Source organism: Schistocerca gregaria, chromosome 5, assembly GCF_023897955.1.
Source record: "Schistocerca gregaria isolate iqSchGreg1 chromosome 5, iqSchGreg1.2, whole genome shotgun sequence".
Classification (NCBI taxonomy): domain Eukaryota; kingdom Metazoa; phylum Arthropoda; class Insecta; order Orthoptera; family Acrididae; genus Schistocerca; species Schistocerca gregaria.
In genome coordinates, this window is record NC_064924.1 from 487955991 (window position 1) to 488100169 (window position 144179).

Here is a 144179-nt window from a genome sequence, read left to right on the forward strand (position 1 = left end):
CTTCATTTTGCTTTTGTTGATTTTCATCTTATATCCTCCTTTCAAGACACCGTCTATTCCGTTCAAATGCTGTTCCAAGTCCTTTGCTGTTTCTGACAGAATTACAATGTCATTGGCAAACATCAAAGTACTTATTTGTTCTCCATGTACTATAGTTCCTACTCCAAATTTTTCTTTTGTTTGCTTTCGTGCTCGCTCAATACACAGATTGAATAACATCGCGTATAGGTTACAACCCTGTCTCGCTCGCTTCCCAACCACTGCTTCCCTTTCATGCCCCTTTACTCTTAAAACTGCTATCTGGTTTCTGTACAAATTATAAATAGCCTTTCGATCCCTGTATTTGACCCCTGCAACCTTCAGAATTTGAAAGAGAGTATTCCAGTCAACATTGCCAAGTGCGAGATAAGCCATTGCAAATGTCAAATGATGTTACGTTGATAACCGGTGTATTGGCCAGAATGATGAATGCAAGCATGCAAATGTGCATGCACTTTGTTGTACACGTGCCGTATGTCAGTTTTTTGGAATGGAGTTCCATGCTAGTTGGTCGGTCAATGCAGAGACGTTTAATGCTGTTTGTGCATGACACTTGAGTTGTCGTCCGACGATGTCCCATATGCACTCTATTGTAGGCGAAGGCAACATGATGAGAATCCGTAGACATGATGGTTTACAACTGCAGTACGTGGGAGAGAATTATCCTGTTGGAAAGCCTCCTTTGGAATGCTGCTTAGCCGAACGGTGTGGCAGAGCGGTTCTAGGTGCTACAGTCTGGAACCGCGCGACCGCTGCCTCGGGCATGGATATGTGTGATGTCCTTAGGTTAGTTAGGTTTAAGAAGTTTTAAGTCAAGGGGACTGATAACCTCAGATGTTAAGTCCCACAGTGCTCAGACCCATTTGAACCATTTTTTGAATGCTGTTCATAAATGGCAGCACAACAGGTCGAAACACCAGACTGACGAACAGTATTGCAGCCAGTGGGCGAGAGCTCCTGCTGTCATACGTAATTGCACCCCAGACCATACCTCCAGTTGTAGGGCCAGTGTGCTCAGCACTCAGACCGGATGGTCTCAACAGGACTACTTCTAACCAACACGTGGCCATCCCTGGCACCGAGCAGAGTTCGATTGCCGGCCTGGATGGGGATTTTCTCTGCCTGGGGACTGGGTATTTTTGGTGTCCTTATCATTTCATCATCACCATAATTCGTGACAGTGTCTCGATTGGATTGTGTGAAAAATTGGACTGTGTAAAAATTGGGACTTTGTACGGGCGCTGATGACTGATCAGTTGAGCGCCTCACAAACCAAACATCATTATCATCATCAGCACCGAGCAGAACCAGCTTTTGTCAGAAAACACAACAGATTCCCACCCTGCTTTCCAATAAGATCTCGCTTGACACCACTGAAGTCACAAACTGTGGTGGTTTGGAGACAGTGGAGTGCACGCTACAGAGTGTCTCACTCGGAGTTGTGCCTGGAGTAACCGAATTGTAACAGATCGTTGTGTCATTGCGGTGCTAACTGCTCCTCAAATTGGCGCTGCAGATGAAGTAAAATGTGCCAGAGCCGTATGCTGAACACGATGACCTTTCCCCTCGGCAGTGTTACGTGGTCGTCCGATGTCCAATCTCCTTGCGACCGTACACCACCGTGACTACAGCTGCCAGCAGTCCTTTTCAGTGGCCACGTTCCTCCCAAGTCTTTCTGCAGAACTAGCATCCAGCTTCTCGTAGCCCTGTTACACGACATTTTGCAAACTCAGTGAGATGATGATAATGGCATCTTTGTCGCCTTAAAGGCATTATAAGCTAACATCAACGCACCACGTTACCAAAGGTAACTAACGCTCAGAATCGTTACAGCGTGTATTTAAATAAAATCTGGTTTGCATATTCATAGTGGCACTGCTAGCGCCCTCTCAAGCAACTGGCATGAAATTTGAATAATAATCATATTTTAGAGTAGAAACGTGCCTACCAACTTTCTTTAATATCAAAAAACTCCTCCTTGGTGTTGCGCCTTTTCTTCCGTGAGTGTGGAGAGTTTGAACCTAGCATAGTGAAAATTCGCTTTCGAAAAATTAACATATTTCTTGTTGCACATTATTTGGAGACTAAAAATTATTTACAACAGTAATGCAGTAAGAAAAATAACGTGCCTCTAGTAGTATCTATGTCCAAAGACTACAACAACTAGGCCTACTTCAGTTAAAAATGGCATTTTTCTTCAACAGATGTAGGGAAGAAATAAAAATTTAAGTATGGGTGGCCCGACTGAATGAAACTACCGTCGTCCCAAATGTGACCCTGGGTCTTATCACTGCGTCACCCGCTACGGGAAGTTTCTAATCTCGTCGGTGGGTCAAATCTTGCATCAATATATCGCTTGCCTAGGTGTTCTGCTGCATATTAAAGCCATCATAACAGTGTGTGTTGTAATGTGACAGTTGGGTGTGTTTGTATGTTATATTTCGGAGAAAAGAGAGAAGATATGAGGAAAGAATACATTTCAGGTCTGCACCGAATGGAGGAACTGTATGACGATATGATAGTCGAAGAAATGCGAGTCGACATGGAAGACACATGTATCCAATAATACAGCCCTAATTTAAGAGAGACTTGAAAATCTTTCGTTCTAATAAGGCGTATGATAACATTCCTTCGGAGGGAGAGCCACAACCAATCTATTAAGCTTGGTTTGTTGAGATTTTGTATGTCCATACTTTCGACTAGAGTTCTTGGTTTGTTGAGTCTATGACTCGGAAGACGTAGCATCAGAGTTCATAAGCAAAGCGTTCGAGGTAAGAAATGTTCGACGATGTTCGCAATTCGCAGAAAAGTAGGAGTAAGCTATAGGGAAAGATGTGTAATATACGAGTAAGTGCTCAAAAGTAGTGTGTCTGAGTTTTTTTGTGAACACTATTAACGCTTTTAAATAAAACAAACATCATTAAAATTCTACATCTTTATTCTTCGTGTTCGTTGGGTTGGGTTGGGTTGTTGGGGGAAAGGAGACCAGACAGTGAAGTCATCGGTCTCATCAGATTAGGGAAGGACGGGGAAGGAAGTCAGCCGTGCCCTTTCCAAGGAACCATCCCGGCATTTACCTGGAGCGATTTAGGGAAATCATGGAAAACCTAAATCAGGATGGCCGTACGCGGGATTGAACAGTCGTCCTCCCGAATGCGAGTCCAGTGTGCTAACCACTGCGCCACCTCGATCGGTCTTCGTGTTCGTATTTTCAGCCCTTTGTCGCTAAAGGTCTCCGAATTGTAGCGTACAACATGGCCGTGCATAAAGTAATTACACTGTCCAGTCAAATTATTGTGACCACCTGTCAAAACCCTGAATAACCACAGTTGGCAGCGCGGACTGCTGCGAATCTAGAACAGCCTATTCCAGGTGTTCTCATAGATTCTCTATTCGGTTTAAATCCGGAAAGGCTGGTAGCAAGGAGAGTAGGGTAAAATCATCGTGGTGCTCTTCGAACCGCACGCGTACACCGCGAAATGTGTGACACGTTGCATTGTCCTGCCGATATATACCATCGTGTTCAGGAAACACAAATTACATGCAGGTGTGGACATAGTCCCCGTGGATAGATTCATACTTCTGTTGATTCATTGTGCCTTCTAGAAAGACGAAATCACACATGGAACGCCACAAAAACATTCCCCAGACCAAAACGGTCTCTCCGCCGACCTCGACACTCCCGATGGTTACTGCAGAGTGTTTGCATTTGGACCGACGGTGCATAAAACATGATTCATCTGAATAGGTCACCTTTCGCCACTTAATCGGGCTTCTAATTGCGGTATTGGCGCGCAAATTCCAGCCTTTGTCGCCGATGAACTGCAGTCAGCATGGGTACATGAACCAAAAACCTGCTGCAGAGGCCCATACGCAGCAACGTACGCCGAACGGTCGTTGAGGAGACGTTCTCGATAGCACCTCGGTTCATCTGGGATCTGCGCAGTCATTTGCTCAACAGTTACCCATCTTTTCACTCATACACATCTCCACAGCCATCGTTCACCCCTGTTATCTATCACCTGTTGTGAACCACAGTTGCTTCGCTGCTAGTATTGCACTGCGTTATTTTGTCATCCATGTTATACCTTAACCACGCTGACAGGTGAACAGGTTACAAACTTAGCCGTTTCGGAAATGCTGTTACCCTTGACCCGAAAGCCGGTGATAATGCCCTTTTGGACGTCAGATAAATTGTTCTGTTTCCGTATTACGACAACGACTGCACTGTTTTCATCTACATCTACATTTATACTCCGCAAGACACCCAACTGTGTGTGCCGGAGGGCACTTTACGTGCCACTGTCATTACCTCCCTTTCCTGTTCCAGTCGCGTATGGTTTGCTGGAAGAAAGACAGCCGGAAAGCCTTCGTGCGCCGTCGAATCTCTCTAATTTTACATTCGTGATCTCCTCGGGATGTATAAGTAGGGATAAGCAATATATTCAGTATCTAATCCAGAAACGCATCCTCTCGAAACCTGGACAGCAAGCTACGCCGCGATGCAGAGCGCCTCTCTTGTAGAGTCTGCCAATTGAGTTTACTAAACATCTCCGTAACCCTATCACGCTTACCAAATAACCCTGTGACGAAACGCGCCGACCTGGTAGGGATCCCACACTGCTGAGCAATACTCAGGTATAGGTCGAACGAGTGTTTTGTAAGTCACCTCCTTTGTTGATGGCCAACATTTTCTAAGGACTCTCCCAATGAATCTCAACCTGGTACCCGCCTTACCAACAATTAACTTTATATGATCATTCCACTTCAAATCGTTCCGTACGCATATTTCCAGATACTTTACAGAATTAATTACTACCAATGTTTGTTCGGCTCTCATATAATCATGCAATAAAGGATTCTTCTTTCTATGTATTCGCAATACATTACATTTGTCTATATTAAGGGTCAGTTGCCACTCCCTGCACCAAGTACCTATCCGCTTCAGATCTTCCTGCATTTCTCTCCAATTTTCTAATGCTGCAACCTCTCTATATACTAAAGCATCATCCGCGAAAAGCCGCATGGAACTTCCGACACTATCTCCTAGGTCATTTATATATTGAGAAAAGCAATGGTCCCAAGACACTCCCCTGTGGCATGCCAGAGATTACTTTAACGTCTGTAGACGTCTCGCCATTGAGAACAACATGCTTTGTTCTGTTTGCTAGAAACTCTTCAATCATGCCACACAGCTACTTTGTTTATCGGGCGACAGTGCGGAACTGTATCGAACGCTTCCGGAAGTCAAAGAAAATGGCATCTACCTGGGAGCCTGTATCTAACATTTTCTGCGTCTCATGAACAAATAAAGCGAGTTGGGTCTCACAATATCGCTGTTTCCGGAATCCGTGTTGATTCCTACAGAGTAGATTCTGGGTTCCAGAAATGACATGATACGCGAGCAAAAAACATGTTCTAAAATTCTACAACAGATCGACGTCAGAGATGTAGGTCTATAGTTTTTCGCATCTGCTCGACGACGACTTCTTGAAAACTGGGACTACCTGTGCTCTTTTCCAATTATTTGGAACCTTCCGTTCCTCTGGAGACTTGCGGTACACGGCTGTTAGAAGGGGGGCAAGTTCTTTCGCGTACTCTGTGTAGAATCGCTTTGGTACCACGTCAGCTCCAGTGGACTTTCCTCTGTTGAGTGATTCCAGTTGCTTTTCTATTCCTTGGACATTGAGTGTTTCCAGTTGCTTTTCTATTCCTTGGACACTTAATTCGATGTGAGACATTTTTTTTGTTCGTGCGAGGATTTAGAGAAGGAACTGCAGTGCAGTCTTCCTCTGTGAAACAGCTTTGGAAAAAGGTATTTAGTATTTCAGCTTTACGCGTGTCATCCTCTGTTTCAATGCCATCAACACTCCTGAGTCCGCGTCCTCCGACAGGCCTCTACTGTCAGTGCTGTCACATGCAGCCTGTGAGTCGTTATTTCGCGTTAGTTTCACGTTAATGTGACTGGACCGTGTGTCTTGGTGTGTCAGTAACAGCGTTCTGTAATATAACAGCGTGCTGTAATAGTTTCGAATTCGAAGAGTTTGTCTGCATATAGAGCACAGTCTCCTTCGGCATGCCAGACCTCATACAAGCGCTGCATCAGCAACAACCCGACGCCTTGGGATCACTACTGTCCATCTACATCCGTATAGTCCCGACTTAGCCTCATACGATTTTCATTTTCTTCTAAAACTTAAAGAACCCCTCCAACGACTTCACTTTAATAGTAATGAAGCTTTGCAAGCAGAGATGAGGTTGCGGCTCCGTCAACAAATTCAAACATTCTACAGTGATAGTATCAACAAACTGGTCTCTCGTTTGGAGAAATGTGTCCTTGCCAGATCGACGATACTGATAAATTAATAAGTGTACATGAAGAATAATGGTGTAGATGTGTGGTGTGCGTCCTGTAAGACCTTCGGTAAACACACCATCAGATTATTTGACTTTGTCGCTCTAGCGAAGTAGGCGAGTGTCAACAATATGTCTCGTGGTCTTATCGTGGCGTGTTTATCTTCTGCCGTTAGGTCAGACGATAGAAGTGCCACTTGCACGCTTAGAGTATCAGATTGATGGTGGCCAACTTTAAACAGAACTTGATTAATTTTCACACACATTTAATAAAATGATAAAAAGTATGAACCTCCTCAACTTGATTCTGGATGCTATTTACAATTGACAATCTGAAGTTCCTTTGGTCTTGGTACGTTAATCTTATTCTCGCATATCTCTGATACTTGACAAAGTGTCTGTACATTTATCTTCATGGCTATGTACAGGAATATGATAATCTTATTAGGCGCAGACTGAAACTTGACTACAGACTAATGCAGACTGGCGCAGACTGACTAATCGGAGGTCTGAACACTCGTTATAATACCTCGGGCGTTCAGGTATCACTGCGCGAGGAGAAAAGATTCTACGTTAGCAGCAATCTCATTGGCTGCGAGACATATTAATACGCGGATCGGCGGAATCAGAATTTGGTCCGTCTCTAAGACAGCGCCATCTCATAGTGCGGAGACGGACGAGCGCTGCGCCTGCGCTGTTGTGCGGCACGCTCTAGTGGCAAATTTGTGTACGCGCTGACTACGCGGGACTATGTACACAACAAGATGGCAATAACGTTGGTTTTATTTAAAAAAGGTTTAAGATTTTTACACAAAGAATTCATACGCATTGCTTTTAACATGCCCTTGTACAACATGTACAAGAACGAAGACAGTAAAATAATAGAGGAAGACCAAGAATGAATTGCTCGAATTTAAATTCCTGGCGAGCAGGTACCTAGTCTATCGTTTTAGTTGTTCGATCTAAATACCGAAGAAGCAACACACATAAATTAAAGAAAGATTCAGGTGTAGAATTAAAGCTTTGCGTGAAAGGATATCAGTGACGAGATTCGCTGATGATATTGTTGCCGTTCAATCAAAACATCAAGGAAGCGATACTCATAAATAAAAGAAAGATTCAGGAGTGGAAATGAAATTCTGGGTGAAAGGATATCAATGATTACATTCGCTAATGACATTTTTGAATGGATTGAACAGTCTACTACCTTTGCCCTGTGGTTTAAGATATACAGAAGAAAGAAATAAGTAATTCTGAGTAACAGACATGAGATTAAAGTTAACATGAAAATTGTGCTTGTTTAGAAGAAGCAAGGCGGACACAGACAGCAAACAAGTACAGGCAAAGCGCGTATTCCTAGCCAAGAGATATCTATTAATATAAAATATAGGACTTAGTTTGAGGAAGAAATGTTTAAGAACTTACATTTGCAAGTCAGCATCGTATGGAAGTTAATTTTGGTTTGTAGGAAAACAGGAATAGAGGGATGTCGAAGCGATTGAAATTTGGTGCTACAGAAGAACAGAGTGACTAAGAATATAAATTAAATGTCGTTATCTTTAAAGGCAGCTACCGTTTTCCTGAAAGCGCTTCCCTGCAACTCACTCCCAGAGCTTTCACTTGCTCACGCCGTTTCACTTTCAGAACGTCTCGCAACATCACCTTCTCAGTGTCCAAATTCCTTTTCAAGCGTTATGTTAAAATCAGTAAGACCCAAGAAGAGTGCATCAGATGAAGTGAAGATTTACCCCCAAAATTTCTTTCTGAACCGAAAATGCGAAGTATCTGAGTGACTGCGTACTTGATAACGCGTTGTGGAATATTGAAGACGAAATATAAGCTTCCACAAAAATTCTCTTTTCACCTTATTCCATTATTTCATGAGCTCCGTAAATCAGTGCAAGCGGAACAGTTTACTGAGACTGATGCAAGCGTTTTAATGGAACTGCACTCTTATTCTGAGAAGCTCTTACATTCAGATTCTTCTGTGAATACGTTATTTGCCTGGTGTATGCCAATTAGGTACATTTTATCTGCAAACTGTTTGATAGAAATTTTAATATACGGTTCGGGTAAAATCATTGGTAATTCGTTTGATTTAAAATTTTTGTGCGCTTCAGGACTGCAATTTTTCAGTGCGCAGCAGTGCATTCATGCATATTTCACAATAGAAGTAAAAAAAGCTTTTCCTGAAACCCACACCGAATGTGAAATATTTATGGCAGATTAATGTTTCATCCCGGAGTGATGCTCTATTCTGTTTGAACCTAAAACTTTCCTTACTCGAAATAATTATAAAAAGAGATTTCTCTGATTGCTTTTTACTCGTAAATAAATTCAGTACATTTCCCCAGGTTCTGTGCTAGAACTATTTGGGTTGTTAATTCATTTAAGCAGAAAGTCCAAATTCGATTTGTTATCTTATTACTGTACTGTTGTACATATAATACGCTACACAAAAGCATTAAGAGCGCAGTCTTAACGAAATACTTGTCAGAGAGTGATGCCACCGTGCATATTTATCGACTGCCAGACCCTTCGGATGTACTAGAAGCCATGAGTCTCATGATATTGGCGAGGAAATGTAACAGTGATCGATTTATCTAACCTCGTGCACAGCATATTCGCTAACATATTTCTTTTCTTTTACTTTCGCTGAGCCCCACCTAAGGTATTTGTTATTGTTTGGTATAAGCAGGCATCTGGGATTGTTTGATCAAGCCTAGACAACATCTTTTTTCTTCGTCTAACATTCTATGGTACGGCAGATATGGACTGGACGTTCTCCACTTTCATCTCTGTTCTTCCTTAATATGCTGGTAATTTAGTCCACTGTTAATATCAACCATCATTCCAATCTTTTCTCTGCAATCTTCCTTCGATGACTCTTCGTTCCAGGCTATTTCCCCACAATACGTCGTCTATTCAAGACGCTTTCCTCATTTCTACAATTTCCAGTAAATATAGTTTTTCTCCTATCGTTAGAAGTACTTTTTCATTAATTATTCTATCAATTTCAGCACTTCCTTTCTTAAATTTATCTGTATTACATGGAAATGTTTGAGGTATGCTACTGTATAATAAATTTATGAAATAATTGTTCACTGATTCAGTCATATTTTACTGATGCGTACATAGCACGAAGCATTTCGTCAGCATTCTGCATTACAGTTACGTGTACATTACATTAATGTAAGTATGAAGAGGATTAGTTGTACTCTTAAATCATTTCGTTGGAGTTCTTACTTACATTCTTGCTGGAAATTCGTTTATCTCGCACGTAAAAAATCACCAGCACTTAAAACTTATATTCAGTTGTCTACATCATTTTCGAGACTCTTAACAACTAACATAAACTTGTATCGATTGTTACGCTAGTACAAGCAAAGATAATACAATATTTTTACATAAGAATATTGGTCATTTCACGTATTAAATAGTATGATTATTTGGTACTTTTGGCTTACACAGGAATGTTAAGAAGTTTTTTATATGCTAATAAAAAACAAGCATTCTATACTGGAGAAAATTTTGGAGAAACTTATAGTGTTACTTCCTACAATATCATTTTGCAACCTGTTACCATGTTATGTGCCATGAACTAAAGCGTTTAATTCTTCATACAAGTCCATTTGGTGTCTGTTGTACAGTGTTTGAAATATACAAGGTGTCACAGAAGGAAAGGTTAATATTCAGTAATGTAACAGGAACGTTCAATTGACCCAAAAAAGCCTAGTAAGCTTGGCCTCTGAAATGCGTTCCTTAGAGCTAGGAGCACACCACCTTCGATACTGTAAATATGAAATGCGTTCCTTAGAGCTAGGAGCACTTCACCTTCGATACTGTAAATCAGATCACTTCTTCTGCAAGTTCTTTGCTTTCTACGTTTTGATAACTGGTCGAATGAACCAAAACAAGATAAAACATGTGTACCTTAAGAGCTAAGAGTACTCGATCATCTTCGCTACTGTAAAGCACATCTCTTCTACTGAACAAGTAGTTCAGAGCTCTTAAGATACGCTAGATAATTCTTTCTTGTTTTGGTTCATACTACCTACTAGAAAAATGTAGAAAGCAAAAAGCTTGCAGTATAAGAAATTTGTTTAAAGTAACGAAGCTGAAATGCTCGCAGCTCTTAAGGCACACATTTCAGAGCCCATGTCTAGAGAACTTTTATACTTTGATTGATCGTTCCTGTCATATCCCTGAATACTGACCATTCCTCCAGTGATATCCAGTAGGAAGCTAATTAGCAATATCATTGAATGGGTGTCCAGTGTTCTTTAATTGTGTGGCTATGGTTGTATCTTTGACATTCATGTGTTCGTTGTATCTTTGTTTAGATATCTCTCCCAGTTTTGGTTATATAGAAGACTTCGCATGTACTACACATTATTTTGTAAATGTCTAATTTTTGTGTTTAGCTGGATGTCTACGTCTTCTGAAAGCACTGTTAATGTAGCGCGGTGTGAAAGTATTTGCTATCCTGTAGGAGAGTTTACTTGTGAATGATATGCTATCAGTGGGCTTACTTTCTGTTTTCTGCGTATCAGTTGTTTCTCCATAAAGTTGCCAAAAAGTGTGTGATCATAGCCGTTTTTGCAGCTATTTGTTTGATCGTGTTGAAGTCACCTGCTTTGTATATTTGTCCATTTTCTTCGTAAGATTTCACAATTATCCAAGTATTTTGCCTCTTTCTTTTTGACTATCCATTATTAATTCCAGACAAAAGACAGCGACTCCTTGATCACTTGTATCAGAATTCGTTTTCTCATCTTTTGAAACTCCCTTCCTTTTTCTCAGATATACTATGTTCTACTTCCTCCACTACTGACAGCCTTGCGAGAGCCAGTCCTGACAAAACTCTACCATCTGGTGAGCAAGATGTATAAGACAGGCAAAATTCGATCAGACTTCAAGAAGAATATAATAATTCCAATCCCAAAGAAAGCAGGTGTTGACATACGTGAAAATTACCGAACTATCAGTTTAATAAGTCACAGCTGCAAAATTCTAACACCAATTCTTTACAGACGAATGGAAAAACTGGCAGAAGCCGTCCTCGGGGAAGATCAATGTTGACTGGAATACTCTCTTTCAAATTCTGAAGCTGGCAGGGGTAAAATACAGGGGGCGAAAGGCTATTTACAATTTGTACAGAAACCAGATGGCAGTTATAAGAGTCGATGGGCATGAAAAGGAAGCAGTGCTTGGGAAGGGAGTGAGACAGGGTTGTAGCCTCTCGCCGATGTTGTTCGATCTGTATATTAAGCAAGCAGTAAAGGAAACAAAAGAAAAAATCGATGTAGGTATTACAATCCATGGAGAAGAAAGAAAAACTTTGAGGTTCGCCGATGACATTGTAATTATGTCAGAGACAGCAAGGACTTGGAAGAGCAGTTGAACTGAATGGACAGTGTCTTGAAAGGAGGATATAAGATGAACATCAACAAAAGCAAAACGAGGATAATGGAATGTAGTCGAATTAAGTTGGGTGATGCTGAGGGAATTAGATTATGAAATGAGACACTTAAAGTAGTAGAGGAGTTTTGCTAATTGGGGAGCAAAATAACTGATGATGCTCGAAGTAGAGAGGATATAAAATGTAGACTGGCAATGGTAAGGAAAGCGTTTCTGAAGAAGAGAAATTTGTTAACATCGAGTATTGATTTAAGTGTCAGGAAGTCGTTTCTGAAAGTATTTATATGGAGTGTAGCCATGTATGGAAGTAGTTTAGACAAGAATAGAATAGAAGTTTTCGAAACGTAGTGCTATAGAAGAATGCTGAAGATTTGATGGGTAGATAACATAACTAACGAAGAGGTATTGAATAGAATTGGGGAGAAGAGTAGTTTGTGACACAACTTGACTAGAAGAAGGGCTCGGTTGGTAGGACATGTTCTGCGGCATCAAGGGATCACCAATTTAGTACTGGATGGCAGCATGGAGGATACAAATCGTAGAGGGAGACCAAGAAATGAATACACTAATCAGATTCAGAAGGATGTAGGCTGCAGTAGGTACTGGGAGATGAAGAAGCTAGCACCGGATAGAGTAGCATGGAGAGCTGCATCAAACCAGTCTCTGGACTGAAGACCACAACAACAACAACTTCCTCCACATAGCTTGCATTTTCGTCACGAAACTTCCTAGCTACGTAAAAGATTTTATTTGTTCCATGATCTTACTTTCGAATGATATTTTGACAGAATCTTGTTGGTTCTCATCACTTTGATCTTTCCTGCATTTCACCATATTTTTATCCCATACTGTTTTTCTGTTTTACCGACGCATTTCATCAAAAATTGTATCATTACTTGCTCAATACTGTATTAACACCCTATTACAATGAGAAAACACTAATTATTTAATTTTTGTTGATATCTTTACAGATTTTATAAGAATATTCTGGAAAAACTCCGATGATAAATGCTCCCTTGTTCGAAACATATCAGTTTACGTGTTTTTGACTTGGAGTAGGTGGTTTAGTCAAACTTTTTACGCTGATTTTAACAGCCACAACGTTGTATCTATCGTGGAAAAAATTGAAAATAGCTAGAACACCTCCATCCTTTAGTGTGTTTGTCCTTTGTCCTACTACAACGCCTCTTGCTTGTTCTAAATTTCGCAGAATAAATACTGATAAAGTCTCACCTGACTCTCACAACACTCTCATCCAACATCTCTTCTAGTACCCATCTAATTTACTTCCTCCTTGGCACTTTTTTTTGAGTAAAGTTCTCCTATCAGTCTTCCGAGTTACACTAACATCTTTGGAGATGTTCAAGAAGATACGTCAGTCAACTCTGTGAAACACCTTTTACCAATCAGCTAAAAGGATTCATTGTCCAAGCATCCTTAAAAAAATGGAACAGCGTCAAGTGTTCCTATTCCTTTCGCGAAGCCTAACTAATACCCCCGAAGTTTTCTTCATTTTTCTTCTAAAATATTTTGAGTACAGTACTACATACTCTCGTCGTAAAGCGGCAGATGCAACTGATTGCCATAACATCTTTATAATCTTTGTAGTTATGTTTTTTAGGTAAAGAAACTAAAATAGTTTTGAGTAAATCGTCATGCCATATTCCCTTGCTGTGTCCATAGTTAATAAGATTGGTCAGTCTAGATATTACACCGTTTTCCAAGCATTTTAGAGTGTCATTTGATATTTTATCGCAACACACTTGATTTTTCAGTGTGCTTTACTAATTATTCGCGCAACAGAGTGATGGGAAACGCATCAGTGCAGCCAGCACACGCTGGCACTCTCATCAAGTGCCAAGGGCAAACTTATTGTTTTGGTGTTCAGTGGTCAGATTTTTGCAGTAAAATTAAAAAAGTTGTTTTGAATAATGTAAACTGCATAAACATGTGCAATGCAATATAAGACAGCCTTCATTACATTAAGAGTTATATAAACACGTGCAACGCAGTATATGATGCCCTCTATTACACTAAGAGTTTTATAATCCTTACAAGATATTTCATCCAGTTATTCCTCCTGCTGAACTAACAGATCATTTCTTTTGGAGACTCAATAGCCTGTTTTCGTAGCGCTTGCTAAGGTTAAGTGTTGTCGCCGCGGACATTATACTTTGAAGCGCCAAAGAACCTGGTATGGGCATGCATGTGTTCAAATGCAGAGATATGTAAACAGGCAAAACACGGGGCTGCGGTCGGCACTGTCTATCTATATAAGACAATAAGCGTCTGGCGAAGTTGTTAGATCGGTTACCACTGCTACAATGGCAGGCTATCAAGATTTAAGTAAGTTTTAAAATGGTGTCCATGAACCATGGACCTTGCCGTTGGTGCGGACGCTTGCGTGCCTCAGCGATACACATGGCCGTACCGTAGGTGCAACCACAACGGAGGGGTATCTGTTGAGAGGCCAGACAAACAAGTGGTTCCTGAAGAGGGGCAGCAACATTTTCAGTAGTTGCAGGGGCAACAGTCTGGATGATTGACTGATCTGGCCTTGCAACATTAACCAAAACGGCCTTACTGTGCTGGTACTGCGAACGGCTGAAAGCAAGGAGAAACTACAGCCGTAATTTTTCCCGAGGACATGCAGCTTTACTGTATGATTAAATGATGATGGCGTCCTCTTGGGTAAAATATTCCGGAGGTAAAATAGTCGCCCATTCGGATCTCCGGGCGGGGACTACTCAGGAGGATGTCGTTATCAGGAGAAAGAAAACTGGCTTTCTACGGATCGGAGCGTGGAATGTCAGATCCCTTAATCGGGCAGGTAGGTTAGAAAATTTAAAGAGGGAAATGGATAGGTTAAACTTAGATATAGTGGGAATTAGTGAAGTTCGGTGGCAGGAGGAACAAGACTTTTTGTCAGGTGAATACAGGGTTATAAATACAAAATCAAATAGGTATAATGCAGGAGTAGGTTTAATAATGAATAAAAAAATAGGAGTGCGCGTAAGCTACTACAAACAGCATAGTGAACGCATTATTGTGGCCAAGATAGACACAAAGCCCATGCCTACTACAGTAGTACAAGTTTATATGACAACTAGCTCTGCAGATGATGAAGAAATAGATGAAATGTATGAAGAGATAAAAGAAATTATTCAAGTAGTGAAGGGAGACGAAAATTTAATAGTCATGGGTGACTGGAATTCGTCAGTAGGAAAAGGGAGAGAAGGAAACATTGTAGGTGATTATGGATTGCGGCTACGAAATGAAAGAGGAAGCCGTCTGGTAGAATTTTGCACAGAGCATAACTTAATCATAGCTAACACTTGATTCAAGAATCATAAAAGAAGGCTGTATACATGGAAGAATCCTGGAGATACTAAAAGGTATCAGATAGATTATATAATGGTAAGACAGAGATTTAGTGATCAGGTTTTAAATTGTAGGACATTTCCAGGGGCAGATGTGGACTCTGACCACAATCTATTGGTTATGACCTGTAGGTTAAAACTGAAGAAACTGCAAAAATGTGGGAATTTAAGGAGATGGCATCTGGATAAGCTAAGAGAACCAGAGGTTGTACAGAGTTTCGAGGAAAGCATAAGGGAACAATTGACAGGAATGGGGGAAAGAAACACAGTAGAAAAAGAATGGGTAGCTCTGAGGGATGAAGTAGTGAAGGCAGCAGAGGATAAAGTAGGTAAAAAGACGAAAGCTGGTAGAAATCCTTGGGTAACAGAAGAAATATTGAATTTAATTGATGAAAGGAGAAAATATAAAAATGCAGTAAATGAAGCAGGCAAAAAGGAATACAAACAACAAAAATGAGATCGACAGGAAGTACAAAATGGCTAAGCACAAATGTAAGGATGTAGAAGCTTATCTCACTAGGAGTAAAATAGATACTGCCTACAGGAAAATTAAAGAGACCTTTGGAGAGAAGAGGACCACGTGTATGAATATCAAGAGCTCAGTTGGCAACCCAGTTCTAAGCAAAGAAGGGAAGGCAGAAAGGTGGAAGTAGTATACAGAAGGTTTATACAAGGGCGATGTACTTGAGGACAATATTATGGAAATGGAAGAGGATGTAGATGAAGACGAAATGGGAGATACGATACTGCGAGAAGAGTTTAACAGAGCACTGAAAGACCTGAGTCGAAACAAGGCCCCCGGAGTAGACAACATTCCATTAGAACTACTGACGGCCTTGAGAGAGCCAGTCATGACACAACTCTACCAGCTGGTGAGCAAGATGTATGAGACAGGCGAAATGCCCTCAGACTTCAAGAAGACTATAATAATTCCAATCCTAAAGAAAGCAGTTGCTGACAGATGTGAAAATTACCGAACTATCAGTTTAATAAGTTACACCTGCAAAATAATAACGCGAATTCTTTACAGACGAATGGAAAAACTGGTAGATGCGGACCTGCGTTTCTAGCATTTGTAGACTTAGAGAAAGCTTTTGACAATGTTGACTGGAATACTCTCTTTCAAATTCTAAAGGTGGCAGGGGTAAAATACAGGGAGCGAAAGGCTATTTACAATTTGTACAGAAACCAGATGGCAGTCATAAGAGTCGAGGGGCATGAAAGGGAAGCAGTGGTTGGGAAGGGAGTGAGACAGGGTTGTAGCCTCTCCCCGATGTAATTCAATCTGTATATTGAGCAAGCAGTAAAGGAAACAAAAGAAAAATTTGGAGTAGGTATTAAAATTCATGGAGAAGAAGTAAAAACTTTGAGGTTCGCCGATGACATTGTAATTCTGTCAGAGACGGCAAAGGACTTGGAAGAGCAGTTGAACGGAATGGACAGTGTCTTGAAATGAGGATATAAGATGAACATCAACAAAAGCAAAACGAGAATAATGGAATGTAGTCGAATTAAGTCGGATGATACTGAGGGAATTAGATTAGGAAATGAGACACTTAAAGTGGTAAAGGAGTTTTGCTATTTAGGAAGTAAAATAACTGATGATGGTCGAAGAAGAGAGGATATAAAATGTAGACTGGCAATGGCAATTAAAGCGTTTCTGAAGAAGAGAAATATGTTAACATCGATTATAGATTTATGTATCAGGAAGTCGTTTCTGAAAATATTTCTTTGGAGTGTAGCCATGTATGGAAGTGAAACTTGGACGATAACTAGTTTGGACAAGAAGAGAATATAAGCTTTCGAAATGTAGTGCTACAGAAGAATGCTGAAGAGAAGGTGGATAGATCACGCAAGTAATGAGGAGGTATTGGATAGGATTGTGGAGAAGAGAAAATTGTGGCACAACTTGACTAGAAGAATGGAAACGGTTGGTAGGACATGTTTTGAGGCATCAAGGGATCACAAATTTAGTATTGGAGGGCAGCGTGGAGGGTAAAAATCGTAGAGGGAGACCAAGAGATGAATACACTAAGCAGATTCAGAAGGATGTAGGTTGCAGTAAGTACTGTGAGATGAAGAACGTTGCACAGGATAGAGTAGCATGGAGAGCTGCATCAAACCAGTCTCAGGACTGAAGACAACAACAACAACAACAACAACAACATAGTGGACGCACGGGCCATGGGACACAGCATCTCCGAGGTAGCGATGAAATGGGGATATTTCCGTGCGACCAATTCACGAGTGCCCCGTAAATATTAGGAATCTGATAAAACATCAAATCTCCGACATCCCTGCGACCGGGAAAAGATCCTGCAAGAACGAGACCAACAATGACTGAAGAGAATCGTTTAACGCGATAGAAGTGCAACCCTTCCCAAAATTGCTGCAGACTTCAGTGCTGGGCCATCAAAAGTCAGTGTGCGAACCATTTAACGAATCATCATCGATATGGGCTTTCGGAGCAGAAGGCCCACTCGTGTACCATTGATGACTGCACGACACCAAGCTTTACGTCTCCCCTGGGCGCGTCAAACCCGACAATAGACTGTTGATGACCGGTTACCTGTTGCCTGGTCGGACGAGTCTCGTTTCTCGTATGGACGTGTACGGTGTGGAGACAACCTCATGAATCCAAGGGCCCTGCGTGTCAGCAGGAGACTGTTCAAGCTGGTTGGTTCAAATGGCTCAGCACTATGGGACTTAACATCTATGGTCATCAGTCCCCTAGAACGTAGAACTACTTAAACCTAAGTAACCGAAGGACATCACGCAACACCCAGTCATCACGAGGCAGAGAAAATCCCTGACCCCGCCGGGAATCGAACCCGGGAACCCGGGCGTGGGAAGCGAGGCGCTACCGCACGACCACTGAAGCTGTTGAAAGCTCTGTAATGACGTAGGGCGTGTGGAGCGATAGGAGAACCTGATATGTCTAGATTCGTTTCTAACATCCTGTTCGTAAACATCCTGTCAGATCACCTGCATCTATTCATGTCCATTGTGCTGTCCGACAGACTTTAACAATTCCAACAGGACAATGCGACAGCTCACACGTCCCGACTTGCTACAGAGTGGTTCCAGAAACAGAGTTTAAAGACTTCCTCTCGACACCAGACTCCTCAGATATGAATGTTATTGAGCATATCTGGGATGCCTTGCAACGTGCTGTTCAGAAGAGACCTCCATCCCCTCGTACTCTTACGAATTTATGGACAATCCTGCAATTTTCATGGTGTCAGGCGTTAGGCGAGTCCATGCCACGCCGTGTTGCATCAATTCTGCGTGCTAGCGGGGGTCCTACACGAGATTATGCAGGTGTACCAGTTTCTTTAGCTCTTCAAAGTAGTTACTAGTATATGATTTGTCACAAGGTCTTGCCAGCAAAACGGCAATATTTTCTATTTTTGTAATTCTAATAAAAGGCAACAGTTAGTTTTCGAGAGACATAAAAAGATTCAAAAAAGAGCTGCACGATATGTCACATGTTCAGCAATCGAGAGAATGTCACGGAGGCCCTCCACAAACTGAACCGTGAGAAACGGGGTCGCGGAATTCTAAGAGCCCACATCTCAAAATGAGTTAGGACGCTTGTTTGTCCTTCCCAGATGCAGCACACATATTGAAAACAAAGTTAAAATTAAGTTATTGTCATCAGGGGAAACAGCCAATCGTTCTTTTTTTCTTGTTGTTGTTGTGCTCTTCAGTCCTGAGACTGGTTTGATGTAGCTCTCCATGCTACTCTACCCTGTGCAAGCGTCTTCATCTCCCAGTACCTACTGCAACCTACATCCTTCTGAATCTGCTTCGTGTATTCATCTCTTGGTCTCCCTCTACGCTTTTTACCCTCCACGCTGCCCTCGAATACTAAACTGGTGATCCCTTGAAGCCTCAGAAAATGTCCTACCAACCGATCTCCTCTTCTGGTGCCACAAACTTCTCTTCTCCCCAATCCAATTCAAAACTTCTTCATTAGCTATGTAATCTACCCATCTAATCTTCAGCATTCTTCTGCAGCACCACATTTGGGATGCTTCTATTCTCTTCTTGTCCAAACTATTTATCGTCCATGATTCACTTCCATACATGGCTACACTCCGTACAAATACTTTCAGAAACGACTTCCTGACACTTAAATCTATTCTCAATGTTAACAAATTTCCCTTCTTCAGAAACGCTTTCCTTGCCATTGCCATTCTACATTTTATATCCTTTCTACTTCGACCATCATCAGTTATTTTGCTCCCCAAATAGCAAAACTCCTTTACTACTTTAAGTGTCTCATTTCCCAATCTAATTCCCTCCGCATCACCCGACTTAATTCGACTACATTCCATTATTCTCGTTTTGCTTTTGTTGATGTTCATCTTATATCCTCCTTTCAAGACACTGTCAATTCCGTTCAACTGCTCTACCAGGGCCTTTGCTGTCTCTGACAGAATTACAATGTCATCCGCGAACCTCAAAGTTTCTATTTCTTCTCCATGTTTCCTTCACTGCTTGCTCGATATACAGATTGAATAACATCGGGGAGAGACTACAACGCAGTCTCACTACCTTCCTATCATCTGCTTCGCTTTCATGTCCCTCGACTCTTATAACTACCATCTGGTTTCTGTACAAATTGTAAATAGCCTTCCGCTCATTGTATTTTACCCCTGCCAGCTTCAGAATTTGAAGGAGAGAATTCCAGTCAACATTGTCAAAACTTTCTCTAAGTCTACCAATGCTAGAAACGTAGGTTTGCCCATCCTTAATCTAGCTTCTAAGATAAGTCGTAGGGTCAGTATTGCCTAACGGGTTCCAACATTTCTACGGAATCCAAACTGATCTTCCCCGAGGTCGGCTTCTTCTTTTTTTCTTATCATCTACGAATGCAGTCAGAGTGTTGGAAATAATATAGTTTCTCTGCGCAACACACCACCCGGTGGCTGTGGTAATATACATTATCTCACCGAAAGCGTCCGGACACCTGTTATCGGACATTAATGTGGGAGTTTTCCACCCTTCGCCTTTATTACAGCTTGAACTCTGCTTGGGATTGTTTCAATGAGGTGTCTGCTGGTCCTTCGAGGAGTGACAGCCCATTTTTTCTCAAGAGGCGAAACCACAGAGTGTAACGATATTGGACGAAGGGTCAAGAGCTCAGTCGACAACTAACTCATTCCAAATGAGTCTCCTTGCTTTCAGGTAGGACCTCCGGTCGGGCCAGTCCATTTCAGGAAAGTTATTGTCCCCGCACCACCGCCTCACGGATGCTGCTGATAAAAATAGCCATATTCTCAACTGTACCGCTACTGTACTACACTCCTAGAAATTGAAATAAGAACACCGTGAATTCATTGTCCCAGGAAGGGGAAACTTTATTGACACATTCCGACCACTGGGGTCAGATACATCACATGATCACACTGACAGAACCACAGGCACATAGACACAGGCAACAGAGCATGCACAATGTCGGCACTAGTACAGTGTATATCCACCTTTGGCAGCAATGCGGGTTGCTATTCTCAGATGGAGACGATCGTAGAGATGCTGGATGTAGTCCTGTGGAATGGCTTGCCATGCCATTTCCACCTGGCGCCTCAGTTGGACCAGCGTTCGTGCTGGACGGGCAGACCGCGTGAGACGACGCTTCATCCAGTCCCAAACATGTTCAATGGAGGACAGATCCGGGATCTTGCTGGCCAGGGTAGTTGACTTACACCTTCTAGAGCACGTTGGGTGGCACGGGATAGATGCGGACGTGCACTGTCCTGTTGGAACAGCAAGTTCCTTTGCCGGTCTAGGAATGGTAGAACGATGGGTTCGATGACGGTTTGGATGTACCGTGCACTATTCAGTGTCCCCTCAACGATGACCAGAGATGTACGGCCAGTGTAGAAGATGGCACCCCACACCATGATGCCGGGTGTTGGCCCTGTGTGCCTCGGTCGTATGCAGTCCTGATTGTGGCGCTCACCTGCACGGCGCCAAACACGCATACGACCATCATTGGCACCAAGGCAGAAGCGACTCTCATCGCTGAAGACGACACGTCTCCATTCGTCCCTCCATTCACGCCTGTCGCGTCACCACTGGAGGCGGGCTGCACGATGTTGGGGCGTGAGCGGAAGACGGCCTAACGGTGTGCGGGACCGTAGCCCAGCTTCATGGAGACGGTTGCGAATGGTCCTCGCCGATACGCCAGGAGCAACAGTGTCCCTAATTTGCTGGGAAGTGGCGGTGCGGTCCCCTACGGCACTGCGTAGGATCCTACGGTCTTGGCGTGCATCCGTGCGTCTCTGCGGTCCGGTCCCAGGTCGACGGGCACGTGCACCTTCCGCCGACCACTGGCAACAACATCGATGTACTGTGGAGACCTCACGCCCCACGTGTTGAGCAATTCGGCGGTACGTCCACCCGGCCCCCCGCATGCCCACTATACGCCCTCGCTCAAAGTCCGTCAACTGCACATACGGTTCACGTCCACGCTGTCGCGGCATGCTACCTGTGTTAAAGACTGCGATGGAGCTCCGTATGCCACGGCAAACTGGCTGACACTGACGGCGGCGGTGCACAAATGCTGCGCAGCTAGCGCCATTCGACGGCCAACACCGCGGTTCCTGGTGTGTCCGCTGTGCCGTGCGTGTGATCATTGCTTGTACAGCCCTCCGCAGTGTCCGGAGCAAGTATGGCGGGTCTGACACACCGGTGTCAATGTGTTCTTTTTTCCATTTCCAGGAGTGTATTTCATATCCTTGCGGATTTAGTGGTTTCTTAAGCGTGAGGAACCACACACGAAAAATACCCCACCATAACACCATCTCCTCCCTACTTTGATGCTGGCACTACACCCGATGACTGGTAAGGATCTCCAGGCATTCACCTAATCCAACCCCTTCCATCGGGTTGCCAGAGAGTGTAGCGTGATTCGCCACTCCATTCATCTACTGTCCAATGGCGTCGCTCTATTTTAAACACCGCTTAGCACTGACTACAAAAAAAAAAAAAAAAAAAAAAAAAAAAAAAAAAATTAAAGCAATAACAGCCCTCGGTCGAAAAAGACGAGTCTTTTGACCAAGCTTTCGGCACTGCCATGTGTACCTTCATCGGAAGTAAAACTGTCAAATTGGCCAGGTCAGCAACTGGAAGCAGTTAATTCCATAAATTATCTTGGAGTACGCATTAGGAGTGATTTAAAAAGGATGATCATACAAAGTTGATCGTCGGTAAAGTAGATGCCAGACTGAGATTTATTGGAAGAATCCTAAGGAAATGCAATCCGACAACAAAGGAAGTAGGTTACAGTACGCTTGTTCGACCACTGCTTGAATACTTCTCAGCAGTGTGGGATCCGTACCAGATAGGGTTGATAGTAGAGATAGAGAAGATCCAACGGAGAGCAGCGCGCTTCGTTAAAGGATCATTTAGTAATCGCAAAAGCGTTACGGAGATGACAGATAAACTCCAGTGGAAGACTCTGCAAGAGAGACGCTCAGTAGCTCGGTACGGGCTTTTGTTGAAGTTTCGAGAACATACCTTCACCTAGGAGTCAAGCAGTATATTTCTCCCTCCTACGTATATCTCGCAGAGAGACCATGAGGATAAAATCAGAGAGATTAGAGCCCACATCCTTCTCTCCACGAACAATACGAGACTGGAAAAGAAAGGAGAACCGATAGATGTACTCAAGGTACCCTCCACCACACACCGGCAGGTGGCTTGCGGTGTATGGATGTAGATGTGGAGGCGTGTGGGCAGCCCATAGTGGCATGCCTGCTATGTGTTCGGTTTTTTAAAAATCTGTGACTGAAGCTATATCGCTTGTTGCTGATTTGTCGAAAACTGACATGGTGAGACCGTGGCTGTGTATAATTAACGTAGGTTGATACTTATAAAGAAGAAGACAGCAACCAGCCACTATTACTACTGCCGATTATGTAAGTAAATAGCGCCGTAACCGGTTTCGAACTGAGAAGTTCGTCACCAGATGGCTACTTACAAGATGCACTTTACATAATCGTCAGTTTTAGATTTTTGTGAACAGCCGTCTGATGGTGAACATGTCAGTTAGAAACCGGTTACGGCGCTTTTTACTTAAATAAACAGCAGTATTAATAGTGGCTGGTTGCTGTCTTCTTCTTATTTGTAAGAATGAGCTTACGTTATATCGTTTGTATTTACACTACTGGCCATTAAAATTGCTACACGACGAATATGACGTGCTAGAAACGCGGAAATTTAACCGACAGGAAGAAGATGATGTGATATGCAAATGATTAGCTTTTCAGAGCATTCACACAAGGTTGGCGCAGGTGGCGACACTTACAACGTGCTGACATGAGGAGAGTTTCCATCCGATTTCTCATACACAAACAGCAGTTGACTGGCGTTGCCTGGTTAAAAGTTGTTGTGATGCCCCGTGTAAGGAGAGAAAATGCGTACCATCACATTTCCGACTTTGATGAAGGTCGGATTGTAGCCTGTCGCGAATGCGGTTTATCGTATCGCGACATTGCTGCTCGCGTTGGTCAACATCCGATGACTGTTAGCAGATTATGGAATCGGTGAGTTCAGGAGGGTAATATGGAACGCCGTGCTGGATCCAACGACCTCTTATCACTAGCAGTCGAGATGACAGGCATCTTATCCGCATGGTTGTAACGGATCGTGCAGCCATGTCTCGATCCTTGAGTCAACAGAGGGGACGTCTGCAAGACAACAACCATCTGCACGAACAGTTCGACGACCTTTGCAGCAGCATGGACTATCAGCTCGGATACTATGGCTGCGGTTAGCCTTGACGCTGCATCAGAGACAAGAGCGCTAACGATGGTGTACTCAACCACGAACCTTGGTGCACGAATGGCAAAACGTCATTTTTTCGGACGAATCCAGGTTCTGTTTACTGCATCATTATGGTCCCATCCGTGTTTGGCGACATCGCGGTGAATGCACATTGGAAGCTTTCGTCATCGCCATACTGGCGTATTACCCGACGTGATAGTATGGGGTGCCATTGGTTACACGTCTCGGTCACCTCTTGTTCGCATTGACGACACTTTGGACAGTGGACGTTACATTTCAAATGTGTTACGACCAGTGGCTCTACCCTTCATTCGAGCCCCACATTTCAGCAGGATAATGCACGACCGCATGTTGCAGGTCCTGTACGGGCCTTTCTGGATAGAGAGAATGTTTGACTGCTGCCCTGGCCAGCACATTCTCCAGATCTCTCACCAATTGAAAACGTCTGGTCAATGGTGGCCGAGCAACTGGCTCGTCACAATACGTCAGTCACTACTCTTGATGAATTGTGGTATCGTGTTGAAGCTGCTTGGGCAGCTGTATCTGTACACGCCATCCAAGCTCTGGTTGACTCAATGCCCAGGCGTATCAAAGCCGTTATTACGGCCAAAGGTGGTTGTTCTGGGTACTGCTTTCTCAGAATCTATGAACCCAAATTGCTTGACAATGTAATTACATGTCAGTTCTAGTATAATATATTTGTCCAATGAATACCCGTTTACCATCTGCATTTCATCTTGTTGTAGTAACCTTAATGGCCAGTAGTGTAGTTTTATACGTGACATGCCAATTTGAGAGTTTTACTTCTGATGAAGGCAGTCATAACAGTGCCAAAACCTAGGTCAAAAGTCTCTTTTTTTGCGACCGAGGGCACGTTTTGCTTAAACTTTACTTTGTAAGCGGTTGCTGACCACGCAGCCATGCTCAAAAGTTTAAGACTATAGAAACGGTTGGTCTGTGATGAGATGCTCGACCATTGTACTCCAAGTTCTTTTTCATCTCGTACGCACGATCTTTTTGATAGTTGATCTGCTGCTACAGCTTTGGAGCTTACGAGTAGTTCCTTCTGCTGATTTCGTGCAGCGCTTTTACAAGCTCACTTCACGATACTCCATATCCTGCCTCTCAGTGCATGACGTCTGGCTGGTCTTGGTTTGCCTGTGATCCTTTCGTCACATTTCCAATTGTAACTTAGGAAGTGGGGATGAGGGGTACACTTAGGATGGAAGGTCAATAATATGCCACTCCTTAAACACAACTAGCAATTCAAGAAGTAAATCAACAATTTATTTTAGACCACATTAATCAAATAGCTAATATCTGACAAACATGTGGCTATCATTAAGACAATATCGAAAAATGACAGCTTACTTGTTTAACAAGCGATAAATTACAATTACTTAACGAACAGTAAATTACATCATACTGATTTAAAGAAATGTGGAATGTGGCAATAATACAAATAAGACTTTACAGCTAATATAATTCATTGGCAAAAAAATTTAAAACTTTTTTTGTAAATTATACATGCGAGTTTATCGAACGGGCAGTGGCAACAGGCTGACCTGGGCAAAAGGTGACTTAACTCAAAATGCCGGAAGTAACAGACCAGCCGTCCAAAAAACACCTAAACGCCGGGGCTCAACCGGGAGTCACTTCCCGTTAGACGACACGTCACCGAAGCGGGACGTGGCGCCGTACCAACGCACCCCAAGTCTCAGAAAAACTGGAACACAAACAGACTGCAGAAAAAAACGGGAAACACTAAGCAAACATCAATTAATATAAGTTATTGTTGTTGTCTTCAGTCCTGAGACTGGTTTGATGCTGCTCTCCATGCTACTCTATCCCGTGCAAGCTTCTTCATCTCCCAGTACTCACTGCAAACTACATCCTTCTGAATCTGCTTAGTGTATTCATCTCTTGGTCTCCCTCTACGATTTTTACCCTCCACGCTGCCATCCAATGCTAAATTTGTGATCCCTTGATGCCTCAAAACATGTCCTACCAACCGGTCTCTTCTTTCTGTCAAGTTGTGCCACAAACTCCTCTTCTCCCCAATTCTATTCAATACCTCCTCATTAGTTATTTGATCTACCCATCTAATCTTCAGCATTCTTCGTTAGCAACCACATTTCGAAAGCTTCTATCCTCTTCTTGTCCAAACTATTTATCGTCCATGATTCACTTCCATACATGGCTACACTCCGTACAAATACTTTCAGAAACGACTTCCTGACACTTAAATCTATTCTCAATGTTAACAAATTTCCCTTCTTCAGAAACGCTTTCCTTGCCATTGCCATTCTACATTTTATATCCTTTCTACTTCGACCATCATCAGTTATATTACTCCCTAAATAGCAAACCTCATTTACTACTTTAAGTGTCTCATTTCCTAATCTGATTCCCTCAGCATCACCCGATTTAATTTGACTGCATTCCATTATCCTCGTTTTGCTTTTGTTGATGTTCATCTTATATCCTCCTTTCAAGACACTGTCCATTCCGTTCAACTGTTCTTCCAAGTCCTTTGCTGTCTCTGACAGAATTACAATGTCATCGGCGAACCTCAAAGTTTTTTATTTCTTCTCCATGAATTTTAATACCTACTCCAAATTTTTCTTTTGGTTCCTGTACTGCTTGTTCAATATACAGATTGAATAACATCGTGGAGAGGCTACAATCCTGTCTCACTCCCTTCCCAATCACTGCTTCCCTTTTTTGCCCCTCGACTCTTATAACTGCCTTCTGGTTTCTGTACAAAGCTTCAATGCTAAATTTGTGATCCCTTGATGCCTCAAAACATGCCCTACCAACCGGTCCCTTCTTTGTGTCAAGTTGTGCCACAAACTCCTCTTCTCCCCAATTCTGTTCAATACCTCCTCATTAGTTATGTTATCTACCCATCTAATCTTCAGCATTCTTCTGTAGCAACCACATTTCGAAAGCTTCTACTCTCTTCTTGTCCAAACTAGTTATCGTCCATGTTTCACTTCAATACAAGGCAATACGGCAAACACCAAGCATACATCAATTAATATAAGTTGTTGTTGTTGTTGTGGTCTTCAGTTCTGAGACTGGTTTGATGCAGCTCTCCATGCTACTCTATCCCGTGCAAGCTTCTTCATCTCCCAGTACTTACTGCAACCTACATCCTTCTGAATCTGCTTAGTGTATTCATCTCTTGGTCTCCCTCTACGATTTTTACCCTCCACGCTGCCATCCAATGCTAAATTTGTGATCCCTTGATGTCTCAAAACATGTCCTACCAACCGGTCTCTTCTTTCTGTCAAGTTGTGCCACAAACTCCTCTTCTCCCCAATTCTATTCAATACCTCCTCATTAGTTATTTGATCTACCCATCTAATCTTCAGCATTCTTCGTTAGCAACCACATTTCGAAAGCTTCTATCCTCTTCTTGTCCAAACTATTTATCGTCCATGATTCACTTCCATACATGGCTACACTCCGTACAAATACTTTCAGAAACGACTTCCTGACACTTAAATCTATTCTCAATGTTAACAAATTTCCCTTCTTCAGAAACGCTTTCCTTGCCATTGCCATTCTACATTTTATATCCTTTCTACTTCGACCATCATCAGTTATATTACTCCCTAAATAGCAAACCTCATTTACTACTTTAAGTGTCTCATTTCCTAATCTGATTCCCTCAGCATCACCCGATTTAATTTGACTGCATTCCATTATCCTCGTTTTGCTTTTGTTGATGTTCATCTTATATCCTCCTTTCAAGACACTGTCCATTCCGTTCAACTGTTCTTCCAAGTCCTTTGCTGTCTCTGACAGAATTACAATGTCATCGGCGAACCTCAAAGTTTTTTATTTCTTCTCCATGAATTTTAATACCTACTCCAAATTTTTCTTTTGGTTCCTGTACTGCTTGTTCAATATACAGATTGAATAACATCGTGGAGAGGCTACAATCCTGTCTCACTCCCTTCCCAATCACTGCTTCCCTTTTTTGCCCCTCGACTCTTATAACTGCCTTCTGGTTTCTGTACAAAGCTTCAATGCTAAATTTGTGATCCCTTGATGCCTCAAAACATGCCCTACCAACCGGTCCCTTCTTTGTGTCAAGTTGTGCCACAAACTCCTCTTCTCCCCAATTCTGTTCAATACCTCCTCATTAGTTATGTTATCTACCCATCTAATCTTCAGCATTCTTCTGTAGCAACCACATTTCGAAAGCTTCTACTCTCTTCTTGTCCAAACTAGTTATCGTCCATGTTTCACTTCAATACAAGGCAATACGGCAAACACCAAGCATACATCAATTAATATAAGTTGTTGTTGTTGTTGTGGTCTTCAGTTCTGAGACTGGTTTGATGCAGCTCTCCATGCTACTCTATCCCGTGCAAGCTTCTTCATCTCCCAGTACTTACTGCAACCTACATCCTTCTGAATCTGCTTAGTGTATTCATCTCTTGGTCTCCCTCTACGATTTTTACCCTCCACGCTGCCATCCAATGCTAAATTTGTGATCCCTTGATGTCTCAAAACATGTCCTACCAACCGGTCTCTTCTTTCTGTCAAGTTGTGCCACAAACTCCTCTTCTCCCCAATTCTATTCAATACCTCCTCATTAGTTATTTGATCTACCCATCTAATCTTCAGCATTCTTCGTTAGCAACCACATTTCGAAAGCTTCTATCCTCTTCTTGTCCAAACTATTTATCGTCCATGATTCACTTCCATACATGGCTACACTCCGTACAAATACTTTCAGAAACGACTTCCTGACACTTAAATCTATTCTCAATGTTAACAAATTTCCCTTCTTCAGAAACGCTTTCCTTGCCATTGCCATTCTACATTTTATATCCTTTCTACTTCGACCATCATCAGTTATATTACTCCCTAAATAGCAAACCTCATTTACTACTTTAAGTGTCTCATTTCCTAATCTGATTCCCTCAGCATCACCCGATTTAATTTGACTGCATTCCATTATCCTCGTTTTGCTTTTGTTGATGTTCATCTTATATCCTCCTTTCAAGACACTGTCCATTCCGTTCAACTGTTCTTCCAAGTCCTTTGCTGTCTCTGACAGAATTACAGTGTCATCGGCGAACCTCAAAGTTTTTTATTTCTTCTCCATGAATTTTAATACCTACTCCAAATTTTTCTTTTGGTTCCTGTACTGCTTGTTCAATATACAGATTGAATAACATCGTGGAGAGGCTACAATCCTGTCTCACTCCCTTCCCAACCACTGCTTCCCTTTTTTGCCCCTCGACTCTTATAACTGCCTTCTGGTTTCTGTACAAATTGTAAATAGCCTTACGCTTTCTCTAAGTCTACAAACGCTAGAAACGTAGGTTTGCCTTTTCTTAATCTTTCTTCTAAGATAAGTCGTAAGGTTAGTATTGCCTCACGTGTTCCAACATTTCTACGGAATCCAAAATGATCTTTCCCGATGTCCGCTTCTACCAGTTTTTCCATTCGTCTGTAAAGAATTCGCGTTAGTATTTTGCAGCTGTGACTTATTAAAGTGATAGTTCGGTAATTTTCACATCTGTCAACACCTGCTTTCTTTGGGATTGGAATTATTATATTCTTCCTGAAGTCTGAGGGTATTTAGCCTGTCTCATACATCTTACTCACTAGATGGTAGAGTTTTGTCATGACTGGTTCTCCCAAGGCAGTCAGTAGTTGTAATGGAATGATGTCTGCTCCCGGGGCCTTGTTTCGACTCAGGTCTTTCAGTGCCCGGCCAAACTGTTCAAGGAGTATCTTATCTCCAATTTCGTCTTCATCTACATCCTCTTCCATTTCCATAACATTGTCCTCAAGTACATCGCCCATGTATTTAACCCTCTATATACTCCTTGCACCTTTCTGCCTTCCCTTCCTTGCTTAGAACTGGGTTTCCATCTGAGCTCTTGATATTCATACAAGTGGTTCTCTTCTCTCCAAAGGTCTCTTCACTTTTCCTGTAGGCAGTATCTTACCCCTAGTGAGATAAGCCTCTACATCCTTACATTTGTCCTCTAGCCATCCCTGCTTAGCCATTTTGCACTTGCTGTCGATCTCATTTTTGATACGTTTGTATAAGTTAAGAACCAATAAATAATAATTTTAAGAAACCCAGTAAGTGCTTTCAATAAAACGTCTAAAATATCAGATTTTTACACTCTCATAAGCAAAGAGTATTTGCACATATCATTAAGGCCGACAATATGTACAAAGATGAAATGGAAATAATTTCAAAATAATATTACGTTATTCAACTGCACCACAAACAAGGTTTTGTGCACTCTAATTTCCTTGCACAGGTCTGCAATTTACTGCCAATAGTGTAAGCTTGGTATGCAGAAAATTACAACTAGACTATGACCTAATATCTTCAGTAGCTTACAGTCATCACATCTTTCGGGGACGTTGGTTTCCTTGAAGGAAGTATAGACTGCTGGTCTCCTTCCGGTCACACACCTTGTCGGCTGCTCTTACTTCATCAACACATACACTAGACCAACCGACCAAGCCACAAGTGACAGTCGCTACAACGCAAATGGTTCCACGAAACGAAGGCACCTCCGATGGTAACCGTTGTTCGAGATGGACTCGAGGAAACGGTGTGTCCGAGAAAACCGGTACCAGGGCCAGGCGACGAGTAGCGCCCGAAGTTGCCATCAGCAGGTGCACCACAACTCGCAACAGTCCTGCAATGTAGACCGGCCGCGCCGCTGCTGGCCGAGCCCTCGTGTTTTGCTCCTTCGTCCGCTAACGCACGTCCTAGCGCCTCGTAGCGAGTCCCACGACCAACTCCCCTACCGCAAATACCATCTGCCAGATCACAACATGGGGCAAAGATCGTAGTACAGACGGATAATCGATAGAACTCCAAAAGAGGCGCCCTATCACGGAATGCGCGGCCGCGCTCTCCGGAGGTTCGAGTCCTCCTCGGGCATGGGTTTAAATTGGAAAAATTGGAATTTTTGGTAAGGACTATGGGACCAAAGTGCTGACGTCATCGGTCCCTAGGCTTGGGAACTACTTAATCTAACTTAAACTACACTCCTGGAAATGGAAAAAAGAACACATTGACACCGGTGTGTCAGACCCACCGTACTTACTCCGGACACTGCGAGAGGGCTGTACAAGCAATGATCACACGCACGGCACAGCGGACACACCAGGAACCGCGGTGTTGGCCGTCGAATGGCGCTAGCTGCGCAGCATTTGTGCACCGCCGCCGTCAGTGTCAGCCAGTTTGCCGTGGCATACGGAGCTCCATCGCAGTCTTTAACACTGGTAGCATGCCGCGACAGCGTGGACGTGAACCGTATGTGCAGTTGACGGACTTTGAGCGAGGGCGTATAGTGGGCATGCGGGAGGCCGGGTGGACGTACCGCAGAATTGCTCAAGACGTGGGGCGTGAGGTCTCCACAGTACATCGATGTTGTTGCCAGTTGTCGGCGGAAGGTGCACGTGCCCGTCGACCTGGGACCGGACCGCAGCGACGCACGGATGCACGCCAAGACCGTAGGATCCTACGCAGTGCCGTAGGGGACCGCACCGCCACTTCCCAACAAATTAGGGACACTGTTGCTCCTGGGGTATCGGCGAGGACCATTCGCTACCGTCTCCATGAAGCTGGGCTACGGTCCCGCACACCGTTAGGCCGTCTTCCGCTCACGCCTCAACATCGTGCAGCCCGCCTCAGTGGTGTCGCGACAGGCGTGAATGGAGAGACGAATGGAGACGTGTCGTCTTCAGCGATGAGAGTCGCTTCTGCCTTGGTGCCAATGATGGTCGTATGCGTGTTTGGCGCCGTGCAGGTGAGCGCCACAATCAGGACTGCATACGACCGAGGCACACAGGGCCAACACCCGGCATCATGGTGTGGGAGCGATCTCCTACACTGGCCGTGCACCTCTGGTGATCGTCGAGGGGACACTGAATAGTGCACGGTACATCCAAACCGTCATCGAACCCATCGTTCTACCATTCCTAGACCGGCAAGGGAACTTGCTGTTCCAACAGGACAATGCACGTCCGCATGTATCCCGTGCCACCCAACGTGCTCTAGAAGGTGTAAGTCAACTACCCTGGCCAGCAAGATCTCCGGATCTGTCCCGCATTGAGCATGTTTGGGACTGGCTGAAGCGTCGTCTCACGCGGTCTGCACGTCCAGCACGAACGCTGGTCCAACTGAGGCGCCAGGTGGAAATGGCATGGCAAGCCGTTCCACAGGACTGCATCCAGCATGTCTACGATCTTCTCCATGGGAGAATAGCAGCCTGCATTGCTGCGCAAGGTGAATATACACTGTACTAGTGCCGACATTGTGCATGCTCTGTTGCCTGTGTCTATGTGCCTGTGGTTCTGTCAGTGTGATCATGTGATGTATCTGACCCCAGGAATGTGACAATAAAGTTTCCCCTTTCTATGACAATGAATTCAATGTGTTCTTATTTCAATTTCCAGGAGTGTAACTTATGCTAAGGACAACACACACACCCATGCGCCAAGGAGGGCTCGAAAGTCCGACGGGCAGCGCGTGAACCGTGACCAGACGCGAGACAGCACGGGCATGGGTGTGTGTGTTCTTCCTAGCATAAGTTAGTTTAAGTTCTGTCTAAGTCTACGGACCGAAGACCTCAGCAGTTTGGCCCGTTTGGAATTCACACACATTTGATTTGAAATGTCCGACTTGGGCAGCTTTAAAAGGTTTCAAATGTCCCTTGATGGATTTGTTAAACACGTGACATGCAAAGACTAGGCCATTTTCGGAGCCACCGAGCTCTGCTGACCGACCACTTCTGCTGTTGTTGCCCCTCTTCTGGCAACGTGATACTCCCCGCCCCGTTTTATTGTGGTGGGTCCGCTACTCGTGGCATTTGTAGGACAATTCCATAATACGTAGATGTGTCCGGACACTTTCGGTCAGTTATTGTTGCATAGCTGTAAATATTTTAACAGTTGATTCCACTGCACCACGTTCTGTAATATTCTGTACGTATTGCCTTCCCCTCCCTCTTCCCTCCTCCCCCCCCCCACCCCAAGCCGCCACGTACCGGCGCAAAGGACCGCTCACTGTCGTTGCTTCGCTTGTTCCGGTGAGCAGCGAGATGGCACCACATCGTCAATGGCAACGGATGAGTTTATTCGGTCTGCCGGCGGGCGAGGGACTCAAGTGTGTGCTTGGAGGGTTGCGGAACTCTGAATGGTTTTGCAGTGGAGCAACGCTTCAAACTTGCCGAAGCTGCCATATCCTGAGATAAGTGGGTATTGATTGTGAGTGACTGAGGGAGCTACTGGAAGCTGGCCTTCAGACTGCGATCCCGCAAGTGCTCTCGACGAGCCACGCTTTGTCTCGTCATGCGTGAGGGAACGGATCGCTAGCCAATTATAAAAGGGCATAACGTACTTTATTTTACTTGCAGGGGAATTGCCAGAAATCCCATTGAAATGAGGGGTCGTGGGATTATTCGTTCATCTGAAAAATGATGGTGAAATTATTCAGCTGTGCTCTTGTTACAGAAGGAAATTCTGGAAACATAAATAATAAAAATCTACGTACGTGCGAGTTGAATTTGCGCACAGAGGGCTTCATTAAAACTTAATTATGTATATAGGTAGTTCAACCACCCATGCTGGCAAGAAGTCGGACCCAGGAATCCCAAGTCATTCGAGATCAATTCCAAGATAATTTTCGGAGTTTTTCCCTTACTTGTGCTGAGAAACTTCTCTCTCGCCACATTTCATGATTCTTAGTTTTTGATGAGTGAATTCACAAGTATCAAAATTTGTGATTGTAATCACTGAGAAGTTTAAATTTTGTACGCAGCCACGGCTCGTAGATCTTAGTATGTGACATAAATTTCAACTTGATACGTTTACCCGTTACTGAGAAGAATGGTCCTTAACAGACGGACAGAAAGTCGGATGACATGAGACAGAAAATTTAATTTTCATGTGACATAAGTATGTCGGCCTCGGTGACCGAGCTGTTCTAGGCACTATAGTCTGGAACCGAGCAACCGCTACGGTCGCAGGTTCGAATCCTGCCTCGGGCATGGATGTGTGTGATGTCCTTAGGTTAGTTAGGTTTAAGTAGTTCTAAGTTCTAGGGGACTGATGACCTCAGAAATTAAGTCTCACAGTGCTCAGAGCCATTTGAACCATTTTTTTGACATAAGTGCACATTAACAATGTTCAAAATGTCTTCCTTTACTTGTACTCTGGAAGCTTGTTTCTTACCAAGTTATATTATTCTAGACCAACATGACGTAAGTACACATTAACAATTTTTAAAATTTCTTACTTTAGTTGCACTCCGAAAGCTTGCTTCTTACCGAATTACATTATTCTAGACCAGCGGGAACTAACCTGTGGGTTTTGATAAATGAGTTTGTATCAAAATATCTTACAAAAATGGCCGTATCTTTTGATTTCAGTCGCAGGTTCGAATCCTGCCTCGGGCATGGATGTGTGTTATGTCCTTAGGTTAGTTAGGTTTAAGTAGTTCTAAGTTCTAGGGGACTGACGACCTCCGAAGTTAAGTCCCATAGTGCTCAGAGCCATTTGAACCATTTTTTTTATTTCACTTATTTAGAACCCGAAATTTTTTACACCGCTAAGGGACCATGGACCTTACCAGAGAACTGAAAATCGGTATAAAGGTATGACTATTTGTCATTTGGCTTGTCATGTGGGTGTTTGCAAACACAGAAAGATAAGCGGTTGCGTAACGACCAAGTTCAACGCTCACACAGAGTACCTCGTGTGCGGCTGATGAAAAGAGCTTATTAGTTTTTTTGTTTAATATATTTTTTGGTAAGGATTAAGGAAAGGAAGTAATTTATTTAATTTCTATAATAATGGGTGAGATCACCCACGAGTTTAATTTTTTTTACAATTGTCAGAACCTTTAAACCACACTGACACAGACTCAGATTCATTTATTTTACGATGATTCCTGGTCCTGAGTACAAAAGTAATCGAAGACAGGTAATATGATTTACCCATATCTCTCATTGCATCAATCGATTCAGCATACAATTCTGAACAATAAACTACAGTGGTCTGTAAACGTACATTACGAACTGGGGGTTCAAGGATAGGACAGATGACTACATTTGATAACGGACTCAGCGTTTCTCTGACTAGCTAATTGGCACGCGTGCTGCTAGAATAACTACAGCACCCATCCTGGATTGTTAATGTACCGAAAATTGCACATGCAGTAATATGAGATTCAGTATACCGACGATTGCAGTGAAATGGTATCGAATTTCATATCAGTTGTACAGAATGAGATTTTCACTCTGCAGCGGAGTTTGCAGGAGATCTTCTGCAAAGTTTGGAAGGTAGGAGACAAGGTACTGGCAGAAGTAAAGCTGTGAGGAAGAGGCGTGAGTCGTGCTTGGGAAGCTCAGATGGTAGAGCACTGGCCCGCGAAAGGCAAAGGTCGTGAGTTCGAGTCTCGGTCGGGTACACAGTTTTAATCTGCCAGGAAGTTTCATCAGTTGTACAGTATGTAACAAGACATCAATGGTTCAGATGGGAGAGGGTGGAACTCGCTATAAAGTCAGTCGGGTCTTTGCGGTGTTAGTTTGGGCATACGTCCCTTTCCTGCAGATAGGAAACAGACACCATTAGTGACAGTGAGACATAGCCACCATGGAAACCAACGTTCAACGAAAAAGCAAAAACCGTTGCGTAGTAGGAAATAGGACACTCTAATCGTCAAATTGCCTAGAAGTTGAACAGTTCACGTGTAGTGATTTATGATTTCGTTACATTCGGCGCGCGGTATGAACAGAACGGAAAATATGAGCATAGTAAAAAGTTATCAGAGGCAACGAAACTGTTACTCTTGCTCAAAGCAACGGCCGGAAGTAGTTATTCTTCTGAATTTGTTGCTGATTTACAATTGCCCGTAACTGCCAGACTTTTAGGACAAATTTTGTCAAATGAAAGCATCTTGCATTCAAAAAACGACTGGAGAAACATGCTCTAACACCAAAACATAAATAGGCTGTATTGGGGTTTGCTGAGAAACACACTATGTAATCGAAAGTATCCGGACACCCTCTAAAACATACGTTTATCATATTAGGTGGATTATGTTGCCACCTACTGCCGGCTACTCCATATCAGCGACCTCAGCAGTCATTAGACATCGTGAGAGCGTAGACCGGGGCGCTCCACGGAACTCACGGACTTCGAGCGAGATCGGGTGAGTGCGTGTCACTTGTGCCATACATCTATACGCGAGATTTCGACGCTCCTAAACATCCCTAGGACCACTGTTCCCGATGTGATAGTGAAGTGGAAACGTGAAGGGACACGTTTAGCACAAAAGCATACAGGCCGACCTCGTCTGTTGACTGACAGAGACCGCCGACAGTTGAAGAGGGTCGTAATGTGTAATAGGCAGACCATCACACAGTAATTCCAAGCTGCATCAGGATCCACTGCAAGAACTATGACATATAGGGGGGGGGGGGGGGGGGGGAGGTGAGAAAACTTGGATTTCATGATCGAGCGGCTGCTCATAAACTACACATCACGCCGGTAAATGCCAAACGACGCCTCGCCAGATGTAAGGAGCGTAAACATTGGACGATTGAACAGTGGAAAAACGTTGCGTGGAGTGACGAATTACGGTACATAATGTAGCGATTCGAAGGCAGCGTGTGGGTATGGCGAATGCCCAGGTGAACGTCATCTGCCAACGTGTGTAGTGCAAACAGTAAAATTCGGAGGCGGTTGTGTTATGGTGTGGTCGTGTTTTTCATGCAGGGGGCTGGCACCCCTTGCTGTTTAGCGTGATAGTACCACAGCACAGGCCTACATTAATGTTTTAAGCACTTTCTTGCTTCCCACTGTTGAAGAGCCATTCGGGGATGGCGATTGCATCTTTCAGCACGATCGAGCACCTGTTCATAATGCACAGTCTGTGGCGGAGTGGTTACATGACAATAACATCCCTGTAATCGACTGGCCTGCACAGAGTCCTGACCTGAATCCTACAGAACACCTTCGGAATGTTTTGGAACGCCGACTTCGTGCCAGGCCTCACCGGTCGACATCGATACCTCTCCTCAGTGCAGCACTCCGTGAAGAATGGGCTGCCATTACGCAAGAATCCTACCAGCACCTGATTGAACGTATGCCTGAGAGATTGCAAACTGTCATCAAGGCTAAGGGTCGGGCAACACCATATGGAATTCCAGTATTACCTATGGAGGGCGCCACGAACTTGTAGGTCCTTTTCAGCCAGATGTCCGGATACTTTTGATAACATAGTGTATGCCTTGAACTTCATAATGGGATAATGTGACCTTTAGTGATGGTAAGAAGTTTAATTTGGTTGCTTCGGGTGGATTTCAGTATGATTGGCATGATCTGAGAGCATAGCAGCAAGTAAGAATGAGCAGACATTTTAGTGGTGTTACGATATGGGTAGCATTCTGCACTAAAGGTAAATCAAGCATTGCTTGGATGAACACTACAATGAACTATAATATGTGCACTGAGATGCTATAGACAGAATTTATTAGAATGTATGAGGATGTAGGGGACGAAAGTCTAATGTTTCAACAAGATAATACATCTGTGCCGGTTTTTACACAACAAAAAAGTAGTTTGAAGACGAAGATATGGATGTCTTGCCTGGCCTGCACGTAGCCTGGACTTGAATGCCGTGCAAAACCTTTGGGGAATACTTGCAAGGCGTGTTTGTCACGATGGAAGGCCATTTGAGGCCGTATGTGAGCTGAAAAGAGCTATACGATAAGAATGGGAGACAATTTCACTGCAAGAAATACAAACCATACCAGTATCAATGCTGAAGAGAATTTTTGTTGCAACTGGAGAGAAAAGAGGTTGGAAAAAGTACTAAAATGCATTAACACAGCAGGACAGTGAGTACCTTTATACCAATTTCCATTCAGGAAATGTAAATGCCTTATTTTGTCACTTGCGTTTTCATAGAAACTATGTAAGTCCGTCATGATTGTTTATGTGTTATACGTGTCTACTACTTTCATAATAAATTCGATACATATGTGGTTCAGAAATTGGTATTACTTTCTTACGAATCCAGCCTTTATACTGATTTCCACTACTATATATGACTTAAACTTGAACTTAATGCCTCCACCCGTTCTGAAAAGTCTTAACAGACGAACAGACAGACAAACGGAAAACAAATAACAGAAATTTTTTCTGTGATATAATTACAAATTAACAGTTTTCGGATTTTTCCTTTACTTTCACTTTAAAATATTGTTTCTTGTCAGCTTTCATGATTGTAAGTGAATGGAAAGTACCCTATATGTTTTGAAGAGTGACTATGCGAGTATCAAAATATAGGCATAAATGACCGTACATTTTTATTGCATTCATTTAGAAGCTAAAATTTTGTACACTGCCAAGGGACTGTAGTCCTTAGTGTGGGAAATAAATTTACACTTGATAAATCTAATCGATTCTGAGAAAAAGGGCGTCGCAAACAGACGGACAGACAGAGAGCTGGATAACAAATGACAAGACAATATTTTCTCGTGTGATATAATTACAAATTAACAATTTTCACATTGTTTCCTTTACTATAAAATGTATAGTGGAGACTGTTAGCGATGTTCGTCCTATTCCATCCATATCCTGACCGTCTATGTACCGCAGTAGGAGCTGTAATGTCTCATTTTCATGAGCGCAAATGTTCAGAATACCAACTAGAGAGCCGGCATGTGTGGCCGAGCGGTTCTAGGCGCTTCAGTCTGGAACCACGCGACCGCTAAGGTCGCAGGTTAGTTAGATTTAAGTAGTTCTAAGTTTCTAAGTTCTAGGAGACTGATGACCTCAGATGCTAAGTCCCATAGTGCTCAGAGCCATTTGAACCATTTGAACCAACCAGAGAGACTGTCAGTAGAGATACTGCCTCATTGTGGAAATCTTTATCGTCAGAGAAGAATCTGATAATGCTGCTAGCCATATCTCATAAATTGTTTTGATAGAGGTTGTTTCCACTAAACCGTTCATTACCAACCTGATCTCGTGTTATAAGGCAAGCACTAGTAAGATATGAACCATAGCAATTGATTCCGAGCTGAAATTTCGGCCATAATTCTTAGTACGGAACTGTGACTTTCCGAGTGTACAGCATTTAAACTTGGCATTCCCCGGTTGCTTGTCATTCGATCCGCTTCACTGCAGCTGCTTGAGGTCTGAGTACGAAGTACTATCTAGCGGAGAAAGAATCAGGTTCGTGTTCATAACATCGGTAAACCAGCAATCGACAGTGCTTTGTTCATTGTGTCAGAATAAGCGGTTTCCGGACTGTGGCTGGTGCCAGAGATCTCTTTACTTTCATAAATACTTTCACAACTTCTCGATTATATCCTCTAAATGTTTGATGGGATTCTTCTTGGACGATCTGCGTATGCAAATCATTCGTTCGAATTGTACAGAATGTTTTCAAACCACTCGCGAACGATTATGGCCTGTTGACATGGCGCATTCTCATCCATATAAATTCCATTGTTGTTTTGGAACATGAATGTCTGCAAATACTTTCCAACTTGCAGAACACAGCCATTTCCAGTCAATGATCTCTTTAGTTGGGCCAGAGGACCCAGTCCACTCCATGTAAACAGAGACTACACTATTATGGAGCCACCAACAGTTTTCCCAGTGCCTTGTTGACAATTTTGGTCCATGGCCTCGTGAGATCTGCTCCACACTCGAACCATACCACCAGCACTTACCATCTGAAATCGGGACCCATCTGGCCAGACCACGTTTTTGCAGTCGTCTATAGGCCAACCTATACAGTCATGAGACCAGGAGAGGCACAGCAGGCGACGCCGTGCTGTTAGCAAAGGCACTCACGTCGGTCGTGAGCTGGTATGGCCGATTAACGTAAAATTTCGGCGCACTGCGTTACGGATACAATCGTCGTACGTCCCACAGTGATATGTGCGCTTATTTCACGCACTGTTGCTTGTCTCTTCGCACTGAAAACTCCATGCGAACGCCGCTGTTCTCGGTCGTTAAGTGAAGGCCGTCGGCCACTGCGTTGTGCGTGGTGAGATGCAATGCCTGAAATTCGGTATTGTCGGCACTGTGGATTTCGGAATACTGAATTTCCAAACGATTTCCCCTGCTTCTAGCTACAACTACCATTCCTCTTTCAGCCTGTGTTATGTCGCTAACCTTTTCATATGAGCCACTTGTGTTCAAATAACAGCGTACTGCTCTTTTGTACTCGTACTTTGAGTACGCGCCTCTGCTGTACCAGTGTCCCATGGCTTTTGTCGCATATGTGCGTGAAGTCGACATATTACGTACTCTTTCGCGTAAAACACCGAAACAACGTGCTCTGGAACAAAATTTAAAAATTTGACAGACGTGTTCACTCTCCCTTAACCCTCCTTCGCCTTCAAAATCCACGAATCTACATCTACATACATACTCGGCAATCCACCATACGGTGCGTGGTGGAGGGTACCTCGTACCACAACTAGCATCTTCTCTCCCTGTTACACTTCCAAACAGAACGAGGGAAAAATGACTGGCGGTATGCCTCTGTACGAGCCGTAGTCTCTCATATCTTATCTTTGTGGTCTTTCTGCGTAATATAAGTTGGCGGCAGTAAAATTGTACTGCAGTGAGCCGCAAATGCTGGTTCTCTAAATTTCCTCAGTAGCGATTCACGAAAAGAACGCCTCCTTTCCTCTAGAGACTCCCACCCGAGTTCCTGAAGCGTGATGATCAAACCTACCAGTAACAAATCTAGCAGCCCGCCTCTGAAATGCGTCTATGTCCTCCCTCAATCCGACCTGATAGGGATCCCAAACGCTCGAGCAGTACTCAAGAATAGGTCGTATTAGTGTTTTAAAAGCGCTCTCCTTTACAGATGACCCACATCTTCCCAAAATTCTATCAATGAACCGAAGACGACTATTCGCCTTCCCCATAACTGCCATTACGAATAGGAGGGTTGTGCTTCTGCATCTATCTACATCTACAACCATACTCCGCAAGCCACCTGACGGTGTGTGGCGGAGGGTACCCTGAGCACCTCTATCGGTTCTCCCTTCTATTCCAGTCTCGTATTGTTCGTGGAAAGGAGGATTGTCGGTATGCCTCTGTGTGGCTCTAATCTCTCTGATTTTATCCTTATAGTCACTTCGCTAGATGTACGTAGGCGGGAGCAATATACTGCTTGACTCTTCAGTGAAGGTATGTTCTCGAAACTTCAACAAAAGCCCGTACCGAGCTACTGAGCGTCTCTCCTGCAGAGTCTTCCACTGGAGTTTATCGATCATCTCCGTAACGCTTTCGCGATTACTAAATGATCCCGCAACGAAGCGCACTGCTCTCCGTTGGATCTCCTCTATCTCTTCTACCAACCCTATCTGGTACGGATCCCACACTGCTGAGCAGTATTCAAGCAGTGGTCGAACAAGCGTACTGTAACCTACTTCCTTTGTTTTCGGATTGCATTTCCTTCGGATTCTTCCAATGAATCTCAGCACTGTGGATTTCGGAATACTGAATTTCCAAACGATTTCACATGCTTCTAACTACAACTACCATTGCCACTCCCCTGCAAAGTACTTGTCGCCAGGGCAATAGGCGACAACTCTGAGTTGGCGTGACAGACAACCGGCGAGCGAAGTTTGAAATTCAGAAAGTTATAACTGTGTACTATCAGAATTTCTACCTAAATTTTCGAACGAGATCGATTGCTGAAGTTGATATATTGGACGTTTGCTTTTTCCTCCTTAAAATATGAGGTTAAGTTGGTGATGTTTGCTAGTCAGATATTATCTGAATCGTTTAATATATTGTGTTTTCATCCCAGTGAATTGTGATAAAGAAGTAACTAAATGATGTATGCTCTACTTTCATAGCTATACTAATTACAGAGACAACTGTATCGAAGGCCTGCGGGATCAGCGGTCTGAAGGTGCTGCAGTCATGGACTGTGCGGCTGGTCTCGGCTGTGGTTCGAGTCCTCCCTCGGGCATAGTGTGTGTTTGTCCTTAGGATAATTTAGGTCAAGTAGTGTATAAGCTTAGGGACTGATGACCTTAGCAGTTAAGTCCCATAATATTTCACACACATCTGAACATTTTTTGAACTGTGTCGAAGTTATTTTTTCAAATAGCACGACGGTAATTTCTGCTGCTGTCATCGTAGTTCTGTAAGAGATGAATGAAACAGCTTTCCACTCTTTTGGAAACAAATTACAATGTTCATAGGTTGGGGATGTATCTTATTTTTTAAAAAAAGTCGATAACTGCGTTTTGCGGAAGTTTGCCTTGTTATACGGAACTATCCAGTCAGGCTGATTGCAGCTACAGCTATTCCGCAAGTAAGAGGGAACTCCTTGATGGCGGGAATGCAAGTTTAGTCTTTAGGAAGGGTCATTTGCAAGTGTTGTTTCAACATTTACGACAGGAACAATATTAGCTGCTAATTACTTAACGTGTGCACCAAGAGAGCGATGGAAAACGAGTGCCCGCGATGTGCAGAGTTCTACTTTCTATGGGGCGTGTGTATTGCACTTCCAAAAATTGATATCGTCGACGTTCAAGAAATGTTCAAAACTAATCATTAAGTTGCATCATGAGCACCGAATGAAAAATTGCGTGCCCCAGTGATTGCAAAAAGGCGAGCTCCATGTGAGCTACAAATCGTGCATGACGTTGAGCTAGATAACCACCTTTCAGAACGCATACGCAATCGTTTTGGCGTAACGGGTTGATGAAAACTGATGGAATGTGGCTGCATGAAACCGAGTAAGAAACAGCCTGTCGTGGAGCTTACTGAAACTGGCCGAACTTTATGGCGTTGCTGCAGATAATCGATAATATGTTTTGTAGGCACGGAATAAACAAACATCCAGAGGCCCAATTTGTCTTGTGGTATGAACTGCAATGTCGTCCAAGTTTCAGGAGGGATATTTTGCTCTAAAAGGTATGATTTTTATACGCAGACAGGGAATCAGGCAAAAGCAAGTTATTGTCAATAGCTGTTGCCCAAAAGGAATGCTCACATCATAGTGTCGTTCTCTTACGCCCCTTTTTCCCACTCTTGCTTTCTGTGACGTAAATATTCCCTACCGCCCTTGTAAGATTACGCACACGAGAAAGAATCGCAGAGGCGGGCACCTAAAACTTCTCGTAGCATAATAAATATCTTTTCAGCCAATTTACAATCCAGACTAACAGTCGGCATAATTGTACACGAATGCCTTGAGGCAGTGATGTTAGTTGATCTTGATACAACTCTCTTGGTACCTCTAACTTCTGGAGTTCCTTTCATTTCCTCTTCAAATCCCGACGGGTATGAGTTTAAAACAAATTCCTTACTAAACGATGGAATAATTTTGTTTATCTCATGTAGAAGTTTTCTGCCCGTTTGCGTAGTTAGCTGTGCATCGTTATGTTGACAATATGTTTGAAATTTCGTTATATTACTTCTTCCAATATTGTAGCACTGTTTGATGTTATGCGACCATCCACTGCTTACCTTGAAAGCACTGTAGTCTATGTCATGCGCAACTTGATGTGCATAACATAATAGGTCCGTGTCATGCATATCCTGTAAACTACATCGAGCATCCTTGAAACGAACACGTGCGTCTTGACCTACGTGCACTACACCATCATATTGATACAGATGTTATCTTTACAGAAAATACACTCCTGGAAATGGAAAAAAGAACACATTGACACCGGTGTGTCAGACCCACCATACTTGCTCCGGACACTGCGAGAGGGCTGTACAAGCAATGATCACACGCACGGAACAGCGGACACACCAGGAACCGCGGTGTTGGCCGTCGAATGGCGCTAGCTGCGCAGCATTTGTGCACCGCCGCCGTCAGTGTCAGCCAGTTTGCCGTGGCATACGGAGCTCCATCGCTGTCTTTAACACTGGTAGCATGCCGCGACAGCGTGGACGTGAACCGTATGTGCAGTTGACGGACTTTGAGCGAGGGCGTATAGTGGGCATGCGGGAGGCCGGGTGGACGTACCACCGAATTGCTCAAGACGTGGGGCGTGAGGTCTCCACAGTACATCGATGTTGTCGCCAGTGGTCGGCGAAAAGTGCACGTGCCCGTCGACCTGGGACCGGACCGCAGCGACGCACGGATGCATGCCAAGACCGTAGGATCCTACGCAGTGCCGTAGGGGACCGCACCGCCACTTCCCAGCAAATTAGGGACACTGTTGCTCCTGGGGTATCGGCGAAGACCATTCGCAACCGTCTCCATGAAGCTGGGCTACGGTCCCGCACACCGTTAGGCCGTCTTCCGCTCACGCCCCAACATCGTGCAGCCCGCCTCCAGTGGTATCGCGACAGGCGTGAATGGAGGGACGAATGGAGACGTGTCGTCTTCAGCGATGAGAGTCGCTTCTGCCTTGGTGCCAATGATGGTCGTATGCGTGTTTGGCGCCGTGCAGGTGAGCGCCACAATCAGGACTGCATACGACCGAGGCACACAGGGCCAACACCCGGCATCATGGTGTAGGGAGCGATCTCCTACACTGACCGTACACCTCTGGTGATCGTCGAGGGGACACTGAATAGTGCACGGTACATCCAAACCGTCATCGAACCCATCGTTCTACCATTCCTAGACCGGCAAGGGAACTTGCTGTTCCAACAGGACAATGCACTTCCGCATGTATCCCGTGCCACCCGACGTGCTCTAGAAGGTGTAAGTCAACTACCCTGGCCAGCAAGATCTCCGGATCTGTCCCCCATTGAGCATGTTTGGGCGTGGATGAATCGTCGTCTCACGCGGTCTGCACGTCCAGCACGAACGCTGATCCATCTGAGGCGCCAGGTGGAAATGGCATGGCAAGCCGTTCCACAGGACTACATCCAGCATCTCTACGATCGTTTCCATGGGAGAATAGCAGCCTGCATTGCTGCGAAGTGTGGATATACACTGTACTAGTGCCGACATTGTGATGCTCTGTTGCCTGTGTCTATGTGCCTGTGGTTCTGTCAGTGTGATCATGTGATGTATCTGACCCCAGGAATGTGTCAATAAAGTTTCCCCTTCCTGGGACAATGAATTCACGGTGTTCTTATTTCAATTTCCAGGAGTGTAGGTATCAACCACATAAATTTGAAATGGTTTTCGAACTGAAGGATCAATCTTGCAAGCTGACAAGATGGGCCCTGGGACGTAGCACACTCGTCTATGAAGTAGTAGCGGTATAGAAGCCAGGGAAGAAGCACAGGAATGCAAATGCAATAAGCAAGCAGGTAGTAGTGTTAAAAGTAATGGATCATGGTCTTTCAGAGGGGCAGGCAGTGAAAAGAGCTGACAGTGACTGTAAACAGTATGGGATGCAACTGTAGTTCAGTGCATATGATGCAATGTTGTGCAAGGAAACGACACTAGAGCCACAGATAACAGTAGCAGTGAAGTTTAAGGAGGAGATTTTACAGTAACTGCATGATCACATGTTATCTTGTCATGCAGGGTGCAGAGCAATGAACAGGACAGTGGCTCAAGGATATTGGTGTAGAGGAAGGAAAAGCAGATGTAGATCAATACACAAGGAACAGCATACAGTGTTTGGAATGAGGTGACTTGCATCGTATTCATGTACCGTTTATGAGGCTACTGGAAGCATCAAAGCCACTTCAAATGCTTTGAGATGAAGTATTAGGACCCTTCAGTTGTAAGCCAGCAGGAAACTAGTTCATATTAGCATATGTGAATATGGTTGTTATGCAGAACAAGCAGGCAGTAACAGCCACACAGGCAATGGTTGACAAATAGAGGTTGAAATTTGAAGTGTCATATATGATAATTAGAGACCAGGGTACGAATTTCATTTCAGACATATTAAAGGAGCTGTGTCATTTCTTGTCAAGGCGTTAAGAAGTAGTCCTCCTTTTCCACAGACCAATCTTAGAATGGAATGGATACATAAAACAGTGAGGAAATATTGAGTTACTACGTGAATGTACATCATTGTGACAGGGATACATATCTAAGATGTCATGTCAGCATATAATTCAAAAGTACACACAAATACTGGGTTGTCTCTGAATGAGGTGGTGTATTGTCGAGAAATGACATCACCATTTGATTTAATAAAGGTAGAGGAAGGTAAGGAGGGAGAATGAGTACGTGAGTTTGTGATAACAGTATGATAAGTATGGAAGGCGTTGGGGAAACAGGAGAAATCAATGAAAAGTATGGTACGTTTATCAAAGTATAAAGTATGACAATGGGTAACGTCACTCACTCCTTACAAAAGACAAAGAAGTTCTTCACAAGCTATCATGTTGCCTGTTACGTGGTAGAGAATATTTCACCATCCAACATGAAGCTTCATTTGCCAACTAGACCAACAAAGTGGTGGGACCAAAGAAGGACATGAGGAGAAGGTATCAGAGGAAGAGCAAGATATGGCTGGACTCGAGCGCAAAGTACAGTATTCGTTAAAATTAAGATTATGAGGGGTGTTTGTCAAAGATATTTCTTGTTATTTAGTTTGTGTGAATCGGCTTCCTAGTGGCAACAGTCTTCTGAGGAGGAAGAAAGGGTGATGTTAGTCCCTGTCCTCAGGTTGCCATATGTCGAGGGCAAGAATGGAAGCAACGCGCGAGTCATACCAGCGTTGCATTTTATTGCCTGGATTGGGGTGGAGGGTCTGCAGAACCAGGTTTAGGTGTTCGTTTTTCCCGCGCGCTGTTAGGGAGTGGAATAGTAGAGAGATAGTATGATTGTGGTTCGATGAACCCTCTGCCAAGCAGTTAAATGTGAATTGCAGAGTAGTCATGTAGATGTAGATGTAGATGTAGATGTAGATGTAGATGTCCATGGAAGAAAGGAGGGTTTGATACTCGTGGTAAAATTTTGAAAAGTGCTTGTAACGGCAGATGGTGATATAAGCGAATTAAAGAAAACAGCGGAATCCGTAAAAAAAAGTTAGCAGAGGAAAGTAAGTTAGCAGAAAAATGACGCGCTGTAGAAATAGCGAATTTTGAGAATGAAGTGCTTCACAACTCATGTTACAGGAACAGAGGGACAGAGCAATGATTACTACAGGACATTGGAGGACACGATGAATCGGAATTTGGGAGAGCTGCCAGCACGAGTAGAAGTACTGAAGAAGGGAATTGCAGTGACAAGGCTGTTATAAGCATTAGCGAGGTGTTGTGTCAAACTTGCAAGGAGCCACACGTCAATTTCCATTGAATGCTAACGTTTTGTCGTCTGAAGTGTACTTGTTGGAGTTACAGAGTGCACAGAGCGACCTAGCGCCTGAGATAAGCCTGATAATGGGATAAAGTAGCCATAACCTACCCTGCACAACATAGTGTCAGTGAAAGCAATTCTGCTCCCAGTAACAGAAAGACATGCACAGTCTGCGGGTTATAGAATTAACATATACACAGTGGAGACAGAAGTTCTTGAAAAGTTTGTGCAGATAAGGAGTCGCGGGATACTGTTAATTTCAGACGATCGTAGCACACATAGGAGGAGTTGCAACATTTTCGAAGGTGGAAGGTCACGATGTGTCTGACCAAGGCAATGAAAACCAGCCAGAGCACAAATGTGGTGCAACTATTCTTAGCCAGACAGAAGGCCCTAGATTGTCTGAGGGACATCGTGGAACCTCGACTGCACTTCCAACCAGCAGATTTTCATTGGGTTTACATCTCTTGTGGTGACGTAGTAGAAGTGGCAAGTTGTTACGAATGGGGAAAATCACAGAGGCAAGAGGGACTGTACGTAAGGGAATTTGGGTATTAATAAATCGGACTACATGCGACATAACAGGGGCAACCATCCATCTACCAGACCTGTTTACGGGAATCATATAGGCAAGCATCTCACAACCACAATTGTAATGGCGAGATGTACCTTGGGAACCGTTGCCAGCAACAACTATAACATTTCTAAATCCAACATTAGAGCCTGACTTAATCAGTTGCTGGAGCAATTCATTGCTGCACAGAAAGGACGTATTTGAGCAGAGCAGATGGTGCTGCACATGGAAGATTTCGGAGAAGGACAACGACGTGTGACAGCGACTTTAAGTGTTGCAATGCCAGGTGCTACAGTGGCTCTAACTCTGCTGTACATAGATTTTATTCTTTCGAGGCAGACAACGGACAATAAGCATAAACCGACAATAGTCAGATTCCAGTTGACTGGAACCTTAGAAATGATGATGCAGTGGGAATGTAACCTTGTAGTGTGAGCGCAAAAAAAAGTAAAATTACGAATAAAAAATAAACAGTGGGACATGCCTTGAACGTTACAACTGCCAGGAATACAAAAAAGATGTGATAGACTCATAACTAAAGTAGCAATAAGCAACTTAGAAACTAAGACTGGATGTGGTTTCTAAACAATGTGGGCGAGCAGCCAGTTGTTTTGGCTATAAATTTCTCTGTATTTTGTACGAACATGAAACTGGTTTTAAAAGCTAGCCAAGGGACTGGGTCTTGTTCATGGAGGGTAAGGGTGGGGTGGGGATAATGTCGTGTACCGACCATATATGGGCGTATTAGGATGAGCATTAACGAAGTATTACAGCAGCACTGACAGTCGGGGAGCACGGGACGTAATAATTCACCGTAATAATTAAACAAGGCCAACCCAATGTTATGTGACAGTTCGGCTTTGCTGAAACGACAAACTCAGCGGTACTGCATGGACTCGTTTAGCAAGGAGCAACGCAGCCCTCCATGCTGACAGAGTCAATGGTATTTTACGACTCATGACTGGTAGTGGTGAACACGTACAACAAGTGTGCCAGTGCTGACGACAAGTACAGGACATTTTGTAACGAAATTATTCTCTGTCTCACAGCCACGCCAGGATGACAGGGTTGTGGTGGACGGGTTTGCGACGTGGACCTACCGATAAAAGTCAGCTGTTCAGAGCCACAGGAGGACATCAGCTCTATTCACTAAGTTCCTCCCAGAGTTCACGCCATGGTGCAGCTGGCAATCCCAGGTCAACTCCAGCAGCACTGATTACTCCTGCCCAGGAGGCAGCCAATCTCTCCCTGCACACACCAGCCTTCGTCCACCGTATAGGACGGATGAATCATCTAGGTGGGCGTAACTCTCCATGACACAGCCCATCGCCACCGGGTCCATAGCAAATATGCCATCGCCGAGTACATCCGTTGTTAGCAAAGGAACTGCGTGGCGAGGCCATTGACGCTCGGAGGAGAACGCACGCCAGTATCACAGGGCAAGCAAGCAGCCATCACAGTAGAATTCCGAGGCCAGCTGGCCACTGACGCGGCAAACAACGACACACAGATGCTTCAATAAAGAACTTATTACTTTCGCAGATGCTATTCTTTGAAGACTCCTGGGCTCGCACCACCCTGGCTCATAGCCGCATTTCTCTGCACTAGGGCCGCTATGTTGTTTTGAGGGATATGGTATAACACCCAAGTCTTGACGTTTGTCCGGAACTCAGTTACTTCCGGTTCTGAATCATTTGTGCTGATTTACGTTTTTTTTTTGTTTTCCTCAATTTCCTCAGTAGAATGTTAGCGTCTTAAGAATGCTTACAGAGTGTCAGTTAATCGTGCTTACGACACAAATAAGCGTAGTCTACAGCGGTATAGCTGGTCTTGAGAAGTGCAATTCCTGCCAAACAATAAACTCTTTTCGAAACGAGCAGTAAGGGTAATGAAATGGTTTAATAGCAAGACATCATAAGGACCCATATTCCTGTATTTTTTCTATATATTGTCTGAACAATAGAACAGGAAAAGTCGTTCCCATCAGGGCACAACGCTTTGTGCTACTCCAATGATAAGCAGCTTAGTCTAAGTCCTTTCCAATACCTTAACCTCAACTGTGGTATTGTCTCTCTAACGATATCATATAACTGAACAATGTCTCCATCTTCAAAAGACTGTTAACCACATATGTACTAGAAGAACAAGGTCTACCTTTTCCCGTACGCATCCCTTAACTTACTACAAATAAGTATCTGTGTTTCTGACCAGACTTCCTCGTTTCGCAAAGTTCTTAGCTGGTGCAGCTACCCTAAATTTCTCTCCCTCAAAACTAGCTATGTCACAAAATATCACTTTTTGTACATCCGTAATTATATTTTATATCTGCTTTATTATCACTACAAGGCCCCGGGAGTAGACAAAATTACATTAGAGCTACTGATAGCCTTGGGAGAGCCAGTCATGACAAAACTCTACCATCTGCTGAGCAACATGTATGAGACAGGCGAAATACCCTCAGACTTCAAGAATATAATAATTCCAATCGCAAAAAAGCTGGTGTTGACAGATGCAAAAATTACCGCACTATCAGTTTAATAAGACACGGCTGCAAAATACTAACACGAATTCTTTACAGACGAATGGAAAAACTGGTAGAAGCCGACGTCGGGGAAGATCAGTTCGGATTCCGTAGAAATGTTGGAACACGTGAGGCAATACTGACCCGACGACTTATCTCAGGAGATAGATTAAGGAAAGGCAAACCTGCGTCTCTAGCATTTGTAGACTTGGAGAAAGCTTTTGACAATGTTGATTGGAATAATCTCTTTCAAATTCTGAAGGTGGAAGGAGTAAAATACAGGGAGCGAAATGCTATTTACAATTTGTACAGAAACCAGATGGCAGTTATAAGAGTCGAGGGGATGAAATGGAAGCAGTGTTTGGGAAGGGAGTGAGACAGGGTTGTAGTCTTGCCCCTATGTTATTCAATCTGTATATTGAGCAAGCAGTAAAGGAAACAAAAGAAAAGTCCGAAAGGGAATTAAAATCCATGGAGAAGAAATAAAAACTTCGAGGTTCGCCGATGACATTGTAATTCTGTCAGAGATAGCAAAGGACCTCGAAGAGCAGCTGAACGAAATGGACAGCTTCTTGAAAGGAGGATATAAGATGAACATCAACAAAAGCAAAACGAGGATAATGGAATGTAGTCGAATTAAATCGGGTGATTCTGAGGGAACTAGATTAGGAAATGAGACGCTTAAAGTAGTAAATGAGGTTTGCTATTTTGCGAGGAAAATAACTGATGATGGTCGAAGTAGAGAGGATATAAAATGAAGAGTGGCAATGGCAAAGAAAGCGTTTCTGAAGAAGAGGAATTTGTTAACATTGAGTATAGATGTAAGTGGGAGGAAGTCGTTTCTGAATGTATTTGTATCGATTGTAGCCATGTATGGAAATGAAACGTGGACGATAAATAGTTTAGAGAAGAAGAGAATAGAAGCTTTCGAAATGTGGTGCTAGAGAAGAATGTTGAAGATTAGATGGATAGATCACGTAACTAATGAGGAGGTATTGAACAGAATTGGGAGAAGATAAATATGTGGAACAACTTGACTAGAAGAAGGGATCGGTTGGTAGGGCATATTATGAGGCATCAACGGATCACCAATTTAGTATTGGAGGGAAGCGTGGAGCGTAAAAATCGTTGAAGGAGACCAAGACATGAATACACCAAAGAGATTCAGAAGGGTGTAGGTTGAAGTAGGTACTGGGAGATGAAGAACCTTGTACAGGATAGAGTAGCACAGAGACTTGCATCAAACCAGTCTCAGGACTGAAGACCACAACAACAACTATCACTACCGATATTATCATTAGTATTATTATTAATATTAGCAGCAGTATCAACATTATTGCTTATTAATGAGTCATATTATTTTTTTTTTTGTCTTTAGGAACGTTGAATTGTTGTTCCAAGTTACTTTACAACCATTTTTTACTATTTATCATACTATTATCATTGTCTTTTATTAAGTGCTATGACGTAAAGATCACTTTTCGTGTACAATTGTGGTCTTATCAAAGAGAAGACTTGTGCCGCTCTGTTCAGGTTAAATAAATAAATAAATAAAAAGGCAGTAAAAGTGGTTTCTAGAGATCAATTGATTATAGTTTATCTGCTCCATAAGACAAGGATCCCCAAATAGCAAAACTTCTATGCTACTTTAAGTGCCTCATTTCCTAATCTAATTCCCTCAGCATCACCCGACTTAATTCGACTACATTGTATTATCATCGTTGTGCTTTTGTTGATGTTCAATCCACTTTGTTTATGAACTGAAACTAATATTCACGAGAGACTGATCTGAAATTAACCTGAACCGACAAAATTGTGTATATATTCTCTGAAACTTCAAAGACATCTAAGACAATATCTGAAAGGAATTAGAAAAAGTGACAAAATTTCGTGAATCACACACAATACTGTTAATAATTGCATGAACACTGGGGGTTCACCATACATCTACCCACAGTATAACCAGTGTCTCTTAATATTACGACTCGTAGCAATACAATACGAAAACCTTTTTTACTGGGTAAACAGTCCCTACATGATTTGACAGCTGACATTTATAATTCACGCTCACGTCAGGAGATGCACCAATACGGAAATAGCAGATTTTACGTTATTGGTCAGAACGCAAGCAATTATGGCGGTCTCCGTAATCTTCGCGCAACACCATATTTCGCGACAAAATACTCTTATTAGTCACTGTCATATATCTAGTCTCATAACAATACATAAAACTACATAAAATATCTACAATAATGTTGACATGCAAGGAGAAATAGTTCTAATGAGAGGAAGAAGTTTATACTTATTGGTGTTTCAACAATGACTACCGTGCAACTTTTAATTCACTGATTGTAATTTTATTTTCGTTAGCAGAAAGCAAACATAAACTAAACAGAGAATTTATTTGAATAGAGTCTGTAATTCTTATACTTTTAATAGAGAAAGAAAGTTTCTAGGTCAGGGGATAGCGTTCGGCGAAATCTCTTAACTTTTTGTCGCATACGAAGCGTTGCGTTGGGCAGCACGATGTCGGCGGGTTACGATGATGAGAGCAGGACACAGGCAGTTCCGCTGGTTAATCGTCTCCGGCGAAAAGCAAATAAAGTTCCGGCGCAGCTGTATCATTAACCCCGAGGTGATTAACAAACCACAAGACGCCAGTATACGACCGTTGTTGACATGTCCTCTCTTACAAAGTACATTACGTAGACATCGCTCGTTTTTACATTCTATGCACTGTTCGTGACGCTATCGTCCATAATAACACAGTTTGTCACATTCATGTAGTCTTAGCCACAAATACACAGTTCATAGAATTGTTCTTGTGCTTGGAGCCCACCGTAAACAATGTCCAATCTGTTCTCGCATTTCAAACTTCAACAACGTCACTGAAAGTCATTTGTATTGCACAGTTAATTAAAGTCTTCACTTTCACGGCTTGATAGAATGTGATAGACAACAGCTCCACCACCCAAAACCAATACCAGCAAAGTTAATTTGCATAAAAGCACTGTTCGTGTCGGCCGCAACGAAGCATTGTTAGCGGCACTTTCACAGTCCGGTTTATTTGCTCTTAAAGTTCGCTGGCGATGGCATTACATACCGCAGTGGTAAAGAGAACTAACATGATAGTTCGGTATCACTTTCTATACAATTACGTACGCTTTTCATAAAACACAATACTATATTTCCGTGCACGCTTCACAGTCACACCATCCACCATCCCCTCTGCTACACAACAACCTTTCGACTATCGATATCACTGTCGCTGTCCCCTGTCTATACAGGGTGTTACAAGAAGGTACGGCCAAAGTTTCAGGAAACATTTCTCACACACAAAGAAAGGAAATATGTTATGTGGACATGTGTCCGGAAACGCTTACTTTCCATGTTAGAGCTCATTTTATTACTTCTCTTCAAATCACATTAATCATGGAATGGAAACACTCAGCAACAGAAAGTCCCAGCGTAACTTCAAACACTTTGTCACAGGAAATGTTCAAAATGTCCTCCGTTAGCGACGATAAATGCATCCACCCTCCGTCGCATGGAATCCCTGATGCGCTGATGCAGCCCTGGAGAATGGCGTATTGTATCACAGCCGTCCACAATACGAGCACGAAGAGTCTCTACATTTGGTACCGGGGTTGCGTAGACAATAGCTTTCAAATGCCCCCATAAATGAAAGTCAAGAGGGTTGAGGTCATGAGAGCGTGGAGGCCATGGAATTGGTCCGCCTCTGCCAATCCATCGGTCACCGAGTCTGTCGTTGAGAAGCGTACGAGAACTTCGACTGAAATGTGCAGGAGCTCCATCGTGCATGAACCACATGTTGTGTCGTACTTGTAAAGCCACATGTTCTAGCAGCACAGGTAGAATATCCCGTATAAAGTCATGATAACGTGCTCCATTCAGCGAAGGTGGAAGAACATGGGACCCAATCAAGACATCATCAACAATGCCTGCTCAAACGTTCACAGAAAATCTGTGTTGATGACGTGATTGCACAATTGCGTGCGGATTCTCGTCAGCCCACACATGTTGATTGTGAAAATTTACAATTTGATCACGTTGGAATGAAGCCACATCCGTAAAGAGAACATTTGCACTGAAATGAGGATTGACACATTGTTGGATGAACCATTCGCAGAAGTGTACCCGTGGAGGCCAATCAGCTGCTGATAGTGCCTGCACACGCTGTATATGGTACGGAAACAACTGTTGCTCCCGTAGCACTCTCCATACAGTGACGTGGTCAACGTTACCTTGTACAGCAGCAACTTCTCTGCCACTGACATTAGAGTTATCGTCAACTGCACGAAGAATTGCCTCGTCCATTGCAGGTGTCCTCGTCGATCTAGGTCTTCCCCAGTTGCGAGTCATCGGCTGGAATGTTCCGTGCTCCCTAAGACGCCGATCGATTGCTTCGAACGTCTTCCTATCGGGACACCTTCGTTCTGGAAATCTGTCCCGATACAAACGTACCACGCCACGGCAATTGCCCCGTGCTAATCCATACATCAAATGGGCATCTGCCAACTTCGCATTTGTAAACATTGCACTCACTGCAAAACCACGTTCGTGATGAACATTAACCTGTTGATGCTAGGTACTGATGTGCTTGATGCTAGTACTGTAGAGCAATGAGTCGCATGTCAACCCAAGCACCGAAGTCAACATTACCTTCCTTCAATTGGGCCAACTGGCGGTGAATCGAGGAAGTACAGTATATACTGACGAAACTAAAATGAGCTCTAACATGGAATTTAAGCGTTTCAGGACACATGTCCACATAACATCTTTTCTTTATTTGTGTGTGAGGAATGTTTCCTGAAAGTTTGGCCGTGCCTTTTTGTAACACCCTGTAGATGTTATATCGTAATCGTAAATTACATAAATCTTTAAAAATGTTATTGACTGCATTTTTCACGATTAATAATATTCCAAAAAGAGAACTTTACAAACTTTACCACAGGTACAAAGCAAGAAACATATTTGTCCATTGGCAAACGAAATAATTGCAATCACATCTTTACATTTAAAAACCACAGTAGAATGTTATATAATCACAATTATAAATGCCCGTATGAACAAAAGAAAAAGAATAGAAATCTAAAGAAAATCACGAAAAAAAAATTTATATGCGTAGTTAGCAATGCCTTCACAAGTGCCCTCGTATATTTCAAATGGTACAGATGGCTCTGAGCACTATGAGACTGAAATTGTGAGGTCGTCAGTCCCTTATAAGTTAGAACTACTTAAACCTAACTAACCTAAGGACATCTCACACATCCATGCCCGAGGCAGGATTCGAACCTACGACCGTAGCAGTCGCGCGGTTCCAGAGTGAAGCGCTTAGAACCGCTCGGCCACTCTAGCCGGCTCGTATATTTCACGTTTCAAATGCGTACGGAGTACGGTTTGTCGGCTGTGACAGAGAAGTGCGTCTGTAACATGGAGCAGCCGCTATGCTGTATTACGAACCTGGGCGAGTGTCGCGGTCAGACGCCCGGCTTTATCGGGCTGGGTAAGAGCGCGCCCTCTTCCGTGACGGCGCGGTCGGCGGGCGCTCCAGCCAGCGGCGGCGGCAGTAGGCCGCAGCCAATTACGGCGCCCCGCGCATGCCCGCCTGTCAGCGGCGTCTTAATTAAAATACCGAGCTCACCCGGAACCAGTAATGAGCGGGGCGGGCGCCGCTTTGGCAGGCTGCCATCCGGGGAGGATCACCGCGGTCACCCGCCGTGTACCAGCTTGCACCACACCACTTCGTTCCTATCACCCGGCACACAATTTTGCACAGTCGGTTCCTTGTACGAAACCTACTTGTGAAACTTATCTGCCTCACATGACCGTCAAATTTCAACTGATTTGTATTGTAGACTGCTGACTATTAAAATTGCAAACCGGTAAGGATAGAATTGATGAAAGGAGTGTTGTGTTAGCACAAGAGCCAACACCGTGTTATTAGAGGAGACCGAAATGCACGTGTTTTAGCTCACGCAGGCTGGCATGAGGAGGGAAGAACTATACTGACGTGAGGTCTGGAACATGACAAGGAATTAGAATTCAGAAAGCGGACGTAATTAGTTTGATACTTAACTTTAATCCATTAATGATGAACGTCGCTCTTGACGGTACATGAGTCACAATATTATCTTTTCAGAAGGCATAGTAACTAAATATGGCGCCTTGCTAGGTCGTAGCAAATGACGTAGCTGAAGGCTACGCTAAACTGTCGTCTCTGCAAATGAGAACGTATGTAGTCAGTGAACCACCGCTAGCAAAGTCGGCTCTACAACTGGGGCCAAGTGCTAGGGAGTCTCTCTAGACTAGACCTGCCGTGTGGCGCCACTCCGTCTTAAATCACTGAGGCGACACGCGGGTCCGACGTATACTAACGGACCGCGGCCGATTTAAAGCTACCACCTAGCAAGTGTGGTGTCTGACGGTGACACCACAAAGAGAAAATATAAAAATGCAGTAAATGAAGCAGGCAAAAAGGAATACAAACGTCTAAAAAATAAGATCAACAAGAAATGCAAAATGGCTAAGCAGCGATGGCTAGTGGACAAATGTAAAGATATAGAGGCGCATATCACTAGATGTAAGATAGATACTGCCTACAGGAAAATTAAAGAGACCTTTAGAGAAAAGAGAAGCACTTGCATGAATGTCAAGAGCTCAGATGCAAACCCAGTTCTAAGCAAAGAAGAGGAAGCAGAAAGGTAGAAGGAGTATATAGAGGGTCTGTACAAGGGCGAATGTACCCGTGGTCTAGGGGGCCGGCACGGTAGCTCAGCGTGTTCGGTCGGAGGGTTACGTGCTCTCTGTAATAAAAAAAAAAACCTGAGTTAATAGATCAACAACGAACTCCAATGGATGCCTTACGACGTCCGCCCCGAGCAGACGCAACGAACAGAAGCGAACAAAATGAGATCCAAGATAAAAAAACAACGGCAGCGTCTTTGATTCATAATTAAAACGTCTTCGGTCCCGTGTTCGATCCCCGCCACTGCCTAAATTTTTATAAATAATCAGCATTGGCGGCCGAAGACTTCCGGCATAAGAAGTCAGCCTCATTCTGCCAACGGCCTTGTCAAAGAGGGCGGAGGAGCGGATAGAGGTTCAGGGCACTCTCTCGTCCGAGGGGTGGGAAATTGCCCTAAAGACGGAAGAATCAGCAATGATCAACGACATGAGGATGCAGAAGGCAATGGAAACCACTGCATTAAAGAAACGTAACGTGTATCCACAGGACGTGTGGTCTGTAGTTGAAGAAGTGTCATGATGATCTCTCCATTGGCAAAAGATTCAGGAATAGTCCCCCATTCGGATCTCCGGGAGGGGACTGCCAAGAGGAGGTTACCATGAGAAAAAGAATGAATAATCAACGAAAGGATAACGTTCTACGAGTCGGGGCGTGGAATGTCAGAAGCTTGAACGTGGTAGGGAAACTAGAAAATCTGAAAAGGGAAATGCAAAGGCTCAATCTAGATATAGTAGGGGTCAGTGAAGTTAAGTGGAAGGAAGACAATGATTTCTCGTCAGATGAGTATCGGGTAATATCAACAGCAGCAGAAAATGGTATAACAGGTGTAGGATTCGTTATGAATAGGAAGGTATGGCAGAGGGTGTGTTACTGTGAACAGTTCAGTGACCGGCTTGTTCTAATCAGAATCGACATCAGACCAACACCGACAACGATAGTTCAGGTATACATGCCGACGTCGCAAGCTGAAGATGAACAGATAGAGAAAGTGTATGGGGATATTGAAAGGGTAATGCAGTGTGTAAAGGGGGACGAAAATGTAATAGCCATGGGCGACTGGAATGCAGTTGTAGGGCAAGGAGTAGAAGAAAAGGTTACAGGAGAATATGGGCTTGGGGCAAGGAATGAAAGAGGAGAGACTAATTGAGTTCTGTAACAAGTTTCAGCTAGTAATCGCGAATACCCTGTTCAAGAGGAGGAGGTATACTTGGAAAAGGCCGGGAGATACGGGAAGATTTCAATTAGATTACATCATGGTCAGACAGAGATTCCGAAATCAGATACTGGATTGTAAGGCGTACCCAGGAGCAGATATAGACTCAGATCACAATATAGTAGTGATGAAGAGTAGGCTGAAGTTCAAGACATTAGTCAGGAAGAATCAATACGCTAAGAAGTGGGATACGGAAGTTCTAAGGAATGACGAGATACGATTGAAGTTCTCTAACGCTATAGATACAGCAATAAGGAATAGCGCAGTAGGCAACACAGTTGAAGAGGAATGGACGTCTCTAAAAAGGGCCAACACAGAAGTTGGGAAGGAAAACATAGGTACAAAGAAGGTAGCTGCGAAGAAACCATTGGTAACAGAAGAAATACTTCAGCTGATTGATGAAAGGAGGAAGTACAAACATGTTCCGGGAAAATCAGAAATACAGAAATACAAGTCGCTGAGGAATGAAATAAATAAGAAGTGCCGGGAAGCTAAGACGAAATGGCTACAGGAAAAATGTGAAGACATCGAAAAAGATATGACTGTCGGAAGGACAGTCTCAGCATACAGGAAAGTCAAAACAACCTTTGGTGACATTAAAAGCAACGGTGGTAACATTAAGAGTGCAACGGGAATTCCACTGTTAAATGCAGAGGAGAGAGCAGATAGGTGGAAAGAATACATTGAAAGCCTCTATGAGGGTGAAGATTTGTCTGATGTGATAGAAGAAGAAACAGAAGGAGTCGATTTAGAAGAGTTAGGGGATCCAGTATTAGAATCGGAATTTAAAAGAGCTTTGGAGGACTTACGGTCAAATAAGGCAGAAGGGATAGATAACATTCCATCAGAATTTCTCAAATCATTAGGGGAAGTGGCAACAAAACGACTATTCACGTTGGTATGTAGAATATATGAGTCTGGCGACATACCATCTGACTTTCGAAAAGAATCATCCACACAATTCCGAAGACGGCAAGAGCTGACCAGTGCGAGAATTATCGCACAATCAGCTTAACAGCTCATGCATCGAAGCTGCTTACAAGAAGAATATACAGAAAAATGGAAAAGAAAATTGAGAATGCGCTAGGTGACGATAAGTTCGGCTTTAGGAAAAGTAAAGGCACGAGAGAGGCAATTCTGACGTTATGACTAATAATGGAAGCAAGGCTAAAGAAAAATCAAGACACGTTCATAGGATTTGTCGACCTGGAAAAAGCGTTCGACAATATAAAATGGCGCAAGCTGTTCAAGATTCTGAAAAAAGTAGGGGTAAGCTATAGGGAGAGACGGGTCATACACAATATGTACAACAACCAAGAGGGAATAATAAGAGTGGACGATCACGAACGAAGTGCTCGTATTAAGACGGGAGTAAGACAAGGCTGTAGCCTTTCGCCCCTACTCTTCAATCTGTACATCGAGGAAGCAATGATGGAAATAAAAGAAAGGTGCAGGAGTGGAATTATAATATAAGGTGAAATGATATCAATGATACGATTCGCTGATGACGTTGTTATACTGAGTGAAAGTGAAGAAGAATTAAATGATCTGCTGAACGGAATGAACAGTCTAATGAGTACACAGTATGGTTTGAGAGTAAATCGGAGAAAGACGAAGGTAATGAGAAGTAGTAGAAATGAGAACAGCGAGAAACTTAACATCAGGATTGATGTTCACGAAGTCAATGAAGTTAAGGAATTCTGCTACCTAGGCAGTAAAATAACCAATGACGGACGGAGCAAGGACATCAAAAGCAGACTCGCTATGGCAAAAAAGGCATTTCTGGCCAAGAGAAGTCTACTAATATCAAATATCGGCCTTAATTTGAGGAACAAATTTCTGAGGATGTACGTCTGGAGTACAGCATTGTATGGTAGTGAAACATGGACTGTGGGAAAACCGGAACAGAAGAGAATCGAAGCATTTGAGATGTGGTGCTATAGACAAATGTTGAAAATTAGGTGGACTGATAAGGTAAGGAATGAGGAGGTTGTACGCAGAATCGGAGAGGAAAGGAATATGTGGAAAACAATGATAAAGAGAAGGGACAGGATGATAGAACATCTGCTAAGACATGAGGGAATGACTTCCATGGTACTAGAGGGAGCTGTAGAGGGTAAAAACTGTAGAGGAAGACAGAGATTGGAATATGTCAAGCAAATAATTGAGGACGTAGGTTGCAAGTGCTACTCTGAGATGAAGAGGTTAGCACAGGAAAGGAATTCGTGGCGTGCCGCATCAAACCAGTCAGTAGACAAAAAAAAAAAAAAAAAAAAAAAAAAAAAAAAAAAAAAAAAAAAAAAGGGGGGGGGGAGATACGATACTGCGAGAAGAGTTTGACAGAGCACTGAAAAACCTGAGTCGAAACAAGGCCCCGTGAGTAGACAACATTCCATTGGAACTACTTACGGCCTTGGGAGAGCCAGTCCTGACAGAACTCTACCATCTGGTGAGGAAGATGTATGAAACAGGCGAAATACCCTCAGACTTCAAGAAGAATATAATAATTCCAATCCCAGAGAAAGCAGGTGTTGACAGATGTGAAAATTACCGAACTATGGGCTTAATAAGTCACGGCTGCAAAATACTAACACGAATTCTTTACAGACGAATGGAAAAACTTGTAGAAGCCGTCCTCGGGGAACATCAGTTTGGATTCTGTAGAATTGTTGGAACACGTGAGGCAATATTGACCCTACGACGTATCTTAGAAAATAGATTAAGGAAAGGCAAACCTACGTTTCAGGCATTTGTAGACTTAGAGAAAGCTTTTGACAACGTTGACTGGAATACTCTCTTTCAAATTCTGAAAGTGGCAGGGGTAAAATACAGGGAGCGGAAAGGCTACTTACAATTTTCATAGAAAGTAGATGGTAGTTATAAGAGTCGAGGAGCATGAAAGGGAAGCGGTGGTTGGGAAGGGAGTGAGACATCTACGATGTTATTCAATCTGTATATTGAGCAAGTAGTAAAGGAAACAAAACAAAAATTCGGAGTAGGAATTAAAAGCCATGCAGAAGAAATAAAATCTTTGAGGTTCGCCGATGACATTGTAATTCTGTAAGACACAGCAAAGGACCTTGAAGAGCAGCTGAACGGAATGGACTGTCTCTTTAAAGGAGGGTATAAGATGAACATAAGCAGAAGCAAAACGAGGATAATGGAATGTAGTCGAATTAAATCGGGTGATGCTGTGGGAATTAGATTGGGAAATGAGAGGCTTTAGGTAGTAAATGAGTTTTGCTATTTGGTGGGCAAAATAACTGATGATGGTCGAAGTAGAGAGGATATGAAATTCAGATTGGCAATGGCGAGGAAAACGTTTCTGAAAAAGAAAAAATTGTTAACATCGAGTATAGATTTAAATATCAGGAAGTCGTTTCTGGAAGTATTTGTATGGAGTGTAGCCATGTATGGAAGTGAAACATGGACTATAAATAGTTTGGACAAGAAGAGAATAGAAGTCTTCGAAATGTGGTGCTACAGCAGAATCCTGAAGATTAGGTGGGTAGATCACATAACTAATGAGGAGGTATTGAATAGTATTGGGGAGAAGAGGAGCTTGTGTGACAACTTGACTAGAAGAAGGGATCGGTTGGTAGGACATGTTCTGAGACATCGATGGATTACCTATTTAGTATTGGAGGGCAGCGTGGAGGGTAAAAATCGTAGAGGGAGACCAAGAGATGAATACACTAAGCAGATTCAGAATGATGTAGGCTGCAGTAGGTAGTGGGAGATACTTGCACAGGATAGAGTAGCATGGAGAGCTGCATCAAACCAGTCTCCGGACTGAAGACCACAACAACAACAAAGGCTATTAAAATTGCAAACAGGTAAGGATAGAAACAATTAAATTTTGTTTACTACACATGCAGAATGTAGTAAACCTGTAGGTGATTTAGAATTGTGAAGGCATCTAAATTTAGCAGGTAGAGCTGCTACGAACAATCTATCTGACTGTAGGAGTATACAAGAAGACTCAGACAAAATTTCTAGTTGTTGTGATGAATGGCAGCTGGCTGTAAATGTAGACAAATGTAAATTAATGCGGATGTGTAGGAAAAAAAAAGCTTAATGTTCGGCTACAGCAGTAATAGCGTCCTGCTTGACACAGCCATGTCGTTTAAATATCTAGGCGTAACAGTGCGAAGCGATATGAGATGGAAAGAGCAAATGAGGATCGTAGTAGGGGAGGCGAATGGTCGACTTCGGTTTATTTCAGAATTTTAGGGAAGTGTGGTTCATCTGTAAAGGAGACCGCATAAAGGACGCTAGAGGCCTATTCCTGAATACTTCTCGAGTGCTTGGGGTCTGCACCAGGTGGGATTAAAGGACGACATCGAAGCAAATCAGAGACGCGCTTTTATATTTGTTACCGACAGGTTCAAAAAGTATGCACATGTTACGGAGATCCTCTGAGAAATGTGATGAGTGTCCTTGGAGGGAAGGCGTCGTTGTTTTCGAGGTACACTATTGAGAAAATTAAGAGAACCGGCATTTGAAGCTGACTGCAGAACTATTCTACTGCACCCAGGTAGAATCGTTTACATTTCGCGTAAGGACAACGTAGATAAGATACGAGAAATTAGGGCTCATACGGAAGCATATAGATAGTCGATTTTCTTTGTCTGCGAGTGAAACAGGAAAGGAAACGACTAGTAACGGTACAGGGCAACCTCCGATACGCACCATACGGTGGCTTGCGAAGTATGTATGTTGATGTCTGGTCTAGAGTCTAAATCACTTTGACCAATCTCTCCGTAACCTGACCAAATAATATCATTGGGTGGGAGATCTGGTAAATGCACTGGCCACTACAAGAGTGAACACCCTCTGAATAGATATAGGTCACGACAGAAAAGTTGCCGTATGCTCCTGCTGCAGGGTGATGGAAAACGATATCACGGAGACCTTGAAGAAAGAGTACAAGCACTGTCCTTGTACACATATCAGGAAAAGTTTTACTCCTGGAGATAGATGTTGACTGCGGATATTTTATAACAGACGTAGTCCCTTTGAATGTTCAGAGATGTGACTAAACCCGCCCAAACATGTAAACAACCGTGCATGAGCAGCGCCTATTAGACGGAGGGGGTCCGACAGCCGGTCAGTTCCAGTCATTCCACCAGGAAGGAGGTACACGGCTCGTGTCGTCTGTAGTTCAACCATGCCTAGACCGTCAATACCGTGCTTCGGTAGCGTCCACATTGTTACTTTGTGCTAGGAAAATCTCTCAACAAGGGAAGTGTCCAGGCGTATGGGAGTGAACCAAAGTGATGTTTTCCGGACATGGAGGAGGTACAGAGAGACAGGAACTGTCAATGACATGCCTCGCTCAGGCCGCGCAAGAGCTACTCTGCAGTGGATGACCGCTACCTACGAATTGTGCCTCGGAGGAACCCTGGCAGCAACGCCACCATGTTGAATAATGCTTTTTGTGCAGCCAAAGGACGTCGTGTTACAACTCGGACTGTGCGCAATAGGCTGCATGATGCGCAAGTTCATTCACGACGTCCATGGCGAGATCCATTTTTGCAACCACGACACCATGCAGCGCGGTACGGATGGGACATGCCGAATGGACCGTTCAGGATTGGCATCACGTTCTCTTCACCGATGAGTGTCGCATATCCCTTCAACCAGACAATCATCCGAGACATGTCTGGAGGCAACTCGGTCAGGCTGTACGCCTTAGACACATTGTCCAGCGAGTGCAGCAAGATGAAAGTTCCCTGCTGTTTGGGGGTGGCACTATGTAGGGCTGACGTACGCCGCTGGTGGACATGGAAGGCGCCGTAACGGCTGTACGATACGTGAATGCCACCCTCTGACCAATAGTGCAACCATATCGGCAGCATATTGGCGAGGCATTCGTCTTCATGGACTAAAATTCGCGCTCCCATCGTGCACATCATGTGAATGACTTCCTTCAGGATAACGACATCGCTCGACCAGAGTGGCCAGCATGTTCTCCAGGCATGAACCCTATGGAACATGCCTGGGATAGATTGAAAAGGACTGTTTATGGAAGACATGATCCACCAACCACTCTGAAGGATCTACGCCGAATTGCCTTTGAGGAGTGGGACAATATGGACCAACAGCGCCTTGATGAACTTGTGGATTGTATGCTACGACGAACACAGGCATGCAACAATGCAAGAGGACTTGTTACTGGGTATTAGAGGTGCCGGTGTGTACTGCAATCTGGACCACAACCTCTGAAAGTCTCGCTGTATGGTGGTACAACATACAATGTATCATTTTCATGAGCAATAAAAAGGGCGGAAATGATGTTTATGTTGATCTCTATTCCAATTTTCTGCAGAGGTTCCGGAACTGCCACAGTCGAGGCGGTGCATAACTTTTTTTATGTTTTTTTTTTTTTTTTTTTTTAAGTTTCTGACTAGTTTGATGCGACCTACCACAAATTCCTGTTCTGTACCAACCTCTCCATCTCAGACTAACACTTTCATCCGACACCTTCAGTTATTACACGAAATGTATTTGCAGTTGCGAATATGGACAGCCATCAACAGTACAACGGAATGGTGACAGTGAAAATTGGTGCCAATCTGGAATTCGAACCCAGATTTTGCCCTTATTATTAGGCTTTACAAGCACGACTCATGGCCAGACTCAAACGTCCATATGTCGTCAACTATGTGTCTACAAACTGCACTCATTCGTTCAGGAAGTGGCTTTTCCAATATAGGCGGCTACATACGATATTGATGTTGGTTTGTGAGGCGCTCAACATCGTGGTCGTCAGCACCCGCACAAGTTCCAAATCTTTCCATTTCGGATCTCGGCGCTTCCCAAACGGTAATGAGATGATGAGGACCACACAAACACCCAGTCCCCGGATGGAGTAAATCCCCTACCCGTCTGGTAATCGAACCCGGGACCCCGTGATCCAGAGGCAGCAACGCTAGCCACTAGAACACGAGATGTGGAAAAATCGGGGATGGGAAGTCCGGGTTCAAGCCCCGATCCGCCACAATTTTTCATTCCATTAAACAGGCGATGCTTGTCCATATTCCCCAATGTGAATACTTGCAATGTATTTCGTGATGGCTGTAGTGGCTGCAGTTGCATTCATGTCTGTAGGAGCAATGCATAACACTTCTCAGCATCACAGGCACTGCAATATCGTCTTCAATTACTTGCTGGATGTAACCCGGTCTTCCCATTCTGTTTTATCATCTACAGCTACCATCAAAACCTTGGAAGTTACTGGTATTTCCTGAAGTCTTAACACATCTTCTCTAATTGTGTCCCTTCTCCTTCTCAGTGTTTTCCATATGTTCGTTTCTCCACCAACTCTTCAGAGAAAGTCCTCATTGTCTAGCCAGTCTACCTAATTTTAAAATCCTTCTACATCAGACTTCTCAAGCGGTTCGAGTCTCTTCTGTTCTGACTTTCCCACAGTGCATGATCTTGTGACTCAAACGTAAATTCTGAGAAATTTCTTTCTTAAAGTAAGGGCCATGTTTGGTACTGCTAGACTTGTTTCGGCGGGAAATGTCCTCTTTGCCTTTGCTAGTCTATCTTTCATGGCCTCGTTGCTTCTCCGACATGTGTTATTTTCGTCCAAAATAGCAGAATCCGATAATTCCGTCTATTTTGTGGTAAGTAGGAGAATTCGATAATTTCGCCTATTTTATAGTAAATAATTCTGATGTTAAGTTTATCGCTAATCTCATTTCTCCTACTCTGCAATAGTTTCATCTTTCCTCGGATTACCCTCAATCATTGTTCTATAGTAATTAGACCGATCGTTCCGTTAAATAGATTCTGTAATTCTTCTCCTCTGTCACTGAGGATAACAATGTAATATTATCTTTAACACTGAATTTTATGAAGGCGTCGACAACGATGTCGTTATAGATAGAGCCCAAGCTGGGGTTGGAGGAATACGGCGAAGAAATTAGCCCGTGTTCTTTTCAAAGGAACCATCCTGGCATGCATCCTAAGTGATTTATGAAAATTACTGAAAATCTAAATCTGAGGGACCGGAAGCAGATTTGAACCATTGTCCTCCCAAATCCGAGTGCAGTGTGCACTGTGCACCTCTCTCGGTCCTAAATTTTAATCCCACTCTTGAACCTTTCTTTTATATCCGTCATTGCTTCAATGTATAGAATGACCAATAGGGCGATAGACGTCAACCGTGTCATACATCCTTTTTGATTCTAGCACTTTGTTACTAGTATTCCAGCCTTGGAATTCCCTCTTAGTTGTTGTACGTAACACACATAATTCTTCTTTCCCTATAGGTTAACCCTATTTTTCGGCGAATTTCAAAAACTTGAAACATTTTACATTGTCGTACTTTTTTCTAGATTGGCAAATCCTATGAAAGGGCCTTGATTTTTCCTCAGTCTTTCTTCCGTTATCGAGAGCAACGTCAGATGTGCCTCTCTGGTGTCTTTCTCTTTCTGAAAGCTGAACTATTCGTTATCTAACATCCTCAATTTTCTTTTTCACTTTTCTGTACATTATTCTTCTCCGTAACTTAGATGCATGAGCTGTTAAGCCGTCTGCGATAGCCCTCTGCCGTTCCTATCTTCGGGAATGTATGGTTGATATTCTTGCGGACGTCTGTATGTCTCCATTCTCATAGACTCTACATACCAATTTGAATGGTCATTTGGTTGCCACATCACCCAATTATTTTAGAATATCTATCCCTTCTGCCTCAAGGCTTCTTACTCTAGGTATGTTTTTCGCGTCGATTTTCGTTTCTTCTTCTGTAACGGCGTCAGACATGTCTTCCACTTAAAAAGGCCTTCAGTGTATTCGTTCCACCTATCCACCATGTCCACTGCGTTGAACAGTGGAATTCCAGTTCCACTCTTGATGACGACGCCTGCTTATGACGAGGCCGAATGTAATCTGATACGTTCATCTCATCAGAATGAGCACGCACACGTGGTGCCACTGCTGCTGGGCCCGCGACGAATACGGGTCCAGCAACGAACTTGTGACGTCACGCTAGTCGGCTTGTCCACCAGAAAGGTCGGCTCTTTGCGTGTCCCACAGGCGTTAAATACATCAATGAAAAGATACCTACTACAGGTCTTCATTTTGTCGTTTGCTGCCGAAAGTTTGCGTGCATTTAAAGGCTCAGTTAAGAAGTATTAAACTCGTCTGGAACAGTTATTCGCTCCCCGCCGGAGGCGACTGTTGGTGTTCGTAAGACCTGCAGCATAACTTGACCTCTTAGCCACAAACAATCCAGAGCTGATAGAGAGCATCATGACTGATACAGGGATTAGTGATCACAAGGTCATTGTAGCTAGGCTCAATACCATTTCTTCCAAATCCATCAGAAACAAACGCAAAATAATTTTATTTAAAAAAGCGGATAAAGTGCCACTAGAAGCCTTCCTAAAAGACAATTTCCATTCATTCCGAACTGACTATGCGAATGTAGAGATGTGGCTCAAATTCAAAGATATAGTAGCAACAGCAATTGAGATATTCATACCTCATAAACTGGTAAGAGATGGAACGGATCCCCCGTGGTACACAAAAAAGGTCCGAACGCTGTTTAAGAGGCAACGGAAAAAGCATGCGATGTTCAGAAGAACGCGAAATCCCGAAGATGGGCTAAAATTTACAGACGCGCGAAATTTGGCACGTACTTCGATGCGAGATGCCTTTAATAGGTTCCACAACGAAACATTGTCTCGAAATTTGGTAGAAAATCCGAAGAAATTCTGGTCGTATGTAAAGTACACAAGCGGCAAGACGCAGTCAATACCTTCGCTGCGCAGTGCCGATGGTACTGTTATCGACGACTATGCCGCTAAAGCGGAGTTATTGAACGCAGTTTTCCGAAATTCCTTCACCAGGGAAGACGAATGGAATATTCCAGAATTTGAAACACGAACATCTGCTAGCATGAGTTTCTTAGAAGTAGATACCTTAGGGGTTGCGAAGCAACTCAAATCGCTTGATACCGGTAAGTCTTCAGGTCCAGATTGTATACCGATTAGGTTCCTTTCAGATTACGCTGATACTATAGCTCCCTACTTAGCACTCATATACAACCGCTCGCTCACCGATAGATCTGTACCTACAGATTGGAAAATTGCGCAGGTCGCACCAGTGTTCAAGAAGGGTAGTAGGAGTAATCCATTTAACTACAGACCTATATCATTGACGTCGGTTTGCAGCAGGGTTTTGGAGCATATACTGTATTCAAACATTATGAATCACCTCGAAGGGAACGATCTATTGACACGTAATCAGCATGGCTTCAGAAAACATCGCTCTTGTGCAACGCAGCTAGCTCTTTATTCGCACGAAGTAATGGCCGCTATCGACAGGGGATCTCAAGTTGATTCCGTATTTCTAGATTTCCGGAAAGCTTTTGACACCGTTCCTCATAAGAGACTTCTAATCAAGCTGCGGAGCTATGGGGTATCGTCTCAGTTGTGCGACTGGATTCGTGATTTCCTATCAGGAAGGTCACAGTTCGTAGTAATAGACGGCAAATCATCGAGTAAAACTGAAGTGATATCAGGTGTTCCCCATGGAAGCGTCCTGTGACCTCTACTGTTCCTGATCTATATAAATGACCTGGGTGACAATCTGAGCAGTTCTCTTAGACTGTTCGCAGATGATGCTGTAATTTACCGTCTAGTAAGGTCATCCGAAGACCAGTATCAGCTGCAAAGCGATTTAGAAAAGATTGCTGTATGGTGTGTCAGGTGGCAGTTGACGCTAAATAACGAAAAGTGTGAGATGATCCACATGAGTTCCAAAAGAAATCCGTTGGAATTCGATTACTCGATAAATAGTACAATTCTCAAGGCTGTCAATTCAACTAAGTACCTGGGTGTTAAAATTAAGAAAAACTTCAGTTGGAAGGACCACTTAGATAATATTGTCGGGAAGGCGAGCCAAAGGTTGCGTTTCATTGGCAGGACACTTAGAAGATGCAACAAGTCCACTAAAGAGACAGCTTACACTACACTCGTTCGTCCTCTGTTAGAATATTGCTGCGCGGTGTGGGATCCTTACTAGGTGGGATTGACGGACAACATCGAAAGGGTGCAAAAAAGGGCAGCTCGTTTTGTATTATCACGTTATAGGGGAGAGAGTGTGGCAGATATGATACACGAGTTGGGATGGAAGTCATTACAGCATACACGTTTTTCGTCGCGGCGAGACCTTTTTACGAAATTTCAGTCACCAACTTTCTCTTCCGAATGGGAAAATATTTTGTTGAGCCCAACCTACATAGGTAGGAATGATCATCAAAATAAAATAAGAGAAATCAGAGCTCGAACAGAAAGGTTTAGGTGTTCGTTTTTCCCGCTCGCTGTTCGGGAGTGGAATAGTAGAGAGATAGTATGATTGTGGTTCGATGAACCCTCTGCCAAGCACTTAAATGTGAATTGCGGAGTGGTCATGTAGATGTAGATAACTCGTTGTGATGTACGCGCCGTGGTCTGTCTTTCTAGAGAGCCTCGTGCCTATGTATCTAGTGTTTTATTGGGCGCACCGCTGCCAACGAACCGCTTTCAGCTGCACATCAAGCAGAGCCGCGACAAAGCTCGCCTTGCTGACACTACGTGGTGCTCCATACGTCGTTGCATTGTCTGTGCGGATAATTGCTTTGCTGCAGAGACATCCATATCCTGACTTAAGGGTCGGTGATTCAAAATGAATAGGACAAAAGGAAGTATTCCTGTGACAACAGTAATAACTTTATTTCAGAAATACACATATAGATTGAAAAGTTAACTCTCACAGTTTAGCTTGGCAAACAATGCAACAAAAGAAAGACTCCGCGGTTGTTCCTCACTGGCATTAGTGTTCAGAATGGTGACATCGGTGATAGAAAACGTATATTCTGTCACAGAATACGAAAAAAATCATCATCAATAATCATTCAAAGACACTGGCGGGTCAAGTTTGGTAAAATGACACCACACCTTCACAACCTTGTTTGTTGGTCAAAGCAATTCGAGAAGACATGATGAATATGCTAGAAGAAAGTCACAGGACGGCTGTCCGTCGAGAATGAAGTGGCGGAAAACATTCGTATGATCTACGAAGGATGCCCCGGAAAATCCAGTTGCTGTGCCGGTAGAGAAGCGAATGTGTCACAGTCAACAGCGTGGTCTATTGCGCAAAACGGTTTACAGAATTCAGATATTGGAGACGCTAAAACCAACCGGAAACTAGAAAACTGTACATTGATTTTCAAGCATGTATGGAGGTGCATGGTTTCGCAGACTGACTTATATTCACCGACGAAGTACATTTCACTTAAGTGGCAAACTGAACAAGTATAATTTGAGCATACGGGGTACACTAAACCCGCCTGCCTCATTTGAACATGAATGTGATTCTCCGAAACGTAATGTTTTCTGCACCATAACTGCAGGGTCAGTGGTACTTTCTTTTTCTCTGGTCGCTCTCTTCTTTGTCTCAGTGGACAGATGAGGTACCCGACTTGATGTTGCAGCAGGACGGAGCGCTACCAAATTGGAATAACCTCATAGTTAGTAACCTTAATGAACAACTTCCACTGCACTGGATTTGTAGTGGTTGGTCGAATGATATGCCTCCCATGTTGTGAGCCCCAGGTCGCATGAGATTACAACAAGGGATATTTTTTATTGATGAAGGTCATGGTTTACGTGCCCCTATTCCAGCAGAATTTACAGGAGCTATACCACCGGATACTAGGTGTGGTTATCGTTGGAGCGGGAAATGCAGTACTGGATAGACATCTGACGAATGCAGCTCACATATATCTATAGGTTCTGTGACAGTTAATCTTTCAGTATATATATTTCTGAAATGGAGTCACTACTGCAGTCTCATGAATACTTTCTTTTCGTCTCTTTCAGTTTAAATCACCCGGTATATGACATGGCTGTACGATATTTCACGTCCGAGCTAACAGTATGTCCTCTCTGGTACTAATCACGTGGAGCCGTAGATGTTCTTCATCGCTTTGATTATGGGCTTCCTGCGTCCGTCGATCCCATATTCGCATGCCATTTTGAGAAGTTTGTATTCCTTTTCGCCTGCTACATTTACTGTATTTTTAAATTTTCTCCTTTCGTCTATTAAATTAAATATCTCTTCTGTTACCAAAGGATTTCTACTAGTCCTCGTCTTTTTATCTACTTGATCCTCTGCGGCCTTCACTATTTCATCTCGTAAAGCTACCCATTCTTCTTCTACTGTATTTCTTTCCCCTGTATTTGGCAAATGGCTCTGAGCACTATGGGACTTAACTTCTGAGGTCAACAGCCCCCTAGCACTTAGAACTACTTAAACCTAACTAACCTAAGGACAGCACACACATCCATGCCCGAGGCAGGATTCGAACCTGCGACTGTAGCGGTCGCGCGGTTCCAAACTGTAGCGCTCAGAACAGCTCGGCCACCCTGGTCGGCTGTATTTGTCAATCGTTCCCTAATGCTCTTTCTGAATCTCTCTACAACCTCTGGTTCTTTCAGTTTATCCAGGTCCCAGCTCCTTACAGTCCTACATTTTTGCAGTTTCTTCAGTTTTAATCGACAATTCACGACGAATAAATTGTGGTCAGAGTCCACATCTACTCCAGGAAACGTCTTACAATTTAAAACCTGCTTCCTAAATCTCTGTCTTACCATTGTATAATCTATCTGAAATCTTCCAGGATCTCCAGGCCTCTTCCATGTTCACAGTCTCCTTTCATGGTTCTTAAACCAAGTTCCTCTTTCGTTCCTTATCCCCATGCCATATTCATCTACTACGAGGGTCGGTCAAAAAGTAATGCCTCCCTTTTTTTTCTACTTAAAAAAATTAAGTTAAGTGAAAAATTTGAATTTGGCGCCATTCCTCAAACCTTCTTCTGCAATCCACTGCAGTAGTAACTTTCTGTGTCAACAGGTGGCAGCACAGCAGAAGTTTGTAAGATGGCCGACATCGATGTTCGTTTGAGACAGCGTTGTGTGATCGAATTCTTCAATGCAGAAGGTGAAACGCCCATACGCATTCATGAAAGACTGAAGAAGGTGTATGGTGTTGTGACAGTGGATGTCAGCACTGTTAGACGATGGGTTCGTCGTTGTAAGGAAGCTGAAGGGCAAACACCGTTGACTGACGAAAAGCGGAGCGGCAGGCCAGTGAGTGCAGTGACTCCACACAACATTCAGGAAGTTGATGACATCATTCGTGGTGACCGTCGGGTGACTGCAGATGAAGTGTGTCACATTATTTCTCTTAGTAAAGGCAGTGTGATCACGATTATTAAACAATTGGGGTACTCAAAAGTTTGTGCACGGTGGGTTCCAAGAATGTTATCCGATCAGAATAAAGAGTCAAGGAAAACAATAGCCTCCCAACACTTGCAGCGCTTCCGTTTGGAGGGAGATGAGTTTCTGAAAAAAATTGTGACCGGGGACGAAACATGGGTGCATTTTTTTGAACCCGAATCAAAGAGGCAGTCAATGGAGTGGCGTCACACAAGCTCGCCGAGGAAGAAAAAATTCAAAACTGTGCGATCGGCAGGGAAAGTTATGGCAACAGTTTTCTGGGATACAGAGGGTGTGATTCTGGTTGATTTTTTGGAGCAGGGATGCAGAATAAATTCTGTTCAATACGTCACAACCCTCAAAAAACCTAAAGCACGTCTTCAGCGAGTTCGCCCAACAAAATCAATGGCAGATGTTCTTCTTTTGCATGACAATGCAAGACCACACACCAGTCGTCACACCTCTGACGAGATTGTCAAAATTGGATGGGAAGTTTTGCCTCATCCCCCATACAGCCCTGACCTGGCACCATCAGACTTCCATCTGTTCGGGCCACTGAAAGAAGCTCATCGTGGGATTCATTTTGAAGATGAGGAGGCCGTCAAAACATCCGTGCGTCAATGGCTTGGGAAGCAGAGCTGTGATTTTTACCGTGCTGGGATACATGCCCTTGTTCAAAGATGGACCAAAACTGTAGAGATGGGCGGAGATTACATTGAAAAATGACAAAATGATCCTCAATGTTGTGGTTTTCAACCTATGTAATTGCATTTAAATTTCCTGACAATTAAACGTAGAAAAAAAATAGGAGGCATTACTTTTTGACTGACCCTCGTACTTTTCCTTTTCTTCCTTTTCCTAACATCGAGTTCCAGTCCCCCATGACTGTTAAATTTTCGTCTCCGTTCACCATCTGATTAGTTTCTTCCCTCTCATCATACGGTTCTTCAATCTCTTCGTCATCTGCGGAGCTACTGTGGTAGGCGTGGGCTTCGTGTTTACCTTGTCCACAATAATGCGTTCACTATGCTGTTTGTGGTAGCTTACCCACGCTCATATTTTTTTATTCATTATTAAACCTATTCCTGCATTACCCCTATTTAATTTTGTATTTATGACCCTGTATTCAACTGGCCATAAGTCTTGTTCCTCCTGCCACTGAACGTCACTAATTCTAACTTTAACCTATCCATTTCTCTTTTTAAATTTTCTAACCTACCTGCCTGATTAAGAGATCTGACATTCCACGCTCCGATCCGTAGAACGCCAGTTTTGTTTCTGTAAATAAACGTCTAGTTTATATTGTAATTGTTATGAATATTCTCTAGCCCCCTCATAATGACGTTTTATTTATGAGATATGACTTCATAGTTTATTACACCATGTGTTGTTATCTCCTCACACGGAATCCGAATGGGAGACTATTTTACCTCAGGAATATTTTACGCAAGGGGACACCGTCATCATTTAACCATACAGTAAAGCTGCATGCCCTCAGGAAAAATTACTGCCGTAGTTTCCCCTACACGTGTCATCCTTTAGATTGTCAAATATGTGAAAATCACATGTGCGAGATTCAGGCTGTATGGAAGGTGTATATCCAATGTTAAAACTGCTTTATCATTTCTGCCTGTTATGGTTTGGTTGCTATAACTGTTAATATTTCTGTTCTTTGTTTATCGCTGCCATATATGTGCAGCCTGTTCATTGTATTATTGCATTGTAGTCCCTGCCTTCATGGTAGGTTATTAATGAGCAACTAATGATCTAATAGCAACTTAATTGCTGCCTCTTTATGTTACTTGTATAGGTATTCTTTCCCCATACTCTTCCTTCCCCCTCTTCTTCCCTACTCCCCATAGACCACACCCCCTTATGTTTTAAAACATTCCTACTCCTTGTTAAGCTCATCTTTGTTCCATAACATATATTCCTAACAAGTCACAGTCCCCCACTCTCATATCTGCATTGCATGCTATATTTAATTTTTCTGCAAATAAACGTCCATTTTATATTGTAACTTTTATACATAATCTCTAGCCCCCTCATATTCACGTTTTATTTATGAAATATGTCTTTATAGGTTATTACGCAATGTGTTGTTATATATATATATATATATATATATATATATATATATATATATATATATATATATTGGCACTTGTTTGTAAGTTTCCTATTTTGACAACGTTAACTTAACACTTTTTTCAAATAAATAATTTATTTATAATATTAAAAAATCGATGTAATACAAAATCCCTTGATTGTATGCATGGATCTAGCTTTGTTATGATGACACTGGGATCCCATTGTTTACATGATTGATATGATTAAAAAACATTAGTACCCTCAAATTCAATTATGTGTGACACATAACCTAAAATGAGGTTAATTCGATGTTTTCTTATTTACTTTTTATTATTTTGATATTGCATGTTTTGTAAAGTTTACTTCACCAAACGTCTCACATCACTGAATGTGTTTATATGATTATGCTTATTTGACATCGTTTGTTAAGTACATTCTTCGCTAAGACACTTCCCTGTTTAAATAGTTGTTAAGTCGATGTACTCCAAAATACCCTGAAGATCTCATATACACCTGCGATATGTATACATTATCGAGCTTATAGCTGCAGGCATTCTCTTACGATCTTCGTCCAAGCTACACAGCGATTTGCCTTTGATATTTGCTTCTTAATTATTTTTTTTTTACTACAAATCCGGTACAGTTACTTCAGTTTGAAATATACGATCGTCTTTTGTGTCTCTCCTACAAATCTGAGCCTTTTGGAGATTTATTTTAACGGGAGCTAAGTTTTGCTACATAAATCGAAGTTGTTCACTTCAAATGCTGTAGTGACAAACTGGTTACGCTTTGTAAGTAATTCCTAAATTATTTACTCCCATAACTTTTACTTTGTCAGCATATTGTGACCTATGCACTTTAAAGTTTTTGTCTGTCCAGTATCCTTCGGCTTAATACAGGTCTACTGATCGAAACCAATATCACCGAGCATAAAAATAAACAGCTGATGGTCATCTACAATGAAGTTTTACATCCGTATGGGCGATGTTGCAGTGTTTCCTAGCTAAATCGCTGAAGTGTGGCTTTTGTCCGATTAGCTGTGTGGGGGCGGGCGTTATAGTGTAACAGGGTGATTCCGTGTGACAGTATTCCTGGGCGTTTTGACTTCATGACACGTCTCAGTTTCTTCAGAGTGTCTACACAGCGCTGTGCTTTGATTGTGGTTCCACACTGGAAATCGATAAACGGAGGAAGTATCCTGTTGCAGGACAATGCTCCCTATTCCCCTAACCCCTCCACCATGATTAGGACGAAGGCTACGCTTCAGCGATTTGGCTGGGAAACTTCGCAACATCCTCCGTACAACCCGGATCTTTCACCATGTAATTTTCACATCTTTCACGACCTGAAGAAAGACATGCGTGGAAGTCGGTTTCAGTCGGACGAGGAAGTGCAAGAGTGGGTGCGGTTGTGGATCCGTCAGCGGGTGGATCTTTCGTGTCATTTGATCACGCCTTATAAGATACATATTTACAAAGAAAAAGTAAATAGTAATGAACCTTCCACAGATTCCAAGTGCGACGGTCGTCATGGATGTGGAATAAGTCAAGAAATCTTGAACATAACGTCATTTAAAAGGTAACAGCAATCTTGTTGTAAGACATTTAAATGTAGAATACACTGAGGTGCACGTGATAATTCCGAGGCTATTGTAGGTACGCATCATCAAGGAGAAAGATCAGTTTAGACTTATTTACATTGATTGTATTACTGCACTGATGATGTACAAAATTCAAATTTCATATCATACGTTATTTGGTATTGTTAACAGTGTATACACATCGCTCGGTTTTACCAAGATATTCTTTTGGGTCCTCTTAAACAGAATTTTATTGATAATTAATTTTTTATGGCTAGTGGTAAAATATTAAAATTGTGTGGTGATGAATAATGAATACCTTCTGGAACAAGCTAAGTGACTTTACATCTTTGCGAAGATTACTCTTGTTTCTAGCACTGAGTTATTGGTTTAAAAAAGAGATATATAACAAATTTTGCTAAGGAATAAATATCACCAGTTCCTTGAAAAGACCTCTGCTGGACGTATTTGACTTAATACCACACATTCTTCGTTTACACGTTTTTGGACTGAGAAGACTTTCACTTGATTTGATGAAAAACTGAATGTATTATATTATGCAATGAAGGTAAGCGAAGTATGTTAGCGTTTTTATATTGAATCACTTAGATCTGGCCGGCCACTGTGGCCGCGCGGTTCTAGGCGCTTCAGTTCTGAAGCGCGCTTATGCTAAGGTCGCCGGTTCGAATACTGCCTCAGGCATGGATGTGTGTGATGTCCTTAGGTTAGTTAGGTTTAACTAGTTCTAAGTCTAGGGGACTGATGAGCTCAGATGTTAAGTTCCATAGTGTTTAGACCCATTTGAACCATTTTTTTATATGAGGCCGAGGAGGAAGGGTATTAGGTGTTCTTTTATTGCTCTTTGCTTACGTGTTTTCACTGGCGGAAATAGGCATTTTCCATTGGAGTATCCATTACTGATTGCCAGCAGTATTAGACTGCTTCCACATTACTTACCAGACGTAGTCGGTCATCGTCCTCCTTAAGTATGACATGTGGAGCTTCCTGCAAGAGGGTCAGTGCCTCGGGCTCTAAAACGTACCCTATAATCGGTTGTTGTTCATACTCCTCTCACTACATAGGAAGCGAGGTGGTGCCCGAAACTATAACATTTAGTCTTCGTTCAGTAGGCTTTTCAACAATGCCCTGTGTCTACTTGCATTCACGTATATGGCCACCGCTGTAGGAGATGGTGTAGCGCGTCTCGTCCAGAACGCTACGTGTTCCCACTCGACACGGTGATGACAGCATCCGTGTGCCCTTTCAGTCTCAGGAAATGGTGGTTCCTGGTCAACGGATGCTGTTTCAGTTGAGTGCGTGCGACCAACTCGGCCCTTCAGCGTTTGACTGTCGATGTAAACGCATCCGTACCCACTGCAGTGCTCCAACATGCAGACAACAGTTGTAAGTAGGCTGTCTAGGTTTTTATGTTGGTAACGCCACGTAGCGCTCTATATGAAAATCACTAACTGTGCTGTGTGCAGTCTGTGGCTGGTTAGCATTGTTCGAATATTCGCTATTGTAGTGTTGGGCAGCCGTATGTGAACAGCGTGTAGCGTTGCGCAGTTGGAGGTGAGCCGCCAGCAGTGGTGGATGTGGGGAGAGAGATGGCAGAATTTTAAGAGCGGACGATCTGGACATGTGTCCGCTAGAAAGAGTAAATTTGTAATACTGGATATCATGAACTATATATATATTACGTTTGAACATTATTAAGATAAATACATTGTTTGTTCTCTATCAAAATCTTTCATTTTGCTAAATATGCCTATCGGTAGTTAGTGCCTTCAGTAGTTAGAATCCTTTACTTAGCTGACAGTAGTGGCGCTCGCTGTATTGCAGTAGTTTGAGTAACGAAGATTTTTGTGAGGTAAGTGATTCATGAAAGGTACAGGTTATTGTTAGTCAGGGCCATTCTTTTGTAGGGATTTTTGAAAGTCAGACTGCGTTGCGCTAAAAATATTGTGTGTTAGTTTAGTGTTGATCAGAATAAGTAAAGAGGTTAATGTCTGAGTAAGTTCAGTTTTGCTCAGCTGTTTGAAAATCAAATAAGGTAGGGGGTTTCCCAGCACAGTAATTTATTAATTTTTCAAAGGGGATGTTTCACAGTTTCCATCAACCGGTTCTGCAGACACATCACTGTCGTAGCAGCCTGCGGTGTACGAGGTGCAGTGTCATAGTATGACCATTCCTTTTGCTAGAGACCAATCATTCTGCCCTGTTAGAACTCACTCACATGCTGATGTTACACCCTAAGAAGTCAACGAGGCAGAACCGCACCCGCCTGTCGTTTCCACTTAGCTTCACAGCTCTGCAATGACTGTGCGTGATGTAATACTGGCCTGTACATTCACAGAGGAGTGTGCAGCTGGGCCAACGCTCATTTCAACTCTCTGAAATCTAAACATTCTTCGATTTTGAAGAGATTCCATCCCTTCTTCCTGGGTGTTGCAATTTTCACAAACTCTAGTGTACAATAAAATAAGTAAGCAATACAATAAGGATCAACAGCATCTACGTGTACCTGGCCCACAGCGCCGCACGCCACTGCCTGTGACTCTGATTGGCCGCCGCGTCTTTGTAAGCAGTCGCAGTCAGAGTTGCGTTTAGATTCAATGACTCTTCATACATGTATCAACCGTAGTATGGAAGACTGCAGTGAGAAATTAGTTCCACATAGCAAGTATCAGAACCAGTCAGAGACCTATCGGATTCTGTCAGCATTTGAGAGTATCTGTTTCTATCAAGATCATTACCTTCAACTGCATGTAATAGTTTAAAGCAAAATTTGGTTCATTCCCTTGAGAAAGACTGTGATAAGTCAGGGAAATCAGGCGGATATAAGATTATGTGCGATGATTGCCCATGTTATTACATAGGCCAAACAGGCAGAGCTAACGCAGTAAGGTTTAAAGAACATCTTCCAATAAAGGGCGTAGGAACATCTGGTGCAAATGGCTCATACACCTAAACCTTTACGTGACACAGAGCTACTACATCATGAAGTTAAGGCATATAGACTCGACACGCTTGAGGAACTACAAATTTATGCACACGTAATTACAGATAGAGGCAATTTACTGAACGATCAACTGTATCTAAAAAATAGGCATACTTCGAAGGCTTCTAGCCTATATTAGGTTTACAATAATTTATAATGCATGTGACCGTTACAGTTTCTGTAATAAAAGAACGTTTCCTACATATGTTCATACGAGATTTGTTGGTCAGTTTATAAGGCTCTGTAGTAGAATGTAAAACGTAGTCGTGCTGGATACAGTAATTAACTTACAATAGTAAAGTATAAAATTAAATCATAGCAAAAATGTTATCTGACACGTGCGTAATAAGTGTTTTATTCTATACGTCTCGCGCATGCGCGCCGCCCTCTGTGAAACAGACCGCGAAGCCCTCGCGGTCCGCAGTCTCTAGTCCACGACGAGGCCCTTACAACGGACTTAAAGTGAATTTGCTATCCCTTGTTTATTATAAGTGACAAAACCTTACGGTTACGCATCAAGTTTTATAAAGTTAGCTTATTTTAGGCACACGTTTAAATAATATTTTATGTAAGTACTACACGTTGCATCCTGTAGGATGACAATTTCTAGTGTAATTTACTAGCACATTATAATATTTACTTTATGCAGGTTCTGAATCTACGCCCCTTTTCCTCTGCGTTTCTCGTCGCTTTCACCGTCTCTCACTTTCTTCTTTGTCCTGTCCTGCGTCTTTTCCCTTATCACAATGTTTACTACAGCCACCACCACTGCCATCATCTACATTTCTCCCTCCGCCGCCACCACCACTATCACGTGTTGTTCCCAATCACCCCCCCATCCCCCCACTTAGTCCATCCCCCCCCTCTCCACACTCTCCCATCTCCGTCACTTTTTGTTGCCCCATCCCCGGATACTCCCTCCCTTTGTAGTGGGACGTGAAATTGAAGCGTCACCCATCCACCAGTGTCAGCCCAGTTTTCAGGTGAATGTAAGTTTAATATAGTGTTTGGTTTAGGTATTTTGTAATATTTATAATTGTTGTGAGTTATCTAAAGTTTTTGATTTATTTTGATGTTACATGTACGGAGAGGGCGGCGCAACGAACGGAGACAGCATCTTCGCTGCCGGGACCAGAGAGGAAATTGCTGGCCACTATACGTCGCGGGTCGACAGCCAAAGAGCAACAGAAGATCCTGAAACCGAGTTGTTGCGTCGTGCTTCTAAAAACTGAAAAAATAAGAATTTGTAATGTTTCTACAACAATGACGTCGTAGAAAGTTTAATCATGTTGTAAATGTTCAGTCCGATCTTGTCAAGGCTCAGGTTCACGTCTATACGTAGTATATAGGAAGATAATAAACTAGTGTATACTACAAAAGTTTAAATACGTGTTCCGAGAATTTATTTATGAATAATTATGTTAAGGAAGAAGTATTACTAATTTATTTGGGAAGATTATTAATTCTTGACAACGTTCATCGCGAGTTTGAGTCTTGAAAGTTTATTCAATGTGGTTCTAATATTTAGTAAAGCAGATGACTTGCATTAATATAATTTCTGAGAAAAAACAAATGACATCTCAATTGAAAAAAGTTTGCGCAAACCAATTGGACTGAGTGAGGTAATTCTGCGCATACGATTCAAATGATGATGTTTTAATTACAGTTTCGTTCAAGAACCATTCAGTGACCACTTATAAAAAGAGTTTAAATAATTCTGAAGTGTTTTGTAACTGACGTTGGTGACGAAGTCTGCATATGGGCATATGTCAAAAGAAAATCGTTTATACAAAACTTAGGTCGTTACACTACACCGTGCCTCCGCTGATCCCTTACCTCCACTCCCTCCCTCTGCTCCTTCCGCTTCCGCGGCCCCCGCTCGGGTGGTGGCACGGAGGGCCACAGCCCACACTTCACTCTCACATTCGCCCTCTTCGTCGTCTCCCTCATCGCCATCGCCGTCGCCTTCGCCCTCACCGTCTCCGGCGCCGACTCAAGCACTGGGACCTACCACTCCACACCACCTTCCAGTTGCTCCCGTCCACCATACCTCCTCCACCGCCGTTAAACGCCCCAGTGGCACCTCTCCCTCCTCCACGCCAAAAACGGCTCCACCTCATCCCTTTTCCCCTGCCCATGATGCCATGGATGTCTCCCCTTCTGCTCTGCCCCCTCCTCCTCCTCCTCCCACTCCTCCTACCGCTACCTCGTCTCTGGTCCTCATCCCTCCCTTCTAGAGGCCCGGAACCTCACCCTCTTCATTCACATACATTTTCCCGGTGCCCCCATCTCCCACTTCACGCCTCGCCATGACTCGGTCCTTATCTCTTCCCCCAGCCCTACCCTTCACATCGATATCCTTTCCTGCATCCCTGTCACCTGCTTTGGCCCCAATGCCTCCCTCAAACCTGCCCCATCCCCGCCTCTATCCCACCAACCCCAAACCCCGCGTCGCCCACCGACCCTCACCCCCTTGATCACTCGGCTTAGTCTGACGATCACGGAGGAGGAGGTGTTGGCGGAGCTCAAGGCGCATCCCCATCTGAAAGTGCATGCAGTTCGCCATATCCACAACTCCACTGGCCCCACCCACCTTATGCAGGTTATTACTGAACACGCCCCTTCCGTAGACTATCTCCTGAAGGAGGGTGCCCTTCTCTTTCACCAATGCTACCAAGTTGACCCCTCCCGTTCCCCTCCTCAATCCCTCCGCTGCCAGAGTTGCTTGCGGTATAATGCACACCCGACATCTGAGTGCCGCGAGGCCCCCACCTGCCCACACTGTAAGCAAGCCCACTTCTTACGGCAGTGCCCCAACCTCCATTCCCCCCACTCCTGTAATACCTGTAATCTCCCTCATTCTACTTACTCCTAGAAATGTAAGGCCCGACCCCCTCCTACCACTCCTGAACTCACCGTCCCAGTCCACCCTCTGGACGCCTCCACCCCTCCTGACAATTCCCTTGCCCCCCCCCCCCCCCTACCGCTGAGGACATCACCAGATTCCTCACCATCGTCCTTCAAAATGTTCACTGTTTCCAGCGCCCGCACACCCTCCATCAGATATCCCTCGCCACCCATTCCGTCTTCCACCTAAAAATGTATGCCACCTGTTCCCACAACCAGGCCCATTTCACCTTCTCCTGTCTTGACACTCTCGTCTAAATTCTTGTTGTGGCACGACAGCACCATATCCTGTTCAACAACATCTGCTCCCTTCCCGCCAACAAGAACCTCTTCCTGCACACCCTTGCCACCCACCACATGGATGCCTTCCTCCTACATGAAACCTTCCTCCAACCCCACCTCTCTGTCCACACTTTGCCCTATCTTCTCCACCACCCCAATAATCCCCTCCCGATTGTGTGCGGTGGAGTTGCCATTGGTCACCACCGGCATATCCCAGTTCGGCTCCAACCTCTCCTTCCCAACCCCACCAAACACCTGATCGTTGGTATCTTCTTCTCCGGCCTTACCGTCACCTGTGCCACCATCTATGTCCGCCCTAACGCCCCTATCCCCTTCGACTTCCTCTCCCACATTGACCGTACCTTCTCCTCCTACGTGATCGCTGCATACCTCAACATCCATAGTCGTTCCACCACTCAATTACGGCGGTGGCGTCGGTTCCTCTCCTCCCTTCAAGGTGAACTCATCCCCATTCCCCAGCACACCCGTCCCAAATCCAACCCCCCTCCCGATGTCATCCTCTCCTCCCCTAACCCCTTTGGCCACATAACCGTGGATGTCCTGGAGTGCATTGGTAGCGACAATCTCCCTGTCCTCCTCACCATTTCAGACGGTCGTCGCCCCTGCCCCGACCCTTGTTATGAACCTCTCCCAAAGTACATCCATGATTATTTCCATGCCGACTGGAATGCCTACGGGGATACCCTCTCCACCCAGATCGAAGGCCACCCCTTCACCTACCACCATCCTGACGATGTTACCCATGCTGCCTCCTTTCTTCAGCAGACCTTGTCTGAGGCCTTGAAGGCCCACTTCCCTACTGTCGCCATCCACCCCCACCATCCTACCTTACCCCCACAGGCCGGGTCCTCCTCCTCCATGAATGCCGTCGTCTCTACTGTGCCTTCCTCCACACACGTGACCCGTACACACTACGAAGCTACCAGCAACGCCACATACACATACGAAATTTGTTCAAGGCTAAGAAACTCCAGGACTGGCGACAGACATGCAGCTGCTTAACTGCTACCCTGCCTATAAACTCGTTCAAGGTCTGGTCCGCCTTCCGTCGCCTTACTGGCACTAAACCCTCCCCCCACTATCCTTTCCTCCATGATTATCACCCCTTCCCTGACACCCTTAGTAAGGCCAGTCACTTGTCCTACTACCTCTCCAATGTCTTTTCCATCCCTGACGATCCTCAGTTCGATTACTCCCTCTTTCCAGATGTCACGATCGAACTGACACCTCTGTCCCTCCCCTCGTACCAGGTTTCCAGTACTTGGACAACATTGCACACACAGAACTCAATGCCCCTATCACTACACGGGATCTCATTGCTACACTCAGCACAAAACGCAACACCACTCCTGGTCACGATCGTGTCACCTACCGCCACCTTCGTGAAGCACCTATCTCTTTCCTCTCCACCCTGGCCAGGCTCTACAATGTAGTCCTGTCCACCGGCTACTACCCCGACCTATGGAAAACCTCCCATATCCCGATGTTCCTTAAACCCGGTAAACCGCCGTCCGCCATCTCCTCCTACCGTCCCATCAGCCTTACCTCAGTCTTCAGCAAGGTCCTGGAATCCATCCTCACCCGATGCATCCACCAGCATCTCTGTCAGCACCGCCTCCTTCCCGTTACCCAGTGTGGCTTTCGGCCGTCCTTCTCTTGCGATGACCTTCTCCTTCACCTCACTCATCTCCTTTCTGAACAGCTTAATTCCCGTCGCTCCGCTATCGTCCTCTCCCTGGACCTCGAACGTGCCTATGACCGCGTATGGCAGTCAAGCTCCAAACCTTCGCCCTTCCCATTAACTACGTCCGTCTGATCGGCCCCTTTCTCTCCCACCGTCCTTCCTATGTCACCATCCATAACACGGATCCCGGCCGGCCAACTGCATGTAACTCAGCCCTCGACACTAGTTCACGTGTATGCAAAGTTAAGTGTATTTAAATGAGAAGGGACGTTCGTTAAATCATGCAACATATTTTTTTTTCTGAAAGTAGGTTGGTTTTATTCAGGATTCCATTATGTCATTCCCCACTATTCTGGATACAAAACTCGTTTTTTTTTCAACATAATCTCCGTTCAATGCAACAGCTTTAAGCCACCTTTTTAGAACAGCATATATACTTGCATAGTACCAATCTACTGGTCAGCATCAGACCAATTCCGTACTCGTGGTTCTTTGTTGCTCTTTATGGTCTTGTTTTAGATGGTGAGGAGCCCATTGGCCACACACCTTTGAGTACCCCAACTGCTGTACGAGTGTGGGGTCCATTTGTGTAGCGATGTCTGATTCTGATCAGTCAGTCACCTCGAATGAGCGTGTCCGCACTTTTCAGTGGAGTTGTGTGAGGCCGGTTGGCACGGGAGAACGAGGGCAAGTTCGCGACACATTGTTGCGATGTGACAGACGACTCCCCCAACGACTCACCGTGCTTTTGTTCACTGTTATGTCTCCTCAGACATTCCGCAAGCGTCTATGAGTATCTACAATGCTCTGGTATCCATCCAAAAGAAACTGAACGACAGCCCTCTGCTTGGAACACCAGACGCCGTATTGAAAGCTATATATAGCGCCACCCCAGTTCAATTTCCATGAGACTATAGCGGCTGAAGCGGGTATATTCCACCATGTCACACAACATATTCCGCATTTTTTTTACGAAATTGCAAAAAAAAAAATGTTGCATTAGTTACTGAACGCCCTAAGTGTACAAATGTTGGTAAACTTACACTACTGGCCATCAAAATTGCTACACCAAGGTGACGTGCTACAGACACGAAATTTAACCGACAGGAAGAAGATGCTGGGATATGCAAATGATTAGCTTTTCAGAGCATTCACACAAGGTTGGCGCCGGCGGCGACACCTACAACGTGCTGACATGAGGAAAGTTTCCAACCGATTTCTCATACACAAACAGCAGTTGATCGGCGTTGCCTGGTGAAACGTTGTTCTGATGCCTCGTGTAAGGAAGAGAAATGCGTACCACCACGTTTCCGACTTTGATAAAGGTCGGATTGTAGCCTACCGCGATTGCGGTTTATCGTATCGCGACGGTGCTCGCGTTGGTCGAGATCCAATGACTGTTAGCAGAATATAGCATCGGTGGGTGCACGAGGGTAATACGGAACGACGAGCTGGATCCCAACGGCCTCGTATCACTAGCAGTCGAGATGACAGGCATCTTATCCGCATCGCTGTAACGGATCGTGCAGCCACGTCTCTATCCTTGAGTCAACAGACAACAACCATCTACACGAACAGTTCGACGACGTTTGCAGCAGCATGGACTATCAGCTTGGAGACCATGGGTGCGTTTACCCTTTGCACTGCTTCACAGACAGGAGCGCCTGCGATGGTGTACTCAACAGCGAACCTGGGTGCACGAATGGCAAAACGTCATTTTTTCGGACGAATCCAGGTTCTGTTTACACATCATTATGGTCGCATCTGTGTTTGGCGACATCGCAGTAAACTCACATTCGAAGCGTGTATTCGTCATCGCCATACTGGCGTATCAACCGGCGTGATCGTATGGGCTGCCATTGGTTATACGTCTCGGTCACTTCTTGTTCGCATTGACGGCACTTTGAACAGTGGACGTTACATTTCTTATGTGTTACGACCCGTGTGTCTACCCTTCATTCGATCCTTCCGAAACCCTACATGTCAGCAGGACAATGCACGACCGCATGTTGCAGGTCCTGTACAGGCCTTTCTGGATACAGAAAATGTTCGACTGCTGCCCTGGCCAGTACATTCTCCAGATATCTCACCAATTGAAAACGTGTGCTGAATGGTGGCCGACCAACTGGCTCGTCACAATACTCCAGTCACTACTCTTGATGACTGCACGGGCAACTGTACCTGTACACGCCATCCAAACTCTGTTTGACGCAATGCCCAGGTGTATCAATGCCGTTACTATTGCCAGATGTGGTTGGTACTAATTTATCAGGATCTATTTACCCAAACTGCGTGAAAATGTTATCACGTGTCAGTTCTAGTATAATATATTTGTCCAATGAATACCCGTTTATTATCTGCATTTCTTCTTGGTGTAGCAATTTTAATGGCTAGTAGTGTATTTATGTGTGTCTGATTGTCTTCCTGGCCAACTCAATGACAGACACATGAATGATATATACCAAACTCGGTGCCCAGAGAGGCAGAAAATCGAGAAGATAATCCAGAACGGAGATCATTGAAATGAACTGTAACAGTTATAATCGAGGGAGAGACACGACGAATGACGGGAAAGTTTGGATCGCCAAAGCATTACTATTAGGTAAGGACGATCATTATTCAGTTGGGTGTCTCTGAACACCAGTTATATATTTTTGAAACGTTAATTCTTCTCGAACTGATCGTCGCTGCACGAAAAGGAAAGCATCCCTACAGTGGAGAACAAATCGCTGGACAAGACCAAATCCAATTATTTAATTTCATTTATATTCCGAAGAAAATTTATCTTGTCACGGATTTAAATCGCTGTTGGCACTCGGATGAAAACATGCTCCTACAGAAGGAGGCAAACTCGAAAGAATGGCCGTGCGCTTGTATCTTAGAAGCCGGCGGGGCGCGGGTAAGAAAATTTGCTGCCATAAAATTAATTAACGGCGGACCACGACGTCAGAGGGAAGCCCCTTTGGCAGACAGCGTCCCGGCGGATCTCCGGCAGCACAAAGCACTTTAGGAAACGAACGCCATGTTCCAAAGTTCTTTCGTTCTGCCGCGCTGATGACTGTATCATTAATTAAGATTAAATTGAGCACCGTTGGCGCTGCTTCTTTGTCCCGGTCCCCAGCCACTGTGTGACAAATTAAAAATCGCTTAGCAATTTAAACTGATAATTCGGGCAAAGGAGGCGAAACTCGTTAATGCGCGGGCCTTGAATGAAGACCATTTCTGAGGCCAGCCTGTATAGAGAAAGTGACAATGGAGAGCAAGATTCCCGAAAATTCATTCTAGCTTAAGGAAACAGTGAAGACGGCCGTGACCTCGGGAAACTGTAATTCAGGAACTTGTGCCACTAAATTCTGGTGCGCTCTGGAGTTACAAATCTGTATCCTCATTGAAATCTATACTCCGCAAGCCTCCATTTCCTGGACCAGTCGCAGATGGTTTGTGGGTAGAACAATCATTTGTAAGCCTCCGTATGCGCTCCGATCTCTGTCAGTTAACTTCACGGTCTTAGCGCGGTGTATACACTAAGGTGACAAAAGACATGAGATACATCCTAACCGGCCGGAGTGGCCGAGCGGTTCTAGGCGCTGCAGTCTGGATCCGCGCGACTGCTACGGTCGCAGGTTCGAATCCTGCCTCGGGCATGGATGTACACTCCTGGAAATAGAAAAAAGAACACATTGACACCGGTGTGTCAGACCTACCATACTTGCTCCGGACACTGCGAGAGGGCTGTACAAGCAATGATCACACGCACGGCACAGCGGACACACCATGAACCGCGGTGTTGGCCGTCGAATGGCGCTAGCTGCGCAGCATTTGTGCACCGCCGCCGTCAGTGTCAGCCAGTTTGCCGTGGCATACAGAGCTCCATCGCAGTCTTTAACACTGGTAGCATGCCGCGACAGCGTGGACGTGAACCGTATGTGTAGTTGACGGACTTTGAGCGAGGGCGTATAGTGGGCATGCGGGAGACCGGGTGGACGTACCGCCGAATTGCTCAACACGTGGGGCGCGAGGTCTCCACAGTACATCGATGTTGTCGCCAGTGGTCGGCGGAAGGTGCACGTGCCCGTCGACCTGGGACCGGACCGCAGCGACGCACGGATGCACGCCAAGACCGCAGGATCCTACGCAGTGCCGTAGGGGACCGCACCACCACTTCCCAGCAAATTAGGGACACTGTTGCTCCTGGGGTATCGGCGAGGACCATTCGCAACTGTCTCCATGAAGCTGGGCTACGGTCCCGCACACCATTAGGCCGTCTTCCGCTCACGCCCCAACATTGTGCAGCCCGCCTCCAGTGGTGTCGCGTCAGGCGTGAATGGAGGGACGAATGGAGACGTGTTGTCTTCAGCGATGAGAGTCGCTTCTGCCGTGGTGCCAATGATGGTCGTATGCGTGTTTGGCGCCGTGCAGGTGAGCGCCACAATCAGGACTGCATACGACCGAGGCACACAGGGCCAACACCTGGCATCATGGTGTGGGGAGCGCTCTCCTACACTGGCTGTACACCTCTGGTGATCGTCGAGGGGGCACTCAGTAGTGCACGGTACATCCAAACCGTCATCGAACCCATCGTTCTACCATTCCTAGACCGGCAAGGGAACTTGCTGTTCCAACAGGACAATGCACGTCCGCATGTATCCCGTGCCACCCAACGTGCTCTAGAAGGTGTAAGTCAACTACCCTGGCCAGCAAGATCTCCGGATCTGGCCCCCATTTAGCATGTTTGGGACTGGATGAAGCGTCGTCTCACGCGGTCTGCACGTCCAGCACGAACGCTGGTCCAACTGAGGCGCCAGGTGGAAATGGCATGGCAAGCCGTTCCACAGGACTACATCCAGCATCTCTACGATCGTCTCCATGGGAGAATAGCAGCCTGCATTGCTGCGAAAGGTGGATATACACTGTACTAGTGCCGACATTGTGCATGCTCTGTTGCCTGTGTCTATGTGCCTGTGGTTCTGTCAGTGTGATCATGTGATGTATCTGACCCCAGAATGTGTCAATAAAGTTTCCCATTCCTGGGACAATGAATTCACGGTGTTCTTATTTCAATTTCCAGGAGTGTATGTGATGTCATTAGGTTAGTTAGGTTTAAGTAGTTCTAAGTTCTAGGTGACTGATGACCACAGCAGTTAAGTCCTATAGTGCTCAGAGCCATTTGAACCATTTTGAAGATACATCCTAATATCATGTCGGATCAACTTTTGTCCAGCGTAGTGCAGCAAATCTAGTTGGCATGGACTCAACAAGTCGTTGGAAGTACTCTGCAGAAATACTGAGCCATAAAGTAAGGGTAATTGCAGAATGTGGTTTCACACAACGTGGCACTACACAAAACTGGCGCTAATAGCATAGGCACATAGGGAACACACACGACACAGATCTGTAAGTCCATGGTATTGGTTATAAGTTGAGAAAACCGTCCCGAAACGTATGTGCTACAAAACGCCACTGTTTCCTGCGCGCGTACCCCTACATCAATACAGGATATGTTCACCATGCACACGTACACAGGCCGCACAACAGGTTGGCATACCCTGGATCAGGTGGTCAAGCAGCCTCCCATTCTTGTACCAGTGCATGTCGTAGCTCCTGAAGTGTCATAGGGGTTTGGAGTTGTACAGCGATATGTCGACCGAGCGCATCCCAGACGTGCTCGATGGGGTTTACGTCTGGAGAACAGGCAGGCCACTCCATTCGCCTAATATCTTCTGTTTCAAGGTACTCCTCCACGATGGCAGCTCGGTGGGCCCGTGCGTTATCATCAATCAGGAGGAAGGTGGGACCCACTGCACCCCTGAAAAGGCGGACATACTGGTGCAAAATGAGGTCCCGATACACCTGACCTCTTACAGTTCATCTGTCAAAGACATGCAGGGGTGTACGTGCATCAATCACAATCCCACCCCACACCATCAAACCGAGACTTCCACGCAGGTCCCTTTCAAGGACATTAAGGGGTTGGTATGTGGTTCCTGGTTCACGCCAGATGAAATCCCGGCGAGAATCACTGTTCAGACTATACCTGGACTCGTCCTTGTACATAATCTGGGACCACTGTTCCAATGACCATGTACTGTGTTCTTGCCACCAGGCTCTACGTGCTCTCCTGTGACCAGGGGTCAGTGGAATGCACCTTACAGGTCTCCAGGCGAATCAAACAAGTGTGTTCAGTTGTCTGGAGACTATGAGTCTGGAGTCAACTGTTCCAGTGGCTGGTAAGGTCCCGAGCAAGGCTACCTGCAGTACTCCGTGGCCGTCTGCGGACACCGATGGTGAGATGTCGGTCTTCTGTGGACGTCCCGTACTGCAGCGTCTGGACACGTTTTGTGTCTGCTGAAGCAGTTGCCACAGTCTTGATATCACTCTTTGTGGCACACGGAGGGCCCGTGCTACGGCCTGCTTTGTTTGACCAGCCTCTAGTCGCTCTTCAATTTTGCCTCTCATAGTGTCATCAATATGTGTTCTTTGAGCCACGCGTCATAAATATGTGTTCTTTGAGCCATTGTCAACACACCGTCGCCATTAGCACGTCTGAAAACGTCTGCACACTTACTCGCTGCACCGTACTCTGACATGCACCAACACACCTCTTCGTATGTGGACTGCTGCCAGCGCCACCGTGCGACGACAGCATGTCAAATGCACTGCATGGTCATACCCTGAGGTGATATAAACCCGTAAACCGCCCACCAGAGCGTTGTTTCACCATGTATCAGCATTATACTTAATTTATGAGCATGGGTGTATTACCGGTGAAAGAGTTTGTGCACCAACTGACCTCCAGATTAGGTACATAAGTGTTCCATCTAAATCTACATAGATATTCAGCAAATCACTCTTAATTGCCTGACAGAGGGTTAATCGAACCATCTTTACAATAATTTTCAATTATTCCACTCTTTCGCAGCGCACGGTAAAAAACTAATACGTATATTTTTAAGTGCTAGACCAGATTTCCCTTATTTTTTTGTGATAATCGTTTCTCCCTTGTAGCTCGGCGTCAACAAAACATTTCCGTATTCGGAGGAGTCAATTGTTCAAATTTAATGAGAAGATACTGTCGCAACGAGAAGCGCCTTTGTTTTAATGATGTCCACCCAAATACTGTATTATGTCCGTGACACTCTCTCTCATTTTCTCGATAAAACCAAAGGTGCTGCCGCTCTCTGTAATTTCTCGATGTACTCCGTTAAACCGATCTAGTAAAGGTCCCAAAACGCGCAGCAGTTCTTCAAAAGAGGACGGGCAAGCGTAGAGTAGTCAATCTGTTTAGTAGCTCTGTAGTATATTCTAAGTGTCATTGCCAATAAAACGGAGTCATTGGTTCGCCTTCCACACAGCGTTTTCTATATGGTCTTTCCAATCTAAGTCGCTCGTTACTATAATTCATAAGTATTTAGTTGAATTCAAGGCCTTTAGATTTGATTGATTTATTGTGTAACCGATGTTTAACGGATTCCTTTTAGCTCTCATGTCGATGACCTGACTGCTTTAATTATTTAGGGTCAACTATCAATTTTATTATCATACAGACAAATTTTATAAATTTTTCCACAACTTGTTTTGATCTTCTGATGACTTTACTAGACGATAAACGACAGAATCATCTGCCAACTACTACTCAGCTTGTTTCCTAAATCGGCAGAGAGTGTGTAACACTACCTAGGTGAATGCCAGAAATCAATTCTGTTTTGCTCGATGACTTTCCGTCAATTGCTACGAACTGTGACCTTACGTGTCAAGTCGCATAGTTGAGACAATTTTCCATACGCACGCAATTTGAGCGGTTGTGACGTACTGTGTAAGAAGCCTTCTGGAAGTCTAGAAATACAGACTCACTCTGACATTCTTTGTCGACAGCACTCAGGAGTTCTAGAGAGTAACGAGCTGGTTGTCTTTCACAAGTACGATATTTTCTCAATCCATTTTAACTGTGTGTCAATAGACCGTCCTCTGCGAGGTAATTTTTAACGTGCTGCATATCGACGTTAATGATATCAGCCTATAATTTAGTGGTTACTCCTACTGCCTTTCTTGAATATTAGTGTAACCCGTGCAAATTTCCAGTCTTTGAGTACAGATCTTTCTTTGAGAGAGTGGCTGTATATGTTTGTGAAGAATGAAGCTATAGCATTAACATACTCTGAAATGAACTTAACTGGTATACAGTCTGGACCGGAAGACTTACTTTTATTAAGAGATTAACGTTGCTTCACTACTCCGAGTATATCTTCTTCTAAGTTACTCATGTTGGCAGCTGTTCTTGATTCGAATTCTGGAATAGGCTATATATTTCGTCTTCTTTGGTGAAGGAACTTCGGGAGGCTGTGTTTATTAACTCTATTTTAGTATCACTGTCATTGATGGTATTTCCATTGCTATCTCCCAGAGAAATCATTGATTGTGTCTTCCCATTAGCATACTTTACATACGACCAGAATCTCTTTGGATTTTGTGCTATGTTTCGATACAAAATTTCGTTGTGAAAACTATTACAAGCATCTCGCATTGAAGTCCGCGCAAAATTTAGAGCTTCTGCAAAAGAGGTCAATCTTGAGGATTTAGCGTTCGTTTGAATTTGGCAAACTTTTTTCTTTGTTTCTGCAATATTGTTATGTAACGTTTTATGTACCATGGGGGACAGCTCCGCCGTTTCTTAATTTATTTTGTGTGCATTTCTCAGATACTATTTCTTTGAATACAACTCACATTTGGTCTAAACTTACACCGTTAATTTGAAAGGAATGGAGATTTTCTTTCAGGAAGGATTCAAGCGAATTTTTATCTACTCTTTTGAATAGAGAATTTCGGAGTTACGGTATTCAGTCTCGCTAGACAACCCTGTTGTCACTCATTTCTGTATCCGTTTTGATGTTCGTTACTACCTCAGGATTATTTGATGCTAAGAAGTCAAGTGTGTTTTCACAACAGTTTACTATTCGCTTGGGCTCATGAACTAATTGCTCGAAATAATTTTCAGAGAATGCGTGTAGCACAATTTCAGATGATGTTTTATGCATAGCTCCGGATTTAAACATGTGTATTCGCCAACATATCGAGGGTAAATCGAAGTCACCACTAACTATAATTGTATATATCTGGTACGTGTATCAAAATAGACTAAAGTTTTCTTTGAACTGTTCAATGACTGTATGATCTGAGTTGAGGTATAGGCAAAACGATTAAATTATTACTGTATTCTCGTTGCTAAGAAAGACCTATACCTGCACTAATTCACAAGAACTTGAAACGTCCCCTTTGAACAATTATACATGATTGTGCTTAAACTGACACACAATAATTTTAGCGCAACGCAATCTCACATTCAAAAATCCCTACAAAAGAATGGCCCTGACTAACATTAACCTATACGTTTCACAAATCACTTACCTCACAATAATCTTCGTTGTTCTAACTACTGCAATACAGCGAGCGCCACTACTGCCAGCTAAATAAAAGATTAAAACTACTGAAGGCACTAACTACTGATAGGCATAGTTAGCAAATGAAAGATTTTGATAGAGAACAAACAATGTATTTACCTCAATAGTGTTCAAAAGTGATAACATATATAGCAGTTCTTGACATCGAGTCTTACAAATTTCTAAACTCCGCCATCTCTCTCCCCACATCCAACACTGCTGGCGGCCCACCTCCAACTGCGCAACGCTACGAACTGCCCAACACTACAATAGCAGACAACAATGCAAACTAGCCACAGACTGCACACAGCACAGCCAGTGATTTTCATACAGAGGTGGCGTTACCAATAAAAAAACCTAAACAGCCCCCATGCTCCCCACAAAAAATTTTACAAATTGTTTTGGGCATTGGCCAATACAGATTTGAAAAAAAAATTCATAATTATAATTACAATAACAAAGATATCAAATGCACACACTTATTCATACAATGTTGGTCAAAAGCTAAAAGTTTTCTCACAGTCCATAAAGACCAGTGTTTTTCTCAAAGTCTGAGAAGTAGAACGGAAGTAGTGGATTTCCATGCAGTCTTGAAGTAGTGTTGTCCTTGCAATGGAAAGACAGTGCTGACTCTTGACTTGCAGACAGGTAATGGGCCACAACAGATCAAAGCCACAGCAGAGTCAGTCGAAGTTTTGAAGAATATTGGTAGGTAGGTCATCACAGAGCAGACCCACTGTAGTCCTGGTAGAGATTATGTTATTGGTGGGCCACCACAGGTGCAGACCCACTGCAGTCCTTGCAGAAATAATGGTATTGGTGAGTCATCAAAGGTGTAGACCCACTGTAGTCCTTATAGAGATAATGGTATTAGTTGGCCATCAAAGATGCAGATGGCCAGCAGCCATCTGTTGTGACTGTGCAGGTGCACAATCACCATCAAAGAGTCTTGCAGACAATATAGAGAGTCCATGAACCACCACTTGTGCACGCACAAATTTTTTTTTGAAATGTCCTTGGAACCAGCAATGCTGTTATCCAGTCCCTTGCTGAATTAGTAACACACGTGCAAACACTATCAGTCCCTACTTCTCATATATTGTCCATATACTATGACCAACAGAAACGTGTGCAGTGAAATGTAACTTAATTTGAAGAACTGGTGTCTATACAATTATAAATTTACAACATAAGAATACAATTACAAAGGTACAAAATACATCATTAAAGAACATAATAGCACAGATAACATTTGTGGTAATACAGGCTTTACAAAAGAATCGAAATAACATATACATCAGTGTTACAGGAATTACGACATAAGTATATACATAAAACATCAGAATAACTTTTGAAACATCAACTTCACACATGAGCATTAAAACGAAACAGAATAAATAATGTCTAAACATCTTTACGAAGTAAATAACATATAATCAATGCAAATGATATTTGAGGATAATAGTATTCCTCATCATAGTGAATGTAGCTTAGTATTACAAGAGAAAAATATCTGTGAAACAGTACAAAGAGACAGGAAGAAATCAAATACACAAGGGTACACAAACACATAGTGGCATAACACAAAAGGAAAGGACAGGGTTTGTTTTCAATGTAACATTTAGTACTGCAGTCCCACCAGAAACTTCATTCCATAGATCGTTCCTCTTATTTCAACATTTGAACCAGCCAAAAAAAAAAAAAAAAAAAAAAATCCTATCCAAGCAAGCTTTCTGTATTCTGTTCACAGTCTCTTTCAAAAATAGTTTTTCTCCACTGTACACTACATTTTTGGCCAAACCATTTTCTTATAGCTTCTCAATGCATTGCTTCCAATTCATCATAGTTAGTTTCTTATATAGTCTACCTTCTCTTAAGCTAACTTTAATCTACTGAGCTCAGATGCTAAACTAAGGGATGACGCAACGCAGCAGCACAAAACAATTAACACAAACAGCAATGACAAAAAAATGCAAATTGGCAAAGCAAGCAGCAATATATATATATATATATATATATATATATATATATATATATATATATATAAGTTACATGTAAGTTAGCAAATCAAATGCAACATTATCACTAATATGAGCCAATGTGCAGCAAAAAGGAAAATAAAGCAGTAGTAAAGCTGGCTTGAAAGAGTAATAGAAAGTGAAATTTAGTAGCACTATGACTGGCAAACAACAGCAGCAAATGCTATAACCTATATCTAAACATGACAAAGCTCAAACGGAAAAAAATATTACATAAAAATGGCCATGTTTAATACCTATGTTACATCTCACCACTAGAGTGATGCATCACTAAAAAGTTACCAGTCATTGACAAAAATTATGTATGCAATTCCTGTGAAGGGTGAAACCTTCCCGTCTAATATTGGATGAACGTTTGCTTGCTGACTGAACGCTGCGTCTCTTAAAATCTTTTAACTGCTGCTCTGTCAAGACTACCTGCTGATTATTACGACGAAACATAAAATGTGTCGTCGCCGTGACCCTCAGTCGTTACCTGAAATTATTAACACTGATTCTTACCTTTAATTATTTATACTGGATCGCCATCTGACTGCTACAGCAAACTGTGGAATGAATATACTTACTTCTCTTTAACATAATTATAAGCTGCTGGTGGAGTTTCATAATACTTTGTGACTGGAATTCTTTAAGTTGAAGTTAATTTAGATTTGATAAAAGCTGAAGCTCAGTTTAGACTTTTCTTTTAAGATAACAATAAATTCCGTGAAGCATTTACGTGAATGATTTTGGGATAGAAAATTCTTAATGCATTTAATCTGGTAGAAGTTAACTATATTCTGAGAACGATCTTGACAAACAATTACAAGGGGTATAGTTCTTTACAAAAATTCTTAAAAACTAGCATTGCGCTACATATAGCGAGTGGCTGGCGAGCACACCGCTTCTTTCAAAGTGTTAATTCATACCTCGCTTACAGCGACCTCCTCTCATGTCTCGCTAGCTACGACTGCCTCGTTTCACATCTTACTCGCAACTGCTCGCTTCCAACGCTCAATGCTACAAAAGTGCGGTCTCGCCGCCAACAATGGTTTTTGGTGCAGACAATCCCTGCTACCATTACAGATGTATTACTGCGCGCTGTTTCCCGCTCTTTCTCAAAATGTATCTATGCGCGGTTTCCCGCTCTTTCTCAATAATACACAATGCAATTTAATTAACAAAACAATTTAAATAAGAAACAGTTCAGATAATTACATGCTAAAACAGTTTAAATACGCCTATTACATAATTACATATGCCGCTACTCGGCTTTCTTAAAATTTTATTACGTTGTTGAGTCATATGGACTCAACATAAGTATAAAATTTGATTATAGAAAATAGTTTGAACAAAGTGTATACACAAATGCTATCATACGAAATGATTTGTCTATCTCTAATAAAGAGAATATGTAAATAGAAAGGGTTTTAGTAGGAATTGTACATCAAGTAAAATTTGGTTCCCTTAAATTTAACAACAAGAATAAGAGTAAATGTGAAAATCAATATACAGATCATATGAAGCAATTGAAAGTTTACATTATGAAACATTTAATTCAAATTGGCATCTCTTAGTACCACAATTAAGGAAGGTACAAAAGGAATTGGATAGCATGGTCAAAGCACTGGCAACTGTCTGTGAATGCACTCAAAAGTCTGTTCCTTTCCCTCACATAGCACAACACCAGGTTTCGCCATGTGGTTCCATCATCGCCTTGCTCCATAGTTTTAGTGTACCCAATCACTAAGTACGTCGTCGAATAGCCTGAGTTGCCGCAGCCACATCAGGATTAAGTTCCATCTCCAATGGTCCATTAAGGTTGGTGGTGTGCATCTTGGTATGCAAACACCTATTGTCGTACATCATACTGTGGTGTGTATCTAGGTATGCAGGCACCAATTGACATACATCGGGCTGTGGTGTGCATCTAGGTATGCAAACACCTCGTCGAGAACATCATTGGTTGAAGTCACGTGTTTCACAATTCACTGATTCTGTGCTCAATAACCATGGGGATGCACAGGAATTAAGGTACGGGTAAAATTGTTTTGGCAATGGGTTCACGGACATTGTTGGTACCATAATTTGACTACCAAATAATTTTCCCTATGACAAAATATGTTGTGTCGTAATTTGTAACAATATGTAGTTTTAATTTAAGAATTCTTCCAGAAAATTATTCCCATATATAAAAGACATAAAAGTTCCTACTTATTCAGTATTTGATAGTATACAGATTTGTTATAGACAAGTACATTATTACTTATTCTGTATTGACATATCTTAGTTTCTTACATCATTAATTATAAATTTTGTTGACAATGCATTTCTTGACTTACTGTCCTAAAATTTTATCTTCCATTCAGGGGTGTAGTCGTCAGTTATGAGTCGTCAAATGTCAGGTCATAATATACAATAAAATTACTGTCATAAAATTATTTAAAGTATTCTTTTGCAGCTGAAAATTAAGGTAAACATTATTCTGGTTAGACATTGTAATGTGTGGTCCCCATCCATAGTGTTGCAATGTGTCACATGCTAGCAAAATTATTTCTTAACATTATACATTTCTTATATACTAACATAACATACACATTCTTCTTCTGCATCTGTGTCAACTCTCTGCATAACCTGTTATAAACATTCAGCATTAATTAACGTCAGCGCACAGCATGACTTATTATAAAACATTCAGTATTAATTATCGTCAGTGCACGGCATGACTTCAATAAACATCTTCTGGTACTTCTCGTCCGCTCCTGGCATGACCTATAAAACACTTTATCATAATATTAACTGCTGCAAAATCACGTCAGCTCCCGGCATGACCTATAAAATTTCTGTAATGACAATTAGCGTCAGCTATCTGCGTGACCTAAAGATTCACATCCTTATTCTAACTAAAACTACGTTTCATTTTGATGACGTGTGACAACAATGCTGCATTCTGGAATAAAGAGTACATGTTAATGTTACCACTAAAATAATTGATTAATGAACGATCTATATTATCAGTTTAGCTATTGCAAAAATCGACATTTTCTTAAGTAATTATGTCACGTTATAAAAAAAATTTCTTTCATTTATGAGCTCTCAGTGCACAAATTCATACGTCGTGTCGTTGTCTGCATGTTCTCTTTAAGTTAGGAAATGTTTCTCGTGTTTTTATTTGTCTTGGCTGGCGTAGCATCATTAAGTACTGCTGTGTTCTTTAAGGTACGGTGAAATATTAGCGGCCCGCTGCGTGTCGCGGCTTTGTTACTGAAGCGCGCTGAAACTACCATTGTTGCATACTTACGTGTCACGCCGTCCTTTCGTCAGCTGAAATGCAAAAATTTAAGTCAAGAAATGTTTCACGTTGGATACATGATGATTCCCTAATGATTTCTTCTTACGTAGCGTTTCCACATGCAATACATTAGCGTGTGGAATATTACGAACTCTGTAAGGGCCTGCATACAGAAGTTCGAATTTACGGCATCTGTGCTTACCTTTGTTGGAAAGAAAATGAGTGCGAGTCAGTACTTTGTCGCCAATCTCGTACTTCTGTAGTCGACTTACCTGCTTCTGTTGTTTCTTCCGCCGATCTGCAGCTCTTTTAGTGTTTGCTAATGCTGTGTCTATTATTTCACAATGTCGAAGCCTACGCGTCTTAGGAAAAGTAATTAGTTCGGTAATTTTGTTCGGTGGGTCTTTATTTGTCAGTATTACGGTTGGTGATAGCATCGTAGATTCATTGGGTATTGCATTTATCACTTCTTGAAACTGTAAAATATATTTATCCCATGTTGTATGTCTTTTATGACAATAAATTCTGCATAACTTCCCGATCTCTTTCATTATTCTTTCTGATGGGTTGGAAGAACTGTGATATCTTGAGATGTAAATAGGTGTTATGTTCTTACTTTCTAACATTTTCTTCCATACGTCTGACCTAAACTGCGGACCGTTATCCGAAATAACCTTCTGTACACGTCCTACTACTGATAGAAAATCTCTTACAAACGCTCTTGATACTGTTCTTGCTGTTGTTTTCCTTAGTGGAGAAAATGTTACAAATTTGGATGTTAGTTCTACAGCTACAAAAATGTAACTATAACCATTATTTGTTCTGGGGATTGGACCGAAAAGATCCACTGCTGCCATGTGTCTTAACTTAACCGGTATGATGGGATACAATGGTGGAATGTGTGACACTGTTGATGATTTAGCTTTTTGACATATCTTGCATGATGCTATTACTTTTCTTATGTGTTTTTCCATGTTATTAAAGTGGCAATTTTGTCGCAGAATCAGAAAGCATTTCCTCGCTCCGTAGTGTCCATAACTTAGATGTGTATACCATATCAGTTTATTTACGATCCCTTCCGGAATGCATAAAAGCCAATTATTACCGTCTCGGTATGATCGAATAAAGAGTATATTTTGATGTACAGTGTAATGAAGTCTGACTTTAGCGTTACTTCTGTCTTTCCAAAGCGTTACAATCTCTTTCAGTGTTTCATCTTTCTGCTGTTCTCTCTCTATATCCTGTAATGCTGCTGATATAAAGTTTTCGAAAGCTACTTGTTTAATATACATAATACTATGGTTGTTGTAGCAAAAGGTATTTTCTTTCTCCATGCGTTTATTGTGAATGGACCTCGACAATGCGTCGGCAACAGTATTCTGCGTGCCTGGAATGTGTATAATGGTAAAATCAAACTCTTGTAAGTATAATTTCCAGCGGCTTAATCTATCGTGCGTAAGTTTTGCTGACAATAAAAACTGGATTGCTCGGTGATCGGTATATATTGTTGTATGTCGGTCATATAGAAAATGACGGAATCGCTTAAAAGCGTAAATTACACATAGTGTCTCTAATTCTGTTACAGAATAATTGCGCTCTGCTGGAGAAAGTATCCTGCTTGCAAAAGCAATGTGTTTCACGACTGTCTTATCTTCTTCCTTTATTTCTTGGAAAATATGTACTCCTAGTGCTGTGGTTGAACTATCTGTTGCAACGGAAAAGTTTTGTGTTGGGTCAGGGTGTGATAACAAAGGTGCTTTTAATAATGCTTCTTTCAAGTTCTCGAATTCAGCTTCAACGTCTTCATTCCATGACCAAAGTGTGTTTTTACTTGTAAGCTGGAATAGCAAGGGCGTGTCTAATGCTTTGTAGTGGATAAATTTTCTAAAATAATTGATAAGACCTAAAAAGCTCCGAAGTTCCTTTTTGTTTGTTGGCACGTCGATGTCTTTCAGTGCTTGCAATTTGTCAGGGTCTGGTGCGATACCTGTTTGTGAGATAATGTGCCCTAGAAATTTTATTGACGCTTTACCAAATTCAGATTTACGCAAGTTTATAGTTATACCATTCTGCTCGAATGTATTCAGTAATTGTTGAAGAGTATGATTGTGTTGTTCCCAGTTTTCTGCTGCAATTAAAATGTCATCGACATATGTAGTAATTTTGTTTTTCAGATCTTGTGGTAGAATAGTATTCATGCCTCGTATAAAGGCGGCAGACGAAATCGTTAGTCCAAACGGAAGTTTACAAAATTGATAGCATTCCCCAAAGCAAAGGAATGCCGTATATTTTCGGCAATTTGGGTGTAGTTGGATTTGCCAAAACCCTGATTTGAGGTCGAGTGTAGTATAAATGGAGGTGCCATGAAATTTTTGCAGTAACTCTTCTAACGTCTGTGGTCGGTCGGTTTCTGTAATGATTATTTTATTAACTTGACGTGAATCTAAAACTAAACGTAGTGATCCATCCTTCTTTTCAACAATGTGTAGTGGATTTATATATTGGCTGGCTGCTGGTTCTATTATTCCTTGATCGATCATTGCTCGTAATTCTTTCTTAACTGCTTCTGTGTGTATGTGTGGGATTGGATAATGCTTTGCTTTGAAAGTCTCGTGTGGTTTCACCTGAAATTCGTACATAAATCCTGTCATTGTTCCTGGAACATTGGCAAAAACTGCTTTGTGTTGTACCAGAATATTTTCAAGTTCTGTTCGTTCTGCGTCGCATTTTGCTACACTATTGTCTACCTTGCGTGTAATTGTCTCGAACATATTGTACTCCTGTTCCTCTACCAAGTCATTATTAAGTGTGTTCGTGTATAGTGCGATATAACAATCGTTATCTTGAGAATCAGTAATAATCTCGATCCTGTGCATATTTTGTTCTTCGGAGGATACTGTGTTTTGAAATCTTACGATCACTTCCCTGTTTTCCTTTTGTAGTGTGAGGTATGACGATCTGAAGTCAATCTTCGCATCGTACTGAACAAGAAAATTTATTCCTAATATCATGTCTGTTGTTAAATTCGGAACTATCCAACAATCACTGTGGAACGTTTCCCCTGCAAAAACAAATGTTAATTGTGTCTGTCTTTTAACTTCAATGCCTTTTCCTGCAAAAGCTCCCTTGACCTTCGTTCTGTTTAAAGGAAATACTGGGTAATCATTATTGCTATTGCATCTGTTAAATGTGTCTTCGTTAATTACGCACATAGGTGAACCTGAATCAATTATCGCTAAAATATTGTGCGACTGTAAATTTATCTCTATTATTGGGTGATATATTGTTTTCTGTAGGATTGGTTTTTCCTGTAACAATGTGTCTCTCACGTCGTCAAATGTAATGGCATTTTCGGTCGTTATGTTTTCTCTGTGTGATTTCATAGTATCGACATTAAGAGATTCATTGCAGGTTTTCTCTAGTCATAATTCTTCCGATATGTGATTTTCAGCTTGGGAGTTTGGTATGTGTTCTATCAACTGTACAGTTCTGCCGTTTTGATTATTAGCAGTGTCTGGTGGATGAAATCTGGTGTCTGGTACATTCATACGGTAACGCAGCTGTTGGGCCCTGTTGTAGTTTCCGTTAAAATTGTCATTGTGGAAAGTCCTCGGCGGTCTGTGTTCGTTTTCTTTTCTCCTGTCGTTATAACTGTGACTGTACGGCAGCCCACCTGCACCCCGTAGAAACGTTTGTTTTTGTTCATTTTGCGGTCGACCCGCGTAATGGCCTTCCCCGGTCGCATTATCTGAGCGATGATTCATATGGAAATTTGACCTATTCGGTTGCGTGTTAAGTCTCGGATTCTGTTGCTGTCCTGAATATAAATTTACCGTGTCAGTATAATGTTTTTCATTACTCCTGTTTTCGTTGTCATTTTCGCTGCGAAAGCGTTTACTCGGATTGTTATTACCAAATCGTGTTTGTTCAAAAGTAGCTGAGTTTGTTTGTTTTCCGTTCTGTCGTGAAAAATTTTTGCTAACAAATGCGTAGTCTGCCTGGTGTGCTTCTAATAGTTGTAAGATGTCTCTAAAAGCGGATACATTGTCCTTTTGTTGCCCTGTCAGTAATGACACTTTCAAAGCTCTGGGCAGTTTTGAAATGCAAAGCTGTATTAATGCCGATTGACTGTATGGCTCGTTGAGGTACTGGTTCTGTTCCACCATGTACTCGAAAAATTGTGTGATTGTTGGAAAGGTAGAATTTTCAAAGTTTGGCAAACTAAGTAGCCGATCTTTGATGCTGTTTTGTGTAGTGTCAGACCAATATGCTGATAAAAATGCTTCCTCAAATGCTTCTACGGAAAAACATTGTCTAGCAATTGGTCGCATTCGTCGTGCTGGTTCTCCTTCAAGAAAACTGACAATAAATTCTAACTTATGTTGTACTGGCCATGATGGTGGAAGTGCTCCCCTGAACTGTTGGATAAAATCCAACGGATGTATTTGCGCCCTGTCGTTTTTAAATGTTTTAAACTTTCTAACTGAAAGAAAATGTTTGTGATCAAAACTGTCATGTCTGTGTGTGTAAGTGTTGTCGTATTGTCTTGAATATGGATTCGGGTGTCTTTCTTCCTGGGTAAAATCTCTTACTCTCTGAAGTCTACCAACATTATATGTATTATGGATCTGAGGCATTTCGTAACGGTGTGTGTTCTGTTGAAAATGATTATGTGCGGCGGTTTCTTGTGCGTCCGCTATCTCTTGCTGTAGAGAATTTATTTGCTGATGCAATGAATCATTACGCGATTTTAGATCTGTGATAGTTTGTTGTATATTTGTCAATGGCGTGTTATTACTATTAGAGTTCTGTTGCACTGGGACTGGTGCAGTGTCGTCTGATCTCTCGTCATTGTTAGTATCTAAAAGATCTATTCTTGTAGTGAGTTCATTAATCTTTTCTGTCAGTTCGTTTCGTAATTTACGGTTGCTTTTGGTGACTTTCTTAAAATCTGCCTTTAAATTTTCTGTGTCATGGTTAATTTCTATGTGTTCTATTTTGTCAGTTAGTGTCTGAACGTCCTCTGTTAATTTATCTTTAACATTCTGGATTTCAGTGTCTGTAGAAGTTTTCACATCGATTGTCTGTGTTTGAATTTCTGTAAGCCTGTCTTGTATTTGATTATTTGTTTCTTTGACCGTTTCCATTTCTTCCGAGATCGACTGTATGTGATTGTCTACATATGTTTTGCCCTGGGCAAACACTTTCTTTTTGTCGTCCTGACGCTGTTTCGTGATTGTTTGTAGTAATTCTTTTCGTTCTTTATCCTGCGATCGCACCAGTTTACGGTGACGTATCAAACAGTTTTCTGTGTGATTGTTAAAACGTTCATCAATCTGAGCGTTTTGTTTAGCAAAGTTTTCTGTCATTGTTTCCCGTATACTAACTGCAAATGTTGCTTGGTTATCGGATATTTCTTGAATTTTGTCGCGTAATTCTTGTGTTGATTGTGAACATTTTTCAGCGACTGTTTGAATTTCTACTTTGATTTCGTGTTTTAGATTTTGGTACATGTTGTCTAATTTCTGATCTGTGTGTGCGTGTTCTGCCTTAATTTCGTTTTTTAGATCTTGTGACATTTTTTCTAATTCTTGTGACACTCTGTTAAAGTTTTGATTCATGTCTTGTCTCATTTGTAGCAAAAATGCCATTATTGGATCCGTTTCGGATTGACTTCTGTGTGTATTTGTATTCGTTGTTAAAGGCTGTAGATCTGTGTTCATTTGAACATCCTCAGATGATTGTGACTGCGTCACGTATTCCGTAATTTCGGAATTTTGGTCATGAGAACTGTTGGATCTGCTACGCAGGTTGTGTAGCTGTGTACCGTTTGAATCTAAATCAGTGCTTAATGGAGTCTCTCTGTCTGACTGCATTGTAGTGGTTTCGTTACTGAAACTGTTATGTGTACTATGCGGAATTTGTGACTGTGTACCGTCTGTTGCATTTAATGCCAAATTATTTTGCACTACCGTTTCATTGTCTGTGGGCATTTCTGAAGTTACTTGTTCGTTAAACGCTTCCATATTGTTACAGTTATTAAATGTCTGTTCACCTAACGTTTCAGAATCAGGGTTTTCACACGTATTATTACTGCCTATTCCAGAAAAGAATCTCTCGTCAGTATTTTGTACAGTTTTATCAGTTTGAGAACGAGTAATTATTCTGCGGGACATTGTCTATAATCATCACACGCAACAAAAAGTTTTATCAGTTTGAGAACGAGTAATTATTCTGCGGGACATTGTCTATAATCATCACACGCAACAAAAAGTTTTATCAGTTTGAGAACGAGTAATTATTCTGCGGGACATTGTCTATAATCATCACACGCAACAAAATATATCACTGTTCAAAGCGTATTCAACACTGAACAAACACTTTTCAACGCCGAATCAATAAAGCAAACAGAATTGCCGATGACCTGTGAATAAAAGTTATACACTTTAGTATATGCGTTGCGCCACTTAACAGTAACTTATTCACACTATTATCAAAGTCAGTATATTCATATCCACAGTAGATTCACTAAAATGTCGTACTGAATGGATATCGCCAAGTGAAACCTTCCCGTCTAATATTGGATGAACGTTTGCTTGCTGACTGAACGCTGCGTCTCTTAAAATCTTTTAACTGCTGCTCTGTCAAGACTACCTGCTGATTATTACGACGAAACATAAAATGTGTTGTCGCCGTGACCCTCAGTCGTTACCTGAAATTATTAAGACTGATTCTTACCTTTAATTATTTATACTGGATCGCCATCTGACTGCTACAGCAAACTGTGGAATGAATATACTTACTTCTCTTTAACATAATTATAAGCTGCTGGTGGAGTTTCATAATACTTTGTGACTGGAATTCTTTAAGTTGAAGTTAATTTAGATTTGATAAAAGCTGAAGCTCAGTTTAGACTTTTCTTTTAAGATAACAATAAATTCCGTAAAGCATTTACGTGAATGATTTTGGGATAGAAAATTCTTAATGCATTTAATCTGGTAGAAGTTAACTATATTCTGAGAACGATCTTGACAAACAATTACAAGGGGTATAGTTCTTTACAAAAATTCTTAAAAACTAGCATTGCGCTACATATAACGAGTGGCTGGCGAGCACACCGCTTCTTTCAAAGTGTTAATTCATACCTCGCTTACAGCGACCTCCTCTCATGTCTCGCTAGCTACGACTGCCTCGTCTCACATCTTACTCGCAACTGCTCGCTTCCAACGCTCAATGCTACAAAAGTGCGGTCTCGCCGCCAACAATGGTTTTTGGTGCAGACAATCCCTGCTACCATTACAGATGTATTACTGCGCGCTGTTTCCCGCTCTTTCTCAAAATGTATCTATGCGCGGTTTCCCGCTCTTTCTCAATAATACACAATGCAATTTAATTAACAAAACAATTTAAATAAGAAACAGTTCAGATAATTACATGCTAAAACAGTTTAAATACGCCTATTACATAATTACAAGGGAAATGTGTTTATGTGCTCCCTCGTTTTTTTTTTTTTTTTTTTTTTTTTGAAGTAGATCATAAAATTAATGTTTACTGGATCTGTAGGCATAAAATATCTATATTAGTACATCTATTAAATTTTATTTTAACCAATGCTGCAGTGCAGCTAGAAACTAGATATTAAACAAAATGAGCAATCTCTCAACTAGAAAGACAATAGATGTAAAATGTTTCTCGTCATTTCATTAGGCATTTTAGTAAATATCATAAATTAAGAACTCCACAGTATAATCATATTTTTTCAAGTTTGAGCGTGTCATTTTGCGATGCTTTCTACAAAGAAATGTTAATAGCGAGGATAATGGCCTCATTTTTTCTCCAACTGTGCCTCTGAAAGGCACACACTAATAGCATTTTTACAGGCGACTGTTGCGCAGCTGGGTGCCCACGACGCATTACATGCAGGTGGGCACTTAACTTTCTTACCGAAATATTTGCGACAGCAGTTAGCGCTAGGTGACAGTCTCACATAAAAAATTTCACAGGTCGAGAATTTGCGTTTCAAATCTATAGAAACAAAATCCTGTAAATATAACAGTGTCCAAAAAATTGTCGCCAGCATAGTGATACATTCACGCAAATACACACATTTCATAACTCTTAAAGTACGATTCTCGGTTTCCAACATCCTTTTTCACAAACCAGAGTCCCTAACTTGTATTCAGTATTCATATACATATAAACACGTAATCACATTCCTCATATAGCATCAGCTTATTGATCATAAACATACCTCAACAGCATAATACACATCGTCGTTGTAATAATAACATCATAACACCTCAGTTAAATCTCAAAAACGTCGTAGCTTTCTGCAATAATTTCAGAACCTAAGAAATATTCTCTGCTTATTTCAATAGTGTCATCTACCTCAAATGTACTATAAAAATCATGCTCCCATACCAAATACATCATTCAAAGCTCTCATAGTATCACAATGGTTCCAAAAAAATATGAACAGTTCACACAGTACAGACAAAATACAGTTTCATAAGTTTGAAGTTATCAAACTGTGTAATTGTGTAAACATGTGTCACTTATGTAGTAAAAAAAAAATGTTTGTTTTTCTGTTAAATAATCAGATAGCTGTGTAATTCTGTGTTAGAGAAATATGGTACCGATGTGTTCAGTTGTATAAGCAAATACCATATTAGCTAGGGCTCCTTGTGCTTCTCAAACACATGGTACACAAAGTAGGCGTGTACCCCCTGAGGATTAATGTAATTATACCGTCAGGTGTTACAGATTACAGCAATGGAATGAAATGTATCACGGAAAACCTTTGTATCATTGTACTTCAAATATCTTCAAAAATAAATGTTTTAAGTACAAAATTAATCACTCAAATACGTGTACTGTAGCGCTAAACTGTGCGTCTTGTTGTAAGATAACCTCTGTGGAAGTGTCGTAGTTATCGTCCTCCGAAAGCTAAGTTCTGCAGAAGTCAATGTACTTACCTCATGATAAACAAAAGTGAAATGCTTTGCGTATAGGTATCTTAGTTATTGCCGTGATGAAAAGAGTACTGAGCTGTAACGAATTGTTGTGCTACGGAAAAGGCTGTGTCCATGTAGCTATACCACAAAAGTTACTACTAAAACATGTTTTACTTTTCAGAAGAATTCAGAAAAACTGTGCAGATATAAAACAGATACACCGCAAAAGCAACATTGTAAATTGTCGCTCATTAGTAGCGTCGTGATAAAATCGTGTAGCTGTCACGTAAACTAACCACTGTGTCATCTGGTGTCTCTCAGAAAGTACTTTAAATCCAGAAAGTATTTTCAAGTAAACCAAAATGTTGCATTAAAATCTCATTAGCAGTACCAGTATATGTTCTAAGTATGTAAGCCTTATAGTCGTTACATAATCGTGCAATTAACAAGCAAGAATGTACACACACAATAACACTGTGTCGTCTGTTCACTATAACAATGCATTCGTAATTTCTGTTTAAATAAGTTCTCTTGGTTCTTGACTGGCTATTTAACTTCAAACATTGTTGCATGTTAACAGATTCTAAGTCTGACAAAGCATCCTAGTAATGTATAGTGAAAAATTTTATAGCAATGACTAAGTTAAAAAAACAGATTATCTCTCAATAAGCAGTTTTACCTCTGAAATGTGGTGCAATCTTTTACCCTTTGTAGTGCGCAGAGTTTCAACTTCGAAGCAATTATCATGTTGCATACGTCGGTAAGGAATGCTAAAATTTGCTTAAGGTTAGCGTCTATGTTATTTTTCTTTGAGCCAGCCGGCGCACGTGGCTGCCTGCGGTGCGAGTCATTGTCTGTTATCTCTTTGTTGGCGTGCGTCGTTATTGGGATTTGGAGACCTAACTTCTATAAATTCACCTTGTCGAGAGGGCCCTGCTCTGTTTGAATCCCGCCAGTTCTGATGCAATTCAGGTCTGTCGTTACGATCATATCGTCTGTCGTCATGTCGGTAGATTCCATAGTTTCTTTCTTGTCGGTCACGTGGTGGAGCATTTTTCCCTGAACCGTAACTGCGCGCTGGACCGTTGCATCTAAAGTTATTCCGTCTCTCTTGATAATAATTATTTTGGTTCCCATATTGTCTGTTTCTCTGATTGTCTCTGTGATAGTCATTACCGCGTAGAGGTGATCTTTCCCTGTAATTATTACTACTCTGCCAACGGTTGTCATACGGGTGGTGTCTGTTTTGGTCACGATTTACGTTGTAAGAATAGCCTTGTCGTGTATTATTTCTGTCATCGCGGAATTGTGACACATGTGACCTGTAATTGGTGTGCTCCTGTTTTCGCGTTCTGCGGTTGTCAGTGTCAATTTCCAGTTCTTGTAACAGTCCCTGAAAAGCTTCAATGTCGTCTTTGCAACGTCCTGCTAAAATAATATGTCGTAAATGTTCAGGCAGTTTGATTAAGCAAATGCACATGAATTCTGAGGGGCTGTATGGGTTTGAAGGATACTGATTCTTATGCAACTTGTGTTCAAAATATTTCATAAGACTGGAAAATTCAGATTGTTCGAAACGTTTCATCATTATGATGCTATGATTTACTCGGTCTTGTGTAGCTTGAGACCAATACACTGAGAGGAACGCATGATAAAATTCTCTTTCACTGTGACAATCGTGAATGACCGATGGCATTCTTACAGCTGGTTCATTCTCCAAGTAGCCACACATAAATTCTAACCTGTGCTCCAATGACCTGTTGGGAGGAAAACAATGAGAGAATTGATGAAGCCATGCTTGTGAATGAATGTCGTTGTCAGAATTCTTAAATGTTTTGAATTTACATGTAGTAATGAACAGCTTATAGCCAAAATCATTGTGTCGGCTAGTCGCACATCGCTCATTGTTACTTAGTTTCGGCGGCTCCATCTCAAAATCCAATGTGCCTTGCTAATTTCTTTCATAATTTCCGAAGTGTCCTGTGTTATTATCTTGTGGTTTTTCCGTATTTCTATGACCCTCTTCCCGTACTGGAGCGCAAGTGTCCTCTGAAATATGTAATTATTGTATTACTTGTGCCAACTGATCTTGTACTTCCCGGATTTCTCTTTTGTACTGTGTATTGATATGATTTTGATTTTGTTTGAATTTTCTAATTTGTTCAAACTCTTCAGTGTCCGTGAAGGCTACAGGTCTTTTGTCATTCAGATCATCATCTACCTTTGTAGATAAGTTAGTGAACTGATCTGAAAGTTCGGCTGCTGTATCCGATAGTGAAATTATTTCCTCTGTGTGTTTTTCTGAACCAAGTTTCAGAGTGTACGTTTGAGTTGAAATCTTATCTACTGTGTCCTTTAAGTTTTCCTGAGTTTTTGCAAGTTGCGTAACCGAATCGGTAGATGCAACTGAGTCAATTTTAGCTTGCACGGTGTCGTGATTTTCATGTACAATAGTCTGCAGTTCATTTATGGCTTCTTCGTGATTCTGTAATGCATTTTCATGACGCGAAAAAATAGGTTGGAAATGGTCACAAATTTGTGTTTTTACGTCATAACAGACTTTTTGATATTTCGATTCGATTTTATGCAATTCAGTAGTTAAATCTTCACGTGTTTGTTCAAGCGTATGTTCCACTGAGTCTAACTTTTGAATCTTTTGTTCCATTGCGTCTAACTGTTGCTGTGTTTGTCTCTGGTGTTGTTCCATTGTGTCTAACTTTTGAAGCTTTTGCTGTGTTTGTCTCTGATTTTGTTCCATTTGTTGCATTAATTGCAATAATAATGTATTAGTGTCTGTTTCTCTATTCTTTTTGGCAGTGCATTTTCACCGGCAACATTCACATTTTGACAAGCAGAAAATGTGTCATGACTCATTTGAGAAAACGGTGAGGACCCAAAACCTGAATCTACAGTATTTACAGTATTGTGTTTTGTTATTTCGGATTCCTGAGGCGAGCTGTTGCCGACCGATCGATCGATAATGCTTATCTGACCACTAATTTTTTCACTGCCTACACCATTATTTGCAGCCCACTCCATTTCTCTATGCACAATTATCAAATTACTACTTTAAACATTAGTTAATTCATTACCAAGAACTATCTACTTCAATTTCACGACAAGATAAACTATTTCTAACAGTTAGGATTCGTATCGGGCGATATGAGTTTGCAAATCATTTTCTCAAACTGTCCAGAATGTTCTGACGTGGCGCATTGTTATCTATAAAAATTCCATCATTGAAACTTCCTGGCAGATGAAACTGTTTTAATCTTCCAGGAAGTTTCATACCAGCGCACACTCCGCTGCAGAGTGAAAATCTCATTCTGAAATTCCGTCGTTGTTTGGGAACATGAAGTACATTAATGGCTGCATATGGTCTCCATGTAGCCGAATATAACTATTTGCTGTCAATGATCGGTTCAGTTGGATCAAAGGACTCAGTCCATTCCACCTAGAGACAGCCCACACAAATTATGGAGCGACCACCAGCTTGCACAGTGCCTTGTTGATAACTTGGGTCCATGGCATCATCGGGTCTGCGCCATGCTCGAACCCTACCTCCAACTATTACCAACTGAAATCGAAATCGGTACTCATCTGTACAGTCCACGGTTTTCCAGTCGTCTAGGTTCCAACTGATATGATCACGAGCACAGGAGACGCGCTGCATGCGATGGCGTGTTGTTAGCAAAGGCATTCGCGCCTACCATGGTGGACAGTCCTAACGGATCCGTTCGTCATGCGTCTCGCATTGACATCTGCAGTTATTTCACGCATTGTTGCTTGTCTGTTAGCACTGACAACTCCTCGCAAACGCCGCTGTTCACAGTCGTTAAGTGTGCTGCCATGGTGAGATGTAATGTTTCAAAATTTTATATTCTCGGCCCACTCTTCACACTGTGGTTTTAGGAATATTCAGTTCTCTAACGATTTCTGAAATGTCCCATGCTTCTAGCTCTAATTACCATTCCGCTTTCGCAGTCCCTTAATTCCCATCGAGAGACCATAATCACGCCGCAGACACTTTCACATGAGTTACCTGAGTGCAACTGATAGCTCCGCCGACGCACTGCTCTTTTATACCTTGCGTATGCGATACTACCGCGATCTGTATAAGTGTGTTTCGCTATCCCATGACTTTTGTCACATTATTCAATACAGGAGGTAGCAAATTTTAGTCGGGCGTGACAACACAGGTAGTCTTCACTGTCGGCTTTGGTGTGTCACAGGCTGACAGTGGATTGATAACAACTGGGGAACATAATCCAGTGTGAGGAATTAAACGCGCCGTGCCAATCAATCTACAGGAAGCAGAGCGTCCAAATGTACGTAGAGATGTGCACAGCAATAAAGTTAACGCGTAGCTCGCGCCGATGGCTAACGTCTAAGCGGACAAAAACAACACTCAGAGCGAAGAGCGAGGCGAGGACCGAAGTGGGTGGGCTTATTGCCCCTCGGAAGTACTATCCGACCACGATATTGCATTTGGCCTCCTGTTGCCATTATCAGGAACGACCGGTGGCTTTGCAGTAAACAAGTACACTGCCGACTAAGGAAACCCGGTGCAATGTGAATGATTTCAAGGCAATTTTGTATACACTCTCAAGTGTTTCGCGTGTCCTTGTGAAATATAATGATACGAACTCGCGATCAGAGGAATCTGACGGAGCTCTGAAAGCCCTGTCGAAACAAGACTCAGGGCGTAGACGACATTCCGTCAGAACTGATGACAGTTTTGGGAGAGCCAGCCAGCTAGATTTACGTAATAGGCGAAATACCCTCGGATTTCAAGATTATCTAATAATTCGAATTCCGAAGAAAGCACGTGCTGACCAATGTGAATATCACCGAACTATCAGTTGAATAAGACATGGCTAAATAGTAAAAATGGTTCAAATAGCTCTGAGCACTATGGGACTTAACTTCTGAGGACATCAGCCCCTAGAACTTAGAACTACCTAAACCTAACTAACCTAAGGACATCACACACACCAATACCCGAGGCAGGATTCGAACCTGCGGCCGTAGCGGTCGCGCGGTTCCAGACCGTAGCGCCTAGAACCGCTCGGCCACTCCGGCCGGCGGCTAAATAGTACTAAAACATATTCTTTACAGAAGAATGGAAAAACTGATAGAAGATGACCTCGGGGAAGATCAGTTTTGATTACGGGGAAATGTAGCAATTCGCGAGGCAATACTGACCTTACGACTTACCTTACAAGGTAGCTTAAGAAAAGGTAAACCTACGTTTATAGTATGTGTACACTTAGAGAAAGCTTTTGACAGTGTTGACTGGAATACTCTCTTTGAAATTCTGAAGGCAGCAAGGATAAAATACAAGGACCGATCCCTTGCGGTCTTGGTCACCTTGTCACGGTTCGCGCGGCTCACCCCGTCGGAGGTTCAAGTCCTCCCTCGGGCATGGGTGTGTGTGTCGTCCTTAGCGCAAGTTAGTTTAAATTAGATTAAGTAGTGCGTAAGCCTAGAGACCTCCGAAATTTGGTCCTACAGTCCTTACCACAAATTTCCAATTTTAGAAGGACCAAAAGTATATTTACATTTGTACAGTAACCAGACGGCTGTTATAAGAGTCAAAGGCATGAAAGGGAAGCTGTGGTTGAGAAAGGAATGTCATGGGTCTGTAACGTATCACAAATGTTATTTAATATGTACGCTGAGCAAACAATATAGGAAGCCAAAGGACAATTTCGAATAAGAGTCAAAGTTTAAGGAGAAGAAATAAAACAATTATAATGGAAGGTAGTCGAACAAAATCAGGTGAACCTGAGGGAATTAGATTAGAAAGTGAGACACCTTATGCAGATGAGTTTTGATGTTTGGGCAGCAAAATAACTGATGATGGACGAAGTAGAGAAAATATAAAATGACAATAAAAGAATTCCTGAAGAAGAGAAATTTGTTAACATCGAATATAAATTCAACTTTGAGGAAATCTTTTTTGAAAGTATTTGTGTGGAGTGTAGCCATGTATGAAAAGATTATAAGCAGTTTAGACAAGAAGAGAACAGCAGCTTTTGAACTGTGGTGCTGAAGATTAGATGGCTAGAGATTGTAACTGATGAGGAGGTACTGAACAGAAGAGAAGAAAAGAAATTTGAAGTACAACGTGTCTACACGAAGGATACGTTCTTAGACATCAAGGCATCAGCAGTTTAATACCGGAGGGAAATGAGGGTAGTAAAGAATTGTAGAAGGTGACCAAGATATGAACACAGTAAGCGAAATGAGAAGGATGAGAATTGCGGTATTTATTTGGAGATGAAGAGGATTGCGCGGGGTGGAGTACCGTGGAGAGCTGCATCAAACCAGTCTTGGGACTGAAGACCACAACAAGCCACCAAATCATCCGTATTTCTAGGTGCAATAACATCGTGGTCGACTAACAAACACTTCCCTCAACAGGTCTGTTCATTGTATACGACACGTGTGCCGTCCATGGCAGGCTTTCGAGCCACTCTATTGCTCTATGCATACCAGCTCATCTGCCTCTGTCGCAATATCCGCTGGTGAGTGTACTACAAATATACTGATCTTCTAGGAAATTACGTGTTCTAAATTTCAACGGTGAACTGTACGGTGATGTATAATGTCTCCTTCGTATTGTCTGCCAGTATGGCTAGATTACCTTGTACGAGACGATTTGGAACTTATCAAACGATCCCGTGACGTTCAGCTGTTCTTTGGATGTTTCTTCTTTAGGTCCAGCACCGTAATTTCTGTCTGATAACGACATGATTGTTGCAGTAGATACACCAAATAGATGCTTATAATGAGTTATCTTTATTTACAGTTACGACACTGTTTCGTCTTTATCGCCATTTCCAAGTATCTGCAATTTCAATTTTGGTGAGAATAGGTATGAATGTCAATGTCACTCATATTACTGTCTTGAACTCACGTCTAGATTGATGTGACGTCCATTTTGCGTCGTTAGTGGACTGTTTTGTAACTGTCACTGCTTTAATAAAATCGTAAATGTTGTTGTCAAGATGTTAAAATTAAGTGTTAATTACGACGTGACAGCAGTTTTACAGGTTCACTATTACGACGCTATGTGTTTACAGAGATTGTGGAAATGAACAGCGATATTATTTTACTAACTAAAATTTGTTACGGTTATCTTAGGATGTTTTATCTGTTACTTCCGATTTATCCACTTCCGATTTATCCACTTTTTAAGGTAGCATTTGTGCCTAAATACAGATGTTCGTTTAATATTTCCTGTGAGCGTTTTCTCGTGTACTTATAAATTTTTAATTCCTCAGGAATGACCGTTGCAAAACCTTTTCGCATTCTGCGCAGAATCTGTAGTGCATTTTCGATCTTGTCAGTGTGATTTTGATTTTGAAAGCGTAGAAAGAAGCTCGACTGGTTATATTTGCTCCCTCTAGTGTGTGCTTTATATCTCACGCTAAAATTTCATCCTGTTTGCCTAATGTAAAAGCTATTACACCTGCCACATGTGTTTTTATATGTGCCTGGGTTACCATATTTCGATGTTCTAGTGGTGGCGGAAGGTAATTTTATTGAAAGGTTGTTATTAGTTCGAAAGGCTAGTTGAATATTTGTGGCTTTACAAAATATCTGTAAAATCAGTGCTGTCTGGTAAGAATCGCAGATGAAGGAGCAGTACTCAAGTATCAGTCGAACGATAGTTTTGTGAGTTAGCTGCATTAGGGTGGACTCAAAGTATTTTCAGTGAATTTCAGTATGGCATATAACTTCGTTCGATTAAAGAGCAACAAGTAAGATAAGAGAGTAGCCTTAGCTTTATATAATAGAAAAGAGATGAGCTGAGCGATATATAGGGTTGGGTTTTCTACATATTACACCAAACAAAAAAAAGATGTGTCACAAAGGAATCATGTGGATAGAAAGGAAATCGGTATATGTGATGTACATGTACAGCAAACAAATGATTGCAATTTCAGAAAGTTGTATGATTTATTCAAAAGAAAGAACCTCACAAATTGAGCAAGTGAGTAACGCACTGATCCATATCCCGCCCTTACACAAGCAATTTTTCGGCTTGCAATTGGCTGATAAAATCCTGAGGGATATCGTACCAAATTTTGTCCAATTTGCGCATTAAATCGCCGAATAGCCTGTTGGAGAACCCTACCCATGCTCGTAGTGCTCCAAACGTTCTCAATTGGAGAGAGAACACACAAACTTGCTGGTCAAGGTAGTGTTTGGCAAGCACGAAGATAAACGTAGAAACTCTCCCCGTCTGCGGGTGGGCATAATCAGGCTGAAATGTAAGCGCAGGGTAGCTTGCCATGAAGGGCAAGAAAACGGGACCTAGAATCTCGTCGACATACCACTGTGCTATAAGGGGGCGGCAGATGATAACCAAAGGGATTCTGCTATTAAATTAAACAGCAACCCAGACCATCACTTCTGGTTGTAGGACTGTAAGGAGTGTGATAGACAGTGTGTCTGCAGACATGTCTTTGCTGGCCGTCATACCCTGGAATCTTTGCAGAAGAATTGTCATGAGTGATGAGTTCCGCATCGAATCGAGCTCCGTCATGCCGATGCACTTGGACTTCAAATAACCAAAATACCGATAAACTCCACCGGATGGTGGCCAAACTTTCGCCAACTCAAACACTCGCTGTTGCTCACCGGAATGCCCCCAACAGCGAACCATAAAAACCAACGGCACAATGTCAACAGACTGACTTCGGAAATTAAATCACGACTAAACTTTGATGTCCTGGGTCGGTGAGCCACGAAGCTCGTAGCAATCGGAACAGCTCCCACACACTCCGACACTGCGTAGAGACCGCCAGCGGGCCTGGCCCATTACGCCGCCCGGAGATTTCCTGGCTGATTCATGTCAACCGACCGACTCACTGCCAGTACGCCGACTACATTTAAAACAAGTTGTCAGTGGAAATGACACCAAATACACACACAGTTTGACAAACACTTGCTCGAAGACTTGAACGACACTAAGCAGTGGCTCTGCAATCACGAAGAGAACACACACACAGTCAATCCATAAGCGATCGACGAGCCAATTCATGTCGTCCAGTAGGACAACCGATCGACGATCCACAAACACCGTCCCCGGCTCAAGTAATGTGTGGCGGCAACGGTCGGGCGAGCAGTGGACAACCGGGCCTCATTGCTGCACCAACTCGACTGAACTAGAGCCGCGTTCCAACTCCCAGACTTTTACTCGTTGCGTGGTTCAAGTTAACACTTAACTGGTTTTTAAAGTAATCAGATATTTTAAGCTGTTTCGTACATAAATGGCAATTCGATTCCTTAAAGAATCAATTGTGAAGGATTTAATGATGTTATAGAATTGATTGCTGGCGTCTTGTGTGACTTAACTACAGAAACACCACACTTTTCCAGACCCCCTTCCGTGAGTCTCAGTTATACTGATGTGGCGAGATCGTTTCATTTTGTATTGCTGTTTAGTGTTTTCCCAAATATTTAAGATGTGTGACGTATCCTACATGTTCTGCGTTAATCTCGTAGTGAGATAGTATTGGATAATTTGTCTATTTCTTCTAATCGCACACTACGGCTCAGTTCGCAAGTCTGAGTGATACGTGTTGAGTGCAGGTTACCAGTGATAAATGCTTATGGTATTTCTGTGTTCTGTTTATTCTTGATGATTAGAAAGAATGGAGAGGGTGGAATCTGGTTTCCCTCGTGGACTGGATTTGAAAGACTAAATTTACACCTTTCTTTTCGTTTCATATCAGCTAACACTCCACCAATAGCGAGGTCGTGTAAATGCACCGTGTATTTAACATCCCGTTTTCCGGAGTTGTTTTTAAAAATTTAGAGATTTTAGGAAGTTCCGAGTTCATAGTGAAACAAGCTACAAAAAACCATTTCTACTTCTACATAAATACTCCGCAACCACCGTAAGGTGCGTGGCGGAGGGTACTCCATACCACTACTTGTCATTTCCTTTCCTGATCCACTAGTAAATAGAGTGATGGCAAAACGACTGTCTATGTGCCTCCGTATTAACCCTGGCTTCTGGTATCTTATCTTCCTGGTCCTTAGGTGCAATGGTGTATGTTGGCGGCAACAGAATCGTTCAGCTTCCAATGCTGGTTCTCTAAATTATTTCAGTAGTATTTCTCGAAAAGAACGTCATCTTCCCTCCAGGGACTCCTGTTTGAGTTCCCGAGCCACATCCGTAGCACTTACGTGGTGTTCTAACCTACCGGTAACAAATATAGCAGCCCCCCTTCTAACAGCCGTGTACCGCAAGTCTCTAGAGGAACGGAAGGTTCCAAATGATTGGAAAAAGAGCACAGGTAGTCCCAATCTTCAAGAAAGGCCGTCGAGCAGATGCGAAAAACTATAAACCAATATCTCTGACGTCGATCTGTTGTAGATTTTTAGAACTTGTTTTCTGCTCGCGTATCATGTCATTTCTGGAAATCCAGAATCTACTCTGTAGAAATCAACATGGATTCCGGAAACAGCGATCGTGTGAGACCCAACTCGCTTTATTTGTTCATGAGACCCAGAAAATATTAGATACAGGCTCCCAGGTAGATGCCATTTTCCTTGACTCCCGGAAGGCGTTCGATACAGTTCCGCACTGTCGCCTGATAAAGTAAGAGCCTACGGAGTATCAGACGAGCTGTGTGGCTGGATTTAAGAGTTTTTAGCAAACAGAACACAGCATGTTGTTATCAATGGAGAAACGTCTACAGACGTTAAAGTAACCTCTGGCGTGCCACAGGGGAGTGCTATGGGACCATTGCTTTTCACAATATACATAAATGACATAGTAGATAGTGTCGGAAGTTCCATGATGCTGTTCGCGGATGATGCTGTAGTATTCAGAGAAGTTGGAGCATTAGAAAATTGCAGCGAAATGCAGGAAGATCTGCAGCAGATAGGCACTTGGTGCAGGGAGTGGCAACTGACCTTTAACATAGACAAATGTAATGTATTGCGAATACATAGAAAGAAGCATCCTTTATTGTATGATTATATGATAGCGAAAAAAACACTGGTAGCAGTTACTTCTGTAAAATAGCTGGGAGTATGCGTGCGGAACGATTTGAAGTGGAATGATCATATAAAATTAATTGTTGGTAAGGCGGGTACCTGGTTGATATTCATTGGGAGTGTCCATCAACAAAGTAGGTGGCTTACAAAACACTCGTTCGACCTATACTTGAGTATTGCTCATCAGTGTGGGATCCGTACCAGGTTGGGTTGACAAAGGAGTTAGAGAAGATCCAAAGAAGAGCGGCGCGTTTCGTCACAGAGTTATTTGGTAATCGTGATACCGTTACGGAGATGTTTAGTAAACTCAAGTGGCAGACTCTGCAAGACAGGCACTCTGCATCTCGGTGTAGCTTCCTGTCCAGGTTTCGAGAGGGTGCGTTTTTGGATGAGATATCGAATATATTGCTTACCCCTACTTATACCTCTCGAGGAAATCACGAATGTAAAATTAGAGAGATTCGAGCTCGCACGGAGGCTTTCCGGCAGTCGTTCTTCCCGCTAACCATACGCGACTGGAACAGGAAAGGGAGGCAATGACAGTGGCACATAAAGTGCCCTCCGCCACACACCGTTGGGTGGCTTGCGGAGTATAAATGTAGAAGTAGATGTAGAATTGCTTCGATGTCTGCCTTCAATTCGACCTGGTACGGATCCTAAACATTCGAGCAGTACTCAAGAATAGGTCGCATCACTCTTTTGTAAAATTCTCCCAATAAACTGATGCTGACTATTCTCCTTCCCTACCACAGTTATCACATGTTCGTTGCACCTCATATAACTTTGCAACCTTACTCCCAGATATTTAAACGACGTAACTATGACCGAAAATTGCAGGTTTGATCTTCCTACTCATCCGCATTAACTTAAATTTTTCACATTTAGGGCTAGCTGCCATTTGTCACACAAAATGTAAATTTTGTTTAAGTCGTCTCGATTCTTCCTACAGTCACTCAACTTCGACACCTTGCCGTACACTATGGCATTATCAGCAAACAACCGCAGATTGCTGCCCACCCTGTCCGCCAAATCATTTATGTATACAGAGAACAACAGCGGTCCTATCACACTTCCCTGGGACACTCCTGACGATACCCTCATCTCTGATGAACACTGGCCGCCGAGGACAACGTACTTGATTCTATTACTTAAGAAGTCTACGAACCACTCACAAAACTGTGAACTTCCATATGCTCGTACCTTCGTTAACAGTATGCAACGGGGCACGGTGTCAAATGCTATCCGGAAATCTATAAATATGGAATCTTCCTATAGCACTTCATCCATAGTTCACAGTATGTCATATGAGAAGAGGGAAAGCTGAGTTTCGCACGAACGATGCTTTCTAAAACCACGCTCATTCGTGGACATAAGATTCTCAGTTTTAAGAAAGTTTGTTATATTCGACCTGAGAATATTTCATGGATTCTGCAGCAAACCGAAGTTTCCCTTGTTATTTATAGGAGTCACCCCCACTTTTTCCATTCGCTTGGCACTTAGTGCTGGACGAGAGATTCCCGATAAATGTAAACTAGATAAGGGACCAATGCCGTAGAGTACTCTTTGCAGCCGGCCGATGTTGCCGAGCGGTTCTAGGCGCTTCAGTCTGGAACCGCGCTACCACTACGGTCGCAGGTTCGAATCCTGCCTCGGACATGGATGTGTGTGATGTCCTTAGGTTCGTTAGTTTTAAGTAGTTCTAAGTTCTAGGGGACTGATGACCTCAGCTGTTAAGTCCCATAGTGCTCAGAGTCATTTGAACCAGTACTCTTTGCAATATCGAACTGGGATTCCTTCCGGACCCGATGATTTATTTGCCTTCAAATCTTTCAGTTGTTTCTCTACGCCAGATACGCTTATTCCTATGTCCTCCAAAACGGAGTCTGTGACGGTCAAAGGACGGCTTGTTTGTACGACTCTCCTACGTGAACGGTTTCTTGAACGTGAAATTTAAAACTTTAGGTTTCGTTTTGCTGTCTTCAACTGCTCAACAACGGACTGAATAGAAGGCTTGGACCCACTTAGTGGTTTTACATATGACCAGAATTTTCTCGGGTTCTCTGCCAGATCTTTTGCTAAGTTGTGACGGTGGTAGTTGTTGTTTGCTTGGCGCATAGATCTTTTCACAGACGCACGAATCTCTACTAAACTTCGCTTGTCGTCCTTGTGTGTTCCCTTTTGAACCGAGAGTGTAAAAGTGTCTGCTTCCTCAGGATCCTCCGAATTTCGTTATACATTTGCCCTATAGCTCTGCAGGTCTTCCACAGGCGAGAAAATAAGGACTTCTGTAGTGTAGCGTACTCTGGTGTGCAATTAGCAACACTGTGGAATGGGTCATTCACTATTTAGTAATTGTGCTTTCATCAGACGGTTAATTAAAAAAAATAGTTTTGATGCTGTACATAGGGAGCATCTTGCACCATCGTGTGAGTGCTTCGAAATCTACGATAAAAAGTGCTTTAAAAGCCTGCATGTGGCTGGTTGTGTGTGTAAACTAAATCGACAGGTTGTTCGGAAAGACAGCGTGTTCCACAAATAAATGAAACTTCGTGTACTGTAAACCCAAGGAGCTAGCAGTGTTCAGTCCGTAAGCAAGCATCGGCGTTCAGGCTGTCCTCCATGTTGGTTTACACATCCACATGTGCAAATTAGAGATCGAGAAAGAACTCAAAGAGATCTGTCTCCTGTTTGATCTACGTTCTGCCAACTCATAAAGTCAAAGACAAATGGAACCAATGAACTTCTGGACAAGCTGTGATTGTCGTACTATACCCATTTTCATTTGGAATTTGCGCGAGCATGCAGATCTAGCATTTACTCAAGTAGTATCGGTACCTTACTTCTTCGAAAACCCAGTCTGATTCTCCGGCTTTATATGCTGAGATACCGCGTCTTTTGATGCGGCTGCCAGTTTTTCATATTTTAACGACCCCTGGCTTCTGTAGGTTAGAGCAAAACCGTATACTTCAGGGAAGTGGAAGACAACTACATCATAATTATTAGATAAGTGTGTAATAATACTTCCAACTATAGCTCTTCTTTTTGTAACCTTTCTTGGGAGACTTCGCGTATTTTCTTGGATTCTAAGGCGTACCGCATATACACTCCTGGAAATGGAAAAAAGAACACATTGACACCGGTGTGTCAGACCCACCATACTTGCTCCGGACACTGCGAGAGGGCTGTACAAGCAATGATCACACGCACGGCACAGCGGACACACCAGGAACCGCGGTGTTGGCCGTCGAATGGCGCTAGCTGCGCAGCATTTGTGCACCGCCGCCGTCAGTGTCAGCCAGTTTGCCGTGGCATACGGAGCTCCATCGCAGTCTTTAACACTGGTAGCATGCCGCGACAGCGTGGACGTGAACCGTATGTGCAGTTGACGGACTTTGAGCGAGGGCGTATAGTGGGCATGCGGGAGGCCGGGTGGACGTACCGCCGAATTGCTCAACACGTGGGGCGTGAGGTCTCCACAGTACATCGATGTTGTAGCCAGTGGTCGGCGGAAGGTGCACGTGCCCGTCGACCAGGGACCGGACCGCAGCGACGCACGGATGCACGCCAAGACCGTAGGATCCTACGCAGTGCCGTAGGGGACCGCACCGCCACTTCCCAGCAAATTAGGAACACTGTTGCTCCTGGGGTATCCGCGAGGACCATTCGCAACCGTCTCCATGAAGCTGGGCTACGGTCCCGCACACCGTTAGGCCGTCTTCCGCTCACACCCCAACATCGTGCAGCCCGCCTCCAGTGGTGTCGCGACAGGCGTGAATGGAGGGACGAATGGAGACGTGTCGTCTTCAGCGATGAGAGTCGCTTCTGCCTTGGTGCCAATGATGGTCGTATGCGTGTTTGGCGCCGTGCAGGTGAGCGCCACAATCAGGACTGCATACGACCGAGGCACACAGGGCCAACACCCGGCATCATGGTGTGGGGAGCGATCTCCTACACTGGCCGTACACCTCCGGTGATCGTCGAGGGGACACTGAATAGTGCACGGTACATCCAAACCGTCATCGAACCCATCGTTCTACCATTCTTAGACCGGCAAGGGAACTTACTGTTCCAACAGGACAATGCACGTCCGCGTGTATCCTGTGCCATCCAACGTGCTCTAGAAGGTGTAAGTCAACTACCCTGGCCAGCAAGGTCTCCGGATCTGTCCCCCATTGAGCATGTTTGGGACTGGATGAAGCGTCGTCTCACGCGGTCTGCACGTCCAGCACGAACGCTGGTCCAACTGAGGCGCCGGGTGGAAATGGCATGGCAAGCCGTTCCCTCAGGACTACATCCAGCATCTCTACGATCGTCTCCATGGGAGAATAGCAGCCTGCATTGCTGCGAAAGATGGATATACACTGTACTAGTGCCGACATTGTGCATGCTCTGTTGCCTGTGTCTATGTGCCTGTGGTTCTGTCAGTGTGATCATGTGATGTATCTGACCCCAGGAATGTGTCAATAAAGTTTCCCCTTCCTGGGACAATGAATTCACGGTGTTCTTATTTCAATTTCCAGGAGTGTATTTACCTTTATTGTGTCTGGATTGAAGTGTTTGTAAGAAACACAGTCTGCAGAGAGAATAGATTTACCCCCATCCCCTCTCCCACGCACACACACACAGACAAAATGTATAGCCAGCAGAGCAGCGGTTATTACAGTGAAAATGCTTACGAGGTGCTATAATCACTCTAGAAATATTTGTGTTCTTGTAAATATAACTGGTATCAAATTACTGACAGGTTCATGGTGCACAGCAGGCTCGTCCAAACCGTGCCCCCGGGGCGCCAGCGCCCGCTATCGCCCGCGGCCAGTGCTCGGGGAGAATTCGTATGTTGCTGCAGTGGCCGAGCCGTGTCGCTTAGCTGGCCGTGCTGACCTCCGCCGAGCCTCGCCATGCAGCTGTACGCAAATATTGCCGTAGATAAAAATTTATTTTTGGACCACACATCGCTGTCCTTTTCAGCGGCACTGGGGGAAAATGCATCTAAAAGCAATCTTTTTTGTTAGTTTTTTATTTGAGTTTCAATGAATGAAACAATTAATTGTTAAAGTGATAAAAGTGTTTTAAAAAACAGGGTTGTACAAAATTAATTGTATGCTCTTTTTTTTCGTGGTACGAGCAGGAAACAGGTGGGCAAAATTTGTGCGCAAGTTACAAATGACCGCTGAGAATTTGGAAAGCAGGGAAACCCTTTGCTGCTGGGAATCTCATCGAGGATTGCCTAGTTGATTCGGAGGCTTGTATTTGTCCACCAGACCTCGAAGAAAAATTTGCAAAAATAGGTCTTTCGCCTCAAACTGTTGCTCACAGAGTCGAAGATATGGTCTCAGATATGGAGCAGTAATTCATGGAGAGAGTGGCAAACTTCCTTTTTACTTTCTATCGCTCTTGAAGAGTCCGCGGACGTTGTGGACATATCTCAGCTCGTCATATTCATTCGAGGTGTCGACGACAATCTGTGTGTCACCGAAGAATTCCTCGCTCTTATACCATTAAAAGAGACAACCACGGGTTTGGATATTTTACTAGCCGTGGAAAACGTCTGTGAGTCAATGGGTTTAAAGTGGGAACGCCTGACCAGTGTAACAAGGGATGGAGCCTCTGCGCTACGAGGGATACGCACTGGATTTCTGAATTACGTGAGGTCAAAAATGGCTGAAGTTGGCTGTCCTTATTCGAGTCAGTCCATTGTCTGTTACACCAGGAGGCACTTTGTGCGAAGATTGTCAACATAAAAAAAATGTTAAGGACACAGTTCTTCGAACGGTTAATTATCTGCGCTCGCATGGACTTACACATCGCCAATTTAAAGAATTTCTGGCTGATATCGAAGCGGAATACCCGGACATCCCCTACCACACCGAAGTAAGATGGCTGAGCAGAGGGAAGGTGCTTAATCGTTTTTTCTCCTTGAGGGGAAAAATAAATACCTTTTTGTAAATGAAAGGACGTTCAGAAGAATTACTTTGTGATCCTAAGTGGGTGGCGAATTTGACTTTTTTGAGTGACCTTACTGGTCATTTAAATACTTTGAACATTTCACTCCAATGCGAAAATCACTAAGTCATTGATTTAGTGTAGAGGATTCAAGTATTTAAAAAAAAAAATGTTGGAAAACAATTGCGTGAGAAGAATTGTCGACACTTTCCTGCACTACACAGCGTTAAAGAAAATGTGGATTTGACAGATTATGTTGCAATCATTTGCGAATTACAAGAACGGTTTCAAAACAGATTTTTGGAGATAAGAGAACTTCAACCGGCCTTAGATATATTTGTTAGTCCGTTTTCCCTTCGGCATAGGACGTCTCACAAGTGCTTCAACTAGAGCTGATTGACCTCCAGTGCGATATCCGCCTGAAGGACCGCTTTCTCATGTGTAAAACTTTGGATGACTTTTACAGCTGTCTTCCACGAGAGCTTTTGCACAAGCACGCGGCCTAAGTTCTCTCAATGTTTGGTTCCACGTATATCTGTGAGCGCTTTTTCTCTCTTTTAAAACTAGCTAAAACTAAGAACGGTTCATTAGCTGGCGATAAAAAGTTGACTAATTCATTGAGGTTATCAGTCTCAGGTAATATTGTACCAAACATTGACAAAACCGTTTCCTCGACAAAGAAAAAAGTGTAAAATGTTAATTGTCTTCTTTAACAATATTGACTGTAAGAATTAAAGAGGTTTATAACCTTAATTCTATTTTTTAATAAGTTTTCAAACATGGTAGGTTAAATTTATTACGTAGAAAACAGCAAACTAAGGATCCGATTTTTAAACTCTGAAGAGGGATACAAGAGATGCAGCCCCAAGTATAACAAAAAATGTTTACTTGTAACTGCCAACAGTGAGAATGAGACTCTATATACCTTACATAAAGTAGAATATAAAATAGAATATTTATGACTCTAGTTCATTTAAGAAACTGATATGTTTTTCACAAGATGCCTATTGTACATATGACTTGTATGCATGTGCAGTACTAATAAATGGCTCTGAGCACTATGGGACTTAACATCTTAGGTCATCAGTCCCCTAGAACTTAGAACTACTTAAACCTAACTAACCTAAGGACATCACACACATCCATGCCCGAGGCAGGATTCGAACCTGCGACCGTAACTGTCCCGCGGTTCCGGACTGCAGCGCTAGAACCGCACGACCACCGCGGCCGGCGCAGTACTAATAGAATGAACCTGTGGGTCAGAAAACAACTAAGGTGTTCTTAGATTCTTGTTTTGAATATTGTTGTCTAAAGCTTTGCGTAGTAATTCTGCCACACAAACACTAGTTGTTACCTAAACAGTAAATGGTTTGCTAGTTTTACCGCTCATGGACTTCTTTTACAGAGGTGCGCTTCCTCTGTTATTTTGTTTAAGTTGGATCTGACCGCGGGACAGTTTAGCTCAGGGCAGTGCTGTGCGGTCTCTCGCTCCTCAGCTGTCTCTCTCGCTCCTATGTCGACACTAGCGACACACGGTCGCGGACGGGGCGCTGAACTACACGTCCTGGAGCCCGCCGGGCGCAATTCTTGGATGAGCCTGGTCCACACGTTGAACCTATGCTCTACTTAGTGCAAAATCTTGCATGCCCTACTTGTAAATAAATAGTAATCATATGAATTAGCATAACACTTTAACAACCATATACACTGATCAACCAAAACATTACGACCACTGCCCACCGAAACGATAGATGCCGCCTGGTGGCACCGCGGGCACAAGGTGCGGTAACAAAAGCGTGTAAGTGGAGCAGACACGGACGGGGGATCACCCTAGCGAAGATAGGAGCTGCAAATGGGAAACCCATTGAGATAAGCGACTCTGAAAAAGGGCAGCTTATCATTACGCAGAGCCTGTGAAACAGTATCTTGAAAACGGCGAAGATGATCAAATGTTTATGTGCTACTGCCGTGAGCATCTACAGAAATAGCTAGAAGACAGCGAAACTACCACTATGGACTATATGGTTGGACGTTCACGACTCTTCACACAACGTGTGGTTCGTAGGTGTGTCTGCTCTGTGAAGTAGGGCAGATGGTGATCTTGTCTGGTCTGTAAATAAGAATAGATGGTGAACTTTCCGCAAAAGAGCGCAAGTGCCGGAGCACTCCGTTTATCGTCCATTGTTGAACGTGGAGCGCCGCAGTAGACTAACCCTACGTGTTCAAATGTTAGCCCAATAAAGTCAATTACGAATGCAGTGGAAATGGGACTATTGCGATTCGACAGTCGATCAATGCAAACGTGTCTTTTGCCACACTAGGTCGATGGTCATCTCCACTAATGCCATTATCGAGGTGAATGGCGGTTCGAAACGTGCTGCGCGCGTCTGACAAAGACTGGTGGGAGCTGTTTATGCTATGGGAGGCATTCTCCTGCGCTTGCATGGAACCTGCGATGGTAGTCGAAGACACGCTGACGGAAGCGAACCACTAGCATCCCTCCATGTTTGATGTCTTCCCCGACGGCGAGGTCACTTTTCTGCAGTATAACTTCCATTGTCATTGGCTCATCAGTGTATATTTTACTGAATTTGAATAGCAAAGCCACCTTACGTCTAAATTAGGTGTTCTTCTCTATTACTAGGTGGTACTACATAATGAACATTAACCTTCTTGCTTTAATGCAGACCGTGCACGTTAGCGGGAGATAGTTCGTTGCGAAGACCTTTTAAGGTTTTACGTGTGTTGTTCATGACTAGCTGCTTTATAAATACTTGCTATGTTATACTATCGTTTCGTGTCGAATTTAATAACATATTTCAGTATCAAGGAAAGCTTCATCCAGCAGTGAGTTTCCTTGATTTACGGTATATTTACTTGGAATAATTTCGCATAAGTAGGCTGGTAACCGTTTTTGAGTTACGTACCAGAGTTTTACTTTACAACCACCATAACATTGGTTCGATTCCCGATCATGTAACTACTGCTCCCTGTCAAAACATAATATTTTAGGTAAAGAAACATAACGAAGTTCCTTCACATTAGTACACGATCACGGTCAAACTTTAAATTATTTTCGATAGAGTAAAATTATTAGCGTTTTGCTCTCGTAGTAATGACCGATAATGTTATAATTGACGACGTTTAAGGTCTCGTTCCCTAATCTAGTTCCCTCAGTGTAGGGTGATTTATTTCGACTACATTCCATTACCCTTGCTTTGCCTGTCTTAAAGTTCCTCATATATCCTCCTCTCAAGGTACTATCCAGTCCTTCAACTGCTCTGCCAAGTCTTTTTCGGTTATAATTAAATTGTCATCTGCAAACTTCAACGGCGATAGGCTACAAACTTGTCTCACTCCCTTCTCAGCCATTGCTTCCCTGTCATGCCCCTCGACGTTTATAACTGCCGTCTGATTTCTGTACAAGTTGTAAATAACCTTTCGGTCCCTGTATTTTACGTCTGCTACCTTCCGAGTTTTAAGGAGCGTATTTCAGTCAAAACTGTCACAAGCTTAATCCAACTCTACAAAAGCTATAAACGTACGTTTGCCTTTCCTCAACCTATCTTCTAAGATAAATCGAAGGATTAGTACTGCCTGGCGTGTTGCTACGTTTTTCCGGAATCCAACCTCATCTTCCCCGAGGTGGGCCACTACCAGTCCTTACATTATTCTGTACACAATTTGAGTTACTATTTTGAAACCACGACTTCTTAAACTGATGCTTTGGTAATATTCATAACTCTCAGCACCTATTTTCCTTTGCATTGGACTTATTAGATTCTTCTTTAAGTATGGTGTATTTCACCTGTCACATACGCCTTGCATGCCTGGTGGAACAGTTTTAAGGAATTTTCTTATTTTAAGAGAACTGAAGGGCAATCTACTTAATTTTTAAAAACCATTCAACCGCCAAAATCGCATAAAATATTTATTTTATTTGAGACAACCGGCTTCGACAGACTATGCTGTCATCTTCAGGTCTTAAAATCCTTTGTTGTAAAACATGTTCATTTCACGCTGACCTCACGTACAAGATGGCAAGAGGATAAAAATAACACGTTATAAAAGGTTTGCTAACGCTAAAATAACTAAAAACATGAAGCACCTTTGCTACGGACTATGTCCATATACATATTACTCGTTACAAAAAAAAGTTTTTAAGACCTGTAGATGTCAGCATAGTCTGTTGAAACAAGTTATCTTAAATGAAAAAAAATATTTTATATGGTCTTGGCTGTTGAAAGGTTTTTAACAATTTGGAGTAGTTTTATTATGATGGCTAGGGGACTGATGACCACAGCAGTTGAGTCCCATAGTGCTCAGAGCCATTTGAACCATTTTATTATGATGGATCTTCAAGTATATCATTTGTTCTGAGGAATTGTGTTCTACTTTGTGACTAAAGTGTTTCTGTGCTATGTCCAATTCTTCTCACAGTATTATATCTTGCATCTCATCCTCATCTACGTCCTCTTCCTTTTCTAATACATTGCCTTCAAGTTCATTTCCCTTATATGGCCCCTTTACATACTTCTTCCGCCTTTCACCTTTCCCTACCTTGCTTAGCACTGGTTTTCCTGCTCAGTTCTTGATATTCATACAGCTGTGTTTCATTTCTACAAAGATCTCTACAATTTTCCTGTAGGGAGCATCTGTCTAGTTACGTATGCCTCTATATCCTTACATTTGCCCTCTAGCCTTTTTGCACTTCCTGTACGTAACATGTTTTTGGATGTATTCCCTTCCGACAGTTTCATTTGCTGGATTTTTATACTTTCTCCTTTCGTCTGTTATATGCAATTTGTCCTTTGATATCCAAGGCTTTCTACTACGTCCTGTCCTTTTACATGTATGCTCCTGTGCTAACTTCGCTGTTACATTCGTCGAAGCTAAGCATCCTTCTTCTACTGCATTTCCTTCCCCTGTTTCAGTCACTCGTTGCCTAATGCTCTCTCTGTAACTCTCAACAACTTGTGGTTCTTTCAGCTCATTTTTAGTTCTAAACTATAATTCAGAACCAGTAAATTGTGGTCAGAGTACATTTCTGTCCCTGTAAAAGTCTCACTGTTTAAAATCTGCAGCCGATATTTCTGTCTTATCAAAACATAACCAATCAGCAACATTTCGGTGTTTGCAGGTCTCGGCCACGTGTATGACCTTCTTTCATGATCCTTACACTAAGTGTTAGCTGTTAGCGAAGTTTAAATTATGCTCTGCACAGAATTCTACCAGGCAGCTTCCTCTTTCATTCCACCCCTTCCCCCCCCCCCCCCCCCCCTAGTGCAGATTCTCCTATCTCCTACTATTTTTCTTTCTCTTCCTCTTTCTACTATGGAATTCCAGTTCCCCATCACAGTTAAATTTCTTTTATTTCAGCATACTTTTTTTTTTAATCTCTTCGCCACGTGAGGAGCTATTTGTCACAGAAACTTGTACTAATGTAATGAGTGTCTATCTTGGATATGTTATGTGTTCACTATGCTGTTCGTAGTACTTACACGCATTCCTACTTTCCTGTTCATTGTTAGACTTAGTATTGCGTTATCCATATTTGATTTTCTATTTATTATCCTGTACTCACCTGATCACAACTCCGTCCTGCCACCAGACATAATCCCCATTATATCCAACTTTAATTGATCAATTTCGCTTTCAAAATGTTCTAACCCACCGGCCTGATTACAGATCTAATATTCCACGCACCGATCCGTAGATTGCCAGTTTTGTTTTTCCCGAAGGCTACGTACTCCTGGTGAGACATCGCTTGGAGATCCGAGTGGAGGTCACCTTCACCACCGGAATATTTTACGCAAGTGGATGCCATCATTATTTAACCATTCAGTAGAGCTGCAAAGCCTTCGGAAAAAATATCGACTGTAGATTTTCCTTGCTTTCATATTTATTTGTGCTTCACACTTTTATTTTGTGCCGGCTGGTGTGGCCGAGCGGTTCTAGGCGCTTCAGTCTGGAACCGCGCGACCACTGCGGTCGCAGGTTCGAATCCTGCCTCGGGCATGGATGTGTGTGATACCCTTAGGTTAGTTAGGTTTAAGTAGTTCTAAGTTCTGGGGGACTGATGACCTCAGATGTTAAGTCCCATAGTGCTCAGAGCCATTTTTTTGAAAATTTTAAGCGTGGTCTTACACTATGTATAGTCGCTAGTATTCACGGAGTCCGCAGCCGAGCGAGTAAGCACATGGTTCCGTAAGCGCAAATCTAATCTTGTTTCTTGTACTGTTTTTTCATTCCGTCGTTATTCTAACAACAGATATATGCGGTACGCATCGAAACTGTGTTGACGACCGTGAACTGTCTATGGATGAAATGCAACTTCGTTTCGTGATAGACACATTGAGGAAATGATGCACGTGCAAAAATTCGGCGTTCATTACATGTGCCGTAAGTGGCAATAATTATTGTCTTCCGTTTTTCTATGATCAGTATTATCTTGATTCGTGCAATTCTCGATAGGTTACATATACTTGTCACAGATGTAGACACATAATACACTGTGGTATGGGATACCTCCTAGTGCTGTGTCGGACCTCCCATTGCCCGACATAGAGCAGCAATTTGGCATGACATGGACTCAACAAGTCACTGGGAGTCCCCTGCAGAAATATTGAGCCTTGCAGCCTCTCTAGCCGTGCATGAAACGAAAGTGTTATCGATGCACGATTTTCTGATCGAACTGACCTCCCGATTATGTCCCATAAGTGTTCTATGGGATTCATGTCGGGCGATTTGGGTGGCCAAATCATTCGCTCGTCTAGAATGTTCTTCAAACATGTCGCGAACAATTAAGGCCCAATGACATGATATCATTGTTTGGGAACATAAAAGACTGTGAATAGCTGTAGATGGTTTCCAAGTAGCCGAATATAATTATTTCCAGTCAATGATCGATTCATTTGTACCAGAGGACTTAACCATCCCACGTAAACACAGCCATTATGGAGTCTCCACTAGCTTGCACAATGCCTTGTTGACAACTTGGGTCCATGGCTTCGTGGTGTCTGCGCCACACTCGGGCCCTAACATCAGCTCTTACAAACTCGGGACCCAACTGATAAGGGCACGATTTTCCAGTTGTCTAGGGTCCAAACGATCTTATCACGAGCCCAGGAGAGCGCTGCAGGCGATGTTCTTAGCGAAGGCGCTCGCATCGGTCGACTACTGCCATAGCCCATTAAAGCCACATTTTGTCACCCTGTCCTAAACTATATGTTAGTCGTACGTCATACATTGATTTCTGCAGTATTTCAGGCAGTTTTGCTTGTCTGTTATCACCGACAACTCTACGCAAGCGCTACTCTCTCGGTCGTTAAGTGAAGGCCGTCGGTTACCGTGTTATCAGTGGCGAGACATAATGCCTGAAATTTCGTATTCTCGGCACATTCTTGACACCGTACATCGCGAACTATTGGAATCCGTTACGATTACCACAATGGAATTTCTCATATGCCTAGCTCCAAATACCATTCCACGTTGAGAGTCTGTTAATTCCCGTCGTGCCGCCACAATCACGTCTGAAACTTTTTCACATGAACCATGTGAGTACAAATTATAGCTCCACCAATGCACTGCCCGTCGATACATTGCACATGTGATACCACCGTCATCTTTGTGTGGACATATCGCTATCCTACGACTTTCGCCATCCCAGCGTGTAAATAAAATGACTATACTGATCTGACTGAAATTTCTTGCGTATCTTTCTTCTTTTCAATATCGTTACTAAAATTTTTCGCATGTTTTTCCATGATAAATACTATAAAAATAATAAATAAATTATTAAACGTTAGCATTATTTGGAAATGTAGAAAAGTCCCAGGAGCGAGATTCGGTCCACAGACCTCACACTTGTGAAACTAAGGGCTTACTCGTTGAGGTGCCACCTTCTCTATCATCAACAACCAAACGAAGTGTTTGTCTTCTCGAAAAAGGTTGAGAGTTGCGTCTTCCTGTTTATGTATGTTCAGCTCCTAATCGTTCCCCGCCAAACCTTGTCAACATGAATCAAATTAGCTAGCCGGCCGGAGTAGCCATGCGGTTCTAGGCGCTACAGTCTGGAGCCGAGCTACAGCTACGGTCGCAGGTAAGAATCCTGCCTCGGGCATGGATGTGTGTGATGTCCTTAGGTTAGTTATGTTTAATTAGTTCTAGGCGACTGATGACCTCAGAAGTTAAGTTGCATAGTACTCAGAGCCATTTGAACCAAATTAGCTAGCGGAATTCGTACGGCCCATTTGTCAGTCGCACGATGGAGTCTCCGGACGTAGTTACGGCTGTGTACTCCTGGACTTGTGAGGCGAAACGCAGGAAGAGAATAGTGTGTTCATCCTACGTTGTAATTTCACGCCACAAAGGAATGATTGTTACTATCTTTGCGGAACTAAAAGTACTCACCAATCGTCATTCTTGAGCTAGAAGCATAGCATATTCTTAGAAGGTGTCCTATCATACTGTGCCTTCTTCTCGTCAATGGTTTCTATAAATCCCTTTTTTCGCCGATTCTGCGAAGAACCTCCTCATTTTTACTTTATCAATCCACTTGATTTTCAACATTCGTGTTTAACAGCACATCTCAAACGCGTCCGTTCCGTTCCGTTTCTCCCACAATCAATGTCTCACTACATACAATGCTGTGCTCCAAGCGTATATTCTCAGAAATCTCACCCCCAAATTAAGATCTATGTTTAATCCTGGTAGACTTCTCTTTACTTCTCCTTATCAGGAATAATCTTTTTGCTAATGCTAGTCTGTTTTTTATGCCGCACTTGCTCCGTCCGTCATGGGCTATTTTGCAGCCTAGGCAGCTAACTTCATTATAATGTCAAGGTTCTCGTTTTACCATGTCTGCTACTTCGCATTACGTTCCCCATTCTTGGATAATTCCTAATTGATATTCTGCACTTATTATACTCTTCATCCTACTAGTCAGGCCCTGTAGTTCTTCTTCACTTTTGCTGAGGATAGCAATCTCATCAGCGAATCTTATCACTGATATCCTTTCACCCTGAATTTTAATCCTACTCTGGAATTTTCTTTTATTACCATTATTGCTTCATAGAAGTATAGACCGAGCAGCAGGGGTGAAAAACTAACCACTGTCTCACACCCTTTTTGATACGTCCACTTCTTTCTTAGTCCTCCACGTTTATTGCTGCCTCTTGCTTCTTTTACATGTTGCGTGTTACCCACCTTCCCTATAGCTTACCCTTGTCTCTCTCAGGACTTCCTACATCTTGCGCCATCTCACACCGCCGAACGCTTTCTCCAGGTTGACAAACCCTATGAACGTGTTTTGAGTTTTCTCCACTCTTGCTTTCACCGCAACGTCAGAACTGTCTCCCTGGTGCCTTTGCCTGTCCTAAAGCCAGACTGGTCGTCATCTAACACATCCTCAAATTTCTTTTCCGTTCTTCTGTATATTATTTTTGTCAGCAACTTGGGTGCATGAGCTGTTAACCTGATTGTGCGATAATTCACTTGTCGGCTTCTGCAGTCGTGAGAATTCACTCTACAGAAACGTATTCAACTATTAGTGTGTACATGACGCAACTCTGCCATGGCAATTGTAATTACGTCCTGAACTGAATGTGCATGTTGTGTTGATAAAATATGGGGATAAAAGAACATATACAGTGTGTTTCGTTCCTGTGGTATTATTCCTCCCACGTTTTCTTTTTCAGCTTTTATCTGCATGACAAGTCTCACGAAACATAGCTCTCATTAAGCTGTATAATAAATTTCTTCGTGTCGATGTCACTAATGACATAAATGGAGCAATTATCATATAATCAAATGTAAAAAAATTAACACAGCTGTTACAGCATCGACGGCAGGCAGCTCCGTATGGCTGCACACTGCTTTGGCCGCAGTGGGTCACTGGACGAAGACTGCTTGCAGCACAAAATACTAGCCAAACTGACGGCTTGCCGCAGTCGTATCCGAGCGCGTTGCACGTTCACCTTCCGTGTAAACTTGACCGCATCCGACCTGCTGTATGTCTGGTAGTGGCCGTGGCGCCACCAACCCTAGCAACAGGTGTGAGATGCCGCCCCTTGTTACCAGAGGTTAACCAGTGGTGCATGGCTCTCCTATTTTCCTGACCAGTTCGGACAAATGCAGAGAGCCGGTATGCTAGTGAATTGTTCTCGAGTAATGGAACACCTTAGGGAAACAGTAAGCAAGCCGGGAAAAGATCCCAGAGTGCACATGTTATGCTTCCCGTGAAGATTAGTCCCAGAGCCGGCACTGGCTCACGTCGGCACGAATGATGTCAGCTGTTTGCTGATTTGGTGGAGACAGCTAGCATCTGAAGCGATGAGTAAGCTCAGCTCATCATTTGTAGCATCATACCCAGTCAGCTGTGGTTCTCTGGCTTGAGGAAGACTAGAAGATGTAAACGAGGGTAGTGGATGGCGACTGTATCCCATCGGAATTTCTCGACCTCCGCTATCATCTCAACAGGTAGGGCTTGCACTAGATGCAGGAAGAGTGTACTCGGGATCAGTGATGAATTCATTGCCGAAATCGCAAATCAGCTAATTTATTCTCAGAGAACGTTCGTCCTCGCAGATCTGAAATAGAAAAAAACTAATGCGATATTAATAAACTGTTGGAGCATCAATCCTAAGGTTAGTATTACTTATAGTATTTGGAACGTAGAATGAGGCGATAAAAGTCGTGGGACAGCGAAATGAACATATTCAGATAGCGGTAGTATCGCGTACACAAGATATAAAAGGGCAGTGCATCGATGGAGCTGTCATTTGTACACAAGTTATTCATGTGAAAAGGTTTCCGATGTGGTTATGGTCACATGAAGGGAATTAACAGACTTTCAACGTGGAATGGTAGATGGGGCTAGACGCATGGGACATTCCATTTCGGAAATCGTTAGGGAATTAGTATTACTAGATACGCAGTATCAGAACAGTGCCGAGAATATAAAATTTCAAGCATTACCTCTCGCCACGGACAACACGATGGCCGATGGCCTTCACTTCGCGACCGAGAGCAACATGTCTGTAGAGCTGTTAGTGCTAACAGACAAGCAATACTGTGTGAAATAACCTCAGAGATCAATTTGGGACATACGACGAAGGTATCTCTTGCTTCTAGACGACTGGAAAACTGTGGCCTGGTCAGATGAGTTCCCATTTCCGTTGATAAGAGCTTATGGTTGTGTTCGAGTGTGAAGCGGACCACACGAATCAATGGTCCCAAGCTCTCAACAAGGCGCTATGCAAGCTGAAGGTGACTCCATAATGTTGTGGGCTATGTGAAAATGGAATGGAATGGGTCCTCTTTTGCAACCATTCATGATATTTATGTTATCAAACAACAATGGAATTTTTGTGGATGACAATGCGCTATATCACTGGGTCACAATTCTTCGCTGTTGGATTGAAGAACGTTCAGAACAATTAGAGCGAATGAAAAGGCCACCCACATCGCCCGATGAGTCCCATCAAACATATATGGGACATAATCGAGAGGTCCGTTCGTATAAAAATTTCTGCACTGGCCACTCTTTCGCTATTATGGACGGCTATCGAGGCAGCATGGCTCAGTATTTCTGCAGGGGACTTCTAACGACTTTTTGTGTCCATGCCAGGTGAGTTGCTGCACTAGCAGGGCAAAAGGAGACCCGACACTATGTTAGGAGGTATCCCATGACTTTGTCGATTGAAAGGACCCTCCAGCATAGCCGAGAGTGCTAATGCACTGTTTCGTGGACGTGGGTCGGTGCACCGGCCCCGGATCGAAACTGCCCGGTCGATTAACAATGAGGGCCGCTTTGCCGGCAAGCCTCGATGTGGTTTTTAGGTGCTTTTACACATCCCTCTTGGTGAATACCTGGCTGGTCCCCACGTTCCGCCTCAGTTACACGACTCAACGACATTTGAAAACGTTCGCACTCTTCCATGGCTTCCACTAGACGCAGACAGCTGGGTACACTAATTCCGTCCCTGGTTTGGGGTGGCAGCAGGAAGGGCATCCTGCCACCCTCTGTCACTCACCCTGCTAAATCAATAGTAACACGGCCGACCCGGCGTTGAATCGGGATAAATGCCCCAAGAAAGAAAGAAGGTGTAAACTTGATAGAAAGAGCAGGTAAGTCGCAGCAGATTTCTAAGTACAGATTCAATTCTGTTTCCCACACGTTAGGTAGATAGCAGCAGTGGTGGTGTATTTATTGCGGAAAGGAATTCAGTAGTGTTAGTGAGGTTATTACTAATTATAAATGTGATATTAATCACTGAACGTGGGTCAAACATTGTTATCTTTTGGTTTTATAGGTCCCTTGCATCAAAAGCTATAGTGACAGAGTGTTTCAGAGAGAACTTGCACAGGAGGCCTACCGTAAGTTCCCTAAAGACGCTGTTGTAATAAAGGAAGGCTTCAATTAGACAGCTACAGAATGCCAGAGTCATGCGTTTAAAATTGGTGCAATGGAAAGGAATTCCTGTTGCATTATTCTGTATGTCTTGCCTGAAAATTATTTCGGTCAGCTAGAGAGCCAACTCATGAGGATAATGTCTCAGACCTCGTAGAAATTAACAAAGTTGAACTTTGCGAATCAGTTAACTTAGAATTATCATGATGTAGTGATACCATCAGTAACTACTACTGTTAGAAGGAATGTAGAATAAGGTAAGAACATAATTATGGTTAGCAAAAGTGACAGCAGACAAACAGTATATTTCCATCTCTGTGGATGAAGATGTGGAAAACAAACGGAAAAATTTGTAAAGTATCGTTCAATGTGCCTTAGGCAAGTATGTTCCAAGCAAGATTTTGAGGGACGGTAAATATCCACAGTGTTAGAAAGTTGCTGGAAAAGCAGGGACAACTTCATCACAGATTTAAGTTACAATTTAGCTGCTAAACAAAAGCTGAACGAAGCAATAATGAGCGTAAGGAGAGCAATGAGAGAAGCTTTCAGTGGATCGGAAAGTAAAATTTTGATTACCGATCTGACTAAAGCCGCTAAGAACTTGTGGTCTTATGTAATCAATAAGCAGATCAAAATCATCTGTTCCGTCGCTCAGTAATCATACTAGCACCGAATTGGAAGATGACACAGAGAAGGTCAAAATACTGAATTCGGTCTTCCGGATCTGTTTGGCCGTGCAAGACCTTAATATCTTCGGTTATTTCAATTATTATAGGAACAGCGAAATGGAAATTTCAATCGCTTAGTAATGGAAAGGCATTTAAACCAGATGAGATAGCTGTAAGGTACTACAGAGATTGTACGAAAGAATCTGCTCACCTTCTAGTAGCAGTTTTTCTTCTTCTTCTTCTGACTGGAGACTCTACGTTCTCAATTACTTGCAGGAAGTATTACAATATCTGCCTTCCTCTACAATTTTTACCCTTTACAGCTTCATTTATGCATGTCATTCCGTAATCTCTTAACACTTGTTCTATAATCCTGTCCCGCCTCCCTAGTATGGTTTTGCATGTATTCCTTTCCTCACTGATCCTTCAGAGAACCCTCTCTTTCCTTACCTCATCAGGCTAATTAATTTTCAACATTGCTGGGTAGCACCATATCTCAGATCCCTCGAGTCACTTGTGTTCCGGTATTTCCACAGTCGATATTTCACTACCATACAGTGCTGTGCTCCATACGTACATTATCAAAAATGTCTTCCTCAAATTAAGGCACATGTTTGATACTAGTAGACTTCTCTTGACCAGAACTGCTGTAATGATAGTATTAATCTGCCATTTATGCCCTCCTTGCTGTATCCGTCATGGGTTTTTTGCTGCCTGTGTAGCGTAATTCCTTAACTTCATCTGTCTTTGTGATCCCCAATTCTGATTTTAAGTTTCTCGGTATTCTCATTTCTGCTAATTCTCATTACTTTCGTCTTTCTTCGATCCACCCTCAATCCATATTCTATAGTCATTAGCCTGTTCATCCCTTCAACAGATCAAGCGATTTTTCTTCACTTTCACTGAGGACAGCAACGTCTTCAGCGAATTTTATGATTGATATCCTTTCACCTTGAATTTTAATGCCACTCTTCAACCTGTTTTTATTTCAGTCATAGCTTCTTCGAGGTATAAATTGAACAATAGAGGTGGAAGGTTACATCCCTATCTTAAACCGTTTCTAATTGAACGTGTGTTACTCCGATTCTGACTTAATTCCATTATGAAACACAACGTTAGAACTATGCCTCTGATGCCTTCACCTTTCCTAAAGTCAAACTGATCGCCATGTAGCAATTCTCACTTTTCTTATCCATCCTTCTGTATATTATTATTGTCAGCACCGTGGATGCATGAGCTGTTAAGTTGATTGCGCAATAATTCTCGCACATGTCGACTCTTGAAATCTTGTTAGTCTCATACATTGCACAGCAATGTGAATAGTCATTATGTTGCCACTGTCTATAACAAATAATAACAGAAAAGAGCCGTCTCTTCACGGAGAGAGATCACAATAAGACACTTCTACAATGTCAAGATGTTCGTCGACTGTGCCAGTTACATCTGCAAAAGATCGGCCAGCTGGAAGAGGCGTCTGGCCGTGGCTGCCAGGGTGGCAGCTCAGTATACTTCCAAGCGGTGCGGCAAACTGGCCTTTGCCGGTTTTTTCCCTTTATTGTTATTTTTCACCTCATACAAAGGTGGGCTGGCAGCGGATAAATCTACTCCGCTCTTCAGCCACAAGCTTTACAATAAAAGAGAAAATGAAAGCAGAAAAATAACATATTGGTGGTTAAGAAACAGTAGATAAAAAAATTAAAAACATGAAGCCGTTCTCACTCGACGAAAAAACACGAAAAACTGTCGGCACTGCCCACAATCACTGATGACTTAGACAGTACAAGTGAACGAAGGTGCATGGCGGCGAAAAACATTAAATCACAAACACGATACCACACACAACAGAAAATGATTGCGGTGATCTCCAGCATGCGAATGTCCACGTAACGTGTGCGAGTCTGGGGACCTACCAAGAGGGGAAGAAGGTGATGGGGGAGGGAGAGGGGAGAGCAAAGATGCCAATGGCAGAGAAGATGGTGGGAGGACTGAAGGTATGGGGGTAGGGGAAGCCCGGGGGAGGAGGGGGGAGAAAGGGAGGAGGGAGGGAAGGGGGGAGAGAAGGGAGAGAGGGTGCCCATAGGAACAAACATAGGCAGAGGGAGGGAGTATCAAAGGTGCGAGTCTGGGGACCTGCCAAGGGGGGAAGAACGAAGGAGGGGTAGATGGAAGGGAGGAGGGCATCATCAGGGAGGGGGAACTGGCGGAAGCCACCTTGGAAGAGGGTATGGAGAGTGGAGAGATGGAGAGCAGGTGGGATATGGAAATACAGGCACGGCAGCAAACGGGGGCGGGAGAGGATGGAAGAGACAAGCGAGTGAGGAGGATCGAGTTTACGGGAGGTGTAGAGGATCTGTATCCGTTCGAGGAAAAGGAGGAGGTGGGGGAACGGAATAAGGTCATACAGGATGCGTGTAGGGGAGGGGAGACAGATGCAATAGGCGAGGAGAAGAGCAAGGCGTTCAAGGATCTCAAGTGATTTGTTAAAGGTAGGAGGACCGCAGATCCAGGCAGGGTGGGCTTAGCAGAGCATAGAGCGGATGAGGGATTTATATGTATGGAGGATGGTGGAGGGGTCCAGACCCCATGTACGGCCAGAAAGGAGCTTGAATAGATAGAGTTGGGAGTGTGCCTTGACTTGGATTGTCCAGAGGTGGGGGGGTCCAGGAGAGGCGATAGTCAAGGGTGACGCCAAGGTACTTAAGGGTAGGGGTGAGAGTGATAGGACGGCCATAGTTGGTGACACAGAAGTCGAGTAGGCGGAAGGAAGGGGTGGTTTTGCCTACAATGATCGACTGGGTTTTGGAAGGATTGACCTTAAGCAACTACTGATTGCACCAAATGGTGGACCGGTCAAGATGGGACTGGAGAAGGTGTTGGGAGCGCTGCAGTGTGAGGGCGAGGGCAAGGAAGGCGGTATCATCGGCGTACTGGAGAAGGTGGTTGGGGGGTGAAGGCGGCGGCATGTCCGCCGTATACAAAATGGTGAGAGGACGGAACCTTGTGGCACACCGGCGGAGGGGAAGAAGGTGGACGAATCTGTGTTATGGATGGTGACGTAGGAAGGACGGTGGGAAAGAAAGGACCCGATCAGACAGACGTAGTTAATTGGAAGGGCGAAGATTTGGAACTTGCCACACATGGTCATAGGCGCGTTCGAGGTCAAGGGAGAGGAAGATAGCGGAGCGACGTGAATTAAGCTGTTCGGAGAGGAGATGAGTGAGGTGAAGAAGAAGGTCATCGGTAGAGAAGGACGGCCGAAAGCCGCACTGGGTAACGGGAAATAGGCGGTGCTGGCGGAGATGCTGTTGGATGCGGCGGGTAAGGATGGATTCCAGCCCTTTGCCGGCAATGCGCCGCCCTATAAAGCCTCTTTGGTGGATGTATCTGCCGGAACTATTTGCGATCACGTGACTGGCGTTTCAAAGTAGTTCCTGGGCTAGCTGCGACCTCTGGTCTGCAGGCTCCGCAAACGGGTAGCGGTCCATAGCGGCCCTTGGTGAGGACTTGGTGTTACAATGTGTTGAGGCCGCCTGTAAATATTTGTGTTGGCAACACAGACGACATAGGTGTTCCTGGTGAATATTCGCCCTGTCATGCAGGCATCCCGTGTTGGTTGGACGTTAATAAAGATGCCGATGCAGTAGGCACTACGATGTATGAAGTAGGAGGCCACAGGAAAAGCAATTGCCAGGCTCGGATTCATAGGAACAATCTGATGGAAATTTCATTGTCATCATTCCATTCTACAGCTGTTAGTTGTCATTATTCGCAATTGCGAATACATTTAATGAATATTCGTGACAGTGTGCAGTCTGGGGCACAGTTTAATCTTGTCACAAACGTTCACAACCGCATGTAATCCACTATACATTAAAATTACTGACATGATATTATGACCAGCAGCTTAATAGCATGTTGATCCACATTTGGAACGCAACCCAGCAACAGCATGGTTTAGACAACTCCTTGGTAGATTTCCATAGACTGGAGGTACAGGTATACAATTCCCCGTAAATTACGGGCCTGTCGTTCGTGAGTGTTCCAGATCTTTCGGGTTAAGACTAGGCGAATTTGGTGGCAAGACATATAAGTAGTTCACTGCCGTGCTCCTCAAACGACTGTACCACTATCTAGCCGTGTGACACCGACATTTATCCTGCTGGAAGATGGTATCGCCATCTAGAAAGACATCAAGCTTGGAGGTGCGCAGGTGATTCCTAGCAGTGTTCATGTAGTACAAATCACCAGCAGTCCAGGGGTAGCGCTTGTGAATAGCAATCAAAGCGTCCTTTGTGCCAGGTCTGAAGACAGGTAGTACTTAAATTTTGGGAAAAAAACGTGAGAAATAGGGGTTGTAAACCTCCGTTTTTAAGAATCACCCTCGTATTGCCAACGGCCTTGTCAAAGAGGCAGAAGGGTCAGAGAGAGTTTCAGGGCAAACTTTCGCCCATGGGTTGGGAAACTGTCTCTCTAAATCAGAAGAATCAGCAATGGTTAATGACATGACGATGCAGAAGGCAATGGAAATTAATTTCCAAAATATACATAATGCATGTGCACAAAACATGTGGGCAGTAATTGAGGAAGTGTCATGATTATCTCTCCTCTGGCAAAACATTACGGATTAGTTTCCCATTCAGATATCCTGTAAGGGAGAGCAATGGGGGACGTGACTATGAGAAAACGACAGCGTCGTTCGATGGGTGGGAGAGTGGAACGTCGGACATACGAATGTCATACGGAATCTAGAAAATCTAAAAACAGAATACGAAGGTTGTTCTAGATACAGCTGGCTTAGTGAAGTGGAATGGAAAGAAGGTAAGAATTTATTGTCAGACAGATATAAGGTGAAACAAATAACATCAGAAAATTGTGCAACAAATGTAGGGTTCGTTATATATGGGAATGCAGGGCAGAGAGTGGGCTGCTGTGAACAGTTCAGCGATACGATTCTTCTCTTCAGAATCGACAGCATACCAACACCGAGAAAAGTAGTTCAGGTATACATGCCCAGGCCACAAGCAGAAGATGAAGTGGCAGAAAAAGCACATGAGAATATTGAACAGGTAATACAGTATCTAAAGAAGGTAGGTAACAATGTAATAATTCGTGGGGGGAAGAAGACAGGAGTAGCGGAAGGAATAGAAGACAGAATAACGGGAGAATATGGGCTTCGTAGTAGGAATGAGGGAACAGCGAGACTAACACGGTTTTGTAATACATTTCAGCTGTTAATAACACATAGCCTGTCAAAAATCACAACAGGAGGAGGTATACCTGCAAAATGGCTGGAAACACAAGGTGATTCCACCTGGATTACATCATGGTCAGGCAGAGATTCCCAAATGAGATGCTCGGTTGTAAGGCGTACCCATGAACATGTGTATTGTAGACTCGGATGACAATTTAGTAATTACGAAGGGAACACTGGAATGTATAGAAAAATGGGAAGAATGAATGTGAAAAGAACTGGGATGCTGAAGTGGAGAGGAATAATAAAAAGAGTTTGAATTCTTCTAAGGCTATAGGTACAGCCATAGTGAGTAGCTAGATTGAAGGCTAATGGATGTCTCTAAACAGGGTAATCACAGAAGCTCAAAACACAAATATAGGTAAAAAGAAAGTAACTGAGGATGAACCTTAGATAACAGAAGAAATACTCCAATTGATCGACGACAGACGGAAGTGCAAACATTTTGAAGAAAAAAAAAAGATTAAATAATATTTGGAAGTCCATTGTCTCGGATGTGGGACAGTGTCTGGGGATATAAATAAAGAAAGCGAAACAACACAGCCTTATCATCAATGAAATTTACTTCAAACGACTAGTTTCGGAGCAACATTTACGCCATCTTCAGTTCCATTATAAACCGAAATAGTAGTTTCATTCCTTACCCCACATAGCACAGAATAGACTGCACATTCCTGATGTATGCAATCCATGACAGTATTATATGTGTTCTGCGATACATGAGCCATGGGACGAAAGTACTCTTTTGGTTTGTAGGGAACCTGAAGATGGCGCAACTCTTGTGCTGCAGCTAGTCGTTTGAAATAAATTTCTTCGGTGATACGTCTGTGGTGCTTCGTTTTCTTTAATTACAGCAATATAAGTCACTCAGAAGTAAAATAAATGGAAAGTGCATGGACGCCAAGACTAAATAGCTGCAGAAAAATTTTGAAGAAATGTAATGGTCATCGGAAGAGCTAATTTCATCATACTGGAAACTCAAAACAATCATCGGGGAAATTAACAGTAAGAGCGCCAACAATAACACTGCAATAGGAATTCCAGCGACAA